Below are 142,080 nucleotides of genomic sequence, written 5' to 3'. Positions count from 1 at the left end.
TATTTAATAAAAAATTTCAAAACAAAAATAGTAATAATAAAAGCATATTATTTAGAATTTAAAAAGCTAGATTAGATATCTACACATGTGAACTCAACTCTGCACCCAAACACAAACATATTAACTCAGACCAAATAAAACTCTATATCTCGAATACAGACATGTCAGATATATTAACTCAACCAAATAACTTTGCATCCAAATACAGATATATGAACTCAGACCTACGAACTAAATTGAAATAAAACATAGAACTTTTTCATTTTTTCTTTTATCAAAGTAGTATTTAAAGCTATGAAAACATAATTTAAGTGAAAGAGATAAGAAAGTAAAAAGGTGATAGAGAGCGAATAACTGAAACAGCTCCACTTTGAGGAGAAGCAAAATGGCTTCGTCCTTGTGCTTGCATTTACAAACTTGCTCACACCTCCGTTACATTGCGGCTGCAAAGGCGGCGGCGCCGTCGAGGGTTGCAACTGCAAACAAAACCTTATCTCTGTTCCTAAAACGACCATTTCTTCCAAACTTCTGTTTACCATCGGGCTCTTCCGCCGACCTTTGCGAGCGTCAACCCCTCCGGAGTCCGGAATTGGTGGCGTTGGAATATGCCGACCTTAATCTCTCTCACAAGATCTTCGAGGTTTGTGTCTCTGTTCATGAATTTTGGCCCTAATTTCTGAAAACCTTGGCGCGTAATTGAAAATTGAATGTGCTGTTTATAATTGATGCGCATTTTTCTTGGTTTTCTTATAATTGCAGGATTCCGGCCACGTTAGAATCAGGCAGCATGTTAATCCTCTTAGCTCTTCTTTCTCTGTATGTAATTTGAAGAGTGATTTAAGGAACTGTGGGTTTGAAATTTGAGCTTAGTGTTGCTTAATTGAAGGAAGGCTTTCCCTCTTTTACCTTTCAGGTCCCTACACCAGCACCAAACTGGGATGAAGTCTTCAAGGACCCTACATTGCCCCTCATGGTTGATATAGGATGTGGTCAGTGAGTTGACGCATTCTCTGTTATGTACCTATAAATATCTGTTTTCTTCATAATACCTACTTTTTTTGTATCCCAGTTACTTATGCATACTTTAATTTCATGAGACAATAATAATATTTGATTCTCTATAACATTTCGCTGCATCCATGTCTGTTATGAAGTGTTTAGGACTGAGAGTGATTTTGAAGGGTTAAAAATCATGTTTGTCATGTTCAAATGCCCTATAAAATATGCTTTTAGTCATTCAAAATCAAATTAGATCGTATGAAAATAGTGTTTAAAAATATAAAATTAAACAATAAATTGATTTTAAATAGTCAAAGACATGTTCGGGAGTGATTTTGAACATGAAAAAGTGATTTTCCAAAATCACCCCGTTATAATTGTCCATCTCTTACCCATTATCCTCCAGCTTGGGCTAAGCAGAGGATAGTCATGAAAAAATCTTTGAAGTTGCTGCTTGCTTTGAAAAAGAAGTTCAAAAGACAGATATATTTAGAGATCCTGCTATTTTCTTAGTCTTGTTTTGATGATGTTCAGTCAACCAGCAGAAGTCATACAAACCAAGTAAAAGGGTAATTTGGCTGGTGAGAAAATTGTATCAAACGACTATGAATATCCTCAAAGGGAAGTATTATCAAGCATCATATTGATTACTGCACTCGGCAATCTTATTTTCCTTGCACTTTGACTCAAAATTCGAATTTATATGCATAATAAAGCAACTCTAATTATGAGACAGTACGGTACATGTGGAGAAAAATACTCTAAGCAATAGAAGCTATGAGCTACCCACCTTGATTTAAACACTGGGCTAGCTAGTAAAAGTTAATATAATATCTATGAAATGTTTCTTTTACCAAAAAAAAGTTAATATAATACCAGTTGCCTAAGTTGACCTGGAGAATTTTCAGAGGAAAGGATTCTATTGGTAAAGAGATTATGGTTTCAAATGTAATCGAGCATATCCCATGTATACATGAATATTATTTGTCAGCTATGCTGTAATGATCTACATTGCATCTTTACTTTTAAAAATGTTAGTACAATTGATGGAAATCTTGATTCTCTCTCAATTTTGGTTTAACTAGCCTCATTACATGCTTTTTATGGGATTCATGAGGCTGTTTTATACTTTCTTTGCCAATCAAGACTCTAACAGAACAAGTATTCATATTCCCAGGTAGTGGCAGATTTCTCTTGTGGCTTGCAAAAAGGCACTTTGATTCAAGAAATTTCTTGGGTCTCGAAATACGAGAGAAAGTACGGGAGAATTTTCACTTATGACGTACTCTTAATTGCTCGGAATTATTTGATCCTCATTCTCTGGAGACCTTAGATTATACTTTGCTTTATTTTGTGCTCTTGCAGCTGGTCAAGCGTGCTGATATCTGGGTTAAAGAGTTGGGATTTAGCAACGTGTAAGGATCTTAACTTCATATCAGGTAGTGAAAAGCAAGATCACCTTTTTGCTATTGGTGTATTATTAATGAACTTCTTTTTAAACTTGAATGCAGACATTTCATGTTTGCAAATGCTACAATTTCTTTTAAACAGATTATATCATCATATCCTGGACCCCTGATGCTGGTTTCCATCCTGGTTAGTGCACAATCATTCATACTTTCATAGCACAATACATGCATATTTGGGATGATTTTAAAATGGTTAAAATTACTCTTGTCATGTTTAAAATCAATTTGAAATATACCTTTAGTCACTTGAAATTGACTCAATGTTCACTTTTAGATGTATTTTTCGTACTATTACAATTGATTTTGAATGGTTAAAACCATATTTAGAGTGATTTTGAAAATGACAAAAGTGATTTAAACCATTTTAAAATCACTCCCAAACATATATTGTGATATTTTTTCAACCCCCGCCCAAAACAAGTCAACCCAAGCTTCCCCATTGATTCAATCCAATTAATCGACAACGATATAACTCACTCGTGTTTCATCTCATTGCAGTGCCCAGATCCTCATTTCAAGAAACGACATCATAAGCGAAGGGTTTTGCAGAAGCCTTTGGTAGAATCTATAGTAGACAGTTTAATGCCAGGCGGGCAGGTATATGATCGCATTATCCATCCCTGACATTGAATGGCTTTTTGCTCGCGCTGTTTCAGCCTGACGTAATGCAATATGATGCAATCAGATGAGTCTGATGTTGGAAATTTTGTTTTATATGATTCAATAGGTTTTCATACAATCCGACGTGCTCCAAGTGGCAGTTGACATGAGACTTTTGTTCGATTCCAAAGCCGATGTTCTCAAACACATCGACAAGCTTGACCAGAGTCTTTTGTGTGATGAAGATGGATGGTTGTTGAACAATCCAATGGGAATAAGGACTGAAAGAGAAATTCACGCTGAATCAGAAGGTGCAAACATTTATAGAAGAATGTATCAAAAGTATAATTGACGAAAGAATAACTTACTGAATGGATTGTTCAATGATAATCTGTTTGCATTTGAGTCATCACTGCCTCAAACATATCGTTATTGGGAAGTTATATAATCTTTTCTAGAAATATATTTATTGCACATTTATAAAAATAAGAAAACATAACTTTTTCTTGCTAAAGCAGAAAATTGTATCAAAACAATCTTTTAACAGTTTCCATTAAGGAGTGTTTGATTCCTACACATTTTCACATTTTTATTTTGATCCTGGAAGGTTAAAAAGTTAAGCCGTGGGAGTAAGAAGTGGAGTTGTAACATGTAGAGAGTTGTTTATTCGTCGTGCACAATGTATAGAATGTTTTTTTGTGCTCCCTCCCTTCATGTTTTTGAAATTAGAGTGTGGCATTTAATATTAATCTACATTATCGTGGGATTCACTAATATTTATAAAAAAAACAATTATAGCAGGTACAAATGAAGCAAGTGTAGGTATCTACTTCCCTTCACTCGATAAAACTCAACAAACACGAATACAAACACACAAAAACAGAGTTACAAAAACCTGCTCAATATATTGATTTGCTAAGATAGAGAAAGATTACAATGAATATAGATTGTACTCTTGGATTAGTGAAGATAACTAGAAATAGAAAAAAAAAGGATAACAATAGCAAAGATAACTAGCCAATTCGAGAGGGCTGCCAACTCTCCTTTCTGAGTTCCCTGGTTTCCTTTGGTTCTTTCTTGACTCTCAGACCAACTTGTACTAACATGAAACCAGGCCCCTGGACATATTTGGACAGCAGTTGGACGCAAGGCAAGTTCTCTTTAAGCAGTTGGTCACATGGCAATTGGCCAACGCCTGATCAATGCATGGACCTAGGTTGGATGCATGGTATGCCTCTAATCAATGCATACCCTTGTGGTCAACGTACTACCCCAAAAACCCTAATTTTCCCTCAATCACCCCTTTCTGAGTCTTCTTAAAGGAAGAATGTGTTGTGTGCTGAAATGAAGCCTCGTTGGGGTATTTATAGGCCTTCAAAAGCATCTCTTCATCAACCACAAGCTTCCAATGCATGACACTTGTATTGCATGAAAATCCTAAGTGTCAGCACCATGCAATGTCCAGCATAAGGGTCCTTGACACCTTCTTGCATGAGAGCTTGAGGTTTCCTTCTCATGCAAGGTCCAACGGGCCTCCATTAGATGTCACTTTAACCTTTTGCATGCGCTAATATGCGCCCACCTCCTCCTAGGCTTGTCCGATGCTTCATTTGGTTGAACCACGTACTCCATTATGATGTCAACTCGAACTTGTTCTCCAAGTTTCCTCCCATTAACACATATAACCTGGGTTGGGCACATGGTTGCTTCAACAACCAACCTCCATGTGTCCAACACCTCTTTCATGCGTCCATGGTAGTATTCTCAACGCATGCTCCCTTAGTTTTGGTTGTTTGGTTCCTCAACTTAACCCTTAGTTCAACTCATAGCTTCCTCTTGAGCCCTAACCACAAGCATGTGATGGTAGCGCAAGCGCATGCATCAAATTATAATATAGTAAAACAGTCAAGAGATCGAGTATCGTCCTTGGTTTGAGTCCTTTAGCTATTAAGAGATTCTTCTAATTTTATTTAAGGGACCAGACTGTAATGAGAACCTAACTAATCTAATCCCAAAAAGAAAGAAAAGATAAAACAGGGGTAAAATTAGACAAGACACGTTCTAGGGTATGATTTCGTTAAATGGATTAACCAAATTAATTAATTTGACGTTAGATTGATTCATGCAAATTATAGATCTAGGAGTCTTTTATCCAGGTATCCTCTCTCGAGCTCAACCCTTTCTAATGACTAACCATCGACTCGAATCTCTTCTATCGCTTGACTAGCCACAACATTAAGTTCCTCCGTCAACAATCTCTATTAATCTCCTATCACTCTCGTGCATACTCGATTAACAGTTTAAACTGCTAGATCCAACTCAACATCTTCTCTCTCGAGATAGACATTAAGTAAAGAACATTCAATTAGTGATCAGTTAATCAAAAATATTAAGAACAAACATGCTAAAATAATTATGCATAAATTCAATCCAAGAAGCAACTAATTCAGTTTTCACAATCCATAAAACTAAATCAACATCCTAGAAACACAAATCAGTCATTTATGGTTATAACACAAACATAGACCATTCATGATGTTTTCAAACATAAAGGACAGAAAATAAAAGAGGGAAGAAATTGCAAGTCGTGTTCTTGACTCTCGTCACCAAAATATTTCTTTACGCTCTTAAAATAGCCCTAAAAATGCCTCTATTGGCCTCCTTTTAACCTCCCCGAATCAGTTTGGCCACAAACTACTTATATAGAAAATAGTTGCAGTGTTGCAACACTTCAATGTAGCGCTGCAACGTTGACGTTAAATCATCTGTAGCGCACCTCTCTTAATCGTAGTGTTGCGACACTGCCTTATTTCCATGAGCCTTCTGCCTTGCAGCGTCACGAGGCAGCGTTGCAACGCTTGTTCAACACTGTCATGCCTCATTTTTCGCATTTTCTTTCCTTTTTCTCCTTTGATCATTACCGTAGGTCAAAACTTTGACCTTCTTGGGGGTAATTTGATCATTCATCTTCTAAAATTGCTTGTTCTCATCCAATTGCTCGATTTCCTACAATCAAACAATAAAAGCATCAAAGATCTCAAATTAAGCATAAAACTAACTAAATTCTAAGCCCAGAAAACACACTTTTTGGATGCATTTCAGCATGGGCCCATGCTCCTCAAGCATGCGTCCATCTTCTCCAACCATGCATCCATCGGCTTTTCTTGGTGTAACTCTCTCCCAAGGGTTTGTCTTATGCTTCCATCTTGCTCCTTCTAGAGTCCCAATGGAATGCTTGAGTCTTCCCAAGCGTTAACCTTAGTCTTCATGCGCCCATCATTGCCCTATGTGCCAACTCTTCCTCTTCTTCCTTCTCGTTTGGTTTCTATTTTCTCTTCTATGCATAGTCTACCTTCCAACCTCAAGGACATATGTTCTCCTTATCTTACTTTCCCTTCCTAAGATGCGTCCATATGGCCTTGGATGCCCAATGCTTCATCCATGCGTCCAACTCTTCCCTCTTTAGGGTTTCTTCTCTTATGATGTCTCATGTTCTCCAACATTTAGCCAATTTTCTCCTTCCAAGTGCCCTATGCTTTCACCAAGCTCAACCCTATACGTCCATGAGGGTATCCTATGCGTTCACCTAATTTTTCAACGCATAGTGCACTTAACTCTCCTCATAGCATAGCTTTCTACCTCCCCTAAACATCCAAGGTTGTCCAAAACTCCCTTTAGTATGCATTCACCATGCCCCCTATGTTTCCAAGTTCTTCCTCTTTCTTATGCTATGGACTCAACTCTCACTCTCACAGTATAGTTTGGACACTTAGCCAAATTTTAAGCTCTTAATTCAATATGTCTTTGATACTTAGAAAGTTTTCTTCTCCCCAAGCATAGTTTAGAGACTTAGCAAATCTTCTTCTCCCAAAACTTGCACTCAATGTCATAACCTCTCTAGAGCTCACCTCTCAAACTTGGGAGGAGGCGTGGGGACAACAGGTAACACCTTCTTGTGATACCTACTGCCCATCTGAACCTATTTTACCTACTGCCCATCTGAACCTGTTTTGCTTACTAAACTCAGAGCCAAGTGAATAAACAATAATTGTTTGGCTTAACTTATTTTATAACAATAAGTATAACATTTATACAATTCCTAAACTTAGCTAAAAAACTCAGACTCTTAATTACAGAATTTTATAACAACAAACTTATATTAGGCAGTGTGGCTGTAGTGTGGCAGACCTTAACCTCAGCAACACCCTGGAACTCCTCTCTTTTGCTACCTGGTGGGGGAAAGCATTTTGAAAACATGAGCTTAGGAAACCCAGTGAGTGACAATTTATAAAACAAATTCATTTGTTTAAAACATTTCTTAAAACAAGCAACGCATGGCAAAACTATATAGCAAAGCATTTCAATAAACTTACTGAGTATATGAATAAATCACACATCAAACCTGTACTCAAGCTTCCCGAGGGTAGAACAACTCAATACTCCCAGGAAAATGAGGTGGAACCATACTCATACCTTCATTTACTGAGGTGGAGCCAATTCAACACACTCAGTCTTTGCTACTACGGAACCAACTCAATGCATAACATCTGTCATATGTGCACGCTGAGCTCTCGACTTGGTACTAGATCTAATGGTTTTAAAACCACTTTCAAAAACCATAACTTATAACATCACACATGAATATTCAAACTATATTTTCAAACAACTCAAAGCATGAAAACATAGTTTCTAAAGCTATGCTAAAACATGTTTACTTTTGAAAACAGTCACTCACAGTCTTTTGGGTTAATTCCTTAGGGTTTGTAGACCTCCCCTACGGGCGCTTGTCCTTGGTCACAAGGCACACTTCAATGAATGTGGGTCTCCTCTTCTCCTATTGCCAACACCTCCCTCTTTGAATCCTTAAAATTTGAGCTTCAAATTCCAACTCAAGAGCTCAAAATCTCAAGATTTCTCCACCTTGCTTGGTTGTCCCAGATTCTGTGAACACTTCTCGATTTTCTTTAATTTTGATGACCCTCCTCTTTAAATTTTCTCACAGAAACCCTCATACATAAACTACACTCAATTTCTAAGATTTTGGTTCAAGAATCAACCAATTTATATGAGTAGTTTGAGAGTACTCCCCATTTGAAGTTGATGCAGCAGTATTTATAGTTGTGACTGTAAGCTGTGAGGTTATGAGAGGTTGACACCTCCTAGGCTTTGTCACTGCCTATACCACGTGCTAACTTCTTTTTAAGCCACCTAATAAGGTGACAAATCTTTACTCAAGGGTTAAGAATTCTTAGGTTGGTCACATGAAGCACTCCATGCGTCCAACTTATCATTTTCCTAGCTTCCTAATGCACGGTTTGGCACTTTTCAATGCGTTGTTCTTCCTTGCCTTCATCTCAACGCATGGTTTATGAGTTGGACGCATCTTTGATGTCTAATTTCACTCCTAGATCCCTTTGGTTAGCCTTGGTTGCATTAATAACAAATTTGTTCAACTATGCTTCGAACTTTGCTCAACTATGCGCCCATTTGGCTTAACTATGCTTCCAACCTTCTGTTCACCAAGCTTCCACCATGCTTCACCTCATAACCCTTAATCTCAACACCTAATATGCATCCTTATGAATTTTTGTTCAACTTCTAGTCCAACACTTAGCTAAATTCTCACTCTGAACATTCCATGCGTTCAACACTCATTTTCTTCCCTTGGTTTGTGCATAATTCAACATATGGTTTCTCAATGCATGATTTTCATAACATAGTTTGGACACTTAGTCAAATTTCCTCCTCCTTTACTATGCTATGGTTTAAACTTCTAATTCTCATAGCACAGTTTTGACACTTAGTCAAATTTCTTCATTTCTTACTATGTTGTGACTTTAACTCTAAATTCTCACAACACAGTTTGGATATTTAGCAAAAATTTAAGCTTCCACCCACTATGCTCCCATTTCCTTTCCCTCTCTATTTGTCCTCCACACTTTTTCCCCAACTTCCACTATATGTTCTCAACACTTAGCCCAAATTCTTACTCCAACTACTACGCCTCCAACACTTCAAAGAATTTTCCTTCCTTCAAAGAATAGTTTAGGGACTTAGCCACTTTCCAAGGCTTTAATTATGAGTTCTTCTCTCAACCTAAGGAATCCTATGAGGGTCCAGGTGTTACACTCCAAGCTATTTTCCACCTCTAAAGGAATCCTATAAGGATGCGGGTGTTATAGTCATGCTTCTCTTTAAGAGCGTGCCCATCATAGAGAAGAGTTCTTTCCAAAAATGACTAAGGAAAATCTTATCCCGATTTGTAATTATTGACTTAGGTACCCCGTGATGTCGTATTACCTCTTGGATGAATACTTTGGCCACTTGCTTTGCTGAGAATGGATGTTTTAGTTGAATGAAATGGGCATAATTGCTCAGATGATCCACAACTACCATACTGTGTTGGATTTTATGTCCTAAAACTCGTAGTTTGTAAATTAATAAATATATTCTGTTTTGTTTTTCGATAAATTTGTTATTGAAATTGTAATCTTGAATCCAATAAACTAAGGTCCTGAGACTATTTAATGTAGTTTGAACTTTATGTAGTGACATAAAGGTGGATCAAGTTCAAATATATAGCCAAAATGGTCTATAGTATATGAATAAGGTTGGGTGCCTTATTATGGGGACACTATGGATGCGGCCCACTTTGTAGTTAGTACAAACGATATGATCCTGAATCGTTCATATAGAGATATGTGAGTGGGGGCATCCTTTATAAAGAGTTTACATAAGACCGAACCATGAAATAGTCACTTTTTACGTTCTAAATACCGTTTTAGGTATAAAACTAACTATTTCGTTAATTGATGACCTAGGTAACTTAATCTTAATCCTGAGCTAACTATGAACTCCTGTTCACTCAGAATTATCCTTAGATCTGCATAGGTGAGGGCAACTCAATATCGCTGGCCCAATAAGCCTCCCATTTCAGGGGTAAGATTAGGTGGATAGCTGGGAACATAGGGTGCAAGACGGAATTCACTCCTACCCGTTATAGGGACAGTAGATAGGTTGTTCCCTTTAGTACTGAATCCAGGTCTTGAACAAGGGGTCCCACCCTCTCCTTGGCCCGAGAGAGATTCGGTTTATAGGTTGGACCTTAAACCAATTGTTCACTAGAGGATCAATGGAACTTAAGGAACAAGATGTAGTCTTGGGGGTAAAACGGTTTTTATGACCCAGCCGAGATTACGAACAACCTGTGAAGGATTAACTTACTAATCATGGTTATATCAAATGGACACAAATATATCTATAGTGAGGGGAGTGCAACTACGGGACTTTAGTGGAATGACCCGTTAGTTAACGAATGTTGATTAGCTCCGTCTAAAGAGTTTAGCTAGCTAATCTTGGATCGTTGGAGCCCATGATCTATAGGTCCATTAGGCTCCCCTATTAGCTCATATGGAATAAACCTAGAATAGTATGATAGAATAATTTGAATTATTCGAATTAGGTAGAGAGAAAGAAACCGACAAGTATATGTGATATAGTGGTCGGGTCTTTTTTTAGCTTAGAGATACAACTTTAATATTTAAATGTGATTTAAATATCAAGAATATGAATACGTTCATATTCGGAAGCTCGAAAATGATGGAAATGGTCAAAGTTGTAAAAAGTCAAAGAGTTGACTTTTGACTTTGAAAAGTCAAAACTTTGACCGACTTTATATTCAAATGTGATTTGAATTTCGACAAAATAAATGCGGATTCATCTCAGGAGGTCAAAATTAGTCAACACGAAAAAAATCATAAAAAGTCAAAAGTTGACTTTTTTGTCAAAGTTTGACTTTGACCAAATGACTATTTTGCCCTTTGACTATAGTTAGTGAGGAAAACCAAACTTTTGTTGGATAATTCCACTAATAAAATAGTGGGCTAGATGTTGGCTTATAGTGGAGACATTAAACCCACTAAGTGAGTGGATTCTAGATGTTGGGTTTTTGTGAAGATTTTTCGTGCAATTGTTGCATGCCTTTTTTTATAAATTGGGTTCTTCAATTTAGTTAAAAGACTTTTTCTATTTTGAAAATTATTTTTCTGATAGTTGGGCTGGAAAATTACAACTTTGTGAAGAAAAGAAAAGGAAACACCCAAACCTACTCAAAAAATTCCATTCCTTATTTTCATCTCTTTTCTCTCTCTCGGTTCTCTTCATCCACCGGGTCCCACAACTCGGTTCTGAGTCCAGAGGATAGTAGGTCAACTCTAGTGGTGGTTCAAAAGAGTTCGAGTCGAGATTCAACGAGGAGAAGCGGCTTTCGGGAGCTTCAAAGGTAGCATCTCTACACTTTTAATTCACTATTTTCCTTCATGATGCATGCTTATTTCCTTTAATTTAAGAGAAATTAGAGTGTAATTAGGTCCCAATTTTGCTGCGTATATCTCGAGTTCCATCATAATGGAGTTGTATCCCTCGAATTTACGCAGTCCTTTAATGAAATCCATCGTCAAGTCCTCCCATATTTACTCTGGAATCGACAATGGTTGAAGTAAGCTTGCCGGATTTAAAGTTTCTGTTTTATTTCTTTAACAAATCTCACATTATTCAACATATCTCTTTACATCAGATTTCATTCCTTGCTAGAAAAATTCCCCTGACATTCTCTTATATGTTCTGAGGAATCCTGAGTGCCCTCCTAAGACTGAGTTATGAAACGTATGTAAGAGTGAAGGAATCAAGGAGGATTTCTTGGAGACTAACCCTTCCTTATATAGTAGTTTCTTGTGTTCCCATTGATATTTTGGCTTGTCGTTAGGATCTTCCTTTAATATGGCTATAATTTTCTGTAATTCCTCATCATTCTCTACCTCCTGTAAGACTATTTCCACATCCACCAACGCTGGAGAAGTCAAGATAAATAATTTCGTCTCTGTAAGTAGCCTGGATAGAGCATCAGCTACCTTGTTTTGAAGTCCCGGTTGGTATTGTATCTCAAAGTCGTAGCCCATTAGTTTTGTCAACCATCGTTGGAATTGGGGTTGAACTTCCTTTTGCTCCAACAAGAATTTTAATGCCTTTTGATCTGAAATTACTATAAACTTGTTTCCTAAAAGGTAATGGCACCATTTCTGTATTTCCAGCACCATTACCATTAGCTCACGCTCGTAAATGGACTTTTCTTGAGCTCGAGTGGATAACTTCTTACTGAAGTAAGCTATGGGCCTATCATTCTGACTCAACATAGCTCCCAAACCAAACCCAGATGCATCAGTCTCAATAACAAATGGAAGAGAAAAATCAGGTAAAGCTAATATCAGTATCGTCCTCATTGCCCTCTTTAACTCCTCAAAAGCTTAAGTAGCTTGTTCATTCCAACCGAACTTGTTCTTTTGAAGAAGCTATGTTAAAGGGGCTGAAATTTGACCATAATTTTGGACGAATCTCCTATAATAGTCCGTGAGACCAAGAAACCCCCTTAACTTTGTCATGTTCTTTGGTTGCAGCCATCGGATCATAGCTCTAACCTTATCATCATCAGCTTCTACTCCCTTCTAAGAAACCTAATATCCTAAGTACTGAATTCGGGTTTGGTAAAATGAACATTTCTTCTTGTTGACAATTAACTTGTGATCTCGTAAGACATTAAAAACAATAGCTAGATGTGTTTTGTGAGTTGAAATGTTAGAACTATAAATGAGAATATCATTTAAAAAAAAAAAAAAAAAAGACTAGCACAAACCTTCATAGGAAAGGTAAAAAAATGTGATTCATCAGAGATTGAAAAGTGGCATGGGCATTGGTTAATCCAAACGGCATCACTAGGAATTCATAATGGCCCTCATGATTTCTAAAGGTCGTTTTCTCCACATCTTTCTCGTTCATTCTGATTTGGTGGTACCCTAATTTGAGGTTTAATTTATAATAAATTGCATAACCATGGAGCTCGTCCAGCAACTCTTCTATGACTAGGATTGGGAACTTGTCAGCTATTGTAATTTGATTTAGTTTTCTATAGTCCACACAAAACCTCCAACCCCCATTCTTTTTCTTGACCAGCACAATAGGACTCGAATAAGCGCTTCGACTCGGTCTATTATTCCTTGCTCATAACATCTCTTCCACAAATTGTTCAATCTCTTCTTTCTGCTGGTGACCATATTTATATGGCCTGACATTCACTGGAGGTTATCCCTCATACGTAAGGATCTAGTGACCAATGGCACGCTCTTGCGGTAGTTTGTTAGGTGGTTCAAAGATGTCTTCATTCTCTTGTAACAATGTTTGAATCATTAACGGAAATGTTTCCTCTAGTTTGTTTCTCTATCCATCAGATATTCTACGTCTTCATTGCATTCCAGATTTTGAAACTCAATCAGGAATCCCTGATCATCTTCCTTCCATTCTTTAGCCAACAGTTTTAAGGAAATTTCTGTTCTAGTAAGTGAGGGATCTCCTTGTATCATCACAGTTCTCTCCCCTTCCTTGAAACACATTGTCAACGAAGGCCAATGAACGCCAATGAACCCCATGGTGAATAAACATTGCATTCCCAAAACCACGTCAATTTTTCCTAATTCAATTGGCAGAAAATCGACTACGACTTCCAATTTTTGTATCTTGAGCCCTACTGCCTTGCAAATTCCATTTCCTTTCACAATTTCCCGGTTTCCCATGACGACTTCTTACTTCGTCATTCTGGTATCTGATAGCTTCAACTCATCAATCAATTTTTTATTGACAAAATTATGAGTATCCCACAGTCGATCAAAACAATCACTTCTCTTCTCTCAATCATTCCTTTCAATTTCATCGTACCTCTCTTTGGAAACCCTATCATCGAACGTAAAGATATTTTTGCGTCTTCCACCATTTTAGTCGACTTAAACTCTGATGTCTCTTCGGTGGCGACTTCTTCTATTTCATTTTCCTCGAAATCCTCATCTTCATTTGTGATGAATAACATCAGCTCACGATTCTCTCTTACCTTGCAACAATGGCCTTGCGAATACTTGTCATTGCACTAGAAGCACAACCCTTTTCCAATCGTTCCCGATACTCACTGTCCACTGGCCACTGGCAGATCCTTCTTTATAATGCGTCCTTTGATGGGAATTGAAATTTACCTCATCGTTCCCCCTTCCGATCCTTTAGGGTTACCTTTTCCCCCCAATAGATTGACTTAATTCTGCTCTGGGCTTTGGCCTTATTTTTCACGGGCCCAACAATGCCTAAATCGCTCAAGGCCAATTTAAGGGCCAGATTACGATCATTAACAACTAAGCTTCCTTCATACTTTCATCTAAGTCTACAGGGTGTCTGTTAATAACTTCAGCTTGCAAAGGCTGAGCTTCCTTCATACTTTCATCTAAGTGTATAGGGTATCTGTTAATAACTTCAGCTTGCAAAGAGGGTTCGAGCCCATTCAAGAATGCATCTGTTAAGACGTTTTCCACCATCTTCGACAACAGCGTGGAATATGTGACGAACTTCTTCATGTAATCTGCATAACTTCCCTCTTGTTTGATTCGTAGGAGCCTTGCCCCCAAACTTCCTTCACTCTTCGGTCGATAACGTTCAAACATCCTTTTCTTCAATTCCCAAGTAGATATAGGATGTCAATTATGACTCCATTGAAACCGATCGACCTCTTTGTGAAGAAACTGACGACGGCCACTTTTACTTTCTCTGCATCATTTAATTCATCTAACTCGAAGTAGTGTTCAACTCTATATACCCATAATTCAGGATTTTCCCTTGAAAATATTGGCATCTCCAAACATTTATATTTTCTCTTGTCCGATCCTTCTACTCCCTGATTCTGGCTTGAATCAGCCTCATCCATCTTCTCCTTCAGCTTAAGTCGAGATCCCTCCATGGTGCTCAATTCATTACTCTTCCAAATCAAACTACTCTCCTTAACTTGTTCGGTTAGTTTTTCTATATTTTTGCAGAGGGGCAATAACATATCCTTCATATTCGAAATCTCTTTCTCGCTTGCTTCAATTCTCTCCTCCATTTGCTTATGCCCATCTACCTTGTTCGCCCCAGGTTTTATGTCTTTGATACCAATTTGTTAGGTATCTACTTCCCTACACTCAGTAAAACCCAATAAACAACGAATATAAACACAAAAATAGAGTAACAAAAGCCTGCTCAATATATTGATTTGCTAAAATAGAAAAAAATTATTGATGAAAAGAGAAAGAGAAAAGAGAAAGGGCACACAATGGTTTACATGGAAAACCCTAGAACAAGAAAGAAAAACCACGATATAGAATATTTCTTATTATAACTGATACAACTGATACAAGGAGGCTGCACATATAAATAGAAAACTAGAAAACCCTAGAGCACTATTAAAAGATAAAAATGTCCCTAGAGTAATTGTAACAACCCAGATTTGTACGCATACAGAAAATTAAATGTCAAATATTAAGCAGAACAAAATTTTATTTAAAGGGGTGGAAATTTAGAAGGGAAAAAATAGGAAATTTATTCATTATCCAAAAAATAATGAATAAGGGAGCAGAATCAGGGAAGATTAATTAGAAGTTGGGCGCTAGCTAATTCAGGAGACAACGGGCAGTAGCTAACTTTTGTTTGGACACTACTCATTGGAAGAATTGGAGGTGAATTAATTGCCCATATACTCTTAAAATTTGAAAGAGTTAAAAAGAGGAAGTGGAGTCCACAAGCAGTGAAGGCAACCACGTGTGAAAACTAGCGAGATTGGAGAGAACATTGGAGAGAGCGAGAGTAAAGAGAGCGAAATTCTTAGCGAGACAGTAGGAAAGAGCGGGAGCAGGAGCAAGAGCAAGAGCGAGAGCGAGAGCGAGACCAGCAAGAGCGAGAGCGCGGCCAGCGACAGCGAGAGCGAGAGCAGAAGCGGGACCAACGAGAGTGAAAGCACGACCAGCGAGAGCGAGAGCGAGAGCGAGAGTCGCGAGAGCCAAACCAGCGAGAAAGCTGAAGAGAGCAAGATTTGGACAGAAGCATGGATTATGCGTTGAATTTGGCCACGATCTTATAGATTATACATAGAAAAACTCTAAAATTGAATACAAACAAAGAATGATGACATAAGGGCAAACGTTAGCCAATATTAGGTGTCTTATTGAGAGGAATCCTTAAATCCTAAGTAATTTTAAAGAAGCCACCTATAGGATGATTTGTCACACTGAGAAGAGTTGAAAACTACTATAAATAAGACCCTTTGCCGAAGATTTAACCTATTCTCAAACAAATCTCAGTAACAAAGAATCGTGTGAAAGAGTAAGTGTGAGTGAGGAAGTTCTGTGAGGCTAAAAGAGAAAAGCTCGGGTAAGGTGCTGCCCAAATTTCCTTCTAGTTTAAAAAGGGAAAGCTCTACTGATCAAATCATAAAGAATAATAAGGAATAACTAGATCACAGTAAGTAGTTTATCTCACCCTCTCTTTAAATGTTCTTTGGTAGTGTACCTTTATTATGTTGCATGGTTATGTTAATTGTTATATTGCATTACATGTTTAGAACACGTTTCTCTACAAGGGACCCCATGTATTATGTTTGTTCACGATTACGTTAAAATCAAGTTTTAATTAGGTGTAAATTATGCTTTCAGTCTAATCTTACGTTTATGTTAATGGTTGATGTTGAATGCGACTCTGGCCCTACTGACTGTATGACCCGCTAATCATCAGATGGGTTAGTTTCTGCTTAAGTTCTCATCTTCTTATCAGGGCAGAGAAATTTATGCTTCCAGGGCTGGTAGGGCATGTATGGTTGCACCCCTCCAAGCCTAATCTTACGTTATGTTTATGCTAGGGACTAGCAGGGTACGTATGGTTGCACCCCTCTAGTTCAATATTACGTTTATGCTAATGGTTGATGTTGGATGCGACTCTGGCCCTACGGATTGCATGACCCGCTAATCATCAGATGGGTTAGTTTCCGCTTGGGTCCTCATCTTCCTATCAGGGCGGAGAGATTTATGTTGGAAGCATAACCGACCACCACATGTTATTATACGTTTTCGGTCCCAACCTTATGTTTTCATGACATGTTGCTTGTGATTGTGCATTTGGTCACTACCCTATGTGAGAACTACTTACTGGGTATATTATATACTCATCCTATATTTTTACAGATTTTGTAGGTAAGGACACAACGTAGATGGCAGAATTGGACGTCGCTCAAATGGCCAACCATCAAACTCACTATTATAAGCATATGCATTTTGTACCACTACGCTAATGTTTTATGGATCCCGGTGTTTTGATAAATAAACTTTTTATATAGTTTTTTTATCTAATTAATAAAATTTAGATATGTTCTTTGAAATTTTCACCAGAACTCATCTCATGATAGAAAAGTCTAAGTATGCATGTCGTAGCAGTCAGATCATAGTGTGTAAGGATCCGGTCGTTACAGTTTTAGTATCAGAGCGTTTGGGCCAAATAGGCTCTATTGCATTAGAAGAGTCGTGGTGTTTGATGGTTCGGCCTGTTAAGTGATGCCCATAGCCATGCCAAAATACGCTGGTAAGTGGAATTTTGGAACAAGTAATTTAGTAAATAATTTAGTAAATGTAGATATAACTTAAAAAAATGAAAAAAAAAATGACTTGAGAATACAGGACGTTCCATCCTTCAATATTTGACGAATCATCCGTGCATCCAACTATAACATTGAATTGGATAGAAATAGAACTATTTTTCACCATATGAACATCCCAGAAGAACAGAAAGTAAATTGTGCCACCTTCATGTTAAGAGGTGATGCAAAGTTCTGGTGGGAATCCACTCAAAGAACAATCAAAGGTACAGTCTCATGATAGCAATTCAATCAGGCTTTTTACAACAAGTATTTCCCTTTGACAGTGAGATGTCAAAAGGAAGTGGAATTTCTTAATCTTCGTCAAAAGAACATGTTGGTGGCAAAGTATGAATGAAAATATGATTGCTTGTCTCACTCTGTCCCTCGACTAGTAGACACAAAAAAGAAGAAGGTGGAAAACACCATTAGGGGCAATGTCTTCGGAACTTAGGGGTGTGTTTCAACTACGGCCAAACTGTTCACTATACAAAGGCTTGCTCAAAGCTCATCAACCAAGTATCAACTGCCCAAACCACCCAGCCTACTAGTAACAAGGTTACCCAACAACAGAAAGGACGGATGTTTGTTGTTACACGTCAAGAGCCAGAGGATCAAGATGCAGTTGTTATAGGGACATTGCCCATCCTCGGGTATTATGCCTTCACTTTATTTGATTCGGGCTCTAGTCATTCATTCATCTCTACAACATTTGCACAACATGCTCAATTAACATCAAAGCCCTTAGGCTACATTCTATTCGTAGCTACTCCTGTCGGAGTATCTATGTTGGCCCACTCAGTAGTAGAATATTGTGAATTGTCAGTATTAGAACATAAACTAGGGGTGACCCTTATCATCCTAGACATAAGTGATTTCGACATAAGACTAGGTATGGACTAGTTAGCAGCAAACTATGCAAGCATAGATTGCCATAATAAAGAGGTCATATTCACCTTTCCAACAGAAACCAAGTTTAAGTTTAAGAGTTCTAATGCACCATCAGCCCCAAGAATAATTTCAGCCTTAAAAACTAAACATTTGCTCAACCATGGGGCTTGGTCATATTTAGCAAGCGTAGTAGATTTACGAAACTAAAAGGATGAAGTTAAGGCCATTCCTGTAATAAGAGAATTTGAAGATGTATTCCCAACAGAGCTACCGAGTTTACCACCAAATCGAGAAATAGAATTTTGTAGAGATCTAATTCTCGGAGCTGAACCAATATCTAAAGCACCATATAAAATGGCACCTGCAAAATTAAAAGAACTCAAAATACAGTTACAAGAATTGCTAGATAAGGGAGTTGAATAAGTTGACAATAAAGAATAAGTATCCACTCCCACGCATTGATGACCTATTTGACCAATTACAAGGTGCCTCAGTATTCTCCAAAATAGACTTACGATCTGGATATCATCAACTACGAATCAAGGAGTCGGATATACCCAAGACTGCTTTCCGAACAAGATATGGGCATTATGAATTCGTTGTGATGCCCTTTGGATTAACGAATGCCCCGCAACTTTCATGGACTTGATGAATAGAATTTTAAGAACCATCTTGATAACTTTGTGATCGTATTTATAGATGATATTCCAAGTCAGAGGCAGAACATGAAAGAAAAACATCTTAGGGACGTTCTTTCCATAAAAGAAATGAAAAGTTGTATGTCAAATTCTCCAAGTGTGAGTTTTAGGTGCGACAAGTTGCCTACCTAGGGAATATTGTAAAGCAAGAAGGAATCTCAGTGGATCCTGCTAAGATTGAAACGGTTATCAATTGGCCTCGCCCAACAACAAGTCAGTGAGGTGCGAAGCTTCCTTGGATTAACAGGATATTATAGACGATTTGTGAAAAACTTCTTAAGTATAGCATTACCCTTAACTAACCTTACTAAGAAGAATAATCCTTTTGTTTGGAACCAAGCATGTGAGCAAAGCTTCCAAGAATTAAAAGAAAAGTTGACCACAACCCCTATTCTCACCATACCTGACGGATCAGGGGGTTTAACTGTGTATAGTGACGCATCGAAGAAGTGGCTTGGTTGATGCACATGGAAAGGTAATAGTATATGCTTCAAGACAACTAAAACCTTATGAACAAAATTATCCCATTCATGACTTGGAGTTAGCTGCCGTAGTCTTTGCCTTAAAGATATGGAGACATTACTTATATGAGGAAAAGATCCAAATTTATACAGATCATAAAAGCCTTAAGTACTTTTTTACCCAGAAAGAGTTAAATATGAGGCAACGAAGATGGTTAGAATTAGTCAAAGACTATGAAAAAAGAGTTAAATATGAGGCAACGAAGATGGTTAGAATTAGTCAAAGACTATGACTGTGAGATACTCTATCATCTAGGAAAAGCTAACATTGTTGTTGATGCTCTTAGTAGAAAGTCAGCTCATACAACAACTCTAAGTACCATCTCCAAACACATAATGGATGACCTGGAAAGAGCTGAGATCTCACTAATACCAGACACCTTCACAACTCGAATAGCACAGTTAATTGTAAGACCTACATTAAGGCAAAGGATAATTGATGCATAACAAATAGATACATATAAACAAACAACTGCAGTTAGAAAATGGAGAAACCAATCAATTCTCTACAGCCCCAGACTCTGCACTCCTCTACCGTGGGCATCTATGTGTACCAGATGATGAAGAAATCAAGAAAGAACTATTGAAGGAAGCTCATGAATCAGGCTTTTCAATACATTATGGGAGTACCAAAATGATCGAGACTTGAAAGCACATTACTGGTGGTGTAACATGAAAAAGGATATAGTCGACTATGTAAGTAAATGTTTGGTTTGTCAACAGATGAAAGCTCTACGGCAATGACCACAAGGACTGCTCCAACCTCTAAATGTTCCAGAATGGAAATGGGAACATATTTCAATGGACTTCATCTCAGGACTCCCGAGAACTGTTAAAGGCCACAACATGATTTGGGTGATTGTAGATTGACTCACCAAATCGGCCCATTTCCTACCATGCAAGACTACTCACACTACAGAAACACTAGCTCAAATGTACTAAAAGAGGTCATACGGTTACATGGAATCCCAGTATCAATTGTTTTAGATCGAGACCCTCATTTCGTCTCCGAGTTCTGGAAAAGTTTATAGAAATCAATGGGTACACAACTAAATTTCAGCGTAGCTTTCCATCCACAAACTGATAGCCAAAGAGAACGAGTTAATCAAATCCTAGAAGACATGTTGAGGGCATGTACTTTGGATGTTACTGGAGCATGGGATTCGCAAATATACCTTATAGAATTGGCTTATAATAATAGTTATCAGGCGACAATTGGTATGGCTCCCTTCGAAGCCTTATACGGAAAGAAATTCAGATCCCCTGTACACTAGGATGAAGTCGGGGAGCGAACACTACTAGGACCTGAATTAGTACAACAAACATCAGAGTCAATTAAGCTAATTCGGGAAAGAATGCGAACAGCTCAAAGCAGACAGAAGAATTATGCTGATAACCATCGAAAAGAGCTGGAATTCAAAGTAGAAGATCATGTATTTCTAAAAGTAGCATCAATGAAGGGTATTATGCGTTTCGGACGAAAAGGCAAGCTTAGCCCTCGCTTCATTGGACCCTTTGAAATATTAGAACGTATTGGCCAAGTAGCTTACCGAGTGGCATTACCACCCACACTTTCTACAATACATAATGTCTTTCATGTATCGATGCTTCGAAAATACGTGTTTGACCTATCACAGTAGTAAATTATGAACCTCTACAAATAAGTGGAAACTTGGAATATGAGGAGACTTCGGTTTGCATCCTAGCAAGAGAGAAGAGGTCGCTTCATAATCGGGAAATAAGTTTTGTGAAGGTTCTCTGGAGAAATCAGCAAGTAGAAAAAGCTACATGGGAACGAGAATAAGAGATGAAAGTCAAATACCCTTATTTGTTTAAGAACCAAGAAACTTTCGAGGCCGAAAGTTCTTAAGGGGGGATGAATGTAACAACCCAGATTTATACGCATATAGGAAATTAAATATCAAATATTAAGCAGAACGAAATTTTATTTAAAGGGGTGGAAATTTAGAAGGGAAAAATAGGAAATTTATTCATTATCCAAAAAATAATGAATAAGAGAGCAGAATCAGGGAAGATTAATTAGAAGTTGGGCGCTAGCTAATTCAGGAGACAACGGGCAGTAGATAACTTTTGTTTGGACACTACTCATTGGAAGAATTGAAGGTGAATTAATTGCCCATATACTCTTAAAATTTGAAAGAGTTAAAAAGAGGAAGTGGAGTCCACAAGCAGTGAAGGCAACCACACGTGAAAACTAGCGAGATTGGAGAGAACATTGGAGAGAGCGAGAGTAAAGAGAGCGAGATTCTTAGCGAGACAGTAAGAAAGAGCAGAAGCAGGAGCGGGAGTGGGAGCGAGAGCGAGAGTGAGAGCGAGAGCGAGACCAGCGAGAGCGAGAGCACGACCAGCAACAGCGACAGCGAGACCGAATTCGCAACTAGCGAGAGCGAGAGTCGCGAGAGCCAAATCAGCGAGAAAGCTGGAGAGAGCGAGATTTGGACAGAAGCGTGGATTATGCGTTGAATTTGGCCACAATCTTATAGATTATACATAGAAAACCCTAAAATTAATAAAAACAAAGAATAATGACGTAAGGGCAAACGTTAGCCAAGATTAGGTGTCTTATTGAGAGGAATCCTTAAACCCTAAGTAATTTTAAAGAAGCCACCTGTAGGATGATTTGTCACATTGAGAATAGTTGAAAATTACTACAAATAGGACCCTTTGCCGAAGATTTAACCTATTCTCAAACAAATCTCAGTAACAAAGAATCGTGTGAAAGAGTAAGTGTGAGTGAGGAAGTTCTGCGAGGCTAAAAGAGAAAAGCTCGGGTAAGGTGCTGCCCAAATTTCCTTCTAGTTTAAAAAAGGAAAGCTCTACTGATCAAATCATAAAGAATAATGAAGAATAACTAGATCATAGTAAGTAGTTTATCTCACCCTCTCTTTAAATTTCTTTGGTAGTGTACCTTTATTATGTTGCATGGTTATGTTAATTGTTATATTGCATTACATGTTTAGAACACGTTTCTCTACAAGGGACCCCATGACTTTTCTTCTCATTTGATTCTCTACCACATTCAGCCTTCTACTCAAAAGTCTTATCTTCTGAGGGACTTTTTTCACCTTCAAGGTTATCATCTACTGGAGTAGGTTTTTCAAAACTGTCATCATTTGCACCCATATCCTCGTCGCATAAGGCATCCTTGGTACTGTCATCATTTTCTCTATTTTTACCCACAACATTTTCAACAAAAACGTCATTTTCAACACAAATGTTATTATCATCAGGGGTAGGAATACCAATACCAGGAACTGATGGTCGGTCTGACTTATGGACTAGAGCAGAAGAGATGACAGGCGACACTATTTTCTTTCTAAGATTCTTCTTATAGCATGTTATCTAGGAACTTGTTCAGTAGGAAGGATAGTCTCGTTAACACTTACGATGGGTTTAGGAAGGACACATTCAGGTTCAAGTAACACTAATGAACTTGGACTCCAATTAGTCTGTTCACGAATACTCTCCCCCTTAAGATGACTAATGGGAAAGAAAGACTAATCTTCAAGAAAGGTAACGTCCATCAAGACGAAATACTTTCGTGAAGATGGATGATAACATTTGTACCCACGTTGATGAAGAGAATGCCCAACAAAGATGAATTTCTGAGCACGGGGGGTAAACTTGGTGTGATTAGAACCATGGGTATGGACAAAAACGACACATCTAAACACCCGAAGAGCTACATCAGGGATAAGGCAATTATTAGGGTAGAACTCCTTGAAACATTCCAGGGGGTGTGAAACTTTAATATACGGGAAGGCAATCCGGTTTATCAAATGAGTTGCTGTTAAAATATCATCTCCTCATAAGTAGAACTGAAAAGAAGTTGACAACATAAGGGAGCGAGCGACCTCGACAAGGTGACAGTTTTCTCGTTAAGCTATCCCATTTTGTTAAGGAGTGTACGCATACGAACTCTGAGAGACAATCCCCTTAGAGGCTAAAAAAATCCCGAAATGAATTATTGAAGTACTCATGACAGTTATCACTTTGAAGGATAGAGATTTTCATATCAAACTGGGTTTCTACAGTAGTATAGAACTGTTGAAAAATCGACGAGACTTCTGACTTATTGGTGAGAAGGAAAACCCAAGTAAGCCTAGTGTGATCATCAATGAAGGTCAAAACCAGCGTTTGTCAGTAGAGGTAGTAACGGGTGAAGGATCCCAAACATCGCTATGGAAGAGAATGAATGGCTTGGATGGCTTATAAGGCTGAGATCCCAGCAAGACACAGGTTGTTTAGCCCGAATATACACATCACAAGTCACAACAGAGATATTAACATTGTGAAACAAATGAGGAAATAAATATTTCATATATGAAAAATTAGGATGTCCAAGATGATAATGCCACAACATGTAATCTTTTTCACCTACCCTAGAAGAAGTATCTACATTAAGGAAATAAAGTCCACTATCATGTCGGCAGTGCCAATCGTCATCCCTGAGGTCAGATCCTTAAAAACAACAGCATCGGGTAAGAAAGTGACCTGACATTTCAAATCTCTCGTAATCTTACTAACAGATAATAAATTATAAGAAATTTTGGGAACATGCATCACGTCTTGTAGAGTTAAAACCTCAAATGGGGAAAGATGGCCTTTCCCTACCACGGGAGCAAAATACCCATATGTAATTCTGATTCTCTCATTTTAGTGTTGGGATTGGTGTCTTAATTCTCCTGGAGTCTGGTAGTTTGTAAACATTGTGTACATTATTATTAATGAAATAAGAGTTATTTTATTTGCATTTACTTATATCCAATAAACAATGATATGTGGTTATTTTATGTAAAATTAAGCATGTATATGAGATATATAAGTGGATTATGCCTTAAGTAATAACCTAAATAGTCTGTAGTATACGGATTAAGGAGGGATACCTTATCCTGATGACACTATGGATACGACCCACTTTGTAGAGGTTTACAAGTGTTGTGAACTACTACAAATGGTCTGATCCTGATCATTCATGTGGAGACATGCAAGCGGGGGTGTCCTATACAAAGAGTTTATATAAGACCGGACCACGAGATGATTAGTCTCTAACGCCGTTGATAATTGAGACTTACATCTCACTAAAATGACCATAGGTGACATTACCTTAATCCTGGGTGTTTTGGGAACTCCTGCCTATGTGGGCGGTCCTTTGATTAGTATGGGTGAGAGTGGCCAGATTGCCAACTCAACAAACCTACCTTTTTAGGGATTTGTCTGATTGGAGAGCTGGGAACTCAGTTACACACGACGGAATTCACTCCTTCCCCGAAGCAAGGGAAGTAGATAGATTGCTCCCTTAAGGGTTGATTCCGTGTCTTAAACATCGTGGCCACATCCTCTCTTTGGAAGAGAGGACCCAGTCATAGTAGGACTATGACTTATTGTGGTACTTAAGAAGTTAGATGTAACTACAGGACCAAAATGGTAAATTGGCCCAACTGTACTTACAAGCGATCTGTGAAGGGTTATCGCACTATTGATTGGTTAATATGGACACAAAAATATATCTGTAGTAAGAAGAGTGCAGCTGTCGGTCTTTAGTGGAGTGCCCGACAGTTAACAGATGGTGGATCCCGTGACTAAAGAGTTTAGTCAATTATTCACATACCGTTGGAGCTTCAAGCTATAGGTCCATGAGGTCCCCTTCGTAGCTCAATGGATTCAAGTTGAGAATCAGTTATTGGGGTTAGTTTGGAGTGTTCAAATTAACAAGAGGAAATTCAATTATATATGATATAATTGGTATGATGTATGAGATACATCATGAGGAGAAATTAATGTAAATATGATTTACATTAAGTATCATAAAATAGAAAAAGAAATATGGTTTACATGTTTCATGAGATGAACTATTAAAACTATAGGTTATAAATATAATATGATAAGTTGGTTATCATATTTATTTATAATATATTAATTATATGATAATTAATTTCTTTTTCTCTAATAACCGATTGAGTGAGAGGTTATTGGCAGTTTATAGTTACTGTGAGATAAAAGGAAAATTATTTGCCTAAATTTAGAAGTTTCCTTATTTGGAAAGAACTCACGGAGACAAGCTATCAAGTAAAAGAGTTTCATTAAGCGATAACATTGAGAGACTGGACGATCAGCTAAGCGATTGCTTACCTTTGACTATACGATAGTCATTCAGCTGATCGTTGCTACACGATCGAGTGGCTAAGTCTATACGATAGGTTGCCATTTACTAAACTATCGAGCACATTGTTTATATGATAGACAGTGTCTTATCTCCCACTTGCTCGATCATAGACTTCCAGTCTCTTCCTTAAGCCAAGATCATACAGAGCTCACAACTCCTGGATTCTCACACCAAGAATATCAAGGTAACCATTGTGGTGGTGTCCTCACTCAGTTCATGGTTCAAGTTAGACTCGATTTGGTTTGAGAAGTTATTGGTCATTCATTGTGTTCGTGTACATTGGCTGTACTGGTCGTTGCGTTTGAGTGTGCTGTCTTGGACGCTTGGAGATTGAACGAGGGATTTGTGAAAAATGGTTCTTCAAACTTATGCATCCTCTATCCCTTGTATCATCGTTTAGCATGCTGTAATTTCTATTTGTGCATGACCTGTTAGTTTCCGTTTAAACTGTGTTTTATGTTCAATTCGAATGAAATTTAGAACGTTCCCTTCTGCTGCTCATGGAAATCCTCATGTTTGATTTCCTTCATCCAGCACTTGGATAATAGGAAATAAACTGGTCAGATGAGCTGATTAAGTGATCTGTAGCCTTCGAATCTAGAATCCACGCCTTGCTATCATTCATAGTAATAAGGCCAAAGGATGGGATTGTACCTGGCTGGGCAATCGCGCTGACACCCACAATACCGAAGTTATTCTGGCTCGTCTCCTAACTCTGAGGCCGTGGACCTCCATTTGCTGACTCACTCGCCAGTGCTCGTCCAAAACCTGGCTGACGCCGTTTACTATTAGGTGTACAACCATACAACTTCCATCACTGGTCTTTGGTGTGCCAAGGCTTCTTGCAGTCTTCACAAATTGGGGGAGACTTACTGTTCTATTTGTCTTTAACAGGACTAGATGTTTTAAATGCAGCAGAATCAGTTGACGAAATCAGCATATTATTCATGGCACTGGACCTGTCTTCCTCGAGGAAAATTTCAGAATAGACTTCCATAAGTGATGGTATTAGAAGATGTGCAAGTATTCGGCTCCGTACAACATCGAACTTTGAATTTAGGCCCACAAGGAAATCATAGACTCGATCAATTTTCTCGGACTTGAAATGTTGGATTCCCCCACAAGGACAGTCCCAGACCATCTCACGAAATAAGCCAATCTTTTTCCAGAGAAAAGACAACTTGTTGAAGTAAGCTGTTACATCCATTATTCCCTGTTTGCATTCATGAACTTGCTTGCGTAAAGTGTAGAACCGGGAAGCATTTTGTCATTTAGAATACAGCTTCTAAACAGCATCCCAAATATCTTGAGCAGTAGCAACATACAATAGAGATTTTTCGATTTGAGGCTCTATACTACCTACTAAAACAGATCAAAGTAAGGAATCCTCTCCCTTCCAGATACGTTCTTGAAGGTCACCTAGTCTCGATTTTGATATTTCACCCGTTAAGTACCCAAATTACGAAGACCCTCGAGGGCCATCTTGATAGATTATGACCATTTAATTTTTACCCAACAATAAAGCCTGCAGAGTTTCCCATAGAACCAGACAATAAATTTGCTATAGGTAAAGCAGGGAAAGAAGTTACCAGATTTCCTAAGTAGATTGGTAGATTAGAAGGGAGGTCTGACTATACATTTGAGGTCGTTCCAAGAGTGTTTCTGAGGGCAACTATTTATTGTTGAATAGATTCATTTTGCTGCTTAATCTGAAGTTGAAGCTACGTGAATTGATCCTGGACTATACTGCTTTGATCCCGAGGGTAGTGAGATGATGACTCCTCAACTTCAAACCCACCAACCATAGGAAACGATTGACCCAGACTACTATTCAAATTCGGCTAGAATGGAGGCAGGTTGCTGCTCGGCACTGGGTAGTAGCCGCGGCTAGGATCGGCTCTAGCAAGACTCGGCTGGGATCACGGATCGGGCTGGCCGGAAGCAGGGTAGAAGCCGCGGGTTGGATCGGTTGGAACCGGTTGGGCTCATCGATCGGGAATCGACTACGACTGGGAAATTGGCTACGGAGACAAGGCGATCTGAGAGGCCCACGACACCGACTGGTTGACGCGAGGACAGGTCGAGCTGAGAGGCGCTGATCGGTTGGATCCCAACCGTCTTGAGGTGCGCCGCGAACGTCCGCTCCAATCAGCTGCTGCTCAATCTACCCGGCTGGCTGTCCGCTCAGCTAGTTGCTGGTGTTTGATGGTTGGGCTGATCTGTGAAAATGCAGAAGAATAGTATGAAAATATCGTTCTATGCCGTTCTGTATGATAGCGGCTATATCGGTGCCATTGTTATCAACTAATGGTAATTGTGACTCTCCTATAGGGTTTTCCTCAATGGTGGTCAGGGTTTCGTCTCCATGCTCTAATACCATGATGAAAAGAGAAAAGAGAAAGGGCACACAATGGTTTACGTGGAAAACCCTAGAACGGGAGGAAAAACCACGATATAGAATATTTCTTATTAGAGCTGATACAAATGATACAAGGAGGTTGCACATATAAATAGAAAAGTAAAAGGCCCTAAAACACTATTAAAAGACAAAAATGTTCCTAAGGTAACAAACCCCTACTTTCAACAATTACAATTAACTAGAAATAAAAAAAAAAAAAAAAAAAAAAAAAAAAAAAAAAAAAAAAAGATAACAAATAGCAAAGATAACTAACCAATTCGAGAGGGCCGCCAACTTTCCTTTCTGAAATCTCCTTCAGACTTTACCCAAAAAGTATCCTCCCCTGCCCCTTCCTGACTTGTTATAAATCCCACAATTGAGGTCCCCCTTCACGGTTATTCATCCCACTCCCATATTATTCCTTTCCCCATTTAGGATTATAGGTAACATTCCTTTTTAACCCTTCCGTTTATATGTATTAATAATTAGGAGTCTAACAGCATGATACATCCAATGTACAAGACAAATTTTCAATTAATAGGGTATAAAATTGACTTTTTCTTAGTCGTAAGCCTACAAATTCCTTTACAAAACAATGTGTGAAGTTAATAACCAATACTCTTTAGGCCAAACCCCCGTTTTCGGTTCTTATATCCATTGAACTTATTTTAGTTTATACTGTTAATAAATCTTTAAATGTAGTCTTTTAAAATTACTTTTTTAAAAAACCGGTTCAATAATAACAACAATGAAAGACGTGAGGGATCACCATTAAAGTTGGAAATATAGAATTGCAATGGGTTAAAATATATAAAAGGTGATACTTATATTTTGAAAAAAAGCTATAATTTAATTTAGAATTAGAATCTAGGGCAAATAACTTTTTTAGTCCCCGAATTTTAAAGAATAGGTACGTTTGGTTCTTGAGTTTTCAAAATATATCCTTTTAATACCTGAATTCTTAGAATGAGTGCACGTAATCGCTGAGTTTTCAAAACATACATTTTTAATTCCAATATTTTAAGAATAAGTTTAAAAGGTCGCTGAATTATTTTTTATTTTCACTTTTTTTTATAATTATATAAAATTGTGAATTGAAAAAATATGTTTGAAAAATAATTTTAGAGGGATGAAGTAATCTTACAAAAATTAATTTTTAATTTAAAATAATAAAAAAAATTAATCTAGAGACTTTTTAAATATATTTTAAAAAAATTTAAGAATTTTAAAGTATATTTTGAAAATTTAGAGACTATATGAATCTATTCTTAAAAAAAAATTGAATTGTTTTGAAAATTTAGAAACGTACATATTCTTCGAAATTCGATAGAGTGAGAATTTAACTTTTTAAGTTTTATTAAACATTAGAAACTATTAATCCAACCATATGTATTATGTATTCCAAATTTTAAAACACAGTAATTTTTCTTTTCTGGACGAATAAGACATGTGGGTCCTACGGCCACCTGCCTTTATCTTATCCACTTTTTTTTCCACCTGGCGCCAGCATATCTCCCTGGTCAAATTCAAATTATTTATTTATTATTAGTTTTCTTTTTTTAGAAAGGTCAAAATCAAAATATATAGTTCATATCAATCCACAACATTTGATATTTTCTTTTCTTTTAGAAATTTCTCTGATGTTGCAATTATTTAAGATACGTCATTCCTTAACATTTACGGTTAAATAAATTAAGTGTATAGGTTACCAAACTCATGTGAAATTGCTATATATTTCACAACGGGAAAATTAAAAGGATATTGTCCTTTTAGAAACTATTTAGGAAAATATTGTTGTTTTCAAACTATTTGTAAAAATATATATTTTTTTTAAAATAAGTTAAGAGTTGAAAATTTGACCTAGATAGGTCGAATTTTGAACCATCGACCTTCCTTTCACTTGTACGTCGAACTTTGAACCCTCGACCTTACCCTTCCTAACATTATTATTGAGTCTGTTTAATTATCATTACGGAGACCTTTCTCTATCAAAAGATCGTATTTCTAAATTTTCATAAGGTCCCCCTGGAATTTCTTCCAAAGTTTGTTGAATAATTTTTACGGATTCTGTCATCTCAGCAAGTCTGACTAAATAACGAGCTAATGAATCTCCTTCTTTTTGCCACTGAACTTCTCAATCAAATTCGAGAGCGAGATTTTGAGCAAGAGCGAGAGTGGGATTTTGTGCGAGAGCGTGAGCGTGAGCGAGAGCGAGGGCGTGAGCGTGGGCATGGGCGAGGGCGTGAGCGAGAGGGAGGGCGTAAGCGAGGGCGTGAGCATGGGCGAGAGCGAGAGCGAGATAGCGAGATTTTGATAGAGAGCGAGAATACCGTACAAATTTTCCTTTTTTTTTCCTTTTTAATTATTACACATTCCACCTTCTTCTTTCTAATCCTTTCTTTCTTTTTTTTTAATTTTCCATTTTATAAAAACAATTTCTAAAAATATTTTATTATTTTATTTAAACTCTAAAAAGAATAAATTTAAAAAAATAATAACTCATGAAAAAAAAATGTAAATTAAATATCTCATTTATATAAAAATAATTACAAAAATCAATGTGTCCCACAAGGCGGACGTCGTCGATTTCGAGCTGGTTGTCGTTGTCGACTTCGAACTTGAGGTTGCTCAGGTTCTTCTTGATGTTGCTCCGATACCTTTGCAAGCGCTTCATAATATAAATATTCATTATGCTCTCCACGACTCCGACCATGTCCATGCACGTATGAAGACGAAGGACCAGCCTCTGAGTCATAATGTCCTGAACCAAATGCTGGCATCATCATCATCGGACTAACATAATTAGTTTAACTCTGCGTCTGCGTCATAGGAGGCAACTCTTCCACATTATGTGTAACCTCATCAAACTCATACTCTTCCCAAACAGGTCCTCTACGTCTAGGAGCTGGTGGAGGAACAATAGGTATATCGTACATATAATGAATTTCCTCCATATAGCTTTGGTTGTCACTACATATAGCAAGAACTTGGTTCAGATCATTCGCAACCTCACGGAGTCTACTGTTGTTCGATCTCTGTGATTTATAAAACAATTAGACAATATTTAAAATAAATTTAAATTAAAAAAAATTAGATAATATTCATTCATTTACCAAATGACCCAGCTGCTTCCGGACAAGTGACGTAGCGCCTTGTGATATTATTATACCAATGAATATATTCTAGAGTGACATCTGTGTGAAATTGTTCAAGAGAAACCCTCACTGCAATAAACCTTGCACGATAGTGCCATCGCACTACCAAATGTACAACTTTTTCGGACCAATCTCCAGTCCTTAGGTCAATATCATGCAGTACGAGTTCAGTATTACAAGGCGATGGGACATCTTGCTGAAAATCGAATTGTCTCATCACCCTGTCAGGAAGATGCCACTCACCAATGTGAAAACATATGAGAGGACTCATCGTCCACCATATGTTTTGACCATTCGTACAAAAATTAGGCAAAGTATGCACAATAATTTTGTACGGCTCCCAAATAACCTAAACACAAAATATTATATTAGAGAATATTAAAGAAAAATACAATAAAAATATGAATAAAACAATCAATTAGGTTTAGTGTGAATAAAATAATCAATTAGGTTGAAAAACTTCTAACCAGTCATCGTACATCACTCTGGTGCCTGGTTCACCGTCAATAGGTAACCCTAACAACACTTCTATGTCTTATAGAGTGATAGTGCACTCTCTAACAGACATATGGAATGTATGCGTCTCAGGCCTCCATTTCTCGACCAAGGCTGTGATCAGATGCTAGTCCAACTGAATAAATCCTGCCTCTCGACGTCTGCAAGATATTTCTCCAGTAGTACGATCTCGCCATACAACATATGATCGATGAATGGACTGGTCGTACAAAACATCAGGATCAACAGATCCTAGGTTTATCTTGATGCTCCAATGCATCCCTTATTTCTGCTCTTCTTTTCTCGAAATAGTTCACACATTTGAAGAATGTTATCTGAGCAAGAGCATTTACAGGCAACATTCGAGCTCCTTTAAGAACTCCATTTATACATTCTGATAGATTTGTCGTCATCCACCCATATCTGAATCCTCCATCATGTGCTTGAGTCCATTGCTCTAAACTAATGTTGTCAAAAAAACTTAGACAGCTCCGATTTATTCCTTTGATATCTTCAATTGCTTTGTTGAACTTTTGAATTTGAAACTGACACCCGGCACGATAAACATAATTTTTCAATGAATTAAATTTATACGTTTTATCGAAGTTGCTGACGATATGTCGTAAGCAGAAATGATGGTGATATTTCGGTTCCGTCCAACCATTTGCTGGGTTTTTTACTGCTGCAATTATACCAGCATGTCGATCTGAAATTAAACACATCTCTTCGTGTGTTACAATTTCTCTCAGGTGTTTCATACTTAGTGATCTCGAACAAGCCATCATACTGAGCGATACTGTTCATGTAACAAGTGGCAAGCATTCGGCATTCCATGCTCGCATTTTATGGCTGTTTGCTCACATTTTAACATGAACTACGAAGATTTTATTGAGAACTAGTACAAATTGTCAACGTATGCTGAATGTTACTCTCCTCAATTTCAACCTGTACCGCATGAAGATTACTAGATCACGCACCCAAATATGCCCGTCTTACATCCTGGTCCATCGTTGTTGAGAAGACTTGGTAGACCGAAAAGTTCACGTTATCACAACGAGATGGATTAGACAGAACCAGCCACTCGACAACGATGTGGATTTTGTAACTAGTTAGGACATAATCGAAGGAAGTGTCATTCATTACTAAGACAGACTCCAAATAGTTAGGGATTGAATAATAAATAATTTTTTTTATTATATATTCATTTTATTGTATATTCAATTTTTTTATATAATTTATTGTATATTCAATTTTTTTTTATAATAATCTACTATATATTCAATTTTTTTTTTTTTTGGTAATCAATAAAGTTTTACATTATAATAATCAAATATATTCAATTTATAGTATAATAATCTAATATATTCAATTTATTCAATTTATTGTCCAATGATTATTCAATTATAGTATAATAATCTAATATATTCAATTTGTTGTCTAATGATTATTCAATTATAGTATAATAATCTAATATACTCAATTTGTTGTCTAATGATTATTCAATTATAGTTTAATAATCTAATATATTCAATTTATTGTCTAATGATTATTCAATTATAGTATAATAATCTAATATATTCAATTATAGTCTAATGATTATTCAATTATAGTATGATTATTAGCTCTTTTTTCTCTTTTTTTATATATATTTCTATGGAAAGTTCAAATAAAGTGAAGATTCTCGATCTTGCTCTCAATCTCGCTCTCTTAGTCTCGCTCTCTCCTAAGATCTTGCTCTCTCACTCTCGCTCTCTCCTAAGATCTCGCTCTCTCAATATCTCGCTCTTTCTATTATTGTTGTTATTTTTCCATTAATGATTACTAGCTTTCATTTCTTCTGGAACAATCACAAACATTTTTTTGATTATGGATCTACTACCAGAAACTCAATACGTAATTTTAGCATTCAATGTGTATTCCTGAATAATCTCATTTTTTAATTATTCAACCATTTCATTTTACCAAGTTCAATGTTAGTCAGATTAGTCATCTCGCTCTCTCCAACATTCTCGCTTTGAATCTCGCTCTCTCCAACATTTTCGTTCAACATCTCGCTCTCTTCTACTATCTCGCTTTGAATCTCGCTCTCTCCTTAATCTGCTTCAGCTCACTTATCTCCTTAATCGCTTTGAAGTTTCGACATGTGTGTAATCTTCGACAACCTAATATACAAAATTTTGTTCGTAGACAAAGCTAATTCGAAATTGTCTTTCATTCCAAGGCATAACTTGTATCCATGCGCTTCATATTCGCCTGGAGTTCGCTCCCAGAAATATAGTCATCCCTACCCCCTCACGTCAATCCCACAAGCCTCCGTCTAATTCGAAATGATAACAAAATGCATAGGTTGTTAGAAGCAGCTCGAGTACACAGATACATATAGTATACCATCTCATTACTTTATTTCCTCTATGAGGGAAAAAGAAAAGTAATAAACCTGCAATCTCAAGGGTGGATGTGTGTCGAAACTTCAACCTTCGACAACCTAAGCGAGATTCGCGAGATTTCCCTTGTCGAGGGTTGAAGTTTCGGCCTATGTATTGTTTCCAAGTTTTTCTTTGTTCGTCGAGTTCTCAACGTTCGACCTCCACATTAGTCGAGTTCTCAACGTTCGACCTCTAGCCTCGAATTCCCAAAACAACAATATTTCTCTAATAAGTTTCAAAACAACAATATTTCTCTAATAAGTTTTGAAAACAACAATATTAATATTAAAGGTCCTTTCACAACCATCTCTAATTTCTTCACACATAATATGTACACGTGCATTGAAAACTACTCAAGATTTTCTCATATTACATTTTTTAGTAAAATATATAAACAGAACCAAAAATAAATTCAAGTTTCTAATAATTTTTAATATTTATTAATGTCCAAATATCACACACATTTTTCAACAACCGATACGAGATAACTATACGTATAACATTTAATTATTCAATAAGATTTTAATAACTTAAATAGGTGACTACATAGAATTTGAATTCTTTCTCATCCCCATAAACTCTCGTGGTTCAAATGTAATTTTAGAAAAAAAATTGGACAGTAAATTTACACATCAGGGAGAATGTCTCGTTCATGAGAGAATAATGAGTATTACTATTTACACCTATTTTTCAACCATTCCTTATTCAATGCAACCAATTTTCATAAGTATAATTCTGGAGAAAGGGGGAATTTGGAGAATTTAGGAAAAAAAAATCCTATATATGACAGTATGAATACTACTCTCATTAATTGATTGTCATGTTAGTATCTTTTAAAAATGATGTGAGATCCAACGACATTAAAAATTATTCACGTGAATACTAAAAGTAAGTATTGAAAATTTTATCGAAAAAGTTTAGTTAAGATTAGCATAATTGTCCTTTAAAAAGTTAGTGGAAGATTGAACTGTCGCTCTTGTCTATCAAACTAGTCATGTCTATACACATGAAATGAAAATCTGGTCCAATCGTAAATGGGATGGTGTTCAAGAAAAACATAATAAGAAATCCATCAATATTTTATATATATAAATATATGGAATAATTAAAATTCTGATACCCTTTGATCGTACAAAACAAAAAGGATTGGTTTGTCTGATTTGTAGGTTTCTGTTTCTCCTATTCACCATTTTTATGGAGCACACCATAATCTCTCTTCTTTGTACGTAATTTCTCTCTTTCTCTCTTACATTTTTTCTTGCTCTCTTTGATTTATTCTCTACTTTTCTGTGTGTTTTGTTTTGATCGCAATCCTTCATTTTGTGGATTCTTTGGTAAGGAGGATTTTTCTTTCTCTACGAACTCGGATTGATTCCGATTTCTGGTTGTTATGTATATTTTTCACTCTGTGTTTAATTAGATGCGCATTCATTTTTTTTTTATTGTGATTATGTTCTTGTGAATGTCACTTATTGGACGATTTTTGGGTTTTTTTTACGACCGGCCCTTCTTTAAAGTCCAAATGAAATTTAGCCAAGATACAAATTTGTTCGAAAGACCAGCTTCTGCTTACGTCAGTCAAGTGTGAAAGTAGTATCTTGTCTCTATATCACACGCGAGGGTCTGGCGATCAAATGAATTCTTGTTCCTTCTTTTTGTTAGCTTTTTGCTCTTTTATGTTGTTTTTATTCTTTCAACTTTTGTTTTTTATAGTTAATCGTCATGATTGATAACGATGTTGGAAAGAAATTTTGGAGGTTGAAGGAAATTTGAAGAGAGAATTGAGAAAGAGGCTTTGTGTCATTGAGCATTTTTATTTTTATTTTGCTTGATACAAATGTTAAGACATACCTCCTATTTATACTAGTTGACTCTCCTAAATCTACCGTTAGGATTTTGCCAATATATTCATGGTCTAATGGTTACAAATGTTTATCTAGACTATTCTCTAGAATTACTTATTTTTCTCATAGTTTCTAGAGAATCCTATAAAATGCTCTAATATTTTCTACATGTAATTTCTCTAGAATATTCTAATGTTTGATATTTCTAAAACTTAGACTTTTGTTTGGGCTAGGTTCAATTACTTTTAACCCAAAATCAAGTTTACATTTCAACCAACGATGTTCAGAGTTGTCGATCTGTTGTTCTGTTGCGAACTTTTAATGCATTGATGTTGAATTAATGAGTGAATTTGATTTTACAGGATAATAGGTTGAAATAATGGCTTGAGTTATCGATTTCGCATCATTCTTAAAACTGTAAATTTCGCTTTGAGTTTATCTTATTTGATCTTGTTTAATTTTAGTCCATCTTGAACTTTGTTTGGCATCAATAGAATCAATCGAACCAACAATTTGAACCTCGATCAATAAATTATTCTAAAGATCCCAATCAATAACTTGATTGGCATATATCATCCATCCTCTTCATTTTAGTGATACTAGTTAAACAAGAAAAACCACGATATAGAAAGAAAAACCGAGATATTCTCAAACATAATCAATAATAAATATATCAAAGATTTAAACAAAAATATAATCTAAAAAAATAATCTTATTAAAAATAAATAAACATCAATCAAATCAAATTTAATAATTTGTTCATCGTTTAGTTTTTTTTAACAAAAAAAAACAAATTGAAAATCCTCATTCCACACATTCCAAATAATAAAAAGTTTTAATATAGTATAGATTGCCTTAAAATTTCTCTTCTTCTAAAGATTTTCTCATCCACATGGATAACCACCGCCGCCACCATATGGTGGAGCTGGATATCCCCCTCCGACTGGCTATCCTCTATACGGTGGACAGCCTCATATCCTTATCAGGCGGATACCAGCCTGATGGCTATCTTGGCCCCCATCATTACCCTGATATTATCTCATTCTATTGCTTGTATTGATGACTTTTATTAGTTAGACCTATTTTTGGTTTTTGAAAAGTAAGTTTATTTCTTTCCTATGTCTTAGGATGATTTGTATTTTTTTTAAGTACAATGATTAAATTTTTAGTCAAATTTCAATAACAAAAACAAAATTTGAAAAGTTTTGGCCTATTTGGTAACCATTTCGTTTTTTGTTTTTTGTTTTTGAAAATTAAGCTTATTTCCTCCCTATTTCTTACGGTGATTTACATCTTTTTTAAAGGTGGAATTCATAGTCAAATTCCAAAAATAAAAACTATTTTTTTTAGTTTTCAAATTTTAGCTTGGTTTTTTGAACCATTAGTAAAATAGTAGATATCAAATAATGAAATTTGAAAATGGAAATAGTGTCTATAGACTTAATTTTTGAAGAAAAAAAATAAAAAATCAGATGGTTACCAAACGGAGTCTACCTTTCACTACAGGAATTCTGGCTTCTCCCGGCACCATATATCATTGGGAGTTTGGTCGGGAGAGGATCTCCCAGGGAACTTTTGAACGGCGTTGGGAGTTAGTGGGAACTCCGGACGCCTATGTGACATCGGGAGTTAGGGGAGAACTGCCGACGCTTAGTATACGGCGTCCGACGGGCTACACTGCGTCTGGAGTTCCCCCTAACTCCCGACGCCACGTCGGGGGATCCTATATGGATAAACAATTAATTCAATTTCCTATATGGATAAAATTTAATATATCGTTTGTAATTTTTTAAAATTTGATTTGAAATCCTGTTAAACATATTATACCAAATGAAGATTCACATAAAAGAAAATGAAGTCCATTTTGTAACAAGTAAAAAATTACAATATCCAAACGTTGTCCCAGCTCTAGAACACTTGTCCATTATATTCAGAAATACATAAAAGAAGTAAAATGAGAACAACATCTAGAACACTTTTCGAGCACAGCATCTTCAACAATTGTCCCAGCTCATCTCCGAATAGCATTCTACAAAAAAACAAAAACATTGAAATGTTATATGGATAAACAATTCAATTTCCTCTATTTTTCAATTTTTGAAAGTCCTATATGATCTTTTAGATTGGAATCTAGTAAAAATTAAATTTGCATGAGAAGTATGTAAGAAGGGTTAGCTTATCTCAAAATAATATTAGTGCACGCATAGGATAATGGGATAGAATAATAGTAAAGAAATATTGTTGGAAGGGGGGAAAGAAACAAAAACAAAAACCATAATAAGATTTGGGTGATCTAACTTTAGTTTATTGACATGACAAGGCATGACAATCTTTTGAATTGATTATTGACTTTCTAAGCAACATGTTCAAAAAGGAAACAAGTTGGCCTATTACTGATAGATTTTGTTATTTTGCAATTCTTTAAATATATTGTTGTTCACTTGATTAATACCCCTAAAAGTACCACTTATTGCAATCACCCTTTCTTCTTTTATTCTAATGGGTCCAAGTGGAGAGCTTTCAATTCAAATCCATATCCATTTATGCAAGTTTGGGCCTTAGGAATATTGAAACAACAATTATTGCAGGCATTTCATTTCTCTTGATGATAGGATGGGCCTTGATTCTAGCCAATCCATAGTTGGGGCTCATTAGGCTAACTACTCCTTTGCTATGTAATTTGCTTAAGTCTCCCTTTTAGTTCCTTTGTTATCACAAGTTAAGGCTCCCTCTAATTTAATAATAAAAATAAGATCAAAAGAAAAGGAAAAGCACAATTAATTACACATCTTAATTAAATATAACAGTTGAGAATTTCTTATGAGTTTAGGATGAATATAATAGTTGAGAATTTCTTATTCATTGCTTACATTACAAAATTCAATAATATGGCATGGTGGGATGCTTATCAACAGTTGAGAGTGTTGAAGCTGCTGAGGACATCTTTGGATGTCATTACTTTGGGTGTCAATCAGGGTGTGAAGCTACTGAAGGCATCTTTGCAAGCGAGATACATGGAGAGAGTGACACTAATGGAGAGAGCGAGATTCATGGAGAGAGCGAGATATATGGAGAGAGCGAGATACGTGGAGAGAGCGACACTGAGGGACTGTGATTGGCCTTTTGAAACATCAAGGCATGGTGGGATACTTATCTAATTTGTATGAGAGTGTTGAAGCTTTAAATGACACATATTTACAACCAAATCAGAGCAAATACACCCTTTTGAAGCCTAATATTTGAATCTTCAGCTGATCAAATGAAGTTATACGTGTGCTGTGACATTGATGGAGAGAGCGACACTGATGGAGAGAGCGAGATACATGGAAAGAGCGAGATATATGGAGAGAGCGAGATAAATGGAGAGAGTGACACTAAGGGACTATGATTAGGCTTTTGAGACATCAAAGCATGGTGGAGAGAGCGACACTGATGGAGAGAGCAAGATACATAGAGAGAGCGAGATATATGAAGAGAGCGAAATACATGGAGAGAGCGACACTAAGGGACTATGATTAGGCTTTTGAGACATCAAGGCATGGTGGAGAGAGCGAGATACATGGAGAGAGCGACACTGATGGAGAGAGCGAGATACATGGAGAGAGCGACACTGAGGGACTGTGATTGGGCTTCTGAAACATCAAGGCATGGTGGGATGCTTATCTAATTTGTATGAGAGTGTTGAAGCTTTAAATGACACATATTTACAACCAAATCAGAGCAAATACACTCTTTTGAAGCCTAATATTTGAATCTTCAACTGATAAAATGAAGTTATACATGTGTTGTGACATTGATGGAGAGAGCGACACTGATGGAGAGAGCGAGATACATGGAGAGATCAAGATATATAGAGAGAGTGAGATACATGGGAGAGCGACACTGAGGGACTGTGATTGTGCATTTGAGATATCAATGCATGGTGGGATGCTTATCTAATTTAGTAATCATACCTAATTTAATGCAAGATAGAAACATAACTGCAACCTAATTTAAATGCAGCTTTAAATGACGTAACTAAAGACATAACTAAACTTTGCTACCATAACTGCATAAAGCTACTTAAGACATAACTAAACTTTGCTACCATAACTGCAGGATAGCAACATATTACACAACTAAATAATGTAGTAATCATACCTAATTTCATGGGTCTCCTCTCTGTGATTGTACCATGTCTTCAATCATCTTTTTCATTTCTTCCATTTATCTCGCATGATCCTCTTACATTCTTCTCTAAGCGTCTTCGAGTTTCTTAATCCTCGACTGAGACTGTTGGAAATTGACTCTTAATTCATCCACTCCTATCTCCGTTCCTTGAGTAGATGACGAGCTTGATGACATGGTACTTCTTCTTGACTTAGGCTTAGGGCCCCAACCTAGACCTTTTGAATATTTAGGTCGTCTACCCAAAACCGTCTCACATATTTCATCCCCTGTTAGCTGTTGAGAACCTTCTACAGTAGGGCTAGATTCTAATTCCAACATTTGATGCTAGACATAATAATTAAATGGGTAAGAACGAGCGACTAAAGTTAAAAGTGAAAAAAAAAACACGACAGGAAAGAAAAAAATGTTAAATGTGCACTTTCAGCAGCCTCGTTCACAAACTTGCCACCTTTAGAGTGTGTTTCCCTAAAAAGGTCAACACGCCCTATTTCTCGACCCTCCTTTGCTTGCAACTCTGCCTGAATTTGCAAGAATGACTTTGATCCACCTACGTGGTCGAATGGCAATTTCTCTCTATTCTTCTGGTTCGTCACAGACATTTCCTACATTTGAAGAAAAAAAATATGTCAATAGTGTGATGTATTAGTAAATGCAGCAAATGATACACGCCATAAATATTGTACCTGAAACGCGTCACTCTCAAAGCAGTCACACAAAAAGTACCAGTCTTCTGGCCTATTTTTAATCCAACTAGGCAAACTGGCACGTGCTTGCTCAGGATCTCCACATTTTCTATAATGTCTGTGTAAGTCTGAATTCTTTGAACGAGTTCTGCATTTGATGTTTTATGAAACGGTTCAGTCATTGACTAGGCAAATCAAGATCGAAATGAACCTACAAAAGAGGGAGGGAAGAATTAGCATAGATGATGTTCATGACTGTAAAAGAATAAACTTATAATTACTTACCAATAATTGACTTTTAGCCAATTCTATGAAGTCGTTTGGAACCTCAGCAAAAGTACGACACCGAACTGGAAATGCGGATCTCACAGCGACGCCAATAGCATTACTAAAACGAGTCGAATGTTGAGATATCGATTTCGTCTCCCCCTCATTTATGACAATTGTGATCCTCCCATGTTTTTGTACGTGTTTTTCCAACTGGATGTTTCGCGAGTGCTCTCGCTTCTTCCGATTGGATGCTGAGCCATTATCTGAAGAATAAAAAATTTAAAATAGTTTATGAGTTAATAGAATATATTTCAAAATATACGAACCTGAAGTATAACCCACAGAAGATACCGTGTTGCCTAGATATAACTCCTGGAATTCTTCATCAGCCTCCCATTGCCTATTAGGGGTTGACATCGTATCTATACAAATACAAAAGAGAGAAAAAAATATTAAATTAACAATAAATACGTGTAAGCTAGAGAAAAAGAGAATTTAGTAGATACATCATTACTCATCATCGTAATCTAATTCAAATTATTATTAGGGGTTGACATCGTATCTATACAAACACAAAAGAGAGAAAACAATATTAAATTAACAATAAATACGTGTAAGCTAGAGAAAAAGAGAATTTAGTAGATACATCATTACTCATCATCGTAATCTAATTCAAATTATTATTAGGGGTTGACATCGTATCTATACAAACACAAAAGAGAGAAAACAATATTAAATTAACAATAAATACGTGTAAGCTAGAGAAAAAGAGAATTTAGTAGATACATCATTACTCATCATCGTAATCTAATTCAAATTATTATTAGGGGTTGACATCGTTTCTATAGAAACATAAAAGAGAGAAAACAATATTCATCAGCACTTGAACTGTTATTGAACTGTTGACATCGTTTCACATTATTCATCAGCACTTGAACTGTTATTGGGAGATAATTGTTCTTCATCATCATCGTTTATGAAATCATGATCGCTATGTATAGTAATTGGTCTTTCCACAACTGTAGGATCAACGTCAACTCTGCATAAGTAACCTCCTCAATGGTTTCATCCACTCCGACGCCACCAACAATTTCTAGTAAATCTAGTTGTGCGTTTTCAACATCATCTACTTCCGGTACATCCCATATTTGTTTATTTTGGACTACTTGAACAACTTTCCAATTGCTACCATGTTTGATGTCATCAATGTAAAAGACTTGTTGTGCTTGGATAGCAAAGATGAAAGGCTCGTCGACATACCAAAAGTGTGATGTATTGATCGCTTTGTATCCTAAATCTACATGTGTCCTATTACTTTTGTTGTTATCTGTGTCAAACAATCTACACTTCAACAAGAAAATGTGTCTTCTATTCACATATTGCAAATCTAATACTTCATCTACAACACCGTAGAAATTGTTGTCCACACTTGTGTTCTCACTGATCTCCCCGGCCACTAGGACTCCACTATTTTGTGTAGCTCAACGATTATCACGCTCTACAATGTGAAACCGTACCCCATTAACAATGCATCCATTGTAAGAGTGCACCTCAGACGAAGGTCCCATTGCAAGTGAGAAGAAATCATCAAAGATTTCTTATCTCTCGCACCGTTGTAGAACCTAATAATTATGTATACATTAAAAATGAATCATCCCTCAATCGTTGCCTACAAAAAGACTATGTATACCTGAGATCTAAACCAATCTGGAAATTTGCGTTGATGTTTTATATATAAGTCAGAGGCGCTTTGAACTTCAGAACGAATTAATCTCAAATGTTGCCTACAATATTTATCGTTTAAATGTTATATCAAAGGAGATACACTAGAATTTAGAAAAGGAAAAAGTTTGAAACATACTTGCAATAGTCTGTTATTTCTTTACAATTGTTGAGAATATACCAATGCGCAATACACTTTTCCTCTGCTGATAGCGTTCGTAAAGTTGACGCCCCTAATGGTCGTACCCTCTGTCTAAATAATTCAAATTCACCAAATATCTCGTGATCGGGAATGCTATCATCATTTCGTTTATCTATATTGAATCTCGTTTCAATCCCATTTAGATATCGCGAGCAGAAGTTCCATGATTCATTCATTGCATATTCTTCCGCTATAGACCCCTCGGGACGTACTTTGTTCCGTACAAATTGTTTTAATGTTCGTAAACTTCTTTCAATAGGATACATCCAACTGTAACTAACTGGACCCACGACTTTGGTTTCATATGATAGATGAACAACAAGGTGTACCATTACATCGAAAAAGGCAGGTGGAAATATTCTCTCCAATTTACAAAGTATGACTATGATGTCTGCTTGTAGTCTATTCAAATCACTTACACATATTGTCTTTGCACATAAGTCACGAAAGAATGTACACAACTCAACAATAGTAGTGGATACATTCTTTGGTAGGTATGCTCGAATACCAATAAGGAGTAGTCTGTGAAGCAACACATGACAGTCGTGTTTTTTCAGCCCCGATATTTTTCCATCTTTGTCATTCACACATCGTGATATGTTAGATACGAATCCATCAGGGAATTTCACTAATTTCAAATACTTACAAAATGAAATTCGTTCACCATTTGTTAATGTGTATGCTGCGTGTGGTTTTATAAATCTGTTCTCGACTTGTATCAACTTTCTTATCTTCAAATCTTTTAAGTCCAATCGAGCGTTCGTTGTATCCTTTTCTTTCCTTCAATATTTAACAATGTGCCCACCAAATTGTCGCATATGTTTTTTTCAATATGCATTACCTCCAATTTATGTCGTAACAATAGCCTGGACCAATATGGAAGTTGGAAAAAATACTTTTTTTATTCCAGTTTAGAATTCGCTTTCTTTTTCTATCTTGCTTCGATGGATGTGTGCTAAGCACAGAAAAGTTTAGCGTATTTATTTGTTGTAATATCTCTTCTCCATTCACTGGTGGAGGTCTACGTTCAACTTTTCCATCATGTTGTCTACTTCGACGCCAACTAAAATTCTCCAGAAGATAACGTCGATGTCCCATAAATGATATTTTCCCTCTTATCCCGAAGGACGAGTTATCTTCTTTGCATATTGGACATGCTTGATAAGCTTTTGTACTCCACCCAAATAAGTCACCGTACGCAGGGAAGTAATTAATCGTCCATAATAAGGAAGCATATAGTTGAAAAAACTCACCAGCAACAGAATCATAAGTTCGCACACCAATTATCCACAACTCTTTCAACTCTTCAATCAACGGTTGCAAGTAAACATCAATTTCCTTCCAGGAGATTTTGGACCAGGTATGAGCAAAGACGTGAAGAAGTTTGTTTCCTTCATGCATTTCCAAGGGGGAAAATTATAAGGAATTATCACCATAGGCCACATACTATAAGAAGTGCTCATATTTCCAAACGGATTGAAGCCATCCGAAGCTAATCCCAAACAAACATTTCGAGGATCTAAAGCGAAATGAGGGAATTCACGATCAAAATGTTTCCACCCCTCTGCATCAACTGGATGTCACAATACATCATCCATTTCAACTCGCTTATCTTTGTGTCCTCTCATGTCAGAAGCACCTTCTTTTGATGCAAACAATCGTTTTAATCTCAGTATCAATGGAAAATGATGCAATACCTTATGTGGTATTTTTTTTTACCCTTGCCATCATTAACTTTGTACCGAGACTCACCACAAACAAGGCATTGTTGTAAATCTACAAACTCTTTCCAATACAATACACAATCATATTTGCACGCATGAATAGACTCATTACCTAGGCTTAAATCATGCAATTTCGCTTGGCTTCATAAAAGGAAGTAGATATAGAGGTATTAGCTAGGCACGCTGCTTTTAACAATTCCAGCAACATGTCAAACGATTTGTTACTCCAGCCGTTCAGGAATTTGATATGCATTAACTTCACTAAAAAGTTTAAGGACGAAAATTGCGAACACCTAGGGTATAATTCATTACGTGCTTCGGTCATTAAATCCTCGAATAAGTTTTTGGTATCTCTTTCTTAACCATTAAAGGACATTTCATTCTCAATCCTTCCTTCATTTGCATTTTCATTTTCAATTAGAACTTGTAAATCGTTTATAAGATTCAACATCTCATTTTCTTCGATAGCATTACTCTCTATACTATCTACTTCAACATCTTCTATTGAATGACTTGTATGACTTTTAGATAAGATTATTGGCTCTCCATGATATACCCATTCACAATATAGGGGAGATATTTCATATGTTAATAAATGTCGTTCCACGATATCTATCTTTTCCCAAATTGAATTCATACAATTCTTGCATGGACATCTTATTCGTCCGAAATCATTTACATGAAACCTTGTCATATCTAAAAGCTGTGATACTCCTTCTCTATACTCCACTGATAACTTATTCCTTAGTTTAATCCATTCTTTATTCATCCTTAAAAATAAATATTTTCTGACCAACTTCTAATCCAAAACAATAACCTAGATTAGAGGACAAAGTACAAAGTATTATTAAGCATTAAGTTTCATAATTTTCATTTCTTAAGGCAAAATAAACACATAGATCCCTAGACCGCTTAAATTGTCTTAACAACTTTCAAATGTTTTATTTAGTACATTTCCAAGCTTTTAATTTTTTGTCTAATATAGGCCTTTCATCTATTCAACATCTTCTAAAATTTACAAGTCTATTGGACACAAACTTTAAAGTTCAATTTTCTATTAGACACAAAATTTAATTTTATGTCTAGTATATTCTTTAAATATTTTTAAAATATTAAATGCGTTAAATACAATATTTTTTCTAAATTAAGTAACCCATAACCTTAAGCATTAAAAGAAAAAAAAAACTCAATCCACAATAACATCAACAATCCATAATTCATAATTCACATTAGATTACCAACATGCTAGAAATTAAACATTGGCAACATTAATTACCAACATTAGTAACACGCTAAAAATTAAACATTACCAACATTACCAACATGCTAGAAATTAAAAACAATGGCTTAAATTAAGATACAAAATAAGAGAAAATAAATGAAATGGATTTGCACGAACCTTGATGAAAGCTTGAAAATAAACAACAAGCAATGAAGGGGGGAGGTGGCGGACAGCAGACAGCGGCGCGAAGAGGGAAGGGCAGGCGTGAAGATGGGCGGGGGCATCAAGGGAGAAGAAGGAAATCCGTTCGGCGAAGATTAGGGTTTTTATTTAAAGAAAAGAGTGATCTTTCGGTGGAGAAGTCCCAACGCCACCCGGGAGACCGGAGAACTCCCGATGAACCTTTATGGTGTCGGGAGTTCCTGGGGAACTCCCGACGGTCCTTTACTTCGTCGGGAGTGATCGTCTCTCCCGACGACCTAACTTCTTTTCTTGTAGTGTTTTTTAGTTTTCAAATTTTAGCTTGGTTTTTTAAACTATTGGTAAAAAGTAAATAATTAAGGGAAAATTTTGGAGGTGGAAGTAGTATCTATAGACTTAATTTTCAAAAATAAAAACTAAAAAAACCAAATAGTTACTAAAATGAAGCCTTAATAATCTTCTTTTGTTGATTGAATGCGGGTGCTAATTGCTAATGGTCAAGAGATTTTGGGTAAAGAAGCAAGAAGGGACAGCTTCTTAAATCAGAAGAGATTAAAATATATTTAAAATTTTTAGAATTAGAATGTAAATTTTACGTACCTCGCTCCTTCAAGCTACTTGTTTATTACCTTTGAAAACACATATTCCTTATTAGCTTTTGAAATAGGCGTTGGAGAGGGTAAAACACATGAAATTTGAGTAGATTTATGCTATAAGCATTACTAGTAGGGGTGAGTACTGGTCGGTCGGAATCGATTTTTCGACTAAACTGCTACCAAACCAACCATGTTCCGTTTAGACTATGTCCAAAGTCGGTCGGTCGGTCAATTTATTGTTTTAATTTTTACGTAGTTTGATTTTTCTCCCCCTATTAATTATTCCTTTCTTTCCTTTATTTTTTTGTATTGTAAAACTTATTAGACTTATTATGCAAACATTACCCCACCATATTGCTATGTTCTTTCTTAGTTTAGTTCTTACCCGCGAGGGTGAGACGTTGAAGGAGTAGAGGTTTTGGAAGACGCCGACGGGATGACCGTCGAAGGAGCAGAGAGGTTAAGGGTCCAAAATCGTGAGATGAGATTTGAGGGTAAAGCGACTTAGGGTGAATCGTTAGGGAGAGACACCTTTCTATATATATATATATATATATATATATATATTTTTTTTTTTTTTTTTTTTTTACTCAGACCGAGGTGGGGGCTCGGGGTAGGGCCAAGGAATATAATCCCCGTCCCAGCCCCGAAAGGTAAATGGGAAGAAAGATTCCCACTCCCTCTCCCATTTCCCGTGTATTTGGGAATTCTCCCCTTCGTTCGAAGTGGGTCCCCGTAGGGTCCCAGCCCCGCGAATTAAATGGACAACCTGCTTACGACGCTTATAGCCTTTCTCATGCACGCCCTCATGGCTTTGGTCACTAAAATTTAAAACATGGGAAATTTGGAAAGCATGAAGGCAAGTTCAATGGATACAATAAATGGAAGTGATGAATTTGCCATAACTATTTGTATAATGTATATGGTTACCGTGAATTTTGAGTTCAAAACCTAAAAAATATATTTTTTAATGAAATTGAAGAGCACAATAGGAACACGGATATGAAGAAAATATAATATAATAATATATTTAAATATTAAATATATAAAATAAAATAACTAAAATTATAAAATTGGATAATATGTAAATTAGTGAAATTTTGAAGTGGAATTCTCACCAATGTATGTGTAATTTTAAAATCCACCAAATGCTATAATTTATAGGCAAGTGGCAAGTAGGATTTGGACTTATATGGACACCAAGCATGAATAATTATACATGAAGGGTGACACATGGCTTCGGGACACTAAGCAATGAGCACCTATTTATTATTATAATATTCATAATACTTCCCCTTAGATGCTCATATATATATATATATGAAATATATCTCGTTAAAACCTTACTATGAAAAAACCTAATGAAGGAAAAAAAGTACATATTTCATATAATACATACTCTTAAAAGAATACAATATATTTATTCCCCCTCACGAAAAACATCACTTAAGATCTCTAAGTCGCCACATTCCAATGTTGTGCACCAATTTTTCAAAAGTGACGGTTGGTAATGCCTTTGTAAATAAGTCTGTCATGTTATCCTTCGAACAAATTTGTTGTACAGTGATGTCGCCATTTTTTTCAAGATCATGAGTGTAAAAAAAACTTCGGCGAAATATGTTTTGTTCTATCTCCTTTAATATATCCTCCTTTGATTTGGGCTATGCAAGCTGTGTTGTCTTCGTATAATATTGTTGGAAGATTTTTATTAGAAGAAAAGCCATAGTTTCATGAATCTGTTGAGTTATTGACCTTAGCCATACACATTCTCGACTATTCTCGTGATTTGCAAGAATTTCAGCATGATTTGAGGAAGTGATCGTTATAGTTTGTTTCACCGATCACCATGGTATAGCAGTTCATCCACATGTGAACAAATAACCTATTTGAGATCTAGCTTTGTGTAGATCAGATAAATATCCAGAATATGCATAATCAACTAAATCAAAATTTGATTTATTTGAATAAAATAAACACATATCGATTGTTCCTCGAAAATAATGGAGTATACGCTTAATTTTGTTCCAATGTCTTTTTGTAGGAGAATAATTATATCTAGCTAATAAATTTACCGAAAATACAATATCTGGTTTTGTATTATTAGCAAGATACATAAGTACACCAATTGCACTAAGATATGGTAGTTCAGGACCAAGAAGTTCTTCATTATCTTCTCAAGGTCAAAATATATCTTTCTTTATATCCAATAAATGGACTTCCATTGGAATATTTAATTAATGTACTTTGTTCATATAAAATCTTTTCAAAATTTTTCCTGTATAAGTTGACTGATGAATAAATATTTCATCTACTAAATGCTCAATTTTCAAACCAAGGCAAAATTTTGTTTTTTCGAGATCTTTCATCTCAAATTCTTTCTTAAGATGCATTGCCTTTGAAAGCTCTTCAGGAGTTCCAATTACATTCAAGTCATCAATATATACCGTTATAATAACAAATCCTTATTATGATTTCTTTATAAAGACACACGGACATATTGAATTATTTTGATATCCTTTTTTCATTAAATATCCACTCAGGCGATTGTACCACATTCGTCCTGATTGTTTCAATCCATATAGTGATCTCTGTAATTTTATTAAATACCATTCCCCAGAATTTGATGTATATATTTTAGGTACCTTAAATCCTTCTGGAATTCTTATGTTATGGCTACATACATAAGATGCATATCCAGACTTTTATACACAATCAAGCCAATTAAATATCTTAGTGTAATTGCATCCACCACTAGAGAATATGTCTCCTCATAATCAATAACAGGTATTTGTGAAAAACCTAGTGCAATTAGTCTTGCTTTATATCTTGTGACCTCATTATTTTCATTTCTTTTCCTTAAAAATATCCATTTGTATCCCATATGTTTAACACCATCTGGTGTTCGGACTATTGATCTAAAAACTTGACATTTTGAAACTGGGTTTAATTCTGCCTTAATTGCTTCTTTCCACTGAAGCCAATCTTTTCTATATCGATATTATTTTGGTTCAAGATTCTCATTTTCAAATATATATCAAGAGCAATATTATACGCAAAAATGTTGTCAAAAATTACATTAGTACGATCCATCTTTTTCCTGACATGACATAGTTTATTGAAATCTCATTATTATTTTTAGGTATTCACTAGTCATGTCGGGGATTTCTTCATGGGTATTTACATCCTCAACCAAGTCTTTTTCTCTATTAATTATTTTTCATTTTCGAGGATTTTTATCTTTGAAACCCACTTGTCTACCACGTTTCTGGCGTGTTCCAGACTCAATAGTGATAACTTGTCGTGTTGAGATATCAATTTGCAATGGAACATTTGCAGCTGGTATATGTGACCTAGTTATTTTCTTTGCATCTATAAATGCATCTGGTAATTGATTTGCTATATTTTGCAAATGAATTATTTTTTGAACTTCAAGTTCACGTTAAGCTGTACAGGGATCTATATGAGACAATAACAATGTATTCCATGTAATTTCTTTTTTCAACTTCTTAATTCCTCCCCTAATGTTGGAAAATTTGTCTCATTAAAATGACAATTGGCAAATCGTGTAATAAATACATCACCCGTCAGGGCTTCAAGTTTAATAATTGATGGGGAATCATATCCAACATATATTCCTAACCTCCTTTGGGGACCCATCTTAGTGTGTTGTGGTGGAGCAATTGTAACATATACTACACACTCAAAAATTCTCAAATGGAAAATATTTGGCTCGTGACCATAAGCTAACTGTAATGGCGAGTACTAATGATAAACTGCTGGCCTAATGTATACAAGTGACGTTGCATGCAAAATAGCATATCCCTATACAGATGAAGGAAGCTTAGCTCTCATAAGTAATGGTCTTGCAATTAATTGTAAACGTTTTATAAATGATTCTACTAAACCATTTTGTAAATTCATCAGCATTATCAAGACGAATGGTCTTAATTGTATAATCAGAAAATTGTGCTCTTAACTTAATTATTTGAGCAAGTAATCTTGCAAATATAATATTTTGACTTGATAATAAACACATGTGTGACCATCTACTGGATGCGTCTATTAATACCATAAAATATCTAAATGGTTCACTTGGTGAGTTAATAGGTCCACATATATCACCATGAATTCGTTCAAAAGATGCAGGTGACTTAGTCCCCACTTTAACTAGTGATGGTCTAATTATCAATTTTCTTTGAGTGCAAGCATCACATGATAATTCATTAGATTGAAGAATCTTTTAGAACTTTAATGGGTGTCCATTTGAATTCTCAATAATTCTTCTCATCATTATAGATCGTGGATGACCCAATCGGTCATGCCAAATTGTAAATATGTCTGGATTCATGAACTTCAGGTTCATTGTTGCATATGTTTCAATTACTCGTTATATGAGTATAATATAATCCAAAAGATAAAGCAGACAACTCTTCCAATATACGTTTTTCATTTAAGACAGTGGATATGATATATAGATATTCCATATTATTCTTACTATCAATCTCAATATGATAACCATTGCAACGTACATTTTTAAAACTTAGAAGATTTCTCTTTGATTGACTAGAGAACAAGCATCGTCAATTGTAAATTTTATTTCTCTAGGCAAAATAATATTTGGTTTTCCAAAACCTTCGATCAAATTTGCAAAACCTGATATTTTATTTACTTTTGCTTTCAGCATTGTCAAATTAGAAAAGTATTTTTTATTTGTAATGTATTGTATGTATAGTTGCACTATCTGCCAGACATAGATCTTCTTTGTTCATTTTTTAATCACCCAATATATAAAAATGATCCATGTTTCTTCATTAAAAGAAAATAATTACAATAAGAAAAACAAAACTTAAAATATACAAAAGTTACTTAAAAAAACATGAAGATAGATAAAGGAAAACGATAATACTAAGTCTAGATATTCTCAAAATCAAAAGAAACACTTGATGTTCCATCAACTGCACCAATCTTCTCTTCAAAGGATTCAGAAAAATCCGCCACATCCAAATTTTTTCATATGGGATGGGTCAAATATATCATTGTCCTAGTATGCAAAATTTGCTTCCACGTTTTTTATTTTCTCCTTAAGAGAGGCTTGATGGAGGTCAACGAAGTGTTTTGATGTACGGCAGTTACGTGACCAATGCTCAGTTATTCCGCATCGAAAGCATTTATTTTCAACATTTTTTAACTCTTATATTGTGGAGTTTTTCCTATGTGATCATCATTTTGTGTGGTTCTTTTGAAATTTGAATGATTAAAATGACCACCACGAAAATAATAGTTATTTCTTCCTTTGCCACGGTCACGACCTTGACCGCGACCACGACCTCGACCACGAAAATAAATAACTCATTATTTTGTTCGACCACAAGAAGACATGAAATTAATTCAGAATACTGTTTAAAACATTTCTCTCAATATTACTGCTACAGGAGCATATTTGAGACATGAAATATAGAAAATGTCTTCTCTAAGATATCAGCATCAATAATTTTTTCTCCGTATAACAACAATTTTGAACTGATTTTAAATAATGTGGAGTTGTAATCACTTACTGATTTGAAATCTTGTAGCCTCAAGTGCATCTACTCATAATGAGCTTTAGGAAGAATAACTGTTTTTTGATGATCCTACTTCTCTTTCAAATTTTTCTACAAAATAGAGAGATCTTTTATTGTAAGATACTCCATTTTCAATCCCTCGTGGATATGATGACGAAGGAAAATCATAGCTTTTGCTTTCTCCTGATTGGATGTCGTATTTTCTTCTTTAATTGTTTCTCCCAAGTTCATAGTAAATTTCAGCATCAAGTACTCATGACAAATAATTATTACCATTAATATCAAGGGCAAAAAATTCTAATTTTGCGAGATTTGTCATGGCAACACTACCATAAAATATTATACTTTTGTTCGAAATTTAATAAATATTGGATATGCAAAATAATATTAAATTTATTAATTATAACGAAGAGGAAAAAACTGACATACCTTTAAGACCTATCTTTAGCGGAAAAAACGATAGAAACTTGTGCTGATAACGTGTTGTGAAATTGAGAGCGGGAACACGGATATGGAGAAAATATAATATAATAATATATTTAAATATTAAATATATAAAATATAATAAAACATAAAATAACTAAAATTATAAAATTGGATAATATGTAAATTAGTGAAATTTTGATGTAGAATTCTCACTGATGTATGTGTAATTTTAAAATCTATCAAATGCTACTATTTATAGGCAAAGTGGCAAGTAGGATGTGGACTTACATGGACACCAAGCATGAATAATTACAAGGCATATAGACAATATGAAGGGTGATACATGGCTTTGGGACACTAAGCAATAAGCATCTGTTTATTATTATAATATTCATAACAATATTTGTATTTTTTTATTATTATTATTTTGACAATTATATTTTAATGCTTGTGTTTTGGTTGTCTTGGCTTTTTTTATGTAAAGAATGAAACTGATCCATTTTTTAATTCTATTTTTCTTTCCTTTGTCTCCATTTATAGATGTAGAATAAAGTTTTTATAATTCATTATGTACTGTGTACAATCTACATTGACAATATATCATATCAAAAGGGGGTTGTTTGGGGATTGATATGAGATGTTATGAGTTGGGTTTAAAACCCAACTCAGTGTTTGGGGGGCCAAATTGTTATCTCATCAATATCATATATCATGAGTTCAAAATAATGACTACCACTCTTCCTCATGCGTCTCTCTCTCTTCCTTCACATGTCTATCTCATAAATCTGATCTCTCTCAACCAACCCTGAAACCTAGTTCTTTTCCCCCAAACCCTCGTATCTCCTCTTTAAAGCTTTCTCCACCTGGATTTTTTATAGCTCTCGGAAAAAGCTATTTTTATGTTCTTATCCATTTTGCTTGTTAGGTATAATGTATTTAAATGTCTATTTTGTAGGATTCTCAAGTAAATCATGCATTTTAGAGCTTTGTAGTCCATTCAAGGTTGATTTGGAGCTATCAGAAGTGAAATCAAGCAACCGGAGCTTTAAAGACATAAAAAGACAATTTTGCCCTTAGAGAGCTAGCACAGCGACACTTTTTCCAGTAGCTGAGGAAAGGTGATAGCGTCGGGCGCTTCAGAGATTGATGGAAAATCATATGCACATGAGCGTAGAACAGGGAGTGTTATTGCACACCTGATATGCACAAACACACACGTCAAACTATAATATAGTAAAATGGTCAAGAGATTGAGTATCATCCTTAGGAAATTGGTTTGTTTCGTCTAGCTATTCAGAGATCCTTCCAGTTTTATATAGAAGACCGGACTGTGATGAGAATTTAATTAGTCTAATCCTAAAAAGTGAACAAAAGATAACATCGGTTGAGAACAAACAAAGACACGCCCTAGGATCATGGTCCCATCGATGGATTAACTAGATTGATTGTTTGTGCCTTAGATTGATTTTATGCAAATTATAGATCTAAGAGTTTTTAATTCAAGTTTCCACTTTTTAGTTCTACCCCTATCTAACATCTAATTATCAACTCACTTTCATGTAATTGATTAATTAAGCGTTGAATTAAGATTCTCTATTTTTATCTTTATTAATCTTCTATCACTTTTATGTATATTCGATTAACAATCTAGCATGCTAGATATAACCCAATGTCCTCACTCTCAAGCAAAACACCAAGTAATATCATCCAAACAATGACCAATTGTTTGAAGCAATGAACATAAACATGCTAAAATAATCTATACAATCAATCAATTCCAAGAAACAACCAACATAATCTAAAACAATCCAACAACAAAAACCAAAAACCATAGAACTACAATAATCACTCATTGGTACAGTATAAATATAGACCATTCATAGTGTATCCAAACTCAAAGAAATAGAGAAATAAAAAGAGAAGAAGATGCAAGCCAGACTCTTGACTGTCGTCCTCAAATTCAGAATCACAACCCAACAATCTCTTCAAATCTTCACTCCTTTAAAGCTCCACAATGTTGTCTCTACCCTAATCTCAGACCCCAGTGGAGGCCTTGATGAAGTTTATAAAAATTCTAAAAGGAACCTCCTCTATAATACAGCAAAAATGAACTCAAATAAGCAGGATTTGTCGTACCCTTGTGACGCTCTTTAAAAATAGTGTGTTGGACGTTCCGAAGTTGCCTTTCCATGATGAACAAACAATGATGGATGACAGTCGGATGCTTTTAATGATGCACTAAAGATGGCGAACGACAGAAAATCTGCACAAAAACCTCTCGAGAAAATGGGTCATGTTGTCCTTGCTCCACACTTTTTAGCCCTCTTTTGACTTATTCTTAGCCTTGGGTCAAAGTTTGACTATTCTAAGGGGTATTTTAGTCTTTTTACTTCAAATTTGACTCTTTCTACTCCAAGTGCTCGTTTCCTACAAAATAGATAAATAAATCAAAAAATAACTTTTTTATGCAATAAAACCAACAACAATATAAACCTAAGAATGCACTTTTGAGGTGCATTTCAATGCCCCAGCCTCTATTGGTATTAGTGTCCCAAGTCTCGTGGATCTCGTAGTTTATAATTTGTAAATACGAGTTAATTTTTAACAAAAAAAAAGTATTTTATTCGAAATTTAGATTGCACTAACACAATCCAATAAACTAAGATCCAATGTTATTTACTATAGCTTAAACAGTACGTCTTAGACATATAAGTGGATCATGTTCTAGTATAAACCTAAAAAGTCTGTAGTATATGGATAAGGTCTGGTGTCTTATCTCGGTGACATTGCTCATAAAACCCACTTTGTAAATATTACAAAGTGGTAAATATTACAAACGATTTGATCCAAATCGTTCATGTAGAGACATGTGAGTGGAGGTATCCTGTACAAAGAGTATGTATAAGACTGGACCATGGAATGATTAATCTTTCTTTATAACACTATCAATTGAAGAGACTAATATTTCATAGGATGACCATAGATAACTCGATCTCAATACTGAGTGAGATATGAACTCCTGTCTATAAAGGCGGTCCTTTGATTTGTATGGGTGGAAATGGCTCGTGTTGCCGACTCAATAAGCCTACTATTTTGGAGATTTGTCCAAGTAAGGAGTTAGGAACATAGCTACACAAGATGGAGTCTATTCATTCTTGCTTTTAGGGAAAGTAGATGAATTGCTCCCTTAAGTGTTAACTCTAGGACTAGAACAAGGGGTCCCTCCCTCTTATTGGCCCAAGAAGGATTTGTTTATCATATGACCATAAATAGGTTGTTCATTAGAAGACCAATGGGACTTAAGGAGTAAGTAGTAATTACAGGGTTAAAACGATAACTTGACCCAGTTGTAATTATGAGCAATTTATGAAGGGTCAACTTACTGATGATTGGTTTTATCCAACACAAAATATATCTACAGTGCGAAGAGTGCAGTTGTGAGTCTTTAGTGAAATGACCCGCAATTAATATACGTTGATTAATTTAATTAAAGTGTTTAATTAATTAATCTTGAATCATTAGAGCTTCTAATATATTGGTCTATTAGCTCATCTATTAGCTCATTAAAGGTTAAAAAAGAACTAAGTAGTTTTGGAATGAGAAATATATTAATCATATATGATATGATTAATATAAAGTATGATGTATATTGATACATTATAGTATATAATTAATTATAGACATGTTTTATAACTAAATGTATATAATAAGATAATATTTGAATAAGATTCGAATATCAGATTAATATGAATTGGATTCATATAAAGCCTATAGAGCAAAAATAAAGTGAATTAGATTCATATTAAATCTATAGGATAAAAGAGAGATATGCATTTTATATGATTTAAATATATACTTGAATAATTATGTAATATTGATTATTATTAATTAATTGTTAATTAATTAATTATTAGTGTTATTTGTTTAATTATATTATATATATTATATATATATATATATATATATATATATATATATATATATATATATATATATATATATATATAAACTTTTATTTAAATAAAGAAAAATCTACAATTGCAGGGGAGTGGATAGTGGGGGTGAGGGGAGTTATTCCCCTCACGTTAGTTTCTCATTTGTTGTTTTCTGTATATGATACAAAGGTGTTGGTGAATCTCTCTCTTAAGATTAGTTTTCAATGTAGAATTTCTCATACCAAAATGGTTATTCTTCCTCATTTTCTCAAATTCCAAAACCAAAAAGGATCCCACAATCCCTATTTCTTATCGGAGACATAGCAGGGAGATCTGCTGGTGGTTTTCTGTCTTTCATCTTGGAGGTTCATGCTGAGGAGACTCGTGGAGGTTCTTGAAGAATTGGTTTTCAACGAGGTATTTTTTTTCCTAAACTACAAAAAAGGCATACTTAGCCCTAATTTTCTTTTTCAATTATGTATTTTTCTATCCCAATTAAAGACAAAAAGTATTTAAACGCTTCCATATTAGGATTCAATCCTTTCAGCCCCTTCCCCCTTCTACGCTTTGACAAGCAAACCCAGCGCCGAGGCGTTGCTTCGAATTTTATAAATATTCTCCTCTCTTTTAGGGTTTTTTTCATGGTAGATTTGATGAAAGCCGAAGTTAGCATCCAAACATTTCTTCTTCCTTTATTTTTCTATCATCTTTAGGTTAGATTTTAGTTTTCTTTTGGGTTGTAGCTTATGAATTGGAGCTCCTCTCTTCAATTTGTCTATGGATCAATGAGGTAAGGATTTTTTTTATCTAGTTAGGAAGCAAGAACTTATGTATATTTCTTGAGATTTCTGTGGATGAAATTGAATGTATTATGATTTATGCCTTCCTTGAATCTTGATTAATTTCTAAATGCATATTTGTGTGTGGCTTTTCCTTCATAAATATTTATTGCCCTTGCTAATCGATTTATAGTTACATCACATTCACCCTCAAATGTCTAGCTATAGTCACCTAAGTAGAAATTAGTTAATCATGTATTTTATGGCTAACCTAGAATGCATGCTTTAACTAGGTTCAAAGACAAATTTGATTAATTGAGTTAAGCTAACTTGCTAATTAGTCCCACAATGGAATCCTAGACTTTGATGCAAGTGTTAATTAATTCTATATGGCTTCTATCGAACCCAATAGGATTAATTGTATTTAGTTTAATTAGAATTTAGGCTTTAATTAATATTTAGGATGCTTGCTTAGTTTAATCAAATGATTCAAGTGCCTATAGTGTCGTTGAGTTAGGTTAGGTTAAGTAAGTTACTCATGCTAGTGTTTCCTTGCAGATCGACCCAAACTTGCATTGTTGCAACGTCGTAGTAGTAGTTGCATAGTCCAGTATTATAAATTTCATTTGATTAATAGAGGCTTGCAGGCGATAGTAAATCCCCTACTATCAAATTTTTTCCATTGTCAAATAAGCCAGTTTGTTTTTCATTTAGTTAAGTTTTTTAGTTAGAACATTTTTTTACTTTTGATTTTTTTTCTTTTCTTGTGTCAGTGTTCTAAGCATGCAGGATATCATAAACAAGGACAAGAGCAATTTAGTGGAGCAGCTCAGCCTAGTAACGAGGTTAGTGACCTTAGAGGTCAGCTTTCTAAGTTAACTTCTTTGGTTAGTCAAATGGTTACAAGGAGATCGCAACGAGTGCAAGCATGTAGGATTTCCTCGTTCATGAGCCATCCTGAGCAAGCATGCCCAAGGTTGCAGTGGAGCTTGATCCCACGAGACTACTCTATGGGAGGGTTTCCTAGTCATTTGGGTGATGATTTCTGCCGGTCTAGATAGGAGGAGTTCTTCCGTTACAGGAACCAAGGATGCAACTGCAACTACTATGACCCGGACTTACCATTGTAGCTACATCATTATAGTAGTTGTTGTATAGTTCGATATTATAAATTTCATTTAAATAGTAGAGGTTTGCAAGCAACAGTAAATCCCCTACTATCAACTTTTATCTTTGTTCTTCCATACATATGTTTTTTACTATCAACTTTTATCTTTGTTCTTCCATACATATGTTTTTTTTCTCTCTCTCAATGCTGTAAAAAGTGAGCTTCTAGCTCTGCAGGAAATGCTTAAGAAACCACCTAGCAGCAATGTTTCAGCACACTGGCAACCTCCTTTACACCTTTCGCCTTCAACTTAGAGGCAAATAGTATATGATTGTGTTGGATGATACTTTGAAATAGAGCAACAAGGGCTTCTCGAGATCATATGAGGTCTTAGGCAAAATTTTGATAAAGAGATATTCATATAAAAAATATTATCTACAATTTATTTTTCTTACTCTTTTAGATTCAAAATTATGTATTAAATTTTGATAATCTAAGTCCATAAATATATTCTTTCCAATGGATAATATGACCAATCCATTTAATCTTTCTTGCGACATACTGGACCAAATTTAATTAATTTTAATTTTGAAAAGCTTCTTTCAACATAAGCAACCATTACTAGTATTATTATTCTATAAGTAATATATACATCAGAAAATGTATCATGTTTTAATGTATTTTCAAATATCTTTTCAAATTATCATCATCTAATGACATTAAAAATTTCATATCAAATAAGAAGTTAAATATATTTTCGTATACTTGAAATTATTCAAATCTATTTTTAGGCGAAGAAATTGTTTAATCTATAATATAGTAAAAGTAATCAATTGTAAAAAAATCTTCAAGTGATAGTGTTTCTTTATTGTCAACATTCTCATCAATCTTTTTTTTCTTTGAATCATTTTTTTTTCACAATATTGGTTGTATTTCCATATCATTTGCAATTTTTTTAGCTAAATCCATTTTCTTTATATTTTTCTTAAAATGAAATTATATCTTTCAAGTGATCTAAAGCAACATCAATATGCATATCTTTATATTGTAAGACTTTATTCACATAATTTACAGCAAATAAGATATCATACCATATAGTCATGCCTAACATGAATTCAAAATTTTCAAATTAATAAGTAGCTAAGGCCCCTTTTGATAATGATTTGGTTTTTTAGTTTTTGTTTTTGAAAATTAAGCCCATAGACATAACTTCTCACCTCAAATTTCTTCTTTTGTTATCTACTTTTTACCAATGGTTTAAAAACCAAGCCAAAATAAACTTTAAAAAGTAGCTTTTAAACATCTCTTATTTGAGGCGTTTGAATCTTATTAAAATTAGAACATAACTTCCCACCTCCAAATTTCACTTTACGATCTTGATTAGTTTCTCCTAATTTTATAAAGCATCCCTTATTTGAGGTGTTTGAATCTTATTGCTTTGATACTTTCAATTCCACTTTCCTGTCGTGTTAGTGACAATGGTTTGATAGTCAAGTTCGTTATGTGATCTAGCAAAAGTTTCCACCGTTTTGTAGACGAAGAAGGTAAAGAATAAATACGTTGTTCAACTCCAAAAAATGTCATGGCTCTATGACATGAGCTAGTCATATCAGAAAGCACTAGATTGAGATTATGACAACCACAATGTGTATAAAATGCTCTATGATTTATTTCCAGTAATGTTTTTGTACACCTTGTTGTTTTTCTTTTATATTAGATCCATTGTCATATCCTTGTCCTTTTATATTCAATATATCAAACTTTAAGGTCCTTAATTGTGCATAAGCACATCAAATAAACATTTTTCAGTAGTATCTTCAAATTTTAAAAATTTTAAAATTCTTCTATTGTTATTGGACTTGGTGAAATATCAACACACCTCAATATGATAGACATTTGTTTTTGATGACTTACATCAGGTGTACAATCTAATATAACCAAAAAAATATTTTGCTTCTTTAATTTTCAATAATTATTTTTTTTTTTATTTCAAGTCCTAATAAATATATGAGTTCATTTTGTATATTATATTCAAGATAATGATAATGAATTTCTTTATTTTGAATACGATGAACATGTTCTTGCATTATTGAATCAAATTCAACAATTATTTCAATTAAGCTTAAATTTCATTGTTTTATTGATAACTTTTTTTCATTACTCCTCGAAATGCTAAATTACTTTTTGCAAGATTTTTAACAACAGCAATAATTTGTGTTAATACTTTATTCCAATGTTCTTTTTCTTTATTAATTAATTCTTGAAATCTCTATCAATTATTTTATTTTCTAACAATATAATTTGTAAATCAACCCAAGCATTCATATAATTTGTAAATCAACCCAAGAAGTTAATGATATGTGTTCATTACTAGTTTCATGACTTTTAAGCCGAACTACAATTTTTCCAATCATTAACTTCTTCATTAGCCAATTAAACTGTATTAAATTTAGTACCAAATAACTTACAACAAAAACAATAAACTTCATCAAAATTCTTTGAGTAAACTAGCCAACTTCTATCATGTTTTTCGCAGTTAGATAATTTTTTAGCATAATGAATATTAGAAAAATGTCTAGAATTTTCATCTTTTGAAAAAATTAAAGGACTTTCTCTAATGGGACCTTTTTCTACCAATAAACCAATTGATTTAGAATCAATATTTTTCCATCGGATCATATATATTATATTCAGAATGTACCATACATGTCTCATTATCATTACTAATATTATCATTGTTTTCTCTTTTTTTTACTTTTCTCCTCACTCTCTAGCTTTTTTTCATTCAAGTTTATTTGATTACATGCTTCAATTTCAACCATATAATTTATCAACTATTTTTGTTTCATCTTTTGATTTGTCTATATCTATCATTTCTTCTATTATTTCATCAGTTTTAGTATTTTTACTTCCAATAACAAATTTATCGAGGGCATCTTTTTGAGATTCAATCAATTTTTCTACTTTCTTTTCTTCTTGAGCTTTTGATATTCAAATTCATATTTTCTATTAGATATATTGATATTTTAAATATGAAATATAAACAAAACTTAGATATTACGGTCTTGAACAATCAATAATATGAAATAATTTTTTTCAAAAAAAATGTGAAAGAATTTGAATAAAAAACCTGAAACTTTGAAGTAGTTGAATTGAGTTGGGGAAATGATTTATGCTCTAGCAATTGATAATCAAACATGGACTTGTGATGCCACATGAAAATTTGAGAATTGAGAGAGATTTAGAGAGAGAATTCGAAAATCTAATCTATCATAGGTAATATATTTACAATGGGACTGAAAGGCTTTTAGATTTTTAAAAAAAAAAAAAAAATTTTAAAATACGAAGGGTCTTCAACTCTCCCAACATAAACTTATGAGAGTTGAGTTATATAAATGGTTGAGATTTTTAAGGAAATTTGAAAGGAATTATAAACAAAAACATAGAATGTTAATAAATTTGAAATGTCAGCCAATTAAAATTGGGAGAGTTTATGAGCCCATTCATTAGGATTTTTTTAGTAGTTCGTATTTTGAATATTATAAGAAAAATTTTATGAAAAGTAATAAGTATATTATTTTATATTTTAAATTTAATTTCATTCAAAATTAAAATAAATTGATATATATATATATATCAAATTTGATTATTTATATAGTATAGTTATCTAATGGTATGTTATTATTATTATTATATAAATATTACATTTAAATTTCAAATTTGATTATTTATTGGGAAAGATAATGTATATTTATTTCTTTCTATTATAAATTAATTAGCTTTTTTAGGCCAAAATTTGAATAATTTATCTTTAAATTCAAATTATCATGTAAAACTAACCCTAATAAATAATTTAGTGATAAAATTAATTATTTAATTAAAATTTTCTTGATTTAAATTAATTGGTTTTTTATAAAAAAAAAATAAATAAAATAACGGGAAAAAATTTCCCGCGGGGATGGGTAATGGCATCCCTAGTCCTATCCCGCCCCATAGACATCTCTAACGTCAGCGTTGTAATGCTGACCTATAGCATTGCACGTTGCGATGCTTTTATAAAAGGAATAGTGCGCCGTCAGAACAAAGCATAGAGGAAAATTTCGACAAAGGGCTGAAGAATTTGATTGAGAACTTAACTGAAAGCTTTTTGGAGAGAATTTGGAGCATTTTTTGACGAAAAATGACTAGAAGATCCATCTGAACATGAATCTTTGTTGGATATCAATCCGGAATTCATTGACGAAAATCAAGAAGATCGTGATTGGGATTCGGTTACGGTAAAAGGAGATTGTTTCTTTACGTCTTTACATTATTCTGTTGCCATGATGAATTATTTTTTATTAGGGATTGATATTTGTGAAATCATGTGTGGTCTCTAAGTTCTAGGGTATTGTTAGATTTTTGGGTTGTTTCAATGGATTATTGACATTGTGATTGATTAATTATTGCATAGGTTTCTACATCATTTATTCTTAATGCTTTTGGTTAACTGGCCATTAATTAATTGATCTAGGGCTAAATTGCTTGAGAGAGATTTTAATTTGTTGGACTTAATACTTTAGATTGTTATTCGAGATTGCATGAGAATAAATTAAGAATAATAAGGGGAGTAATTGAAGGGTTTTAATGCAAAACTAGTTTAAGTAATAGAAGAGATTCAGGTTGATAAACTAGGGTTAGAATAGAATGAGCTTAAGAAAGGATTTCCTGATTTTAGAACTTCTAGCCTCAATCTATTGCTATTAATCAATTGGATGTTAAAATCCATTGTACACCCTTAATAAAACAATACCCTAGACTTGTTCTCTTCTGATTTGTCTCTTGCGTTTAGTTGTTACTTGCGTTTAATTATTGCTAAAAAAATCATCTTTCGGTTGCCTAAATAAAATTAATGAGAAACTACAATAGCTAAGCTTAGGATAAATTATTCATGTCGACCTCTGAGGATGATACCCGATTTAATTGGGATTTTATTACTCCGATACATACGCTTGCGCCTGCGCAACACACATCAAGTTCTTGGCGTCATTGTCGAGGACTACAAGAAAATTTTTCCCAAGCTTAATATTGCTAAGAACTAAATTGAACTTAATTTAGACTTTTTTGTAACTGTTGGAGAATCCTGTGTATGCAAAGAAGTCAACGGTCTGAGCTTATTCCTTTGGATCCAGAGATTGAATGTGCCTTGAGAAGAGTAAGAAGGAATCGGAGAGTTGAATTCGACATCATAGGAGACCAAATGGGAGCCGCTAGGACTATTCGAGATTACTTCCAGCCAATTATTCCTATAGTGTAGTCTAGCATTGTAGAGGCCCCAATAAACACCAATAATTTTGAGCTGAAGCCAAGCCTGATTCAAATGGTGAGGGATATTGCATTCAGAGGAACTCCCCATGAAGATTCACACAAGCATATCCATTCTTTCCTAGAAATTAGTGGAACAGTAAAAATAAATGGAGTCTCTTATGATGTTATTCATCTGATATTGTTTCTTTTTTCTGTGCAGGACAGGATAAAGGATTGGCTGAAGCCACTAGTAACAGAAGGCGTAACTACATGGGATGAGTTCGCTCAAGCTTTTCTTAACAAGTTCTTCCCTCCTACGAAAACTAATAGATTGAGAACGGAGATTAGAACATTCGAATAGAGAGAGGATGAATAGTTGTGTGAGGCATAGGAGCGATATAAGGAGCTATTGCAGAAGTGCCCCCAGCATGGATATCCTAATTGGCTTTAAATAGATTTGTTTAACAATGGATTGACCAGTACGACGAAATCCATCTTGGATGTTGCAGCAGGTGGATCAATTTTTTCAAAAATTGTTGATGCTACTCAAGCACTGTTAGAGGATATGGCTGCCACGAGTTATAATTGGCATCAAAACGACCCACATCTAGAGTAGCAAAACTTTATGAGCTTGATGAGGTAAGTTTTTTAAAGGCGCAAATGGCTACTTTGACTAACGCCATTAATCTTTTGTCCACGGGTACTCAACCATCGATTGTATCGATGGCGGCTTGCAAAGCAACATCATCATGGGAGGTGCCTAATCCTGAGCAGGCCAATTATGTGCGTCAAATCAACCTAATCCAAGGAACACATTAGAATTCATATCGGACGCATCAACTTACCCATTATCATTTAGGTTTGCACAATCATGAAAACTTCTTGTATGCTAACAATAAAAATGTTTTGCGAGTCCCTCCAGGTTTTTCTGCTTCTCAGTCTCATGTTGAAAAGAAACCGTCAATGGAGGCTTTACTTGGGGATTTCATTAAAGAATCGAGAAGTGGAACGAACTTCTTGGTGAGTACCATAACGAGCCATAGGAAAGCTATCCAGAACCTTGAAGTTCAAGTTAGCCAGATAGCTACCACATGAATAAAGCGCTTTCCCTAGCTGTACTAGGAAAAACCCCAGGAAAGAATGCAAAGCAATAACTCTAAGAAGTGGGAAGAATATTGTGTATCTTGTGACAAATCAGGCAGAAGAACAAGTTGTATTAGGCCCTGTAACTGGTGATGTGAATGAAGGAAAAAAGGGTGATGTCCATGTATCACCCAAATCAAGGAGTAGTTCTAAACCTTTACCTGTTGTGCTTAATAAAATTAGGGAGTAGTTTTGAACATTTACGTATTTAAATTTTTAAGTGAGGGATTGTTGGTGAAATTTGAGTTTTAAAAAGAAAATGGCTTTTGAGAATCCTACCTGGGAAGTGAATTCTTCTTCATATACTCCCATCTTGGACCTTAAGTTTGGGCCCTAGGGGTACCCATATTTTAGAGGGAGTGGAGAGATAGACCAATGTGGGTACGGTGGAAATCTCACGTGCGCCTCCTCACACGAGGCGCGCATGTGCGTGTGATTATTATTTTTTTAAAGAATTATTATTATTAATTGATTTTATTTTATTATTATTTTTCAACGCTCCACGTGTCACAATAAGCTGGCTTGAAGAATATAGGAGGTGTTTAGTTCAAGGGTTGGGATTGAATGGGTTATGCATCTTAAGCCCAACACTTTAGGGGCATGAATTTAGGAAGCCTTGGTTTTCTACATCCTTTTCCAGGGTTTACTATTCAAACATGGGTTATCCTTTTTTTTCATTTAATCTAAGAAGTACATCGGTCAACCTCCGAACACCACTTTCGGTGACCACCGTGGTCAACTTCGGCCACCTCCCTCCGACGACCGCCGCCAGCCAACTTTAGTTGCCACCCTCTGACGACCATTGCGACCAACTTCGACAGCCACCTTTGGAAAACGCCACCAACCAACTTCGGTACCACCTCCGACAACCGCCGTCGACCAACTCCGACCACCACCGACCAACTCCGGTCACCATCTCTTGCAACCATCATCGGCCAACTCCGACTGCCACCTCGACGATTGCTATCGACCAACTCTGGCCACCACCTTGGTGACCGTCGTTGGCCAACCTCCAGTCGCCACTGGCCAACTCCGACCACCATCAACCAACCTCTGGAAACCCTCTTCCCCCCAGGTAAAATTTCGGCCACCAACTCCATTAGCCACCCTCTGACTACCATCTCCAGCGACCGCTACCAATCAACCTTAAAACATTAATAAAAATACTCTTAGTTTATAACAATCTACACAAATTTGTATATAAAAACATTTTTAAAAAAGAACTGCAATACAGATATGTTTTTTTTATTTTAATGAGTTTTTATCAGAAGTGTTTAATTAAAAATAAAATTTTGAAGGATACCTTTTTTCTAAGTCATTCCAAACACACCAATAAACTGCAATTGTATATATTTATTTAGGTTATATGTGTAGAACTATATATATTTGAAAGCTCTAATTTAATTTAATAACATTTTAATTTTTTTTTTGTTGGTCAATTTAACTAGTTCAAAGATTTAAAATCATTTTCTAAACGTAAAGACTTAAAATGTTTAAAATAATTTAGCGACCAAATAAAAACTAAAATTCAGAATTTATGATTTTTTTATTCCTCAAATATAATTTGATAAGGAAAACAAAAGTATAGTTTTTCAATCAATGAATTTAATATTAAAATGTTAGTTTATTTCAATTTTAAGTCAGCGTATTATGATAAAAAAAAAAATTGACATTTTCAAATTAGTTAAAGTGATAAAAGTTTATGAAATTTTATTTCAAAATCTAGTAAGATTAAAATATTAAATTATTAAAACAATAGATTAAATAAAATTATAATTTTAGTTAAAATCTCTATTTCAAATTTTTTTTAAAAAAAATATTCTTCTAAATTTTTTAATTTATTTTAAACTTAGTTATATTAAAATAATTAAGATGAAAAAATTTAAACTAATCTAAAATCTAACCGGTGATTAAATACAAAAAAATATTTCACAAACTAAATATTTATAAATCTGCACTTCATTTCCAAACTACTTAAGTCAAACAAAGTTTCTTAAATACAGACTTCCAAAACTTGCATTTTTTCTTAAAACTCAGATTACCTAAACCTTCCAATCTCAGCTTAACATTTCCAGGTTTAAGATTCCAAACATGCACGTCAAACACCCCATAGAGATTGGTACGATGGGTTTCCAGGAAGGAATGGGGGAATGATTTTGACGAGCAGAACGGAGAACGCTGTAAAAGCTATGGTGGTAGAGGAAAATTTGTGATGTTTGGTTCCTTAGAAAGACCCAGAAAATTTCTGGAAAATTTTCAAGCAATAACTAATGAAACCCCTGGTAAATTTTAATTTATTGTGCGTACGCGCGCAGGCACGTGCGTGTCAAAATCAAAATATAGAGTCCAATCCACAAAATTTGATCATTTCTATTCTTTTAGAAGTTTCTTTGAATTTGTAATAATTTGAGATACGCCTTTCCTTAACATTTAAGGTTTTAATAAATTAAATGTTTAGAAGCTGCAAACTCTTGCGAAACTACTATATATTTCACAACCATCTCTAATTTCTTTCCACATATATATACACACACGTATAAGGGTATACATTTGAATTGAGGGTATTTTTTGGACCAACACGAAAATTTTCGGATTAATTTGATTAGCTATCCAAATGATCCAAATAAAGTTTTCAATCCAATCCTTAAAATTTGGATTAGGTTTGGTTGGATTGTCGGGTTATAACCTTTTTTAAAAGAAAAATATGTAAATTTATATAGAACACATGACTAATAATTAATATCTCATAAAATTAAGATGCTAGATACCAAATATCTATGATATTTATTGTAAACTTTAAACAATGACAAATATCATAACAATTTTAAAAGAAAAATATTTTAAATTCAAAAAGTAATCAATACAACAAAATCAAACTTTAAACAAAGAGGGCATGGGCTGAGCTCGCAAGGGGGTGCTAGATGAGATTGGGCAACGATGGGTGGGGTTGAGTAGGTATGGGGCATGGCACGCCCGCGAGGTGGGGCTGAGTGGGCATGGGACACGCACACAGGCGGCTGGGTGGGCGGCTCAACAAAGCAGCCACGCCGTCCTACCTATTTAAAGTTTGAGAATAGGTCGAGGGCGTTGCGCCCCCAATGCCTCTAATCATTGGCTTTACCCGATAAAACTCGCCCGATTATATATATATAACGGGTTGGGTTGGGTCAATCCAAATTTTTTTTAGCCAACCCACAATCCAACCCAAAATTCAACCCAACCCAACCCTTACATTTTGGGTTGGGTAGTCCGAATTGTTCGGGTTAAGTTATTTGAACATCCCTACACACGTACATTATAATCTACTCAAGATTTTCTCATATTATTACCTTTCTTTTGTAAAATAAATAAAGAGAATGAAAAATAAACTCAAGATTCTAACGATTTTTTAAATATTTATGAATGTTCAAACTATCAAAGGCATACTTCAACGATAACTGTATGATCATATAACATTTAGTTGTTCAATAATATTTTTAATATCTTAAATAGAAAGCATCAAAGAATTTGAACTCATTCTCATTCTCCATAATCTCTTGCGGTTCAAATGTAATTTTAACAATAGTTTGGACGGTAAATTTACACATAATAAAGAATAATGTAATACTAACTATATCTATATTCTTAAATGTCTCATTCATGAGAATAATGAGTACTACCATTCACACCTATCTTCCAACCACTCCTTATCTAATGCAACTAATTTTGATAAGCATGATTCTAGAGAGAGAGAAACCTACAGAAAGAAAGGAAAAATTCCTATATACAATTATATGGATATTACTCTCATTAATTAATTGTCATGTCAATATCTTTTAAAACTAATAAGATCCAACAACATTAAACAATTCTTTATAAAATAAAATAAAAAAAGTTACTCATGCGTAAATACGAGAACTAGGTAATACGCGAGTACTAGAAATTTTATCGCGAAAGATTAGTTAGATTAACATTGTTATCATTATATGAAAAGTTTGTGGAAGATCGAACCATCATTCTTATTCATCAATTTAATCTAGGGGTGTATATGGGCTGGATTGGGTTGAAGATGTTTTTAGGATCCACCCAAAATTTCGGATTGGTTGGGTTAACAACCCAAATGACCTAAATAAAGTCTCCGTTGGGTTGGGTTAGGTTATCGAATTATAACTTTTTTTTCTTTTTAATTAAAAATATGTAAATTGACTAATAACTAAAATTTCATAAAATTTAAATGTTAAATGTCAAATATCTATGATATTTATTGCAAACTTTAAACAAAGATAAATATTATAACAATTTTAAAAATATATATTAAAAAATCACAAATTAATCAATAGAAAGTAATCAAACTTTAAACAAAGATGTATATATATTATTAATATATATAAAATTCGAATTGCATTAGGTGAACCCAAATTTTTTTTAACAACCTGACCTAATCGAACAAAAATAGAAAAAGTTGAACTCAACCCACCTAAAGACAAAACTAACCCAATCTAAATCTTACATAATTAATTATATGGTTCGGATTATTTGAATGGTCGGATTATTCAAACACTCCTGATAGTCATATTTATACAACCGCAATGAAAATTTGGTCCAATAGTAAATGGGATGATGTTTACACAAAAGCTATCATAACAAAGATCCATTGATTATATATATATATATATATATATCTTTTCAAATATGGGAATAAGAATAAATAAAGTTCGAAAGAAAATCGCGTGCCCAGTTGGACGCGTCGACGCAACGCCAAGGCGGTTGGATACTCTTTGATCGTACAAAACAAAAAGGCAGAGAAATTGGGTTTCACAAATCAATCTCTGATTTGTAGGTTTCTGTTTCTTCTGTTCGCCATTTTTACGGAGCACACCAGAATCTCTCTTACGTGATCTCTCTCTCTCTCTCTTATTTTTCTTCTTGTTCTCTTTGATTTATTCTCTAGTTTCTGTGGTTTTGTTTCAATCGCATCCTTCGTTTTGTGGATTTGTTGGTAGGAGGATTTTTCTGTCTCTGCGAACTCTGTTTGATTCCGGTTTCTGGTTGTTATGTACATCTTTCACTTTGTGCTTTGTGTTAGTCGCGTATTCATCTTATTTTGTTTTTCTATTGTGATCATGTTCTCGTGAATTTCACTCCGATGCTTTTCTTTTTTCGCTCTCCGGCAATTTTTGGACTGATTGCTGAAAATTGACTGCATGTACGGTTACTTTTAATAGATAATTTCATCTGACCGCGAGTTTGTCGGTGTTCATCTGCGCGAGTTTGTCGGTGTTCATCGTTAATCGCCATGATAGATAACGACGTCCAGTGTTTAGAGTTGTTGATCCATAGTTCTGTTGCGAACTTTTGATGAATTGATGTTAAATTAATGGTGGATATGATTTTACCGGATAATAGGTTGAAGTAATGGCTTGAATTATGGTTTCACATCATGTGTATAGAATTGTAAATTTCGCTCGAGTTAATCTTATTTGATCCTGTTTAATTTTAGTCCGTCTTGAGTTTTGTTTGGCATCAATAGAGAATCAAATGAACCTGCAGTTTGAACCTCAATCAATAAATGATTCTAAAGATGACCAATCAATAAATTGAATGACATATATCATCCTCTTCATTTTTGCAGTGATATTTATGGCCTTAAAATTTCTGTTACCCTCCCTCTACAAAATTTTCCCCGATCTTCTAAAGATTATATGCCTGATATAACAATCTTTTGTTTCCAGTTCATAGTTTGGTTTACTACTCTTGGAAACTTGAAGAAAAATGGGAGGTGGTAAGGAAAATGACAGCAATGACAAAGGCCTGTTTTCAAATATGGCGGGGCTTGCTGCAGGGCTCCACTATGCTCGTCCTCATGGATATCCACCACCATACGGTGGAGCTGGATATCCCCCTCCGGGAGGGTACCCCCCGGCTGGGTATCCCCCGGCCGGTTATCCTCCTTACGGTGGACACCCTCATGCAGCCTATCCTTATCAAGGCGGATACCCCCCCGCTGGTTATTCTGGCCCCCATCATTACCCTGGTATTATCTGTTTTGATGACACTGTTTGTTAGTAATCTCCTTTTGTTGATTAAATATGTGGGCACTAATGGTCGAGATTTAGGATAAAGAAGGAAGAAGAGAGCCTCTTAAATCAGATTAGATTTATTCACATACACGCATACATATATATAGAGTACTATAAGAACTAGCTAACACGTTCAACTGACAGTTGAACTATGCGTCATGAGTTTTTATTTGTGCTTTGTTTTTCAGGCCATGGATACGGACACGGTATGGGAGGATTGTTGGCTGGTGGAGCAGCTGCTGCAGCCGCTGCCTATGGCGCTCATCATCTTGCGCATGCACGCCCATTTGGCTTTGGTCACGGAAAATTCAAACATGGGAAGTTCAAACATGGGAAATTTGGAAAGCGTTGGCATGGAGGCAAATTCAAGAGATGGAAGTGATAAATTTGCCACAACTATATGTCTGACGTATATCGTTACACCGTGAGTTTTGAGTCCAAAACCTGATAAATAAATGTAGCGTTTTAATGACTTTTTTTGGTTTTTGACAATGGTATTTTAACGCTTCTGTTTTGGTTGTTGTGGCTTCTTTATGTAAATAATGAAACTGATCTCTTTTTTTTAATCTCTTTTTCTTTCCTTTTTTCCCCTTCCATTTATAGACGTGGAATGAAGTTTTTATAATTGAGTATGTACTCTGTATAATCTATAAGTTGACAACGCATCATCAAAAAGATGGAAGAAACTACAACGGGACAAAGTATTGTTTATTATATAATATCTTCTGTGAAAAATTAAATTAATATTCAACTTTTGGAAAGAGGCTTTTAGCCTAAAATATATCGATAATAATTTGAAATTTAAAAAATTTATTAAATTAGTGTTTCACTTTTTCAAGAGTTCTGCCCGAATTCACTATAATTTAACAGCATGTGATGCTTCCATTTGAGGGGAAAACAATAATATAGTTTTCACATGCATTACTAATCTCTTTTCTTCATAAGACAAGGGTATTTGAATATAGCCAATTAAGAGGTTTAGGATCCTTGAAACCTTTCAGCAAAAGAGCTTTTCAATTTGATCCCCACATGATGCTTCTTCTCGGAAAATATAGTGAGGGCAATGGATTTATAAATAAACAAAGCAATCTTCAAGAAATGATGTTCCATGGGCACTGTCAATTCTCCTTCATTGGTTACCAGCTTGTAAACTTCACTTTCCTTGATTGCTTTACGGCAGAAGAAGAAGAATTTCATGCATCTCAATAGCTTTACTCGACTTCACACACAAGCCTCGCCCACTGTAGGATCTGTTTAGTGAACTCAACTTAGTCTAACTAGTGTAGATGGATTGCCTGAGATATGTCCTCAACATCCTAATCAGTAAACTCAAATTTGCTTCATGGAACAAATTGTGAAAACTAAAATAACTCTTGATACACCATTGACGTTAACAATTATTTACAGCAGGCTATTAGAAACAAACCTGTGGAATGCTTGCAGTGCCACATCTATTAACCCATTGATCCAGAGTTCGTTGCCTCCATAACCAATGACGCACCGATGATAACTGGTCTACTAGTCTCAAGGCATTGGTCATGAATGTTTTCTTTCCCACTTACCTTCGCGTCTGCCACCATCCCGTTCCCTTCGTTCAATAACCTGTCTTGATTTGCTGCCTCTCGATCCATGCCTTTGACCAGACCCAAGCGGACCGGAATGTCCATCAAATATCGAAACTAATTCTGGATCACCAACACTTCCTGTATCACCTGAATCTTTACTTCCATCTACATTTTCTTCGTAACTGCTACCACATTCATCTGGACGCTCACGAGATTGTAGGATTGTAGGCAACTGTCCTGAGTACTGTCTCACCCCAGAAAGCACAATGGTCGGTACTCCGGTCATTGATGAACTAGTGGTAGTAGAAGTTTCGCTCTGTAAGCCACTGGCACTTGTTCTGGCATTCCCCTCATTGCTTGCTCTGCCATTGTCTCTTTCACGATATCTGTCCCGAGGTCGACTGCGAGAAAAAGGTTCACCGAGAACCAGAATTTTATTCACTCACCCTTTCATGGATCCAGGATATGTTTTATCTAGTGCGCCACAGGTAAAAAGCTAGGGCAAAGCAGTGGCTGTAGATACTATCATACTGCAACCTACCTACTATGGGAAGAGGATGAGAATTCGCGTCTTGATGGTCGTGGTCCAGACTCAGCCTGCTCCAGTTCACGCTGAAGTTCCCTCTGTAAGAAGATGCATAGTTACAAGAAATTGTTACCTTATCATTTTATACAGTAACAAACTTTATCACCTTATCAACGCTTCAGGAGGAAGATGATAAAAATGATCAACGAAAGGAAAAGGCTATTTGTATGAACTAAGTTTCGACGAGTACGAGAAACTTGAATACAGGGAGATTAGCAGAAATAGCACAATAAGAAAATTATGAAGTCATCTATATGAAAACAGAGCAATTAGTTGAAGTATGCTACATTGCCTAAATGGACGAACTCAACAAAAAGCCTCATATCTAGATTAATCAAAGAGGATGTGCAATGATAGGAACCCGAACATGAAATTGAGGAGAAAATGCAGTTGTAATAGTATTACTTGTTAGAATATCAAAGAGGATTACACAAGCACCCAACAAACTATTGATTTCATACATTAGCAAGAACCAAACCATACCTGCATTTGTCTCTCCTTCTCCATATCAAGATTATAACGCAGCTCCCTGGTTTTTGCACGCTCGAGCTCCAGCAAGCGCTGTCTTTCAATTTCCTTTTCCATTTCAACCGTTCTCTCCCTAAAGTAGCCAACTGTTAAGGGAAACTTTGTGATTGTTATAAGTTGTATTACATGATGATTTAGCCACGTATCAAACCTATCAAGTTCTTGCAAAAGTTCAGCTTCATGCAATGCAGCATCTTCTAGATATTTATGTCGTGCTTGTCTCATAAGATGTCTTTTCTGTCGACGAGCTGCTACTTCTTCTTGGAGTTTGGATTTCTCTCTGAAACATGAGAGCCAGAGGGTTTGAATTCCAGATGACATTATAATCATATGAAGAAAGTAACGAATAATGATAATAGGAAGATTTTATTTGATTACACACATGGAGTGAATGGAGTTTTTGATCTGCTGAAGACGTGAATCAGCTACTACAGAGGCTGAAAAGTTCCATTTTCAAACGATAATGTGCAGAATTAAGAACATAACAATGGTGATAACTTGAACAGATAATAAGAAAACCCAAAAGCCAATATGACATACAAGTGACTCCCAGAAAATTGTTAGAATCTTTGGATGAATCAGGTTGTCTGAGCTCCTTTTGAGCGATGTCGAGTTCCAGTTCAGCCTCCTCTAGTTCCTAGGCATAGTCAAACAAAGTAACTCCAAGAATGAGCTCTACATTAACAAAAAGGCAATGCGATAACTAATCTTACCATTGTTTCTTGATCTTTCTTTTGAGAGAACACATCAAAATATGACTGAACAGAAGTCATATTTGAAAGGACCTGATGACCAAAAAGCACAAGTAAGAGAAAAGGGAGAGGAAATCAAGAAAGCTGAAATGGGACAGGTCAAAGTTTAGTAGACGGCATGCACAAGGAAGTGGCGATACAAAAGAATAATAGAATATGACTAACGTTGAGCAAATCAGTTCTACTTGGTACAAAATTCATATAAAGAACCAAAATCCTTACAAGAAAAGACTGAATCCCTTTCTTATTCTGTCCAAGTTGATCGATGCAATTACATGAGAAAATAAGTTGTCAACAAATTACCTATCAATGCTTTACACTTACATAATATGTATACCTTCAAACAGGAGCTCAGGAAGTAATTATTCAGTTGAACGTGTTATGTGTAAACTAAAAGAGATGGTCCTTTCGAATAATGATTAAAACTATATAGAAGTTTGTAATATTCTATAATGAAAGCAAAACAACTACACTGTTTTTTTATCCAACGCCTCATGATAATTTTGTTAAGACAACCAGGAAGAAAAGGAGATAGTTCTTTTCCAGAAGGAAGCTCCTCTGCTAAGGTTAGAATGGCCCTAGAGAGAAGTATGTTAACCCAATCAAGAAGAAAAAAAGAGACGAAGGGTGAGAATAGGTCTCTCGGCCTCAAACCATGAGAAGAAATTATATTCTTGAGTCTCCCATATGGCATAAAAAAACCAGTCTAGTACGTGTGGTATGAGTAAATAGAATAAATTTTATACACAAAATACATATTGCCCTGCAAAAATTTCCTTCTAAACTCCGCTGAGACCATGCCGTAGATAACCAATTACTGCCAATAAGCAACGATTATCTTATGCAAATTTAATAAAAGGTGAATCAAATATAGATAAATGACAAGGTCTAAAAAGTTAAAACTTTGTACTTCTGACCTGCAGTATTGACTCCCGAATGCTTAGAAAATCCTCATTGATTGGCTTTGGAGAACTTGAAGAGAGCACTTCTTTTAGGACCTTCCACATGAGAAGGAAGAAAACCAATAAGAAAAGACAAATGAAACTGGGTGATCTTCCTATACTCAATAGTAAGAAAGATACTTTCATTCCACTCAAGTGAAATATCTTATAACTTGCAACAAAGACAACAAAATATACTATTCACTATTCTTCTCTCTTTAAAAACTTTGAATTCTGCAGACATTTGTAAATACAGCTATATTTAAGCAGAGGAAGATAATGGCAAAGCATGCGAGGGCTCCCAAGGGCAGAAAACAGTATGTTATATCTAAAGGGAACATTTAACTTTATAGTCATTGTACCTCTTTGGCTTCATCCCCTTCATTTCTCAATCGACATAAGATTTGACAGGCTTTCCTCTCCAAATCTCCAAGTCTTCCCTCTAAAAGATGAAATAAAGCGTCTTTAACATTTGCATAAAGTATTATACCAAATTACAAACATAATAAAGGTTATTACCAGTTTTTGATGACCCCAAAGCCTCAATATTTCTCCAAACAGTTTCAGGAATCAAAAAGACATCTTCAACCGGGGAATGGAGGCAAGCAGAGGAAATTAGAGCCAATGAAAGCTGTAGCAATGGGCCCTCAGATGCTGGATGTAAAACCTTTGTGCCGTGAATGCAGTCAGCAGATGATAGCAAGGATTGTAACTCATGTCGACTGGCATATGGGACATAGGCTATTAGAAGTGCCATAGCACGAGTTCTCAAATATAATGATGAGTCAGATGCTGCCAAAGAAGCTACTTGATCCCATGTATGTGATACCAGATGAGAGAGTATAGTCTCAGAAACAGATTCCTCCAAGCCAGTTGAAACGAAACTATTACGAATTTGAGAATATTGTTGTGCAGCAGTGCCATCAAACACATCTATGCCAACTAAATTACCCAACTGCTGAAGAGCTATGTATCGTTGCTCGGGCTCAGGGTGTCCCAGCATTGTGCAGAACATATCAACCAGAGAAGCTTCATCTCCATTGCCAGTGGAGATGCCTCTTCTGAGTAATGCCGACAACCATTTCTGGGTTTGCAGGCGCCAACTGAGCCTTGGTGCGTTGCAAGAAACACTTTTGAGTGCAGAACAAATAGTAGAAACAATGTTTTCCAAGTGTAAACTACAAGGCAAACCAAGCAGACAATCAATAACCACAGAAGCAGCTTCCCAACAACTTTCTTCCTCAAGCATTATGGCAATTTCAGCCAATCCCTTCAGACCGCCTCTCAAGTAGACAAGGAATTGGTTTCTTTGTTTAAATAGTATAGCTTGTTCACCCTCTTCCTTTTCAGTACTGCAAGCATTCTTAGCTATTGAAGATAGGCACTGCGAGTAAACCAAACACTCGGCCATTGTCACAGTCAAACTTTTAGCTAGTTGATGATGAAGATTCCAACAGTGCTCAATAGTGGGGAAAAGCTTGGAAATAAGGACCTCTAGATCTTTATGAAATTCTCCTATTTCCTCCACAGATAACTCTCTATTGTTTCCCTCATTCTTACTTTCTAACTTCTCGGAATTGCTATTAGATACCGGGTTCTTGTAAATATCACAGATAAACCCTAGATGTGATTTTGAACTCTCTTCAAGGAGTGCATTAGAGCTTGTATCCTCAAGGTCAGGTAAATCTATCGGAAGACCACCAACGGCTTTTAAAGTCTGAAGTAGCAAGTCTCTACAGCTTTCCATTACTTTTTGGAATGAACACAAGTAATCGTGGAAATATGAAGTTGGCTGTGATGAGGTAAAATCAACCCAAGAGGTTAAGGATTTCAATATTTCCCTCTTACGTTGAAAAGAGAAATCAGGAAAAAAGGATGCCAGTACAAAGATAGACAATGCTTTGTTATAAAATTTTTCAAGGGAATCATCCCTATTCACATTCTCCTTGATGTTATTGAGAAGTTCATTAAAGCACAAAGACTCAAAATTCGTACATGAACCATCATCCAATACTTGTTCTTCAATAGAAATCTTCTGCAAAGAATATGAAATAAGTGGCTTTAACAAAAGAACCACAGAGTTGAGAAATGGCACATCACAATATGCGGCTCCACAAAGGGAAACAAGCACTTGCACAAGACGAGGGATCTCAGGAATCATCGGTTCCATGTGTTCACTTACAATTGCTTCAAGAATATGCAGCACAATGCACTTTGCATTCTTTGAAACATAACCCTTAATGAAATGAGAGCTAGAATGAGAAGTTCCATCACTCTGGAAAAATGGCCAGGAACAGAGGTCAGAAAACCAACATAGTATATCAGGCAGGACATTGGAGGAAAGTGATCTCAGTTGCAATCCAACAGCCTCTAATATGACTTCTCCAAAAGCTACAAAGTGATTTCTCATATTAGGAAAGAATCTGCTAAGATCAGGGTAGATAACATGAAATGATTGACCACCATGCTGTTCAACTGTTCCAAGTTCTTTATTCTCCAAAGGAACACTCCTGCACTCTGTTTCTTCAATCTCAACTTTATCGTGCTTTTTATAAATATTATCTACTGCAGAAAGCTCATCAGAAAATATATGCAACAAACTTGTTAACTGTGGTAAATCTGATGCAAGAAAAAGACGGTCCATCGTATACTGTTTTGCATTACGGGATACTGCCATCCAACCAAGGAAACGAGCCAAAGGAGATTGGTTGATAGAAAATTTAGAAATTCTTTGCATCCAGGCAGAAGCTGGAATCAAATTACCAGAGCAAATACTGTTATTGGCACTTGATGTGAAGTCTGTCCGATAATTACCTCCACTACTTGCATGAACCAATTTCTGAAGAAGTATCCAATGTCGCTGTGTGCCATGAATTGTTCCAGGTTCCAACCGTAAATTTCCATCTTTGATTTGATAATACAAAGATGTTAGCAATCTATTTAAAAACTCTGCTGAAGCTAAAATGATATCAATAACATCTTCAGGGCAACAATGTAGTTTAGTGGCTGAATGCAACAGAAATAGAAGACTTTGCATAAGGATTTCATGCATTGAATTAGGCTTCCGCTGTAAAAGTCGAATGACAAAAGTACACAACAGAGCTTGATTTTGTCGTACTAGGGTCACAGCATCTGCAGATTGCACGTCATTGGAAGACAACCTAATCATTTTTTCATCTAACTCTTCACCATTATATGGATAAGACTCTGAATCAGACAAATTTAGATGGTATTTTCTATCCAATTCAGCAGCCTCCAGCAAAATTTGAAGAACAACCTTGTCTCTTTTTCTTTCAAGGTGAGCTATTGTTTCCAGGTCAGCTTTACTCTTGCCAGCAAGTCTAGTCAGCCCTGTAGTTGGACTATGTTTTGACATCGTGGTCTCACTACTTTTCAAACCTTTTAAGTAATTTGAATTGTATTTGCAAGACATCATAAAATAGGGGTTCACATAGCACTCTGCTGCCAAGAGTAATGCATCTATAGCTGCGTCATGACCCTCAGAGGTAAGCTCACTCTGTGAACTTAGATCCAGAGCTAAACGGCGAAATTCAGAAGCCTTCGCTTCACAGTCACGATAATTTACAAGTTGAAGATAATCTGCTTCTAAGTTGAAGTACTCAATATTAATTCCAAAATCCAATATCAGTTCTCCATGAAACCGGTAAGGATTGGTCCCTTGAACCATTTCTTTAGGCTCTATGTTCACATTTCCATGGCTAGAGATTGAGCTACCTTCATTTAAACAACTAGAATGGTTATCCAGACATTCGCACCGCAATTCTGGAGGGACAAAAAAAGGGATAGCATCTTCATGGACATCAGATTTTCCAGCCGTGTCATGATCATCTATCTTCCCATCACAATCATTTAGGGCATTTAATTTTGAAGAGTTTCCTAAATGACAACTGACAGAAAAATCAGGGTTGAGAGGCTTGAAAGCAGAGGACTTCCGAAGGTCAACTTCAGGAGGTAACTGCAAGTGAGGTTGCAGAACTGAAAGAAGCACGCTGCATAAAAAAGTTTACATTTAAATCCTATTTAATTCCATAAATTGGAAAGATTGGAAGTTAACTGAAAATATTGGATGACTATACAAATCCGAGCATTATTCAAGAACATCTAAACTACTTTCTTTATCGTTTTTTTAAAATGTGAACTTCCCCCTCAATTAGAAAACTTAACTGAACATATATATATATATATATATCTGCTAGGAAACAGAAGATTCAATTGGTGCAAATGCTTTATTTCAAAAACCCAATATTTCAGTTGAAACTTTTAGGTCAGATATTAAATTTAAAGATTGGCAACAATCTAAGACATTCAGATAAAATCAGGAGGTTAAGGGTAAAGCTAAAGGAACCCAACATTCCACAGAAGCACAAAGCGAGCATTTATTACCTGGGAGCAACTGACCCACGCCTCCATTCAAATTCTAGTGAAGGAAGAACAGATGGCTTTTGTACTGCCGAGCGGATGACATTGAGAGCAATCACACAACTGTTTTCCAGCTTTTGGGGGAAAACAGGAGAAAGATCTCCAAAAGCTATTGAGGTCTTTGACCCACATATGGCAGGATCAAGAAAAGGCTCTAGCATCTCCACAAGAAAGAGAATCCTGTGTTTTACTTCCTAAAAGAAGCATAGAAAAATATCTTCAGAAACCTTTTCAACCGTCAACAAAGAGGATCACAGCTCAAGTAAGATTCTGAATGTGTAAGTAATGCATAGATTCAGCTGAAAATAAATCAACAGTTTTAAAGATATCGTCCATCCAATAGCCAAGGTTATAACTTTAAAATTGTTGGATTATTTTTAAAATTATCTATAATAGACGTTTCTTTCATTTCTTAATTTGAAGTAGCACTGAACTTCAACGCCATAAAAGAATTTCAAGATAAAGTGACAAAAAGACTTCAGTCTATTTCTATTTGGGTGGAGAGCTGAGGGTAAGATTACTGCCAAACTTCATACCTTATAGTTTCCTAGTACATCGTCAAAGTAACCAGATAAAGCCAGCAGAATATATTTTAAAGCAGCACGAGCATGATCAAGGGAATGCCGTGCACTCTGAAACATGAGATATCGAACATAATAAGTTATAATGCATGGATATGGAGGCAATAAGTATTAAGAGGTAATGAAGTCATAAAATACAACATTAGCTCCATTAAACAAGCTACCAACCGACCAATGAACAATTAAAAGTTTGTTTATTGTTTGAACAAAATAAATACAACAGAAGCTTCTAATTGTATCCAAGAAATAATATATAGATTATACTTGTTAAACTCTTAGGTTTGAGAGAGAATCAAAATACTCTATTCATTCACCAAAGATATAAATATATACAAGTGTACAAATCATAGAAAAGGAAAATATAACAAGATATTTACAATAAATGAAAACCCTGACAATAGAACTATAACACTCCCCCTCAAGTTGGAGAATATATGTTAATCATGCCCAACTTGTTACATAGATAATCTATACGTGTTCTCCATTCAATGCCTTCGTGAAGATATCTCCTAATTGTTCTCCAGTCTTCACATATCCTGTAGATACTAATCTTTATTGAATTTTCTCATGTACAAAATGGCAATCAACTTCAATATGTTTAGCTCTTTCATGAAATACTGGATTAGACGCAATATAAAGTGTTGCTTGATTATCACACCACAACTTTGTCAGTGTGGTGATTTCAAATCCCAACTCAACAAGAAGTTGATATATCCAAATCAATTCACACACAGACTGTGTCATTGTTCTATATTCTGATTCCGCACCTGAACATGACACCACATTTTGTTTCTTATTCTTCCAAGAAATCAAATTACCACTAACAAAAACACAATACCCTGAAGTTGATCTTCTGTCTTCTTTAAATTCTACTCAATCGGCGTTTGAGAAATATTCAATGTTAGTATGACCATAATCTTTATATAATAAACCACGCCCGAGAGCAGCCTTCAGATAACACAGAATCTGTTCCAATGCAGCCTAATGATCAACTGTAGAGCATGACATGTATTGACTTACAATACTCAATAAATAAGCTATTTCGGGTCGAGTCACTGTAAGATAATTAGGTTTTCTCACTAACCTCCTATATCTTTTAGGATCTTTTAACAATTCTCCATCTTTTTCTAGTTGGAAGTTGGGCATCATTGGGATACTACATGGCTTAGCCCCTAACTTCCCTATTTCAGTCAATAAGTCAAGTACATATTTTCTCTATGATAATAGTATTCCTTTCTTGCTTCTTATTACCTCAATTCCTAAGAAGTATTTCAACATGTCCAAATCTTTTGTATGGAATTGACTATGAAGAAAGGTCTTTAAGGACTGGATACCTAAAGCATCATCACCAACAATCACAATATCATCCACATATACGACTAACAAGATGGCACCACCCTCAGATCTCTTAAAAGGGACCGAATGATCTGACGTGCTCTTCCGTATTCCAAAGCTTTCGATCACCTGACTAAATTTACCAAACCAAGCTCATGGACTCTACTTTAGTCCATACAAAGATTTACGAAGGCGACACACCGTTCCATTCTCCCCCTGAGCAACAAACCCTGGTGGGTGCTCCATATACACCTCTTCTTGAAGATCACCATGAAGAAATGCATTTTTAATATCAAGTTGATGTAAAGGCCAATGATTGATTGAAGCTAATGATATGAACAACCTCACAGAGGGCATGTGATTTATTAAGAAACAAGCAGTGGAAACAGCATCAGCCCAAAAGGATTTTGGAACATGCATCTGAAACATCAAAGCTCTGGCTATCTCAACGAGATGACGATTCTTTCGTTCTGCAACCCCATTTTGAGATGGAGTATCGACACAAGAAGATTGATGAAGAATGTCATGGGCATCTAAATAAGACTCGAGTACATGAGAGAAATATTCTTTAGTATTATCGCTCCGTAGGATTTTAAGAGCACCACTAAATTGAGTTCCAATTTCAGCATAGAAGTTACAAAAATGAGAACGTAACTCAGAACAATTTTTCATTAAATATAACCAAGTAACATGAGAATAGTCATCGATAAATGTAACAAAATACCTAAACCCTCTTTTGGACTCAACAGGACAGGGACCCCAAACATCAGAATGGACTAATTCAAAATGAGCACTAGCTCGTTTATTGACTCGAGGATACAAACTTAAACAATAAAATTTAACAAACTGACATGACTCACAATCTAAAGAGGACAAATGCTGAAGTTGTGGACGAAGACTCTTCAACACAGAGATAGACGGATGACCCAAACGACAATACTCTTCAAAGGGAGACGACACGCTAGAGCATGTGATGGTTGTAGGTGTTTATGGTTTAAACATGTAAAGACCTCCAAATTCATGCTCTTTACAATAGCCTACTTCATCGTAAGATCCTGAAATAAGCAATAACCAGGAAAAAAGGAGACACAACAATGAAGATCACAAGTGAGTTTACTGATCGAAATCAAATTAAACGAGAAATGTGGTAAATTTAAAACTGATGACAAAGAAATTGATTCAGTAAGATGGACGGTCCTTGATCCTAAAACAAGGGTGGAGGATCCATCAACTATAGTGACATTAGGTGAAGAGGTGTACAAAGGTTAGAGAATAAACTGGGGTTACTTGTCATATGGTCTGTAGCGCCAGAGTCAATGGCCCATTTTGATGTGGAGGAAATAAGGCATTTAAAGATGTTATCTATCTCTGCAATGGCCATAATGAGAGTAAAGATGATGTCCTCAATGACTCTTGATACTGTTGAAATTTAGCAAACTCCTCTGCAGAAATCATAATTGACTAGTCAAGATTATCAAGAGTAGAAGCGACATGTGCAAATGGCACCCTCTAACCCTTATTCATCAATCTTCTGCATTCACGTTTCGTATGGCCAGGTTTATGACAGTAATAGCAAACAACACCTCCCGAATTTGATCTTTGGTTATTGGGATGACCTTTGGAGCTATTTGATTCAACTCCCTTATTACCTCTATAATCATTTGTGCGCCCAATCAAAGCACTACTAGAATCAAATGACATAACTGCTTGTGGCTTCTCTGTACGAAGTATTCGGGTATAAGCTTCTTCCAACGATGAGATATTTGAGCTTGACAACACTTGATCTTTGGCCATCTCATATTTAGGTACAAGACCTTCTAAAAAACTCATGAAAAACAACTTTTCACGTTGAGCCATTAAAACTTTTGGATCCGTGCTAATTGGCATCAAGGCATTGAATTCCACACATGTATTTTTAACCTCCATAAAGTAGCTTGTAAAAGATTTTTCTCTTTGATTAGGTTGATATAGAGTCTTACAAACATCAAACACTCTATTAATATTCTCTTTCAAAAGTTCCTTGACTGATTCGCACTGATTTACTAGTTCAACGATTTCACGGTCAATAGAATTCTTGATTTGTGGAAGCATTCTTGAATCGTCCCGCCACCAAATTTTTTTATTAGCATCAATCGGTGGCTCTTCTGTGATGTGATCATCCATCTCTATGCTCCTAATAAAGTGGCGAACATTTGATCTCCATAAATAGTAATTGGATCCATTCAACTTGTGTTCAGTTACTTTTGACACCATAGGAACCACCTCATACATGACTACTGGTTTCTTATCAGCCATTACCTCAAAAATAAACACAGGACAGAAAAGAAGCAAACCCTAATTTACCAAAGAGATGTTTTTTTTTTTTCAAGGAACCACAAACAGTGAGTATATAGCCCAAACAAACACACCACCAAGGAAAGTCAACAAAGTCGAGGAAACCCATAGAAGACGAAGCGGAACCAGTGGCATACGCGCCGACGTGTGGAGCGACGGCAAGAAGGAAAAACGGCGCAAGCCTCACGTGCTAGTCAGATGGATGCCGAACTTTGGGTTCTGTAGATCAATTGTTGAGCTCCTCGACGGACTAGGCAGTATTGAAAAACTACCTCTTTTTTTTCCAACGGCGGCTAACGGCGGAAAACGAACCGAAGATAGCGGCTGTGAGTAAAAGTGTAAACTCACTCCTCTACAAAACCCTAGATGTAACACAAACGGGTTCTACATTCTCAAACCCTAAGGTTCACAAAACCCTAATTTTGTTTAGAGGGCTTTGATACCATGTAAAATTCTTAGGTTTGAGAGAGAATCAGAATACTCTTTTCATTCACCGAAGATATCAATATATACAAGTGTACAAAGCATAGAAAAAGAAAATATAACAAGATATTTACAATAATGGAAAACCCTAACAATAGAACTATAACAATACTATTATAGAGAGATGGTCATTGTAAGTTTATTGTAAAACATAAACAATTTCTACTTCCACTTCAATTTCCTTGTGCAAAGAGTAACCCCCTTTTTTTATTATTAACGAAACAACTATTTTCATTGAGAAAAAATGAAAGAATATAACGGAATACAAAAGAAACCAAGCCTACATAAACTCCACTAGAGAAAGGGTTTCCGACTATGCAATAATAGCTAGTTTCTTGTGTTTCAGGTTCTCTTGTATAACCTTCTATCAATGAAGTATCCATTAATAGGTTTTTTTTTCTTTTTTTCTTCTATTGCTATGTCTATTTCTACATCACAATGAATATAAAGAACACTAAAAATTAATTTGGGCTTAAATTAGTATTTTGTGACTCGCATAAATATCATAAAAGAATACAAGTTATGCACATTATTGATGAAATTCACCTGGATGACACCCAAAAGATCTTCTAGAAGCTCAATAACCAGATCAACCTATATCAAAATAAACCCAGTAGTAGAAAGTTACAAGAACGAGACATCAAGTGCATAGAAAAGAGACCAGGCATGACACTTCAAATGAAACTGGGAGATTTTGATTTCAGCAAAAAACCTACTTTTGCAATAACACGAGGCATCCAGGGCGCTAGTACAGAAGAACATAAGTCGATCAGTACACATCCAGCCTTGGCCTGTGAAAAAGAATAATGCTGATTAATTCTTATAACAATAACTTTTGTCCAAATAAAATTTTGTTCCTAGTCAGCATCTTCTTTTCGTCATTATTTTAATTTCTGAAAAATCAATGAGTAACTTTGCTGCTCTAAGGAAAAGGATCACTCGGGATAAAGATGCTAATCTTGCAATTTTGTAGAAACATAAAGACATTATCACTGAACGAACAAAGTTCGTTCAAGTAATGGAATAAAATGTGGGCAACTAACATGTGACTGAGAAAATGATGATAGGTAGCCAGCACAAGCATGTAGAAGAGGATGGTATAATGGTGATGACAATGTTGCCACAATCTGCAACCAAATACACCAAAATGTAAGAATAAGAAAAAATACATATAAAAATGGTGAAATGCTTACATATTACAATGACAGAGAAGGTGGAACATTTTTTAATTCAAAAGAACCTGAGAGAGAGCCTGTTGCACCACTGGCCGCTTCCATAAAGAAAAGATGTCATTGACCACATCAAAGGGACTGCTCAAAGGAGGACGAAGAACTAGAAAATTTTGTAAAATGAAATACAGATAAATTAAGCAGCATCAAAAAGAATTTGAGATATATTTGTTAAGCATAAAAATGCTAGTACTTGGTTAGAAATAGTTATTGGAGATGCTCTATAAATTTCTTGCTACATTTAACACCTCCTAGAAAGGTTGAATTTTTTTTTTTTTTTTTAAATGTCTCAATGGCATTTTAGTCTCAACCTGGAAGCAATGCCTGTACAAGAGGTAAAGCTAGCCACAAGTCAACAGACCTCTGAGCCAGTTTACTGCAAATAGTGGGCTGTGAACATTACACACAAAATGAAAGTTCATTAGTCAGATAAAATTAAAATATAGAAATCATAAATAATATACAATAAAAGACTTCAGTATTCCGATAGGCCTAGCCTCTTCAGGAGTCGGTCTGCAAGCCAACCTGAGACGCACAAGCAAAAAGAATATGCAAAATGCCTTCTTCCACTGCACCAACATCCAAGATGCTAAGATAGCTCAAATCCCATTTATCATCAGGCACTTCAAAATCTTCTCCAAACAATTTTGAGTAGTCGTTGATGGAGATAGGATCAGATGATCCAGGTTTTGAAAACTCATCGGAAACAGCTACATCATCAGCCAATGACGAAGCTTCTTGCACTGTAATGGGTTCAACAAGCTTCAACAGTATTCTAGAAGCCTGATAAAGCAAAGCAACTGGAAATTAGCATTCAGAACTTGAGCGTTAACAGTGAGAACATACTGAACTGGGAATAACTTACCACTCTGCATATAGCACCAAATGTAGAATCTTTGTAAGCCATCCTCAAAAGCGTGAAGATTGCATCTGGGCGAAATACTACACAGCTTGATGTAGATGGGACCACAGGTAATATACTGCGGGACTTCCGTGGCTACATTACAGCAGAAAGATGTTCTATGTCACTAACCATCTTCTTAGGAGGAAAGAAAATAATAGAATAGTTTTGACGTATGGCCACATTAATTACATAATATCCCAAGGTATAGAAACTACTTAACATGTTTATAAGGGCTAACCAAAAAATTGTTGGAAAGAAGAAGGGAGAAGGGAAAAGGAAAGGTAAGTGCATGAAGAAACCTCAAAATTCGAAGAAACGGTCAATGATGAAGACATCTGATAATTCTTAGAAACTTCGATTTCCGTTCCATTTCCAGTAGACTTCGATGCTGCTCTGCAGCATAAAACATATCAGCATAATATCAAGAGTAGATACTTAAGATAAAAGGAAACTTTGTGAATTTTCTCCCAATGAACCAAGAAACAGAAATGATGCATAAACCAGGATCTTAAAAGAGAATATGCTCTGTACAAAGTGATATAGAAGGTTGACAAGTAACATATGAGATATAACGAGCAAGATAGACTAACCTCTCATTCACAAGATGTAGTATTGGATAGAATGGACCAGCAAGCATTGCAAGAAAACGTAAGTTAAGATCAGGAGCATCTGAAAATCCCACAAGGTCTGTCTGCACAATGATCAACTTAGATGCTCCTCTATGGACAAAAAAAGTTGATATTTACAATAAAGAAGAAACCCACTGATTCATTTCAAATTTAAACATATTACCTCAAGTTGTGGAAGAAATGGAAATAACCTGACTGACATGTCTTGAAGCAACTACAGAGTGGACACGAAGTCATGCATAGCATTGAGGTACAAAATAAAGCAACTAAGAAATGATGGGAATATCAATACCTGAAGATGCATATCATCACCATCTTGTCTGTGTGATACAATATGTGGCAACAAGTGATTGACAACAGGTTGGAACTCTGGCTCCAAACCAGACACTGGAACACCAATCAGCTGCAAAACAATTAATAGTAAGAAAGGCTTAATGCCATAAAGCTTCTATAAAGGCCAAGTTGAATTTGCAAAAACTATCATCATTATCTATTACTATTATTGTTATTAACAGTTCATAAATTTGGCATTCATGCCAACCTAAGCATAGCTTAATTAATTAAGACATTATACCATTGTCCAAAAAGCAAAAGTTCAAGTCCCACCCACATATTGTTGTATGAAAAAAATGATCATTCATCACAAATTTCAAGATTGCAAGTGGAATAATACAATATTAATAGGTGTTTCCATTTAACAAAATATAACTAATTAATCAAACGACTAAACAAAAATATGTTAAAATGTCATGTTTCTCACTTTAAAAATAGGGAAAGAAAAGAAGACAGAGAAAAATCTTCTCCTCATGTTTTAGTCCTATTTTGGATATTGTCGTTACACTTAAACCTCAAATGTATATATCCTTTGTCTGCTCGATTGAATCAAAAAAGTGAATTGAGCTCTTGCTTATTAGATAACATGGGATTTTATCTCAAAATCAATTGATAATGAAAGAAATAACTCATCTATCTTATTAAAATTATGAGGTCCCTCAATTATTCCAATGTGGAATCCTCAACATGCCCCTTCAAGATGGTGCCTCTTTGGGTTCACCATTCTTGAATTGAATTCCAATTTTTATTTTTGGAATTAATGTCAGTTTGAGCTTCATGGACTCTGATACCATATTTAGATAACATGGGATTCCATCTCAAAACCAATTGGAAATGAAAGGAGTAACCCGTCTATCTTTGTCCTTCAATTTTTCCAATGTGGAATCCTCAACAACAGACTAATCTAAAAATTCATAGCTTGCACATTCTTTATCAAAATCATCCAAATTCTTACCGAGAAACTTACTTTTCATATAATTTTGAGAATCTTATTCTTGCCAACGGCAACATTTTGAGTTAACTTCAAAAAGCACATACACTCCTCCTGGATATTTTTCCTGTGTTAAGAGGCCCTTGAATTACCTTTACTATACACTGAAGAAATATAATATCTTTCTTTCACAAACTCTAGTATGATGAAGCCTCAAATTTCCCTATACCAAACCCACACTACTCGTTCAGTCGCAAGATAACTCCCACCCAAACAAATGAGAGCCCCCACCTCTGTGACGACCTCTCAAGTAGTGGTAAAAGGGAACCTCCATCAATAGCAGTGAGATAGAATTGATTAATTGTATAGCAATCATTAGTGGGAAATAGAGTTCTCAATAGATACCTGAACAAAAAACACAGCTATTGGATTTCCACGCAAACAAGATATTTTTACATAGCGACATGGAGTGTAGTTCATAGGATAGATCATGTCTCGCCGAGGTGCTTCACAACGTGAACGAACTTTTACAAATGTCTCTGGCTGGAAACAAATACAAATCATTGCAAGAAGAAAATCATGGCCCTATCTGTTATCCAAGAAGGGCATACTGAAACTTCCAAACTACATATGCCATTCAAGAAAAATTGTAGTGAATCACTTCCTCAATTCATATATTTGAAAGACCGATATGGATACAGAATTAATGTCTCAAATTTTAAAACCACATTAAGCAACTAACCAGAGGTAAAGATATTTATGTAAGTCAAGTAATCCATTAATTCTTTTTACACTGACCAATTTCATAAACTAAGTTATCTAGTAGGATTCAAAGTATGGTTTTAAACTCTTGCAGAATAACATTTTTTGTTTTGTTCTCCCACCAAAACAAATACGACAATTCAGATGGGATGGTCCATAACACTTTAACGTACAAAAGGTAAATGCCAATTATATGTATAAAGTGAGAACTATTTAGAACAGAAATTTCTCATTCAACAAACAAATTGAAATATTTGTAGAAAATGAATTTATGCTAGACAAAAAGACAACTCTGTTAAGTATATAATAAATCCTTAAAAGAATTTAACCGTGATAATTCATATAAAAAAACAAGATCGTATAACAAAATTGGGCAATTTTGTTTATTTTAAAAAATGCTATGTGTAAGCTGTAAAACTCAAAATCCAAAGAGAACAAAAACCTTGTATCGCAAACCAGCAGCAATTTCCCATTCGAGGACGGATTTATTGTAGATGCGAATATGTGATAGTAGACAAGGTTCCTGGTTTAAAAAATACAAAACAAGGTGGACAGGTAAATATAAGGGAAAGAACACATGAAATAATGGACGGAGAGATGAGATATAAATAAGAAAGTAATTAGAGTACATCTCTTTTATACCAAAAAAAAGGGCTAAATCAAATATATATATATATATATATATATAAACAAACAAATGCGTTTCCTATGTTTTCTTATGCAATGAGATACAGAGTTTATAGGTAAGGGCCAAGGCACAACAAAAAAAAATACATCATAGGGGGTTGAGGGTAGAGGGCACCCCAACCCAAAACGATCCATTACAAGAAAGCCATCCAAACTGGGTTAATTCTTTAAAGAAAAAAATTACAAATAAACACCATGCTTAAAAAAGAATATGGGCACGCCAACAAGAGGCCCTATAGAGAACATAAAAGCAGTTCTTATTGGAAAATCAAGGGTACAAATCCTGAGGAAGTGACATTAGTGAGACTTCCAAATAACCTCTGGAATCTCCTAAAAGCATTGATGTTAGACTTAACTCTTTTGAGAAGCTCTCCAGTATTGAGTGGCAACAAACGAGGTTTTGCTCAAGAAAATGTTCTTTTTTTTTATAACCCGCCTAATCTACAACATTTGGCGAACCTCATAGGATATTAAATCCTAGGTAGGTGGTCACTATTGATTGAACTCAATCTCTCTAAGTCCTTTATTAAACTCATGGCCTTATTGACTACTACACCAACCCATGATGGCTGCTCAAGAATATGCTTTTATGATGACTGGGTCAGGAATTTTAGTACTACTAATAAACTGGCTTTAAATATTGTATGATATTTTACAGCAAGACTGGTATCTACTACAATTCCTTCTAAGATTAAAAATGTGAAAATTGCCTGATGGGAGTGATGGGGCGAATTTATTGTTGAGTTCAAAAAGTGGTACACTAGAATCCAAAGAAGTATTGCAGAGAATAGGATTGGGATAATTTAGTAAATTCAAATTAATCTTTATGGTGCAATTTGAATTGGGATAATTTGGTAAATTCAAATTATTCTTGGTTAATCCTTAATTGATTACATTTTAGTTACCCAATTAGTTTTTAGTTTCCTTTTAGTTATCCATTTAGGATTCTTTTAATTCTCTATAAATAGAGAGTCTCCCCTTGAATTAGACAACTTTTCATTAATAATAAAGACTTTGATGGAGAGAATTCTCCTTCAATTTCGCATTAGAGCAACCGCCTGGGCCAATGTTGACTGCCACCGGTGGAAGATCAGGAAACTCTTGTTGACATCGATTGGGAAATTGGAGGGAGCTTCATGAGTTGTGTGCTCGTTGCCGAACAGCACACATCTAATTAGGAGAAACCCTTGAAACTTCAAGAAAGAAAGAAAAAACTGAAGATTTATCAAGATTTTGCAAGAATTGACTATTGACGACCAAAGAAGATGTCCAAAAAAAATACAGCAACTGGTATAGGCAAGAAAATCAAATTTACTTCCAAAAACAGTGCTGGAATTCTGGCTCAAGTGATTCTGAAGAAGAATCCCAACATACTGATTTTGTCCATGTCCAAATTTCTCAAGGAACCTATCATTATCCACGTTGGAAATTTGATTCTAGTGATTCTAGTGACTCCGATGACCTTTTTAAGACAGTTTGGGATAGGATAAGATGGTGAAAATATTGACAAAGGGCCCAACAATCCAATCAAATCCATTTTTCAAGAAACTAACCAGCAAGACTTCAAGAACCTCAAGGAATTCAAGATCTTCCAGCAAGAAACCAACATTTTGATCAGCAAAACCAGCCAAGAATTAGTGCTCTTGGAAGTCAATTGGCAAGACTTCAAGAACCTTAAGGAATTCAATATCCTCTAGTAAGAAACCAACATTTTAACCAGCCCATCAGAACTAAAGAAAACCAGCACTTGGGAAGAGATTTTGGAGATCAGTTACCCGGATATATGATGGAACATTCAGAATCTTTGGATAAAGCCTTTGTTGAGCATCATGAAAACTTGAATATGGTTCGAAGAAGAAGATATTAGGATGAAAGAACACCCATAAACCATTCCACCACAAATTTGGAGGTCGAAATATTTTCAAGAAAACAGAAATATTCACATAACAACATCTATCGGGAGGACTTTTGAAAGGGAATTGATGGAATTTGGGTTCTTTTGGGGAAAATTCAAGAAAGGCATAATTATAATCTTCAAGATTTTTCAAGAAACCATCAAGAATTACATTTACTCACTCAAGAAGATCAAGAATACAACCAAAAGAACTATGAAGTTTCGCAAGAAACAAACAAACAGAGAACCAATGCGATGTTGGAGATGAGTCGCACAAAATGAAAAGTGAAAATTAAAATCGCTTGAGGAAGACAAGTCGAATAAAGAAGTAGAATGTGCGAGGAAGAGCTTGCATTGAAAGAAGAAAAAAATTGATGAAATCGAGGAAGGCTACACAGAAGACACACTTGAGGATCCTAAACACAAGGGTTTTTTTTTTTTTTTTAACAAGAGACAACTTTTCATTGACAAAATGAAAAGAGACTAATGCTCAATAGATAGAAAACTCCACAAAGGAGAGAGAAAAGTGAATAATAGACAAAACATCAAGTAAAATGTAATTGGAATAATTCCATAACTAAAAATCACATCAACAATGAACAAAATTCAAACTAATAAGGGAATGGAAAGGCTGGCCAGTTGAGATTGATGTCCCGAGAAGAGTAGCTAGCAAAGGATGTAGTAAGAGAGCACCAAAGAGAGGCATAGGCGAACTACGGCAAGGACGCCTAAGCTAGAACAATACTTTTCTTCAAAAATTCTCAGATTCTGATCCAATAAAGAGTGAATAGTGCAGTCTGTTATAATACGTATTTACATATTTATGTATAGTCGTCCTTTACTGTAATTGCACATACCTAATCTAGGGTTTCTTCATTCCCTATATATATGTAACTTTATTATGAATAATAGAAGTGTGAGAATATATTCCAAACATAATGAGAACATGGTATCAAAGCCTCTCTAGAGTTTAGAATATTCGTTTGACGGCTACGCTCCAATAAGATTAGGGTTTGAGTTTAGGTCATTTAGTTCGAGTGGCCATTTGTCTACACCACCCACCTCAGGAGGAGTGCCATTGTCATTTGCCCCTGTCTGTCTTCGCCATTCGCAAGAAAATGTTGCACGTGAGCTTCACGCGCCACCGGAAATTTTCTACACAATCGCCACGCGCCGACGCGTGGGAGCGCGTGGAAGCTTTGTCGTGTTAGGTGGGTTTGTCTCGCCTGTTTTCCGCTTGATCTGTTTGTTTAATTCCATCAAAATCCATTTGAATGTGAAAATATTTGAAGAATACACCTTTGTTTCTAGGGTTTGTGGCTATTTTGATTAGTTTGTGTGATTTTACCCTAGTTTTAATTTTGTTTCTTGGTTCTCATTCCATTTGTAATATCTACGGTTTGTGTGTGAATTCGTTATGGATGAGATGAAGAATTTGGTGGTATCTAATGTGATTCCTCTCGCCTCGAAGATCACAGAACACAAGTTAAATGGATCTAGTTACTATGATTGGCGTCGGACGATTCTGTTTTATTTATGAAGTACTGATATGGATGATCATATGACTGAGGATCCACCTAAAGATGATAAGATCAAGAAGGATTGGCTTCATGATGATGCTCGACTTTATCTTCATATCAAAAATTCCATTGAGAGTGAAGTAATTGCTTTGGTCGATCAGTGTAATTCTGTGAATGAACTCTTAGAATTTTTAGAATTTCTATACTCGGGTAAAGAGCAAGTCCATAAAATGTTTGAAGTTTGTATGCAGTTCTTTCGTGCCAAACATAAAGTAAAATTTGTTACCAATGACTTTATGAGACTTAAGAGGATAGTTGTCGAGTTTGCTTCGTTATCATCTTTCAGCCTAGATGTTAAAGTTCAACAAGCTCAGCGAGAAAAGATGACTGTTATGATCTTTCTGAATGGACTTTTACCTGAATTTGAAATAGCCAAAACACAAATTATTTCCGACTCTAAAATCCCATCATTAGAAGATGCTTTCGGTCGTGTTCTTCGTATTAAGAGTTCTCAATCCAGTTTGTCTATTCCTCAACCCAGCAGCGCTCTTATTAGCAAGAATAACAACTCCAGAGTTCCTCGAGGGATGGACAACACTTTTCGAGGAGGTCACTTGAACAGACACTAAGGGAGCCAAATTGATGGAACATGATTCTTCAATGTTGTCATCATTTAAGAGAGAGGAATTATAATTTTCAAGGGTTAGCTTCTGAAATGATTTCCTTCTAGAGTAATATTTTGATTAGGTTGCAAAAAAACGCTCATTTAACTCTTTCGCACTTAATTATTCTGAGGAACCAAACAATGGAGAAGAATCCCGAAGAGTTAAATCCGATGTGCGCCCTTTCTTGTTGAGAAGCTGAGGAGTTGCTTGGGAAGGAGAACTTCTCTCATTTAAAGCCAAAGAAATTGGTTGGGACAACTCCTTGGAAATAGGAACTTCAAGTAAAGCTTTTGGACTCTTCACATTCTTTTTGTCCATGAGAGATGCATTCAATCTTCTCATTTAAAGTGAAAATTTTGGTTGGGACAACTCATTCTCGGTAGTAGGGACTTCAATTAAAGCTTCTTGACTCTTCACATTCCTTTTGTCCATGAGAGGTGCAAAATTTAATCTTTTCTCATTTAAAGCCAAAGGAATTGGTTGGGACAACTCCTCGTCAATAGGAGCTTCAATTAAAGCTTCTTGACTTTTGACATCCTTTTTATCCTAATCGCAACCGGTTTCATTTAAACACGACTTTTGAGAAGTTAAAGGGACATTTTTTACTAGATCCAGCCCGGCAAAACTTGGATTCTAAGAAGTTGAATAGTCACCAATCTCAGGATTGTAGGGAAATCCTTCATCTTCCATGACCTGCTAGATTCTAAGCAAATCAAAGGAATTTGATAAGTCCTTGATGGAAAGACCATAGCTTGTTTTATGAGGAAGAATCAAAGGAGATGTTGCTTCCACTTGAAGGATAAAATCACCATGAATATTATCTTTGAAATTAAGAAAAGCAGGTAGAAAACCACATAAATTCTCTCTAACCTTAATTCGGGCAGCTGAACAGTCAAGCAAATTGAGTATGGGAGCTGAAATACTGATTATACCTCCCATATGATATCCTAAAGCTTCAAAATTCTCTAATTTCCAGTAGTTAAGAGGTAAATTTTGGAATCGAGTGAGTTTTTTTAGACTAATTCTCGATTTTTCAATGAAGATCTCCAATCATTTCCCAAGCGCCTCTGAAGTTCCAATCTGTTCATCTACTAGAAAAACCCAAAAGCACTTTATCTGCCGATAGTGGATTCAAGGCAACCTTTGCTTGAAAATAAAATTTTAAAGCTGAGTGAATTTCGACCATGTATTATAAGCACAAAGGCATGAGACCACTTTGAGTTCGTTGAAATTCACAGCCACCACCTCTTTTTCCTTTCTAACCCAATAGGAACTCGAATTAGAAGAGAAATGACCTAAGGGAGGCAAATGAACCACCTCTGCATAGCTTCTTCTTGAATTGGATTGCTTCTTTTGTTTGTCAACAAATGTGTTAGTGGCTATTGCTTGACATGGAGCTAAAGAGGTATCACATTGATTCAACTTCAAAAAATCCTTCATACTTTCCTTCAATAATCCCCATAAACTAAGCCAGCCAGCTTAAGGTGAGCAGCTGGAATTTGAATAACCTTCCATCCACCTGTGGGAGGCCAAAGTATGCATTCCACCATCCAAACATTCGAAAGGCGACGTTTGAATAAGCCACAAGTTCCATTGTCATCCTTGAACTTTTGAAAGAACGGAAACTAAATAGGCAAGTGCAGAAGATCAACAAAGGAGCTTTCAAACCAACTAAGATGTCTAGGAGTAAGGGGTAAGACCAGACGGTTTTGCATAACTTCTATGAAGAAAGTCGAGCATTCATTCCAAACACAAAAGAACTTGTCTTCAATCTTACAACTATGAACTTCCATGGTAAGGGAGATAGAGGTTGAAGAGGATCTTTGGGAATAAAAGGTTGTAGAAGGCAGGGGAAGACTGAAGAAGATCGTCAGAGGTCGGCACCAAGGAAGGCTGAAATGCTAAAGATGGCCCGGGAGAGAGAGAAGAGAGGAGAGAGCATTTGGAAGGTCAAGGTACATCGTGCATAATTGCCACTTTCCAAACACAAGGTTCATAAACCTATAAAAGGTGTTGTTAGGCTGGAAATTGAGCAGCACCATATTTGTCATGTTGACAAGGAAAATATGTCAAAGAGTGGTAGTGTGATCAGTGACTCTGTTGATATGATGGATAGTTTGGTTGATTCCACAGTTAAGAAGCTCCCTAATAATGGTTTTGATAACTATCATCTTAGTGACAGCTCAAAGATAAAATTTTCTATCTGAAAGGATATTTCTGAAAATGGATCGATTTCTCATGAAAATACCAATACAAACGCAAATGATTTCCATGCATTTGATGATTTCCAATTTCAAGCCCACTCCTTTTTAATAAAATCTAAAATCCATTCCATACCCAAATTTATTGAAATACATAAAATCCATCTGCAAATAGCTTTTCTTCAATAAAGACTTTGATTAACAATAAAGAATTTGATTGGATTCTTGGAGAGAATTCTCCTTTTATCTCTTTAGGCTACATCATTCCAAGCCATGATGGTGAGTGAAGTTTGAAACATCCCTCTAAACTTATAGAGGATGAAAATCATTAAAGCCACAGGAGAAGTCTTTGGAGGTTTAATCAAATGCTCCCATAGATGCTTATTTACTCCATTGGATGGACTCTATTATCAAGGTCAAGGAGAACTACCATGAACTCGTCCACACAAAGGTTGAGGTCAAAAAGAGTGGGGGTGAGAGTCTCATCTCTTCTTTGAAGTCACTACTCCAAAGCACAAGCAAAAATCCTTTGGTCTGTCCAACACAGTCATGACCTTCCTTTAATATTTGTTTTATAGCATCTTCATAAATGTTCGAGGACAACTTATTCACACCTCTACTAATCTCATAAAACAACGAACCGTACAACATTTAGGTAGAATTTAAATTACCACAGTGTTTGAACTAAAGAATGTTTCAAGATTCCACTGTAAATGATTTCTGGGATTTTTTCAATTCTTCTTCTTCTTCTTGTACATTGCCCATCATGGAAACCTATCTGTAATATAATACTAACAAACCCCAACCCAAATCATAATTTTATTCGAAACTGAACTGCCTTAATACTCAAAAAAGAAAACAACATAATATCACATAATGTTCGCTTTACCGCAAGGACGAAGTTGGATAGTTCGTTCTGATTGAATTTCTCAAGTATCAATACAATAATTCTGTCAATTAAGCGAGAGGGGGGGGAAGGATTACGTACATCTAACTCGAGAAGAATCCACTCTTTGGTGTTGGTGGCAGTAGACCAATGAGTGCGAAGATCGGAATCAAGAACATTAGCGGCCTTCTGAGACGGCGATTCTCTGGAAACTCCTTTCACTTTGTAGTCCAGCGGCTTCACCCTGGGCTCCAATTCAATCTCCATTTTTGCTCTGTGAGTTGCTTTCTCTGAATAACACGGGGATGAAATCGGAAAATAAGCGGGAGAAAGACAAGAGAAGGAGAGAACAGAGATACTTTTGCTGCTGAAGAACCCGGGACTTGAAGAAGAAGAAGAAGAAGGAGCAATGGAAAAACGAGCTAATAAAACAACTGTGGGTAACAAAGTGAAAATAGAGTTTTAGTTGAAACTTGGGTGTGGAACTGCTTCTGATCCATCATCGTACATCTAATTAAATAGTTTGTGAATTTTTTTTAATCGAATTTTATTGTATTCCTCCAAACGGCGTCGTATTTACTTATGCTAATGACGGGCTTCTGCTTACTATTAAGCCCACTTTTTTGACAATTGTGGTGATGGGAGGGAGCCTTCGACTTCAAAGGAAAATGCTGAGTTGAACTCACTTTTTAATATGCATTTTAGTAAAGATAAAAATGAGCAAATTAAGGATTATATTTAAAAAGACAATGAGAGAAAGTTTGAATCATAATACCTATTAGTCACTGAGACATTTTTATCTAATATCTATTAAACCATCTTAGGAATTGAAAACGCAACCACCATTTTTCATCTTTGAAAAAACAACCAATATTGGTCATATGTATTTGTAGCCTCCAAATCCAATTTCTTCATTTTTTTTTAGCGCAACCTCTATCATCCTATAAATTAAAAGTTGTCAAAACTTTTAAGCTAGTGCCCAAGAGGCCTATAGATTTTGAAAATATCTAATATATCACTAAATTTTTTATCATGTTAAATAGTGGTTGACATATTTTAATTTAGCTTCTTCAATTTTAAAAGGGATTTTTACATAAGAAGTCATCTTTTGCTATATATTTTTATAAATGTTTTTAAATCTGATTTTTTTTAAGAATGTTTTTAGTGTTATTTTTGGATAGTTTTACTCTTTTTTATATTTATTTATATTCACTTTTTATATATATATTTCTTATTTGCGAAGCTACTTTAATGATGAAGAGAGAAAATACATTTATTATAAAAGAGAGAAAATGCATTTAACATAGTTTTTCTCATTTATCAATTAGAGAGAGAAAATGAATTTATTGTAATTTTTTATATTTTCTATGGTTTCATGTATCAATTTATTGGCTTTTTTGGCTTTTATATATATATATATATAAAAGAAGAAAAAAAAAATAAAGTCCATCTTTATATGGGAGTTTATAACACATAATCCTCCATCTTCATCTCTTCTCCTTCTTCAGCGAAGGTCGCCACGGATCTCTCTCCATAACGTCGATTGGACCTACTCACCCCATCGTCGTCGACCGGATTTGCTCCCCCACCGAATTTGTTCAACCTGTCACCGTGATTTGCCCCACGCCGTCCATGTCATCAATTTGTCCTGAGCCATTTGTGTCATCTCATGTAGCATTATCAATTCGCCCTCATGCCGTCATTTACAACCTGCAACTCATGCCGTTGGAAAGGAGAAAAGAGAGAGAAGAGGAACTAATGGATGTGAATTATGGGAGATAGAAGATATGAAACGTATTATTGGAGAGAGAATATATGCATAGGAAGAGAAAAGAGAAAATAATTTTTTTTTCAAATATCATATTGAATAAGTTACTAATTTACATTCATCATCTTTCACATCAATGACTAGCCGTCGATTTAATTCTTTTTAATGTTTCGACTAAGCGATACCTTTCTCAAAAAGGTTAAGAAAAATATTTGAGTGAATATATTGTACCGAAATATTACATTGGTTGCTAAGTTCAAAGTACATTCATGCAATTGAAAGACAGAAAATCATGATTTTGTGTGATTTATATGTCTGAATCGTTTTCTCCTGTTTATCAGGAGTGGTAAACTTCAAAGTAGAAATTACTCATTAGTGGAATTAATACACTGGCTGTAAATGCATATGCATTCACTTCATACAATACAACAACAGCAAACTCAAATTCAGAGTTAATAATCTAAGGTCTATAGTACTTCAACAATTATCCTAGTCTTTAATCCTTTACAAACAATTACTTCTAAGATTTAAGCTTGAATTACCGTCATGCATAGAAGAAAATGTCTACATACAAAAGTCTCCAGTACATCAGTAGGGCAATCTGGTGGATTTCGAAAAGTTTTCATACCAAACTCGGAAATGATGTCAAACAATAGTTATATCAATGTAGAACGATGACAATGATAATGTTGGGGCAATCTGGAGCTGGAAACATGAAGATTTATGGCGTCAAGATTTCACCACAGAAGGTTGAAGGAATACAAGGAGAAAAATAAATTGCAATTCGAGATTTCAACAACAATATGAACATAACGATGGGAAAAAAATATTGAGTCTTGGAACGTCTTTGTGTGCATATGCATATTTGAAGCACTGACATCTAAAGATCATGAAAGTATATAGTAATTTAGTCAACATTCTGACAGGGTAATGGATGAACCACTTCCCCTTCAACCCAAAACTCTCCAGCAAGACATCAGATGGCAATATAATGTTTGCACTAAGAACATCCATGTTGATAAAACTCAAGAAATACATTACTAAAATATGTTAAATCACTGATTGACCTAAAAGTTTAAGTTGATGAATGAAGATAAATTGACTCAATTGTGAGCTTGAAATATGTAGAAGATCCAACAAATGAAAATCAATATTAACTAGGAACGACATAACATTACAAGAGTTCGAATACATGATCTCTTTGACCACCTGTTAAGATACTATGTTAAATCGTTGATTGACCCAAAAGTTTAAGCTGATGGATGAAAGTAAATTTAATATTGTATCATCCAATAAAATATAATGGTCTAATTTATGCTTGCCTTAATGTCTACTCTTTTCAGCAGTCATGGTTAATGATGTTGCAACAACACACGGTACAAGAAGGGGGATGAGTAAGCATGAGTTGTTCCATGTCTGGTTTCTCCCTGCTTCCTAAAACATGTATTTGAAGGTTCCCTCTGGTTCAGAATTCAGTTGCAAAGAAAATGAAATATAGAATGAAAAGAGAAAAACAAATCATGAAATTTGGAAAACCTTTTCACTTGTACATTCATGAGATAATAAAAACAGGATTATGTATCTACTTACAAATATCAAGTGGATATGATGTCGGCAAGTCAGAACTTTTGAAAAGTAAGGAACCACAGAAAGGGAAGCTACTCGAGGTATATGGGGGTGTCTTTCGTCTCCCCACTGAACTTGTCGTGCAGCTGGAAAGGTATGTCACCTCTGAGAATTTGAACTCTAAATTTAAGTATGCTGCTGCTGCATTCCATGAGCTCAAATACACAAGCATCTCCAGACTTGAGACGGTTATCATTAACAAATTTCCTCCACTGTTTTGTATCGAGTGCCTTACCACGTCGGTTCCCATAATAATCTATCGTCCATTTCTTGCCTTGACAGAAAAGAACCGCAGGGATTACAATAGCAGGTAAAATAGAATGGAATTTAGCTGGCAAAACCTACAAATAAAGATACGATAGAATTTCATAGTTAATCTGATTTAGTCACATGCTTAAAAAATGCCCAATTTGAGCATTTGGCATTAGCTAAGAATTGGGTACTGTCAAATCCTAAGAATTGGGATTCAGAACAGAAAAGTGATGGCTGTTTTAATGATAATTTGTTTTTGTTTTCAAAACTATATTTGTTTAGATTTGTGATTGAACGATCCCTAAAAGTTAATGTTACTGTGCATGTGATTTAGGAATGAATAAAAGTCTTTAAATTAATATTATTTTTCAAAAAAATCAAATAACAAAAGACCAACGTTTAGAGTAGATTCAGAACCCATTTTCACAAAATTTTTGTTCTAACCTATTTTTTATAGTAGTTTCCACTTTCCAGGCTAGCTAATCTTGCAAGTTTCTCTTCAAATGTTTCTTTAAGAGATAATAATAACAAAAACGATGCCAAAACCATCGATGATCCCCCAAACTAGTCAACTACATTCTAGATTGACCACTGATACTGTAGTTTGATTGACTGATCTTATTACAGGCAAAACTTGAACAACACGTTCTGTAACATGTCTGGTACTATGTCATACATCATGTTCCATGTCGTGCAGAATCTGCTTGAAGATTTTTTTCCTCGTTTGCTATTGCACGTAGTGCATATTTGCAAGCTTTCTTTCCTAGTCTGGAAGAAAGTATTTTTTCCGTGTATGAATATCTCCTCAAGGTTGCGCCATATATATTTGTGGTTTTTGCTTTTGTTGGGGTTAGGCCCTTTGAATTAGAAAACACATATGTTAAGTATTTTAGAGATCATTCACGTTGAACTCTCTTATGTACTAATACTGAACTTTGTGAACCACGTTGTTGAGGGTGTTGTCATTAGTCATTTAGACTAGGTTGAAGCGTGTTCGTCTATTATCAATCAATGTAAGTGAAAAAAAAGTACATCTCATATTGAGAGGAGCCTAAGTTCTATTATATTGAAGGGATCTCATTTAGCTTGAGAAAAACTATTTTACAAAGGTGAGGGGAGCTCACACTTAGAAGGACTCTAAGTATATCTCATACTGAGAGGAGCCTAAGTTCTATTGTATTGAGGAGATCTCATACTTAGCTTAGAAAAAGGTATATTATAAAGGCAAGGGAGCTCACACTTTGGAGGACCCTAAGTAAGTTTGTTTCGAGGGATATCAAACAAAACTTGGGAGATGCATATTTGTGGAAGTAAGTGGATCTCAAACTTTTTCAAACTTAGGAAGAGTGCAAGTTGAAACTAGAAAGTAAGTTGTACGTGAGTCACTGTAGAGGGGGTTTATCAGAATGTACTTCATTGTAATTATTTAGAAGTTTCCTTCCACGGAGCACACTACTTCAAAGTAGGTGATATTGCACCAAACTAGGTTACCCATCTTTGTGTTGATATTAAGTTAATTTGTTTGTTACAACGTCAACTTGTAAGTAACCTATGTTGTATTGACTTTAAAATTTCAGCCTTACATAATCCAAGCTGATAAACAAGTTTCTACTTTCTAGTTAATCCAGTTTACCTTTTGTAGCTCTAACTATTCTCAAATTTCTGAGTGATTTTCATGAGAGGAAGAACTTACCAAACTACATATGGGAGCGACATGCGATTTAGAAAGAATAAAAGCATGGTAGGGTTTGCCTGAAAGTGGCAAAATTTCTCCATCTTGCGGCTCCATTGTTGGAAGCTCTGTCGGAGGTTTCCTTTGTGACTGCATCTGGAGACCTGTTTTCAGTACAAATCACTTGCAGACGCCTGCGAAAGGGGAAACGGATAAAATTAATGATTACAGGTCGGGGAAAAAAACCTGCAAATGACGAATGTTGGCAGAACAAATGCAACCAAAAATTAAGGTAAAATTAAACGAGTTTTCTCTGGGAATCCAAACAAAATGTGGAGAATGAACAAAGGGGAAACGGAATTCAAAGGAGAAAATAGATCAGTATTCACTAACCAGTGAGCTCGAAGCAAGCAGATGGTGGGACACTCAGTCGTCGTACCTTCTTCAGAACATTCATTCTTGAGAAAGGGACGGGAATTAGGCCCTCATTTTGTTTGATATGATAGTGGATTAATGTATTTTAACGAGCTAAGAAAAAGGGTTCTTAATGAATACACATACATACATATATATACACATACATATACTATATATATGTATATGTTTGGAAAATGCCTTTTTGATTGTTTAGTTCATTTGGCCTTTGAGTTTCAAAATATTGGACATTTAGTCTTTATGTTTCGAGTTTAATTTCAATTTAGTCAAATGTTTCTAAATATTATAATTTTATCTTTGAGATTTAAGTTTTGTTTCAATTTAATCCCTTAATTTCAATATTACACTTTTAACATTGGTTTTTCGTTAAATACTCATTTTTCATATTTAGTGTTGATGTATATTAAGTAATTTAAAATAAATAAAAATAATTATGATTAATTAAGTTTCACCATGTGTTTGTCACTATTAAAAATAAATTTTAAATTTTACTTTATAATTACTTTAAATTAATTAATAGATATTAACAATACGGTGTAAAATGAAATATTTAAAGAAAAAACGTGGTTAAGAGTAGGGTTGGCAAAAATCCCCGCGCGGGGTCGAGTCTCCGCTCCAAATCCCCGATTTGATTAGGAATGGGGTCAAACTGGGGATCTAACCAAGTCCACAGTTAGGGATGGGGTAGGGACAGGAGGGTATCCTCGCCCCGTTCCCGTCTCCAATTAAATTATTACAAATAGTTATATATATATATATATATATATATATAAGCTAGGGATGGGGAAATACCCTGTGGGTTTTTTTAGGTGTTTGGTTCAAATATTAAAAAAAAAAAAAAACAAAAATGTTTATAAATATAGCAAAAATTCACTGTTTATCTGTAATAAATCGCGATAGATTAATATTTGCATTTATGTGTCATGACAGATACAGATAATAGTCTTGCACAATAATCATCTTTATATATTTAAATCATATTTAAATATTTATTCATTTCGCAAAATATTTTGTTATTATTTGTGAATATTTTCAGCAGTTTTGTCATTTTAAATAATTTTATTTTTTTAGTATATCATATTGAAAAAAATAATAATAATAACTTTTTGGTCCAAAATAAGTTTTTACTCTAATTTCTATTTGATTCATATGTTTTAAAATGTTGCACATTTATTCTTTAAGTTTTGAGTTTTGTTTCGATTTAGTCCATAAGTTTCAAAATGTTTAAATTTTACTCTTGAGATTTAACGTTTGTTTCAATGTGATCATTGGGTTTTAAGATTTTAATTTTCTAACTTCAATTCTTCATTAAATAGTCACTTTCAATATTGACATTAGTTTCTACAATTAATTAAAAATGATTATGAAGTGAAATTTCAAAATCAATTTTAAAAGTGATAAAACTAGTGAAACTAATTAATTACAATTTTTTTAATGATTTTTAATATATTAACATTATCAACTCCAAAGACATAAAGTGGGTATTTAACCAAAAAAAAAAAAAAAGGCTTAAAAGTGTAAATATTGAAATATAAAGACAAAATTGAAGCAAAACTCGGATGTCAACAGTAAACTTGTAGCATTTTGAAACATATGTTGGGGTTGATACCTTAAATCTCGTAGGGTCCTGTAGTTTGTAAACACCTATACGAACAAACGTTTGTAATGTAATAATATGAGATATTTTCTTCAATGTTATCTATGAAATATGAGATATTTTAGTTGCATTTACCACAAACCAATAAACTAAGATCCTTGTTTATCGTTGTAACTTAAACATGCATGTGGAGACATACAAGTGGATCATGCCTTAAGTGATAACCTAAGTGGTTTGTAGTATATGGATAAAGGAGGGAAACCTTATCCTGATGACACTACGGATACGACTTGCTTTGTAGATGTTACAAGTATTGAAAAAGTGCTACAAATGGTCTGATCCTGATCATTCATGTGGAGACATGTGAGCGGGGGTGTCCTATACAAAGGAGTTTGTATAAGACCGGACCACGAAATGTTTAGTCTCGTTATATAACACCGTTCATGATAGATTTCATTTTACTAGGATGACTATAGGTAACATGACATTTAATCTTGAATGAGTTGAGAATTCTTGCCTACGAGGGCAGTCATTTGATTTGCATGGTGCAAGTGGCTAGATTGCCGACTCAAACCTACCACTTTGGGGATTCATTTGATTGAGGAGCTGAGAACTCAGCTATACGATATGGATTTCATTCCTTTCCTGAAGTAGGGGTAAGTAGATAGATTGCTTCCTTAAGGGTTGATTCCGAGGCTTGAACGATGTGGCGCCACACACTTTCTCATGGCCCGAGAGGTGTTCATTGTTCATTAGAAGAATCAGTGGTACTTAAAGAGTTAGATGTAGCTATAAGGGCAAAACGGTAAATTAGCCCAACTATACTTACAAACGACATGTGAAAGGTTATCGTATTGTTGATTGGTTATATCCAATTGATACATAAATATATCTATAGTGAGAATAGTGCAACTATCGGTCTTTGATGGAGTGTCCGACAGTTAACAGATGATGAATTTCGTGATTAAAGAGTTAAATCAGTTATTCACGTACTGTTGGAGCTTCAAGCTACATATCCATAAGGTCCCTTTGGTAGCTCAATGGATTCAAGCTGAGAGTAAGTTTTTGGGTTAGTTTGAAGTGTTCAAATTAACAATAGAGAATTTGATTATATATGATATAAATAAATTAGTTAAATTATATGTGATATAATTGATATGATATATGCGATACATTTATTGAAGGATTTGATATAAATATGATTTATATTAATTAAAGGAGAAAATAACTATGGTTTAAATATTACATGTGATGTGATATTAAAATTATAGGTTATAAATATAATAGGATAAGTTAGTTATTATATTTATTTATAATTAAAACAATTATACGATAAATGTGGCTGGTTATTTTTTTCATTAACCGTGAAAGTGGGAGGTTATTTTCAGTTTTGAATGACCGAAGGATAAAATGAAAAGAGTTTTCATTTTGTAAAACCACATCATTAGTTGCATTACTAATCGTTTAGCTCACGAGAGACTACACGATAGCCTTCAAGCAAGAGACTAAACGATCGTGTATAGCGACACTTACTAAATGATCGTGTAAACGATCCAGCGATAGAGCGACACTTACTAAATGATCGTATAGACGATCCAACGTGTTTTACTAAATGATGATCATGTACTAGCGAGATTTACTAAACGATCAAACATTCACAGTCTATGCGATAGACAATACCTTCTCCCACTTGCTTGATCGTGTAGTACGATCGTTTCCTTCCTCCATCCCTCTATCAAATCCAACAGATCCCACACCTCCTGGATTCTCACTCTGAGAATACCAAGATTACCAAGTGGTGGTGTCGATGGGTGCTTGTTCTAGGAGGAGACTGTTCGTGATTACTAGACGATTAGGTAGGCGATCTGGACGAGATTGTACAACATATGGACTAGATTGAAACGAAACTAAAAAATTAATGACTGAATGTGTAGCATTTTGAAACCTATGGACTAAATAGAACAAAACTTATGGACCAAATGTGTATTTTTCTCAAAAAAAAAAAAAAAGGACTAAAGACGCAACAAATAAAAAGGAAGAGTATAATCCACCCATGAAAGATGGTTTTCGAACCATATAGCCGAGGACTGAGATTTACGAGCATGGGAAGTTAACTCATACACAACAGAATTACTCATGCGATTAACCAAAAGGAGACCATGGACAAAACCATAGATGTGGAGATCTTAAATGACGTTAACAAAAGCCCAAATCTCGTTTGCATATCTAGTATTCTCGATAAAAAAGGTTTAGAGAATTTTGTTTCAGTTCACAGTTGTGAAATACAAACCTTGAAAGCTTTAAACAGATCACGAAACATAGTTATAGCTTCAGCAAGCTCCACATAACTCTGTCATGGAGAAGCGACTCTCCTAAGCAGACATAATCTTACCATTATTTGTCATGAATAATGGCTTCGATATCCAATTTGCCATCCAAAAAGCCGCATCGAAGTTTACCTTAAAAAATAGCCAACGGGTTGAGCATACCAACATAAAACCTCTTGAGATTGTTACATATATTTTTCAAATTTGATTCTTAAATTAATCCAAGTGTTTTAAAGTTGTTTTTATTTACTAAGATTAAAAAGTGTTGAACATTTAAAAATGAATAAATGATTCAAGTAACTATAATAGACACTCTCAATTAATTGTGTAGAATTACTTAACTTATAAAAATTTTATTTTGGTCCAAAGCATTTGGGTTTTTTTTTTTTTTTTTTTTGTCTCTTGTTTCTAAAACTAAGTGTCACACCCTGCCCCAGACCACCCTCCAAGCCTAAGGAAGGGCATGACTGGCAATAGTTATCAACTCTTTGGTTGACACTTACTGCCTAATAACTCTTGCAGAAATAACTCTGATACCAATGTACAAATTGAATAATCAATTGATTAAGTAGGCCCATTTCATTACAACAATGTGATGTTCTTACAACTCCAAGACTTAAATACAAGTTTACAACAACAACCAACTGTAAAACCCTCCGAAAGTGTAACTGTGGCACGTGGCAAACCTTGACCTTAGCAACACCCTGGAACTCCTCACCTTTTGCTACCTGGGGGGTATAAGCAAACATTTGGAAAAGTGTGAGCTACTAAGCCCAGTGAATGGTTCTTTTAGAATAATAATTACTTTGCAAATCATATTTTTGGGAAATCAATCACATAATCATAATTCCAGTATAATTTATGCATGATCATGTATATATTCATTCAATCAACATCCTCTAGTTCCATGCTATACGTGGCATGCTCATATCATGGACACATTATCAATCATCACAACTTTTATGGAAACTTTCCTATAACCCACTTTTCCCGCCAATGTGCACATCGACAATTATTTTCCCGCTAGTCATGCTTAGGTACTTGACTATATTTCCCGCCGGTCGTCACCGACTATTATTTCCCGCCGACCGAGGCCGACTATATTTTCCCGTCAAGCACCTTTTGTTAAGCATGCTAACTTATGTAATCTGGGTATAATCTCAGTTTCCATAGAAATTTTACAAACAATATAATGGCAAGAACATAGCATCATAACCATACATTTGGCACTTTATATATGCATTTATCCACATATCAACACATAAAACTAAGTAAACACTCACCTTGATTGCTTAGGAGCTTTTCTAGTAGCTCCATTTTCTACCTCGGGCTCCATTTTTACCACTAGAATCCAAATTCAACTTACAGATTAGATTACTCATAGTTATAAAATTTATTTTGAGATACTTCCTTCTACAAAAATATTCTAAAATGTCTCAGGAATCTTACCTTAAAATTTGAGCTCAGAAATTCTCGTGGTTTTTCCGGAATCACAGAATATTCAAGACTGGCCCAAGCTGATCTAACAGCCTGACCCTTCTGTCTTCTTCTCAGTTTCCAGTCCGTTACCTTTGAGATTTTCCTCTGGAAGCCCTACCCTGAAAACTAGACTTTCATAGCTTTCAGGTGGCTTTGGAATCACTCTAAATGCACGAGTAAATTGGGAGAACTCCTCGTCTCAAGTTGATGCGTCCTCTTCAGACCTTACTGTCCAATGCGTCCTCTATGACTAACGCATGGATTTGGCTCCAACGCAAGGTTTGTTCAACTCTCCCACTCTTTTTACGGTATTTTTGAATTGTGATCTAAAAATGAAGTCTTTTGGCCCTATTTATAGGTGTCCAAACCTTCTCCAGAGTTGACACCACCTACTTGGCTGCATGGCCAAGTGTCTCCTTTTCACCCCATCAACGCAATGCAGTGATCAACGCAAGCTAAGTATCTTCCTCCCACATTGCCAACGCATGAGCCTCCAATCTGATGTCACCACCTCAAATTCTTAAGGCTTAGGGCTTTCCTCCCAAGAAGACACATGGTTTAATGACCTTTTTTTTTTAGGTGATCTCATCCTTTATATGTGTCCAACTCTTGGATGTTCAACGCATAGTCCATACTCAATGCATATCCTATAATCAATGCATAGCACATCACCAACGCATAGTATTGCACTATCGCATCCATCGCATCCAACATCCAACGCATCCAACGTATCCAAGGCATCTAACTCCAACGTATCCAATGCATCCATCGTCCAACGCATCCAACCTAGCTCATCGCATGGCCTTTGTCCAACGTATCCATCGTGCAAACCATCTCACTACCATCACAATCCAACTTAGCCATTGCAAGAGCCAGCCATCACCAACACATAGGATGGTCGCTCGTCCTTGATGCACAGTTCACTCGGCATCAACGCATCGTTCGTTTGGCATCGATGCATGGTGCTTGGCATGTGCGCTAGTCACCAACGTATGGCGCGTGTAGCATGGGTGCTGGGCAACGATGCATGCGTGCTCGGCTCGCTCGGCATATGGGGCGCTTGGCTTGCACGCCAGCGCTCGACGCATGGGCTGAGTGCATCGACGCATGCCTGGGCAGTTTGGCCGAGGTTGCTCGACGCATGGCTGGGCGTCTGGCAGCGCTTGGCCTGCTCAACGCATGGGCGCTCGACGCATACCGCACGCCTTGCCCGTGTTCTCGCCTACCCTTGTGCCATCCAACCCTTCAACGCATCACTTCCATTTTCCTTCCTTCGGCTGCATGCCATCCACCAACAACCCTTCCAACGCATCAACACAACCTCTTCCAATGCATTGGTCCCTTCCAACGCATCCCACACAACATTCTATACTTAGCCAAATTTTCAAATTTTTCCTTTGCCCAAATACTCTTTCCAAGATCTTGTGGCCAATGCATAGCAATGCCTAGTCCAACACTTAGTCAATTTTCAGGGATTTAAGCTTAGCTCAACCACTCAAGGAAAATCTGTTCAACACCTAGAAATTTCCTTCACTTCAACATAGATTTTAACTTTTACCTAGTTAATTTCCTTAATCACTTGCTTAAGTAAGGAATAATAGAAATCCGGGTTTCACACTAAGCTTATAAACATTAATCGATTTATTTGTTTTTGTTATTTAGTTTCTAAATATGTTTTCAAAATCAATACCAAATTAAAAAAAAAGAAAAAAAAAGAAGAAGAAGTTAGAATTATAAAATAAAAATATTAAAAGTAACTAGTGATGGCAATATTTATAAGTTAATAATGAATTTTAAGAAATAGAAAACAAAAGGTCACAATGTCTTTCTTTTTTTTTTAATTAAAAAGAAACCAAATGATGGTACTTCGTCTTAAACATGCTTGAAAATTATTTAGAGTATTCAGACAACATCTATAATTGTGTATCCCATTAAACAGTCAAATCATATTTTATCGTGTAATAAATTATTCTTATTTTTTATTTAAAATATTTTAATTGTTTTTTTTAACATGAGTAACGAAAGGGAATAACATAAAGATACCAGCATCTAAATATCATTCATGTTTATTTACTTCAAGAATAAAACGTTGGAATATTTTTTTAGAAGTACACACGGAATAACCTAAAGTTAGTCTACACTTTAAAGTAGAGTTGTTGGAAATGTCTTTTTTCCCTTTTATCATGCCATCAAATCAAAGTAATATAAAAACATTCTCTTAAACATAAAATAAAAAAAATTACATTCCAAAATAGTAGCATTCACAAGTTATATCAACTTGTAGAGGTAGAGATTTGAATATTTAAACTCTTGATAAAAGAGATTATCTAGTCAAAATATGCTTAGCGATTGTTAGATAATACGAGTTAAATCTGTCTTTACCTATAACTTAAACTTTTGAGTCAATCCGTGATTTAAGATAATACCAGTTGGTCAGAAGTCTTATATTCAAACCCTTGCAATGTTATTTCATTTCCATTTAATAATGATTTTCATTTTTAGATCAATTGATAATTTACGAGCAACCTAAAATTAAATAATTCTAGACCCAAGTATTTGTGCGTAACCATGGACGACAACTACAAAGGTAGGTGAGTTTGGTAATTTGGGTTAAGTTTACATTTTTGGACAGATTCCATCATCATTTCAAATAAATTTGTACAACTTAGAACTATGAGATATGTTCGTATTGTCAACAATCATTCCCAATAAAGAAACGCTTATACAATGAAACTGATAATTAAGATCCCGTTTGGTAGTTATTTTGTTTTTCCTATTGGTAACCATTAGTATTCATTTTGTTTTTTAATTAGTAACCATTTTGTTTTTTTGTTTTTGTTTTTGAAAATTAAACCACGGATACTATTTCCACTTCAAATTTATTTTCTTATTATCTACTTTTCACCAAGAACTAAAAGAAAATGTAGTTTTCAAAAGGTTGTTTTTGTTTTTTTAAATTTGACTAATAATACAACCGTTCTACTTGATAAAGATGTAAATTATTATAAAAAATGTGGATGAAATAAACTTAATTTAAAAAAAAAAAACACAAAAACATCAATAATCTCACATTGTTTAAGTTTCTTGTTTGAACTAATGAAACGTTAACATTTACACAGCAACAGAAACAAAACTGATCAATCGATCTCATCTCACAAACCCAACAACTTCAAAGAGAAAAAGCATAGAGATTGATCCATAAGTTTTCAAAACCATTGCTGCAAAAGCCTAAATTTCATAACTTAAACTCACAAGTCACAACAACATCTGCTTAGTCATCCCTGAACTAAACAAGAAAAGAACAGAAAATCCAGGAAGAAGATCAAAAGACATAATTGGAATTCCATGAAAGCCAAACAATATCTTCTTATTCTTCCAATCCTCAATCCTTCTTTTCACCTTCCTCAATCTTCTTATTCTTCCAATCCTCAATCCTTCTTTTCACCTTCCTCAATCTTCTTAGCACTCTTTTTAGTGGTTGCCTGAGAATACAGAAAAGTCCCAAAAATGGCAATGGCAGAACCAACAGCATTCAAAGGCCTAACTGGATTTCTAAAAACCAACACAGAAGCCACAATCACAACCACTCTCTTCATTGTATTCCCAACAGAGAATGTCAAGGGACTGATTTCATCCAAAGCTTGGTAAGAAGATTGATTATAAAGATGATAAAATATTCCAGAAATCAAAACCCAGATATATAATGTTGAAGCATTTCCAATGGAAGCAATTGCTTGATGATATCCTTGAACCCATTTGGACCCTTCAACGAAAATGGCCACAGGAAACAGATACAACAAAGAAATTATGCTAATCCAACCATATAAATTCAACCCATTAACCTCCTTGAAGTTCTGCAAGCTCCTTTTAGAGTAAATGTTTCTTAACACAAATCCTACATTGCTGATCATGGCGCCTGAAAGACCTTCAAAATTGAAGGTAGCTTCAGTAATGGCGGCCAAAGAACAGCCAAAAACAATGGGGAGAATCGAGAGCCAGACCTGGATTGGATACGAATCGCCGAGGAACGAGGAGAATAGAACCGAGAAGACCGGTTCAGCCGATTTAATGACATGGGTGAAAGAAACAGCGACTTTTGAGAACGAAACACAGGCGGAGATATGGCCGATTGTGTGAAATAAAGCGGGACCGAGGAGGGCGATTAGAAAGGGCTTTGAGATTTTAGGGCATGGCTGAAGCTTGAAGGACCAAAGAACGAGCATCCAAACCGATCCAGCGAAGAGTTGAAACGAAGCAAGAAGCCATGGGAAAGGGAAAATGTTGAGAACCTTCTTGTTGTAGATATTGAAAACTATGTTCTGAAAATACCAGAGACCAAAGACGATGGCGAGCTGAAATGTTTTACCGCTGGAGGCGGAATCGGCGGCGGTATCGCCGCCTTCTGCGGCAGCGGCGGCGAGGACATGGGAGTTAGGTTTGGACGGAAGAAACCCAAATGGGTTCACGGGATTTTTGCAGAACCGGCTTGATTTGCGGATTGGATTGAGAATCTGAGACGTGGGTTTTGAAGAGACGCCATTAACGGTGGCGAAGGTGGAGATTTTGGGGCGATTGGGGGATTTCGATCGGACGGTTGGGAGGAGATTTGGGTAGAATGGGGAAAAGGGGGAAGTGGGGTTGGTGGAAAGAGGGTTTTTCGAAGATATGATGTGTGAGGAGAGCATTTTAATGGAGGTTAAAAGGGAAAATTGCGAGATCTGGAGATAAAAAGGGAGAGGGCTTTAATGGCGAACTGTGGTTTGAAGTAGAAGAGATGACTTGTTTTTGGACTGTGAAGTTCATTTTCCAAAGCTTTGTTTGTTGCCGTATTTTTATCATCGGTGACTGTGACCATTTCTGCACTTGCCTCTATTGGATCTCGTTTTTCACTGGTCTTCAGATAAATAATAACCATAAATAAACCTCCTTTGTTTTCTTTTTATATTTGTTATCGATAATTAATAATCCATTTACACCATTTAAGTAAAACTTATACGAGGCTGAATTATAATAGTGTGTTTGGAATGTAAATTATTTTTTTTTATAGAAAATAATAAAATTATAGTTTAATTTGTTAATCTAAGGTTTGAAGAAATATAGACACGTGTTATATTTGATCAACCATTAACATCTTTTGAAAAATTATCTTAATAAATGATCTAAAACGTTTCACGATTTAGTTGTTTAATTGGTATGATTTTAAGTCTCACATGATGTTTTGAAAGGGAAGTATGAATGAGAGTGGAAATTAATACATTTAATAAAATTTATGGTTTAAATTGTTACATCATCGAATTTTGTACTATAAATTGGTTATTCATTTATTTAATTAATATTTTACCTACAATTTATGCCTTGCTTGAGTTTAAATATTTGTAAGATGGAAATTTAAAAAAAAAAATTGTGGAAGTTGATTCATTTATGACAAAGACGTTGGATTGGTTAAAAATGGAACTTTTATAGTACATTGTAACGCCATGGGGTTTTTGTATTGATGACTCAATTTATGTTATCCTTGTGTTATTGTCAAGTGATCCGTTTGGAAACAACAAATACTAATTGTTTACTTATATCACATGCCTGAAATTTATTTAAAATTTTGTGAAAATTGATTCATTTATGATGAAGATGTTACATTTGTTAGAAATGGAAGTTTTGTAGCATATTGTAGGATCGTGGGTTTTTTTGCACGATGATTCAGCTTGTGTTATGCTTGTGTTAATGTCAAATGATCCATTTGAAAACAATTAATACTAACTGTTTACTTAGTCACATACTACTTAGATTGTATTTGTTACTTTCTCCATCCTTATCGTTCACACTTCTTTCTCTTCCTTTGCACTCGTGTTGCATTATTCCCTCCATCTCTCCCTTGCATTTGTGGCTATCATCCAACTATTCATCACCTGCTCTAACGATCGTTCATGCTCGCACTCCGACGAACCATTGCGCTTATGCTTTTAACCACCTTCCAATGGTTTTTCATGATTGTGAGAGTTTGAAGAAGAAATGTGATGATTTGCAATGCTTCCAGTGTTTGAAATGATAGAGAGAAACAAGAGCACGATTGAGAGGGAATAAAGAGACTAGCCAACACGATTTGAAACTGAATGCTTCACGACATAAGTAAAAAGTTAAATTTCATTATTTTAGAATCCGGTTCATTCGAGGTCAACACGACCGAATTGTGGTCATTCATACAAACATATAATTTATGAAAGAAAATAAAATTTTGGTATAATTTTCATTTGGTCACTAGATTCCAAAGTATTATATTTTTAGTTCTTAAGTTTTAGTTTAGTCCATACAATTCAAAATGTTACAATTTTACCATTGCAATTTAAGTTTTGTTTCAAATTTGTCCCAATTTACACTTATCCCAATTCTTACCAAATAATAATTTATCGTCTTCAGTATCAATGTATATTAACCAACCTAAAATAATCAACATAATTAAAATTAATTAAATTTCATTATTTTCATCACTATTAAAAGTAAACTTATAATTTCACTTCATACGTATTTTAAATAAATTAATATACATTAATGTAAATCATACTTATCTTAAATAAATTAATATACATTAATGTAAATCATACTTATTTTAAATAAATTAATATACATTAATGTAAATCATACTTATTTTAAATAAATTAATATACATTAATGTAAATACTGAAAGTGAAAGTAATTATTTATTAAACAAATCAGGGTTAAACGTAGCGATTAAGTTAAAACAAATACTTAAATTCTAACAATAAAATTGTAATATTTTAAAATATAAGAACTAAATTAAAATTAATCTCAAAACTTAAATGACTAAAGGAGTAGTATTTTAAAACCTTGGACGAAATAAAAATTATATCAAAATCGAGGGGTGCCTTTTGATTTTTGTCAAAAATGGAAATAATAAGATTTTGTTGGCAAAAGTGTGCTGTTCAAATGACATATATTTTTTAATCTCCAAATTGTCCTTGGTATGGTCGATTAATAGTTTTTTTTTTTTCGAGTACGGTGTAATTACTATGGACCTTTAATATTAATATTGTTGTTTTCAAAACTTATTAGAGAAATATTGTTGCTTTGAAATTTATTAGAGAAATATTGTTGTTTTGGGATTTCGAGGCTAGAAGTCGAGGGTTGAGGATTCGACTAATGTAGAGGTCGAACGTTGAGAACTCGACAAACAAAGAAAAACTTGGAAACAATACGTAAATTAGGGTTATCGAGGGTTGAAGTTTCGACATACATAAGTTGAAACTTCAACCCTCGACAAGCAAAAGGAAATCTCGCTAATTTTGTGACGAGGATCTCGCTCTAGAAGGGAATCTCGCTAATTTTGTATATTAGGTTGTCGAAGGTTGAAGTTCTGGCATACATAAGTCGAAACTTCAACCCTCGATAAGGAAGATAAGTGGGTGAAGCAGATTGTAAGAGAGAGAGAGATTGAAAGCGAGATTGTAGGAGAGAGCGAGATTAAAAGTGAAATTGTAGGAGAGAGCGAGATTAAAAGCGAGATTGTAGGAGAGAGTGAGATTCAGAGAGCGAGATTGTGAGCGAGAGCGAGATTGAGTATGCCACATGGATTAAACGGTCAATCAGTCAGCTGACGTGGTCTGTCGCATGGAAATCGTCTTCACTTTATTTACTTTCCATAAGTCTGAAAAAGTGCATATATATCACCAAGTTGCCCCTGCTCCGATTCCCTGCATGCAAAGACGTTATCCGATTCCATGCATTCATTGGCGCATTCATGCCCCTCTGCCATAGCGTTAATGCCTTTTCAACCACCCTAAACCCATGGACCTACATCCTTTTAAACCACCATCCTCTCCATTTTTCCTCAATCACCCCCTCAATAATTTTTGAAGACTCACTGCCCTTGATTTTGCTCACTCCTTTCCCCTTGATTCGCTCACTGCCTCCTCACTGCCTTCGAAAATAAGCCTTCGAAATCATTTTCCTCTCCTCCTATTTCCATTTTCATTTCTCTTCTTGTATTTCGTTTAATACAAATTATTCTCACACGACTATACTGGTTCTTACTCTACTAAATTTTTATTTTTTAAGAATAATTATAAATTTTATTTTTGTTCTTATATTATTATTTTTTTTTTTATAGATTCTAGTTTTTTTTAAAAAAAAAATTTTGTAATTGTTTTCAGATAACAAATAACAGGAAAAAAGGGTGAACGTTGTCACTTTGAAGGAAAAAAGAGAACTACCGTCGAATCTGTGAGTTGAACTTATGATATTTGAAAAGTTTAGTTTATTCTTATGATATTTGATTTAGTTAGTATTAACTTTGATGTTTATAGTGTTAAAATGTTTAGTTTATTGTTATGTTTAAGAAGTTGATATTTTTAGTTTAATACAAAACTATTGTGATAGTTAACAAGTTTAGTATAGTTTCAAAAGTTTAATATAGTTTGAAAATTTTAGTTTATTCATATGATATTTGATTTCTTTAGTATTAACTTTGATATTTATAGTGTTAAAATGTTTAGTTTATTGTTATGTTTAAGAAGTTGATATTTATAGTTTAATACAAAATTATTGTGATAGATAACAAGTTTAGTATAGTTTCAAAAGTTTAATATAGTTTGAAAATTTTAGTTTATTCATATGAAAATTATTGTTGTTATGTTTATTGTGATAAGTTGATATTTTCTAGTATTAACTTTGAAAATATAGTTTAAAGTAGTTTGAAAAAGTTTAATTTAATTTAATTTTTTATTTTGTATTAAATTTGAAAAAATAGTTTAAAAAAGTTTACCTCATTTTAATTTATTGTTATTTTTAAAAATAATTATAAAAAGTTTAATTTATTACTATATTTAAAAATAGTTATAAAAAGTTTAATTTATTGTTATGTTTAAAAATAGTTATAAAAAGTTTAATTTATTGTTATGTTTAAAAATAGTTATAAAAAATTTAATTTATTGTTATGTTTAAAAAGCTGATGTTCATAAAACTTATAAAGTTTATGTTTATAAACTAAAAAATTTAATATTTTTTAATATATTTCTTATAAAAAGTATAATACAAAAAATTGATTTTTTTTTTAGAAAATGGCAGGCAAATGATTGGGATTTTTGTTATTTACAAATGGTAATATGATTGATGGTATTGATGGAGTTGAGTATGACCAACCACCAAGTGGGAGTTTTATTGTAAATGTGAATAATGGAATTGTATTTAAACAATTCATTCAAATGGTTGTGATGTTACTTAGTGTAGATATTAGAGAAAATCAGATAGAAATAATATATAGACATCCCAATCTTGAACCATCAAGATCAATAAGATATATGTCATTCCCTATTTCGAATGCACAAGCTATAAACTTGATGTTCTCGATGGCAATATCAGTGCCAAATGTAGTGCATTTGTATGTAAATGTAAGTATGATAGGGGTGGATCCTGATACATCATTTAACTAGTTTGAAGATCCAACTCAACGTATCGATCCTGATCCGGAGTCAGTTGCATCGCCATGTGATAATGAATATATGACGGCTAACAACCTGTACAGAGACTTCAGAACATAAACGGATGACGAATTTGAAGAGTTGGATTTTGATGGTCGTGAACATGAGATGCTTTCAGATACATTCAATAATTTGGATATGAATATATTGGATAGCATTCAGGAACCTGACCCAATTGTAGCTCCTGTAAACATTGACAATATGCAATTGTATAAAGGAATGATTTGTCAAGATAAGGAAATGCTACAACACGTGGTCAAATGTTTTGCAATAAAGTGTCACGCACCATACGAGGTTGTTGAATCTACAACGATGATTTGGACAATTCGGTGTGAGAAGTGGGAGGAAGGTTGCAAGTGGAGACTTCGTGCAATAAAGAAAAAAATCGCATGACTTGTTTGAGATCACTAAGTATAATGAGCAGCATACATGTTTTTATTCAGAACTAAGTCAAAGTCACATACAATTGGATTCATCAATGATTGCACTGGAGTTCTGTGACGCCATAAGAGAAAAACCATCTATCAGTGTGGCACAACTGCAGTCCGGCATCAAATCAAAGTTTGAATATCATGTTCCTTACCATAGGGTATGGGAGGGAAAAAGAAAAGCGTTGGCTAAAGTGTTCAGTGATTGGGATGAGTCTTACAAATTGTTGTCTAGGTGGTTACATATGGTTAAACAGACCAATCCTGGAACATGAGTAGAGTGGAGAGTTAAAGAAACGCTTACTGAAGGCCACGTTATTCTAACTTCTATATTTTGGGCATTTGGTCCTTGTATAGAAGCTTTTAATAAATGTCGGCATATCATTCAGATAGATGTACACATTTGTACGGCAAATATAGAGGAAAACTGTTGATTGCTACATCAGTTGACTCGAATGGCCATCTACTTCCACTTGTGTTTGTCATTGCTGATGAAGAGTCTGTAGACTCATGGGGATGGTTCCTGAAACACCTGAGAGAAATTATAACACACGAAGAGATGTGTTTAATTTCAGATCGACATGCTGGTATAATTATAGCGGTGAACAACCCAACAAATAGTTGGACGGGACCGAAATGTCACTATTGTTTCTGCTTACAACATATCGTCATCAACTTTAATAAAAAGTATAAATTTAATTCATTGAAAATTTATGTTTATCGTGCCGGGTGTCAGTTTCAAATTCAAAAGTTCAACAAAGCAATTGAAGATATCAAAGGAATAAATCGGAGCTGTCTAAGTTTTTTTTGACAACATTAATTTAAAGCAATGGACTCAAGCACATGATAGAGGATTCAAATATGGATGGATGACGACAAATCTATCAAAGTACATAAATAGGGTCTTCAAAGGAGCTCGAATGTTGCCTATAAATGCTCTTGCTCAGATAACATTCTTCAAATGCGTGAACTATTTCAAGAAAAGAAGAGAAGAAATAAGGGATGCATTGGAGCGTCAAGATAAATACACCCGGTAATATTATTTTTTATATATATATTTTATTAATAATTTATTTCAAAAATATTTTACAATACTAAGTGGAGTAAAAATTCAGGTATGCACACGACAAAATAAATAAATGGGCTGCACGATCTAGTAAACATGAAGTACAATCATGCGATTGGTATGAAGGTGTGTTTCATGTGAAGACCGGGCGTCATAGTTTCAATGCCAAAGGAGGAAACGTTCAAATATTGAGGCTAAACAGGTCCGAACGGTACTGTTCATGTAACAAGTGGCAAGCATTTGGCATTCCATGCTCGCATTTTATGGCCGTTTGCTCACATTTTAACATGAACTACGAAGATCTTATTGAGGACTACTACAAATTGTCAACGTATGCTGAATGTTACTCTCCTCAATTTCAACCTGTACTGTATGAAGATTACTGGATCATGCACCCTAATATGCCCGTCTTACATCCTGATCCATCGTTGTTGAGAAAAACTGGTAGACCGAAAAGTTCACGTTATCACAACGAGATGGATTGGACAGAACCAGCCACTCGACAACGATGTGGATTTTGTAACCAGTTAGGACATAATCGAAGGAAGTGTCCTTCATTACTAAGACGGGTTCCAGATAGTTAGGGATTGAAAAATAAATAATTTTGTTATTATATATTCATTTTAGTGTATATTCAATTTTTTTTTATTATAATTTATTGTATATTCAAATTTTTTATTATAATTTATTGTATATTCAATTTTTTTATAATAATCTATTGTATATTCATTTTTTTTTTTTTATTGTAATCAATAAAGTTTTACATTATTCTTTACCCTCATATTTTTCTCTACTATTCAATTATAGTCAATTTTAATATTTTTTTTTCCAGATCATGGCTTTAAACCCAAGACCTGTTGATCCCGATGTTTTGTACGACCAGTCCATTCATCGATCATATGTTGTATGATGAGATCGTACTACTGGAGAAATATCTTGCAGACGTCGAGAGGCAGTTCTCCAGCACACTATTCCGCTCCACCCTCGAATGCTACCGCTACTGCACACATTTGGATTCTATGGGGTTGTCAGATTAGGATTTATTCAGTTGGACTGGCCTCTGATCACAGCCTTGGTCGAGAGATGGAGGCCCGAGACACATACATTCCATATGTCTGTTAGAGAGTGCACTATCACTCTACACGACATAGAAGTGTTGTTGGGGTTACCTGTTGACGGTGAGTCGATCACCGGAGTGATGTATGATGACTGGTTAGAAGTTTGTCAACTGTACCTCAGTGCGACCCTACCTGCCGACAAGATTAAAGAATCGAGGTTAAGTTTAATATGGTTAGAAACACAATTTCGTGAGCTCACAGATGATGCAGACGAGGAAACCGTCATAAGATATGCGCGAGCATATGTACTACAAATGATGGGTGGAAGTCTGTTTTCAGATAAATCAAGTCATTTTGTTCACTTGATGTTCCTGCCACTGTTAGCTAACCTCCATGATGCGGGGCGATATTCGTGGGGTTGAGCATGCTTGGCATGGTTGTATAGACAACTATGCAAAGCAACAAGACCTGAGGTTCGAGAGATAGCTGGGTCTCTCATACTTTTGCAACTATAGGCTTGGGAGCGATTTCCAACAATAACTCCACAGCTACATCATGTCAATGACGCTCAGTTAGTTGGACGAGCCTACGGTTCTCGGTATGTTATTTTAATTCAATTTAATTTTTATATCACTGATCTAGTTAATTTAAATTCTTAATTATCAATTTAAAAATTTAGGTGGAGAGACAAATTTTGTGTGACTAGGACAACCACACATATAGTCAACCAGTATAGATACATGTCTGATCTGCTTCAACCTGAACAGGTACATTACACTAAACCTAATTGATTATTTTATTCACATTTTTATTGTAATTGTCTTGAATATTCTCTAATATAATATTTTTTGTTTCAGGTTATTTGGGAGCCGTACAAAATTATTATGCATAATTTGCCTAATTTTTGTACGAATGGTCAAAACATATAGCGGACGATGAGTCCTCTCATATGTTTTCATATTGGTGAATGGCATCTTCCTGATAGGGTGATGAGACAATTCGGTTTTCAGCAGGATGTCTCATCACCTTATAATACTGAACCCGTACTGCATGATATTGACCTAAGGACTGGAGATTGGTCCGAAAAAGTTGCACATTTGGTAGTGCGATGGCACTATCGTGCAAGGTTTATTGCAGTGGGGTTTCTCTTGAACAGTTTGATACAGATGCCACTCCAAATATATTTATTGGTATAATAATATCACAAGGCGCTACGTCACTCGTCCGGGAGCAGCTGTGGGTCATCTGGTAAATGAATTAATATTATTTAATTATTTTTAATTTAAATTTATTTTAAATATTGTCTAATTGTTTTATAATTCACAGAGATCGAATAACAGTAGACTCCGTGAGGTTGCGAATGATCCGAACCAGGTTCTTGCTATATGTAATGACAACCAAAGCTATATAGAGGAAATTCATTATATGTACGATATACCTATTGTTCCTCCATCAGCTTCTAGACGTAGAAGACCTGTTCGGGAAGATGATGAGTTTGATGAGGTTGCATATAATGTGGAAGAATTGTCCCCTATGATGCAGACACAGAGTCAAACTGATTATGTTAGTCTGATGATGATGATGCCAGCATTTGGTTCAGGACATTATGACTCAGAGGCTGGTCCTTCGTTTTCATACGTGCATGGACATGGTCGAGGTCGTGGAGAGCATAATGAATATTTATATTATGAAGCGCCTGCAGAGGTACCAGAGCAACATCAAGAAGAACCCGAGCAACCTCAAGTTCGAAGTCGACGACGACAATCAGCTCGAAATCGACGACGTCCGCCTTGTGGACACATTGATTTGTGTAATTATTTTTATATAAATGAGATATTTAATTTACATTTTTTAATTTTTATTATTATTTTTTAATTTATTCTTTTTAGAGTTTAAATAAAATAATAAAATATTTTTAGAAATTGTTTTTATAAACTAGAAAATAAAAAAAAAAGAAAGGAAGAAAGAAAGAAGAAGGTGGAATGTGTAATGATTAAAAAAGAAAAAAAAATGGAAAATTTGTACGGTATTCTCGCTCTCGCTCTCGAATTTGATTGGGAAGTTCAGTGGCAAAAAGAAGGAGATTCATTAGCTCGTTATTTAGTCAGACTTGCTGAGATGACAAAATCCGTGAAAATTATCCAACAAGCTTTGGAAGGAATTCCAGGGGACCTTATGAAAATTTAGAAATACGATCTTTTGATAGAGGAATGTCTCTAGAATGATAATTAAACAGACTCAATAATAATGTTAGGAAGGGCAAGGTCGAGGGTTCAAAGTTTGTCGTACAAATGAAAGGAAGGTTGAGGGTTCAAAATTTGACCTATCTAGGTCGAATTTTCAACCCTCGACTTATTAAAAAAAAAAAAAAAATATATATATATATATTTTTACAAATAGTTTGAAAACAACAATATTTTCCTAAATAGTTTCTAAAAGGATAACATCCTTTTAATTTTTCCTAATTGCTATACCATGTTTAAATTTTCAATAGAAATATCGTGTAAATTGAATCGTCCATTATGAAACCATGTATCAATTCTCAATAAAAATACAATGTAAATAGAATCGTCAGTTAGGAGACTTCAACCCGACAAATTCAAGAAATAAAAGTGCCAAAATTTTCTTCCATTTTAAAATTTGAAATGACGGTTTCATATTTATTTTAATTTGATTTAACATTTTTTTGAAAATATTCATAACTAACCAATCTTTAATTTGTTTATCACTGTTTTTATTTTGATTTGTAATACATCTTTAGATTTTACATTATTTTTTTTTTTTATTACTTTGAATTCGAATTATTATTATTATTTTTTATCCTGATTAGGATTGTACTAAATATTTTATACATATAATCATCAATCTGTATATTTCATTTAAAAGTTGACTTTTTTCTCCTTTTTTTTATCCCTTTTAAATCATCTTTTATTTATTATCATCTTATTATATTATTATACCATTAATCTATCTTTTCAACAAATAAATATGTATTCACTTTTACAATATTGTTATTTTTGTTAGTCTCTTGTGCTTCTTTCATAAGTTTTGCAGTTGATGAAGTCATAAATACAATGTAATTGTTGAAGCTTAAATGGAAATATAATTACGAGTAGTCTAATTGTAAATAAACGAGCTTCCTTCTTGATTTTCTCAGCCAAATTATATTTGAATTTATATTTTATTATCAAATTATAATTTTTATCTAACTACTTATCGAATTAATCATAATAAACAAAAACTTCCTGACTTTTCTCTCTAATTTATATTTGAATTTATCTTTTACCATCAAATTTGGTTTTATTTAGCTAACTTTCGATTTGTTTAAATATTTGTTACAAATTCAATCATATCTAAACATTTTTTAATTACTTTATACATACTATTATCAAATTAATTTGATCTTTTTTTCTTCATATTTTCGATGTTTTTAATTTTTCATATAGAAACATGTAAAAAGAGCTTGTTCTACTTTAATAAAATATATATAAATGGGAATTAAACTTTAAATGTTTGAAACATGTGCCGTTCGATTTATTACTAATATTATCGATAATATTATAATTATTAAGTAAGATAACTAAAAAACCACAATTTCATATTCTTCACTTAACTGCTTCCAAAATATCTTTTTCTCCTTATCAATCTCATATATGTGATTATTGGTTTAACAACCCTATTTTGAATTCCATATCTTCGTTAGTTGTTTACGACCACCCTCGCCAGGTCGCCGACTTTTTTTACTCGCACACATGTTTCCTGGTTTTGTTTCTACTTTGAATATCATTTTCAACAATGACTTCATGGGATTGATAGTGTTTAAAGTTGGCTTTCAAGATTATATGACCAAAATGGTCACGTGAAATGAAGACAAAATGGTCACATGGAATGAAGATGACGAAACTCCCTATAATTGGTCTGGTGTAAAAAACAATTATATTTCCAATAGTCACATCGTTTGGAAGCTGCAATTCTTTCAAATACTTGCTTGCCAACAACTTCACTGGTTCAATCAACTTCATTCTCACCTTGAAAGAAGTCCATCGTTGTGGACATTCATAAGTTTCTAATGACCCCGTCGTCATCCTCCCTCACATACACGTGTGCCACAGGCAACTAGAAGCATTATGGATCATATCGGGTGATTTTTAATTTTTGTTTATGGAATGTTTAGACATTGTGTATTTGTGGTTCTAGATTGTTTAGATAGAGTATATTTGTGGTATTCGTGTTGTTTTTGGAGCAATGTATCTTTGCATTCTCGTTTGTACTTAATTTTGTTGTTTTAGGATAATTTTGTCATTTACTAATTTGTATCATCCATTATACAAATTCATTTTATTATTTTTATAATTTTGAAACCAATTTCAATTTTTTCAAATGAAACTTAAAAATTTCATATTTTTCTGATCAGTCCTAATTTATAACATTTCTAGATCAATTCAGTAGGGCATATAAATTCAGACCGGCTTAAATAATTCGTCGACCGATTCGGCCCGGTTCATCATGTTCTGAATCCGGATCCGAGAGAGGTCTAAGGAGAGAGAGCAAAGAGTAAAACGGGGTCTTTAATGCCCAGAATTCAAAAAGTACAGTGCTAGACGAACGAAGACGAAGATGGCAGCGAGGCAAATGGAAGAGATTCAAAGGAAGCTATCAATGCTCAATTACCCTAGAGCCAATGCTCCTGCTCAGTCCCTCCTCTTCGCTGGCATGGAACGCTACGCCCTTCTTGAGTGGCTCTTCTTCCGGTACCCACCTTTGATTGATTTTCAATTACGTACTTCAAACTATTCAAATTGTATTTCCGAGCCTTTTGTTTTCGTTGTTTTCTTGAATTTGAAGCTCAGTCATTCACCGGATTATTGGATGTTTAATGGCTTATTGCATTGCTTTCTTAAACTGTAGTCTGTTGGGTGATAAGTCGCCGTTCTCGCAACAAAATATCCAAGGAGATGCTATTGATCGCGATGAAGAAACTGGTCGCATTCAGTGTCAGTCTTCTCATTTCATCCTTCACGATTATATGATTAATTGCACAGTGGCATCTGGGACAAACTCAATTTTTGTGTCACTGGCTAATCAAATTACATGGATGTTTGTTTAACCATTATCCTTTAGAGAGCTTAGTTTTATAGATCGGGTTGCCTTATCACGAGACTGTGATGAACATGTAATTAGACGTCAAGATGGTATGGGAATTATGATGAAATGGATACCTCTGGGTTAATCTACTTCCTGTAAGTAGGTTGGTTACAACTTTAAAAATGATGAAATATTTATTCAGCATGTTAAAATCCCTGTCTGTATCCTGCCATCAAGTTGTCTTTTATCTCGCTGCATTACCTGATGCATGACATATGTAATTATTAATTCATTGTTGCTTTTATTTGCATTCTAGTGCTGTCTTTCAAATTTTGGTACACATTTGGTTTCTATCACTAGATCGATCAGTGCGTTATAACCGTGGCTGTATTTTGCAGATTTGGCAGAAATTGCAAAGTTTCTGGGCATTACAACCACTATTGATACTGAAGTTATCCAAGTTCGCTTCTAAATTCCTTACACTTGTTGTACGAGTAAAATTAGTTAACGCTATCCATCTCTATAGATTATAAATTTTGGAATAAACTCACTAAGTAACCTGTCACAATTATTCATGCCGAAGTTTGCAAGCAAGCATATACACACCCATGTATGCAGCAACAGTAATATCATTTTGTTCTGTATGAGTTCCCATATCCATAATTGTGTCTAGTCTATATTGCATATAATCAAGCTTTCTGTATCCACTTGATTACGGATTTAGCAAACACCTTCATCGTGTGTGTGCCTAACATCTTGTTAACTTTATGCTGTACTATAGGGACGGGGAAGCTATGAGGAGCGAACTGAAATGATTCGTCTTATTGTCGATCTTGTTGAAGCAAGCATCTATGCTGATAATCCAGATTGGAGGTTGCCTTTTGTTTAGCTTGTATTGGTAAATATTATTCAATCCTCTGATAAATGAGCAAGAATATTGGAAATCAGTGTTTTTGCATTATTGTTTCTGCAGTGTTGATGAGCAGGTTGCCAAAGACATACAACTCATTGACTCTATTGCAGAGAAACAGGCTCAAATATTCTCAGAAGAATGCAAATTGTTTCCTGCTGACGTTCAAATTCAGTCCATATATCCATTGTAATGATCCTCCTACATCAATCTATGTCTATTGATTATTTTTTAGCATTGTTAATTCTTCTTGGATATCAACAAGCTAGATTGAAAGTGCCTTTCTCTTCTTCTGATTGTTCAAGATACTCCAAACACTGTCTGTTTGAGCTGTGTTCTCTGGATCTGACATCCTCTGCCCATTTCTTCATTCTGGTTTATTTTATCAATATGCCCATTTTATTACTTTTATCATAAATAATATGTAAAATGTCTACTACTGCCATATCTGCACACAGTTCTATTGATCCATGTTAATCTGCCTTGGGGAATTTTATACTCCCCTTTTTTGAGGAAGCCGTTGTCTGTATTATATTAAGTATAGTGCTTACAAATGCCGTTCTGCTAGTTTAAGCTCTTACTGATTAAACATTTTAGCTTAAACTCTAAATTGCTATTTATTGTTATATATATACACACCACCATAATTTTGATGTTGAATCTCATAGGTCAATCTTTTAATCATTTGATTTTAAAATTAAATTATAGCATTCCGTTGGCTAATCCAATTTTTTTTTTCAGGCCAGATGTTTCTGAGCTGGAAACTAAGCTTGCAGAACAATCTAAGATACTGTTGAATCTTCAACAGAAAGTTGATGATTTAGCATCAAAGGTTTCTGCTAGTTTCTCTCAGTTTTTCTCACGTTTAAGGAAAATTTGACCTGCCGTGACTCTCCTATTGGAACTGCCCTCCCACTGGGATACGTTCCAGATTCATTACCGTAATTTGCAACATGTTTTAATAAAAACAACTTGAACAATAATGGCCATTTATGTCGTGATCATCAATCTGAAAAAGTTATAGTTGGTCAAGGTGGTCTTTTTGCTATTTTTTTAGTTTCTCCGGTGATAATGTGATTTATGAGTTATTGCTTCTTTCCCCCCAACCTTTTTTCTGTCCTTTTGCTGTTCTGAGCTTTTCCAATCTGCAGTACGATTGACTAGTTATTGCAGACTAAAAATGATTAGGATTTAACTTTCTTTTCTTTTTAGATTTGAGGTGGCAGTTTTGTAGTGTTAAATATAGACTTATTTTGGATGTTGCTTCTTTTGATGTCTCGTGAATATTCTTGTATTCTTTTGTGTAGCATGCTTACAACCCAGATGAAGAGTACACGGAGGTAGAATCTCAACTGCGGGCACACTTGGAATCTTTTCTTGAAACAGCAAGATCTTTTAACATTATTTACACTAAGGTTTGTCTCAACTGCGATTGAAGGCTCTCTGTTTCATGTTTTGTTAACTCTGTCATAAAGAGGCTAGTGATGGATTCACCCTTTCTCGAAAACCAACTATTTATGCTGCCTAATCTACGTTTTTAAAAGCTGAACGTGATCCTGTTTAAACTAATTCATGGTAGCCTAAGTGGATATTTTTCTGTGTATAAAACACTCAGAAAGGATGAGTTGGATCAGAAATATATTCGTTTTTGCTATTTATTCTGATGACCATTTTATGGTAGGAAATCCGTCCTTGGACACACATGATGGAGGTTCCACAGCTTCATGGCTTTGGTCCAGCTGCCAACCGATTGTTGGAAGCATATAATATGCTATTGAAGGTATTCTTTTTGCTATTATTTCCTTTTTCATGGTGCTTTATTTATGTTCTTCATTATTGTTGCTGCGAACCCATTTGATATACTTTTTTGTAATAAGAAATAATCGAGAAACTGGTTCATCAATTATATGAAGTACAAACCCAAACTTAGCGTGTAACTAATAAGGAAAAAACTTTCTGATAGCACAAAGATAAAATCAGTTAAAATTACAAAAGAATTCGGATAATTTGCATCAGGAAAAGCCTCGAAAACAATGATCCCCTGGAAAAAAGAAAAATATTTTTCATCCCCCATAAAAGTTCTGTTGCTTCTTTTTAACTAAAGGAAAGGCCTTGTTTCTTTTTTGGTTGGCATAGGTATATTGAAGGAAGTACCTTGTTTCCTGTTGCATCGTCGTTTTGAAATTCATTTATTCATTTCATATTATTGTTAGAGCTATTAGTTGTAACGTGGTGTGGTGTTGTTATGGCAGTTCCTGGGCAACTTGAGGAATCTTAGAGATTCTCATGCAGCTCTGGCAATTGGATCATCTGAAACAATTGCTGGAGAGCCATCTTCCGTTACAAGAATAATATCAGAATGTGAGTCTGCATTGACATTCCTAAATCGTGATCTCGGTATTCTCTCAGCTTCCATTGCCCGCGAACGTGGTCAGCAGGGTGAAGAGGTTACTTTATGATGAAAGAACGTGTAACAGATCTTCTTGCATTTGCAATTCGGATTAGTGTGCAGCCATGACAACCGATTTCTGATAACTTAAACCAAGAGTGTAGTTATACGGAAACAATTTGCGGTATGCGATTCAGCATAGTTGTATCATCCTGTGATCAGTGTTGTATTGTACCTATAAACTGACTGTTATTGCCGATTGTCCATAGTGAAATTTTTCATCACATTGACATCCTTTGTAGCTCTACCGAGTGGTTGTAGTTTGTTTGAAGGGCATATCTAACTGGACTTTCAACTCCTTTCATAGAAGATTGTAGGACATCAACTTGTCTCTTTCATAGAGTTCTGTGATATACTCTAAGCATTTTTGGAGCATTTTCAATCCGAACATTCACTCGATCGTGATAACTTGCAGATCCTCTAGAACTGGAGTAGTAATATTAGCTTACCAGATTTGGTCAAGCAAATTCTCTGCTGTTTTGTTTATTGTTTATCGTCACCAGTGAAGCCTTTGTTGATTCTTCTCGTTACAGGGATTGGTTAATAGCAGCTTCTTCTGAAGATTTCGATTCTGTGAAAATTACGTTTGAGTATAAAATCAAATATTTTATTAATTTTGAATGATTAAAGACATGTTTAAAAGTAGTTATGAATACAACAATAGTGATTTTGTATTTTAAAATGTAATCTTCACTCAATCAAAATCTATTTTAAATCATTACAAACATGATTAGAGTGATTTTAAAAATAACAAAAGTGATTTTAATAATTTAAAATTCACATCCAAGCATACCAACAATATTTGTATGTGTTAAAACTAAAATGATCTGATATTAAATTTATATTCACTGAACTTTTGAGTGAATGGGTGACCCTTCATTTGAGGGAGGATTATTCAACAACTAAAACTATAAATATACATAACTGTTGTTGACATTTTAATTTCTTAACATCTCATGCAAACCTCATGGTTTATCTTCATGCCGAGGAAGTAGAATTCTTTTTTTTTTTTTTTGGTTGAAATGTGGAATTCCCTTTTTTAAGAAAAGGAGGATTTTCCAGTAATTTTGCTACAGTTACCCATTGAAGGCGAGGCGTAGGCAATCGCAATTGGCCCAAATAGAAAAACCGAGCACAATAAAACTTCCCGCGCTGTTTTCCAATGTCGTTTCCTGCCGTCGATGACACCCCCAAAATTCTGTTCCAACTTCAACAGTTCACCGGAAACTTCACAAGAATTTATTCGTTCTTCACTACTGAAAGCTCTTTCTTCAGCCAAAAACACCTCACAGCTACGCACGGTTCATTCCTTGATCATCACTTCAGGATTGGCCCTCTCCGTCATCTTTTCCGGCAAACTCATAAGCAAATACGCCCAGCTTAAAGACCCAATTTCTTCTGTTTCAGTTTTTCGCACTGTTTCTCCAACTCACAATGTCTATCAATGGAATTCAATTATACGTGCTCTCACTCACAATGGTCTCTTCACACAAGCACTTGGATATTACACAAAGATGCGTGAAAAAAAGCTCCAACCCGATGCTTTTACCTTTCCTTCTGTTATCAATTCATGTGGCCGGCTTTTGGACTTGAAAACGGGTCGCATAGTTCATGAACATATTGTGGAAATGGGGTTTGAATCGGATTTATATATTGGCAACGCATTGATCGATATGTATTCAAGATCTGTGGATCTTGATAATGCACGTAATGTGTTTGAGGAAATGTCTGACCGAGACAGAGTATCATGGAATAGTTTAATTTCTGGGTATTGTTGTAATGGGTTTTGGGAGGAGGCTCTGGACATGTATCATAAGTCCAGAATGACCGGGATGGTACCTGATTGTTTCACCATGTCCAGCGTTTTACTCTCTTGTGGAAGCTTAATGGCTATTAAAGAAGGTGTGACTGTTCATGGGGCGATTGAGAAGATTGGAATTGGTGGGGATGTTATTATAGGCAATGGACTTCTTTCCATGTACTTCAAGTTTGAGAGACCAAGAGAAGCAGGTCGGGTTTTTTCCGAGATGGCTGTGAAGGACTCAGTTACTTGGAATACCATGATTTGTGGGTACTCCCAACTGGGGCGGCATGAAGAATCTGTCAAGTTATTTATGGAGATGATAGATGAATTCACTCCAGATGTGTTGACAATTACATCAACCATTCGCGCTTGTGGACACTTGGGAGATCTGCAGGTTGGAAAGTTTGTTCATAAGTACTTAATTGGGAGCGGGTATGAATGTGATACTATAGCATGTAATATCCTTATAGATATGTATGCAAAGTGTGGGGATCTTTTGGCTGCACAGGAAGTCTTTGACTCAACAAAATGCAAAGATTCTGTGACATGGAACTCAATAATTAACGGTTACACTCAAAGTGGCTATTATAAAGAGGGGGTGGAAAAATTTAAGATGATGAAAATGGAAAGCAAACCAGATTCTGTCACTTTTGTTCTGCTCCTATCAATATTTTCTCAGTTAGCTGAGATAAATCAGGGGAGAGGAATCCATTGTGATGTGATAAAATTTGGATTTGATGCTGAACTTATCATTGGCAATTCTCTTCTGGATATGTATGCTAAATGTGGTGGAATGAATGACTTATTGAAGATGTTTTCTTACATGAGAGCTCATGACATTATATCATGGAATACGCTTATTGCTTCAAGTGTTCATTTTGATGATTGCAATGTAGGATTTCGGGCGATTAACGAAATGAGGACCGAAGGGTTGGTGCCAGATGAGGCCACAGTACTAGGTATCTTGCCCATGTCTTCTTTGCTTGCAGTTCGGCAACAAGGGAAAGAGATCCATGGCTGTATTTTCAAGTTAGGATTTGAATCTCACGTCCCAATTGGGAATGCCCTAATTGAAATGTACTCCAAATGTGGTAGTTTAGAAAACTGTTCTAAAGTTTTCGACTATATGAAAGAAAAAGATGTAGTGACATGGACTGCATTGATCTCTGCATTTGGAATGTATGGAGAGGGCAAGAAAGCATTAAAAGCATTTCAGGATATGGAGTCAAGTGGTGTTTTTCCTGATTCTGTTGCCTTCATTGCCGTCATTTTTGCCTGTAGTCATTCTGGAATGGTCAAAGAGGGCCTCACATTCTTTGATCGAATGAAAACAGACTACAATATTGAGCCTAGAATGGAACATTATGCTTGTGTTGTTGATCTTCTGGCCCGATCTGGCTTACTAGCTCAAGCAGAGGAGTTTATTTTGTCAATGCCATTGAAACCAGATGCAAGTTTGTGGGGAGCTTTACTTAGTGCCTGTCGAGCAAGCGGGCACACAAATATCGCCCAACGTGTATCAAAGCAAATTCTTCAGTTGAATTCAGACGATACTGGATATTATGTGCTTGTATCAAATATTTATTCTACGTTAGGGAAGTGGGATCAGGTGAGAATGGTTAGAAATTCCATGAAAACAAAAGGGCTCAAGAAAGAACCTGGAAGTAGCTGGATCGAGATTCAGAAAAGGATTTATGTGTTTAGGACCGGTGATAAATCATTTGAACAGTATGACAAGGTCAAAGATTTACTCGAATACCTTGTGGGGTTAATGGCCAAGGAAGGTTATGTTGCAGACCTGCAATTTGCTTTGCATGACGTCGAGGAAGATGATAAGAGAGACATGCTATGTGGGCACAGTGAAAGACTTGCAATAGCCTTCGGATTGTTAAATACAAAACCAGGGAGCCCTTTGCTGGTAATGAAAAACCTTCGAGCATGTGGAGATTGTCATACTGTAACTAAATACATAACTAAGATAATGCAAAGAGAAATTCTAGTGAGAGATGCCAATCGCTTTCATCTATTCAAGAATGGAACCTGTAGTTGTGGAGACCACTGGTGAATAATTATTATTTCTAATACCTGATTACATCTTCACATTGGACTACAAATGAACTGTTTCCTCTTCGTCCAATTTCTGTGCAAATCCAAGAAGGTCGGTTCCTGCTAAGTTACATGATCGCTGTCATTGTGCGCAAGTCAATGCTATATTTTCTTTCTTATTTCCAACAAAAGTGAATAAAATTAGCTCAGGTGCACTTTAAAGCAGTTGATGTTTGCCAGTTGAGTTTCCCTTACGGGAGCATTGGATGCCACATGATATTTTGTACAAAGTAGGTAGAATTTTGAGAATGCACATAGAGGCTACTTCATGGCCGGTAATTCTATTTTTATATGGCTATCATTTTCCCAATGATATATCTTGCACTGGAACATGTTCTTTGATGTGAATGATTTTATGTGCATTCCCTGCAGATTTCTCCAACTCTTGATGATCTCTCATGCTGGCCTATGAATCAAATTCTAAAGGTTTCTCTTTCTTTCCTTCCTTCCTTTTGATTTCTCTTTCTACCTAGTGTTCTTAAAAACTTGAAGTCCTAAAAGCAGTGAAAGTGAAGGGGAAGAAACGATAACTAACATTTCTATCATCAAGTGTTCCATTTGTTGTAGCACAAATGAATAAAGGTATCAAATATAAATAAAAACAAAAGATTACTATTAGAAGTAGGAGGAAGAAGAATATCATGTTCTGTTAACTTCACGCTCTCCTTTAAAACAATACTGTCGGCCTTCGTTGATGTGGTAAATATTTCTACAAGACTACGTAGCTTGCATAGCTGAGCATGCGGAAATAATCTCCTTTGAGGTTGGCAATCGTTTGTCCAGGTTAACTTTTGTTGTAACTAATTTTCAGTATTTGATTGCTATGCAGATGCAGTTCTTGGCGCAAGCCTTTGCCTTAAGTTTCTCTCTTGAAGGCCACTTTGATAATTGGAGCATCTGGAATTGTTCATGCCAGCTTCAAAGTTCATTTAAGCTTGATACTTAGTACCCAAATATAACTCAAATTTCTACTCTCACTATATATATACATATATATACGAGTGCTCACATTTTGTTATTTTGCTTCGGATGAGTAACGAGTTTGGGCTACATAAATTTGGCTATACAAATTTTAATTTATGAAATATGCTTTTTATATTGCCTATTGTGTTTTACAACTTATAAAATCTATATCCCGAACCCATGTTATACAAAATTTAATTTGCATAAATTAACGATTCAATATAGATGAGACAAATTCATAATCAACCATCAAGTTTCATAAACTCAAATTTATTAAAATCATAGAACAGACATCTCGTAGAACACAGGGACTTGTGAAAGTAATACCATTGTAAAAATAACATTCTTCACGACAAGTTGAAAAGTTGATATATAGCTAAACTCTCCTTATGACAATTAATTACTATACCCTTTCCCTTTCCTCCCCTCACATGGCCCCTAACACCCTGCTTTTACAACTATTTAATTATTCTTCAACATTATTCTATAGAACAGTAGACTTGGTTACTGCCTAAACGAAGAAAAGTTGGATATTCAATGATCATAATCATGCTTGTTTATTTATGAAAGTTTGATGCATTGCTTGGTACTTAGTGATAAGCTTGTCTCTAGGTGGCCAGTTTTCATCGATGATTGGAGCAGCAGCAAATTCCTTTATCCATTTGGACAAGAGGGGAAACCTTTCTTCAGTTATTAGTTCAATTCCAATAACTTCCTCCAATACACTTGCTAAGTTTGCAAGCCACCCAACTGCAATATCTACAAACCCTATAGTCTCTCCTCCAAAGAATCTCTTTCCTTTTAACTCTTCTTCCAAATGCTTCAAATTCTCCAAGGCTTCTTCCACACCTTCCTCTCTCACTTTCCCTTGGTTCATAAACACTTTCTTTATAGATTCCAAAACCTACACTTAAAAAAGAGAGCTCAAGATTACTTTCGAAATGGTAAAAAAGTATTTTAGGGTATAATCAATAAAGGATTTCAAATTATGATCCATATTTTTATTCAAGAGTTTTGATTGTTTTCTATTTTTACCCTTCTAAGGATGGTTAAATAAGGGTATTTTAGTCTTTTTGTTTAGAGTCATGATTTGGATTAGGAAATCACACTCCTAGCCACCATTCTCAGAGTTAGTTGAGCCATAAAATTCACTATTTAAAGCATAAGTCATTTCAATGTAGGAAATTCTAGTGTAAAATTAAATAATGGAAAAAATAAAGTAAAATTGTAGTGCTTCTGTACACTTGAAGTCATGAGCCTCACCACTTTGTTATTCTTATTCAAAGTTGTATTCAGCGTTTGTGGGCTTGTGGGTGTTCAGTTGTAACTAGGAAACTAGTTCTTCCCTTCCTCATGATCTTTGATCATTAGTGCCTTTGGATTAGGAAATCACATGCTCAAATGGTTTCAAATTCCAATTTACTAGGATTTCACATATTTTTTTTAAATATTATATTAGTCAATCAAAAATAGTTTTATAATTAAGAATTAATTATACTTATCCTTTTAAATTTATTTTATTTTAGTCCTTTTAACTTTCAAATGTCAAAATTTAATCCATTCTTAAATTTATAATTCATCAATAATTTTCAAGTTTTTTCTCAAACGTTTTTGTTTTTTTAATCAATTATGTTCTTATTTAATAAAAAAGAATCTACAAAAATGTCTTCTATTTTCTTAATTTGTTTAATATCTTTAGAATTTTGTTAAGAAGAGTAAATTTCCCTCTTTTAAAAACATTTTTTTTTTTAATTTTTAATTTTATTTTAACTTTGTTCAATTTTACTCCATCTATATTGAACGATCCAGTTTTAGTCTATATATTTTTAATAAATCTCAAAAGTTAATCCTACTACTAGTTCATTTTTTATATTATTTTTTAAAAGAATATTTTATTATTTGTTAGTATTTTTATTATAAATTTAAGAATATGTTCATTTATTATATTTTTTTACATAAAAATTATTATTATTATTATTATTTAATCAATTTCCATAAAAGAAAAAAACTTTGACGAACTAGATTTATGATCCTAGAAAATTGACTAAAAATGGATCAAATGGACTTTTGAATCAAAATGGTACTTTTAACATTTTTGCTTTTTAAACTAGGAAGAACAAGTACCATCGATTAGGTAATTCGGATCTTTTTATTTTTAAAAAGAATTGTTTTCCAACAAAGAAAAAGTAACATATTAGAATTGAGTTACCTTGTCATCCCCAAATTTAGCCCAAAAGCGAGCAACGGCTCTCTGGTAAGGATCCTGAGGCAGCAATGGATTTTGCTTCCATACTTCGTCGATGTATTCAAGAATAACGAGTGATTCGGCGATTGGCTTTCCGCCATGGACGAGCACCGGAACCTTCTTGTGGATCGGATTGTACTCCAAAAGCAAGGGGCTCTTGTTCGCCAGATCTTCGTAAACGGTGTCGTATTCTAACCCTTTCAATTTTAACGCCCATACTATTCTCAAAGTAAACGGACTCGACCATGTTCTGAACAGCTTCAGCTCTTCTTCCATTTTTATTTCTTCCTTTCTTCTGCTCGGCAATGCCACCTTTCAGTTTTCTCTGTCCTCAGGTCCCGTTTTATGCACGACACCGTTCTTCAAGTCTTTGGGAAATTCCGCCTCTCGTCCCTGAATTTTTGTGTGTTTTGCAAATATGCCCTTTTGATACGCTTTTAGGCTAAGAAAAATACTAGCCCTTAGCTCGACATGCCTAGAGGTTGGAGATTGGATGATTTAATTTGATTATTTTATTTTATTTTCATCTTAATTATTTAATTATATTTTTGTCTAAAAAACTTTAAGGGGTGAGAAAAAGTAGATTTTATTTCTCTGTTTTTTTTTCCTAAGGATCTTTAACCTTACGAGGTGCTGAGAGCTTTTTAATCGTCTTTTTTCTTTCTTAAAAATATACAGTTTTCGGAGACACAGAAAAGAAAAGAAAAGAAAATACTTTTTTAGTCCCTGAATTTTAAGCAATAGCTGCATTTAGTCCCTATAATTTTAATTTTACCATTTTAGTCTCTCATTTATGAATAATAGGTGGTCTCTCTTTTCATTAATTTGATTTTTTATTATTTTAAATAAGATAATTATAATTAAAATAGTAATTGAAGAAAAACGTTCTCTCTCATCTCCCTAACCAACCTACGCATTCGCCTCTACTTCCTTATCGTCTTCTCCTTCATCCTCGGAAAATTTTACAAAATGACCTAAAACCCAACAACTTTTCTACCAATGACTTCTTCCTAAAACCTTTTTTAGTACTGACCTTTTGCTCACGTGCAATACCAAAATTATCCTCAGTTTTTAAAACTCCTCAAATTGCATCACATTTCTTCTTCCTTCAACGATTTCTTCAGCCCTTCATTCAATGTGCATTCAATACAACACCAACATTCTACCAAAACATTTATTCTCAACTAATATTCTACCAATAACGTTGAATAACATTGGTATGAAGAGAATGGAAGGTCACTCTCAGTATTCACTTCCTGTCGAACTCTCCACGAAATTCTCTCATTTCTCTCTCATAGATTTCTCTTAGAGTTTCAGTCCAACATCTTCGTTGATCGCTTTCATCGTCAGATTCAGAAATGGAGAGAATGTAAGTGATATTCTACGATTTCTTGTCCCAGATCGCTTTCATAATAAGTGTCATTTAGTATTAAATGAATGATCGTATAGTAATTTATACACAATCGTTCATTACAATATAAATGATCGTCCATAAATTATTAGACGATCGTTCATAAATTACAATACAATCGTAAACGATCGTATAGTAAGTTATACACGATTGTTTAGTAAATTATAAATGATCATGTAGTAATTTATCTACAATTGTATAGTAATTTATAAACGATTGTATAAACATTTATAAACGATCGCATAGTAATGTATAGACGATCGTTCACTTATCAATGATATGCTTATCCCATTGTAGATCAATGACCATACTTCGCATCTTTGTACGATTTGGTGGGATTTGGATGAGCTCGAAAGAAATTATGTTGGTGGTCATATGAAAGGTCTGAAAGTCAGAAATTATATAACAATCAGTGAATTAGTGAGTATGATACACCAATGACTGAATATCGATCCGGATATATTTGATATACACATCAAATATTGCTATAATTGATTGGTCCCAACTCCCCCAATTGACATAATCGATGATGAAGACCTTAGCTTTATTTTTTAGAAGGCAGTGATGCATCCTGGATGCCGTATTTGTACCAGTTACACCTTGTGAAAGTCATGGAGTACACACGAACAATATGTACCAGCATTGCAATCCAATCGATCAACCCATTTCAACTAGTCAAAATTGTGGGTTTGCAACCATTCCAACACGCAATATTCATACCATGTCTTCGCTAACAATCATATTGAGCTATGCAACTTAGAGGATGACTGAAGTGAAGCTTGGTTTGGTCACAACAGTGAACCCAGATGTACTTCACAATTCAATACTGAACATGGATCTGGACAATCTTCAGGACCATAAACTTCTCCAACACCTAACATCCATGTTCCAACCCAACCTGCTTTCGTCCCACCAGTTGTGATGCCTTCGGTTCTAATGCATTCCACCGTTCCAACCGAACTATTTCTTGCTGTACCCAGACCATCAGAGGGCCCATCATATGATGACCTCATCACAATACCTCATGACCATCTGAATGACGAGGATATAAAGGCCGGTCAAATTTTCTTTTTGAAATATGATTTGCCAGTTAAATTATCGATGCTTGCAATAAGAAAGAATTTTGACTACCATGTAAAAAAGTCAACAAAGAGCTTGCTAACTATTCGGTGTTCGGTGGAGGAATGCAAGTGGAGCGTCCGTGCAAAAAAAAAAAAAAAGTGATTCCTTCAAAGTGACGAAATATCCAAGTGAACGTACATGTTCTCTTGAAATGAGAATTGGTAATCATCGAAAAGCAACAAGTTGGGTTATTGGACACTTAATCAAGTCCAAATACGAACAAGTTGATCGAACATACCGCCCAAGGGATATAATTGAGGACGTTTGATGAGATTATGGAGTGAACATAAGTTACGGGCAGGGTTATCACACTAGAGAGTACGGATTAGTGTTTGCACGAGGGTCGCTAGAAGGATCATATACTATTGTTAGGGCATATGGTGAGACACTTAAGCTTGCAAATCTAAGTACGATCTTTAAGGTTGAAGTAGAGGACGAACAATATTTTAAGTACGTCTTCATGACACTTGGTTCCTGTATCAGGGGTTTTCTAAACTGCATCCGCCCAGTAATCGTTGTTGATGAGACCCATTTACAAGAGAAATACAAAGGTGTGTTGTTAATAACAATGTGTATCGATGGCAATAACAACATATATCCTGTCGCCTTCAGTATTGTAGATGGTGAGAACGGTGCATCATGGACTTGGTTCATGATTTATTTGAAGACTTCGATAGAAGACATTCCTAATTTAGTGATTATATCAGATCGTCACATCTCAATTGCAAAGACTGTTGTAAGTATATTCCCTGATGCATTTCATGCCCTATGTATATACCATATTCGAAACAATTTGGTTGACAAATTCAAGAATAAGGACATAATCCCACACTTCTACCTAGCGGCGAAAGCTTATAGAATGTCAGAGTTTCAGATGTATTGGGCTAAGCTCCATCAATATCCTGGTATGACGACCTATCTTGAGAAGGTTGGATTATAGCGGTGGGCAAGGGTTTATCAAGTCCATTGTAGGCATGACAAGATGACGATAAATATAGTAGAATGCCTCAATGGAGTATTGAAAGATGTACGAGAACTACCAATCACGAAGCTATTAGAGCATATCCGCGAGTGGTTACAAGGTTGGTTCTATACCCTACATACACATGCAATGGCATGCACAAACATTGTAACTGATTAAGCAATGAGTATTCTTAAGGAATCAGAATTGATGTCTAGAACATATCGTGTTTTCCAGGTGGATATGCATATAATTAATGTGGACGATGGATGATCTTCGTTCACAGACATGTACTTGTATGGAGTTTAATTGCATCAAGATTTCGTGCTCCCATGCAATATTTGTAGCGACCCTGAGAAACATTAATATTTAAACATTATGTGCAAAATGGTTTATGTTGAAATGCCTTGAACCTGTTTGTTGGCGCGTCGAACAACCAAGTACGGGGGTCTGATTTTGTATTGAGCATATTTATTTATTTGTAGTTATTTACAATTTTGACCCTAGGGTTTAGAGTAATGCGATATATAAACTCTATAACCCTAGAGGCACCGTTTTGATGTAATTTCCGAAAACATTCTCTCTAATAATATTGTACTCCCTCTGCCCGTGGACGTAGCTAACACACTATTAATGAACCAAGTATATCTGTATGTCGATATTCTCTATCTCTACATTACTTTTTATGTTATTTAATTGTCAATTTCGCAACAAACTGGTATCAGAGCCTTGTTAGGGTTTTTTTTTCTTGAAATTTCGCATTTGTTTGACAATTGAAGATGTTTGGCGTGAACGTAAAGATCGATAAATTTACTGGAAGGAACAGTTTTGGTTTATGGCAGATCAAGATGCGATCCCTACTAAAGTAGCAGGGGCTGTGGGCGCCGCTGACGGGTAAGTCAAAGAAGGTTGCCGTGGATGACGAAGAGTGGCAGACTCTTGAGGAGAAGGCTCATTCGACGATCATACTATGTTTGGCTGATGACTTCATCATCGAGGTCACAGATGAAGAAACTGCCGCTGATCTTTGGTTAAAGTTGGAAAGTCTTTACATAAAGAAATCTTTAACCAAGAAGTTGTTTATGAAGAAACGTTTGTATCATCTACGTATGCAGGAAGGTATGTCTCTATGAGATCATCTTGATCAAAATAAAATTTTATTAGATCTGCGTAATGTAGAGTTTAAGGTTGATGATGAGGATGCTGCCCTAATTCTGTTGATATATTTGCCGCCTTCATATGAGACTTTCGTTGACTCGTATATTAGAGGGAAAGAAACTCTGACCTTATAAGATACAAAGTCCACGTTACTTATGAGAGAGGACCATCAGAATGCAGGAAGTCAGTTATAGAAAGTCAAGCATCTGGGTTAGCTACTACAGGGAGCAAGGGATATAGGAATTCTGGTAAGCAGAAGTCGAACTAGAATAAAAAGTCTTCGAAGCCAAAGAGTTATAGGTCAGATGATATTTGTAACTACTGTAAAGAAAAGGGGCATTGGAAAACCGAATGTTCTAAGATAAAAAAGAATCAGGAAAAGAAGGAAAAGAGTGACAAAAGGGAAGCATCTGCCTCTATTGCACAAGTTGAGATTGATTCTGAAGAAGTCGAGATCGATTCTGAAGGAGATCTAGCTTTAGTTGTGAATGAACATTCACATTCTGATGATGTTTGGGTTCTTGATTCTGGGGCATCTTATCATATGTGCCCAAATAGAGAGTGGTTCTCAACTTATCAGCAAATAGATGGAGGGAATGTTAGCATGGCTAATAGTGCTGTGTGTAAAATAGTTGGAATCGACTCAGTCAAGATACGAACACGTAATAGTGCCTTCTACACTTTAAAAGAGGTTAGGCATGTTCCACTAATGAATAAGAGTTTGATATCCTTTATTGTACTCGATAGCAAGGGTTACAGGTTTGAAGGTAAAGGTGGAGCAATGTATGTCTATAAGGGTTCTGAGGTAGTTCTGAAAGGCATAAAGCGTGGAACACTATATTTTCTATTAGGTTCCACAATAATAGGTTATGCTGTTATTGCATCGTCGGTCATTCACAAGGATGATATGACTAAGTTATGGCATATGAGACTTGGTCATATGAGTGAAAAAGGGATGCAAATTCTGTAAAAAAGAGATCTTCTTTGTGGGCATAAGGTGCAGGATTTTGAATTTTGTGAACATTGTGTATTTGGGAAGCTTCATCACAACAAGTTTCCAAGAGGTGTTCATCGTACAAAAAGGACACTTGATTATATTCATTCAGATTGTTGAGGACCTTCCAAAGTTGGATGTATTGGAGGTAGATGATTACTCAAGAATGAATTGAGTTTTTATGATGAAACATAAA

General features: G+C 35.1%; 8 protein-coding genes and 1 long non-coding RNA gene across 25 annotated transcripts; 5 read left to right on the top strand and 4 right to left on the bottom strand.

Moving 5' to 3' along the window:
- Positions 1–297: 297 nt before the first annotated feature.
- Positions 298–3,477, top strand: LOC120071624 (tRNA (guanine-N-7) methyltransferase). The gene is made up of 8 exons (XM_039023984.2): positions 298–640; positions 760–816; positions 914–989; positions 2,177–2,256; positions 2,365–2,414; positions 2,511–2,595; positions 2,967–3,065; positions 3,196–3,477. Exons 1-8 carry the CDS (start codon positions 386–388, stop codon positions 3,418–3,420), a joined length of 927 nt encoding a protein of 308 aa, XP_038879912.1. The 5' UTR covers positions 298–385; the 3' UTR covers positions 3,421–3,477.
- Positions 3,478–57,019: 53,542 nt separating this feature from the next.
- Positions 57,020–58,979, top strand: LOC120091514 (uncharacterized). The gene is made up of 2 exons (XR_016525464.1): positions 57,020–57,333; positions 58,469–58,979. It is a non-coding gene; the product is annotated as an uncharacterized LOC120091514 (long non-coding RNA).
- A 10,839-nt stretch (positions 58,980–69,818) lies between these two features.
- On the top strand, positions 69,819–71,857 carry LOC120074180 (glycine/proline-rich protein). Of its 3 annotated transcripts, none has more exons than XM_039027212.2 (3): positions 69,819–70,105; positions 70,944–71,245; positions 71,480–71,857. In XM_039027212.2, exons 2-3 carry the CDS (start codon positions 70,984–70,986, stop codon positions 71,671–71,673), a joined length of 456 nt encoding a protein of 151 aa, XP_038883140.1. In that variant the 5' UTR covers positions 69,819–70,105; positions 70,944–70,983; the 3' UTR covers positions 71,674–71,857. The 3 variants fall into 3 exon arrangements, with proteins under 3 accessions (XP_038883140.1, XP_038883161.1, XP_038883152.1); XM_039027233.2 differs by having other exon boundaries at positions 69,900–70,047; XM_039027224.2 differs by having other exon boundaries at positions 70,036–70,210.
- Positions 71,858–72,081: 224 nt separating this feature from the next.
- Positions 72,082–97,966, bottom strand: LOC120074139 (uncharacterized). 12 transcript variants are annotated; one of them, XR_005480911.2, is made up of 27 exons: positions 97,580–97,966; positions 90,067–90,147; positions 89,268–89,405; positions 87,891–88,001; positions 87,762–87,812; positions 87,560–87,660; positions 87,269–87,362; positions 86,931–87,062; positions 86,591–86,848; positions 86,377–86,455; positions 86,077–86,168; positions 85,880–85,963; positions 85,553–85,627; positions 85,383–85,430; positions 80,640–80,735; positions 80,068–80,297; positions 76,183–79,673; positions 76,026–76,105; positions 75,640–75,720; positions 74,684–74,755; positions 74,511–74,607; positions 74,353–74,407; positions 74,122–74,250; positions 73,926–74,043; positions 73,398–73,480; positions 72,718–73,257; positions 72,082–72,541 (listed from the first exon to the last, which is right to left on the bottom strand). XR_005480911.2 is itself a non-coding variant. In XM_090308659.1 (27 exons), exons 5-27 carry the CDS (start codon positions 87,900–87,902, stop codon positions 72,828–72,830), a joined length of 5,988 nt encoding a protein of 1,995 aa, XP_090164785.1. In that variant the 5' UTR covers positions 87,903–88,001; positions 88,899–88,989; positions 89,268–89,405; positions 90,067–90,147; positions 97,580–97,919; the 3' UTR covers positions 72,082–72,827. The 12 variants fall into 12 exon arrangements, 9 of the variants coding, with proteins under 9 accessions (XP_090164785.1, XP_090164793.1, XP_038883123.1 ...); XR_016525506.1 differs by having other exon boundaries at positions 87,269–87,357; positions 97,580–97,956; XM_090308659.1 differs by adding an exon at positions 88,899–88,989 and having other exon boundaries at positions 72,082–73,257; positions 97,580–97,919.
- Positions 97,967–98,770: 804 nt separating this feature from the next.
- Positions 98,771–103,329, bottom strand: LOC120090299 (B3 domain-containing protein Os04g0386900-like). 4 transcript variants are annotated; one of them, XM_090308801.1, is made up of 5 exons: positions 103,189–103,329; positions 102,817–102,989; positions 100,836–101,212; positions 100,568–100,679; positions 98,771–99,187 (listed from the first exon to the last, which is right to left on the bottom strand). In XM_090308801.1, exons 2-3 carry the CDS (start codon positions 102,949–102,951, stop codon positions 100,904–100,906), a joined length of 444 nt encoding a protein of 147 aa, XP_090164927.1. In that variant the 5' UTR covers positions 102,952–102,989; positions 103,189–103,329; the 3' UTR covers positions 98,771–99,187; positions 100,568–100,679; positions 100,836–100,903. The 4 variants fall into 4 exon arrangements, with proteins under 4 accessions (XP_090164927.1, XP_090164926.1, XP_038903804.1 ...); XM_090308800.1 differs by lacking the exon at positions 98,771–99,187 and adding an exon at positions 99,558–99,950; XM_039047876.2 differs by lacking the exon at positions 98,771–99,187 and having other exon boundaries at positions 100,369–100,679.
- Positions 103,330–111,690: 8,361 nt separating this feature from the next.
- Positions 111,691–113,543, bottom strand: LOC120069243 (Nucleotide/sugar transporter family protein). Its single transcript, XM_039020958.2, has one exon. The coding sequence runs from the start codon at positions 113,316–113,318 to the stop codon at positions 112,062–112,064; it is 1,257 nt and encodes a 418-aa protein (XP_038876886.1). The 5' UTR covers positions 113,319–113,543; the 3' UTR covers positions 111,691–112,061.
- Positions 113,544–125,217: 11,674 nt separating this feature from the next.
- On the top strand, positions 125,218–129,350 carry AUG7 (nuclear matrix protein). The gene is made up of 9 exons (XM_039025195.2): positions 125,218–125,427; positions 125,585–125,670; positions 126,160–126,221; positions 126,543–126,634; positions 126,735–126,860; positions 127,413–127,503; positions 127,979–128,086; positions 128,353–128,451; positions 128,924–129,350. Exons 1-9 carry the CDS (start codon positions 125,294–125,296, stop codon positions 129,128–129,130), a joined length of 1,005 nt encoding a protein of 334 aa, XP_038881123.1. The 5' UTR covers positions 125,218–125,293; the 3' UTR covers positions 129,131–129,350.
- A 716-nt stretch (positions 129,351–130,066) lies between these two features.
- LOC120085407 (Tetratricopeptide repeat (TPR)-like superfamily protein) lies at positions 130,067–134,135 on the top strand. The gene is made up of 3 exons (XM_039041368.2): positions 130,067–133,305; positions 133,403–133,456; positions 133,860–134,135. Exon 1 carries the CDS (start codon positions 130,302–130,304, stop codon positions 132,987–132,989), a length of 2,688 nt encoding a protein of 895 aa, XP_038897296.1. The 5' UTR covers positions 130,067–130,301; the 3' UTR covers positions 132,990–133,305; positions 133,403–133,456; positions 133,860–134,135.
- Positions 134,136–134,247: 112 nt separating this feature from the next.
- LOC120085413 (putative glutathione S-transferase) lies at positions 134,248–136,745 on the bottom strand. The gene is made up of 2 exons (XM_039041378.2): positions 136,203–136,745; positions 134,248–134,897 (listed from the first exon to the last, which is right to left on the bottom strand). The coding sequence occupies exons 1-2, from the start codon at positions 136,512–136,514 to the stop codon at positions 134,541–134,543; spliced, it is 669 nt and encodes a 222-aa protein (XP_038897306.1). The 5' UTR covers positions 136,515–136,745; the 3' UTR covers positions 134,248–134,540.
- Between the last annotated feature and the right edge of the window lie 5,335 nt (positions 136,746–142,080).

The sequence above is a fragment of the Benincasa hispida genome, chromosome 1 (assembly GCF_027475165.1).
Source record: "Benincasa hispida cultivar pf3 chromosome 1, pf3_genome.v1.1, whole genome shotgun sequence".
In the NCBI taxonomy this organism is placed as follows: Eukaryota; Viridiplantae; Streptophyta; class Magnoliopsida; order Cucurbitales; family Cucurbitaceae; genus Benincasa; species Benincasa hispida.
The sequence above is the reverse complement of the archived record's forward strand: the minus strand, read 5'-3'. Positions and strand labels throughout refer to the sequence as shown.

Excerpts from the sequence above, each read along its gene's own strand:
- LOC120071624 (XM_039023984.2), top strand. The coding sequence starts at position 386 with ATGGCTTCGTCCTTGTGCTTGCATTTACAAACTTGCTCACACCTCCGT. Across the intron at positions 2,257-2,364 it reads GTCTCGAAATACGAGAGAAA|CTGGTCAAGCGTGCTGATAT; the intron begins GTACGGGAGAAT and ends GTGCTCTTGCAG. Across the intron at positions 3,066-3,195 it reads GTTTAATGCCAGGCGGGCAG|GTTTTCATACAATCCGACGT; the intron begins GTATATGATCGC and ends ATGATTCAATAG.
- LOC120074180 (XM_039027212.2), top strand. The coding sequence starts at position 70,984 with ATGGGAGGTGGTAAGGAAAATGACAGCAATGACAAAGGCCTGTTTTCA. Across the intron at positions 71,246-71,479 it reads TGGCCCCCATCATTACCCTG|GCCATGGATACGGACACGGT; the intron begins GTATTATCTGTT and ends TTTGTTTTTCAG.
- LOC120074139 (XM_039027159.2), bottom strand. The coding sequence starts at position 97,744 with ATGGAGATTGAATTGGAGCCCAGGGTGAAGCCGCTGGACTACAAAGTG. Across the intron at positions 88,002-89,267 it reads TAGCTGTGTTTTTTGTTCAG|CTGATTGGTGTTCCAGTGTC; the intron begins GTATCTATTGAG and ends ATTGTTTTGCAG. Across the intron at positions 74,408-74,510 it reads CAATTTTCTGGGAGTCACTT|CCTCTGTAGTAGCTGATTCA; the intron begins GTATGTCATATT and ends GGAACTTTTCAG.
- LOC120090299 (XM_090308801.1), bottom strand. The coding sequence starts at position 102,951 with ATGCAGTCACAAAGGAAACCTCCGACAGAGCTTCCAACAATGGAGCCG. Across the intron at positions 101,213-102,816 it reads TCGCTCCCATATGTAGTTTG|GTTTTGCCAGCTAAATTCCA; the intron begins GTAAGTTCTTCC and ends CTTTATTTGTAG.
- LOC120069243 (XM_039020958.2), bottom strand. The coding sequence starts at position 113,318 with ATGCTCTCCTCACACATCATATCTTCGAAAAACCCTCTTTCCACCAAC.
- AUG7 (XM_039025195.2), top strand. The coding sequence starts at position 125,294 with ATGGCAGCGAGGCAAATGGAAGAGATTCAAAGGAAGCTATCAATGCTC. Across the intron at positions 125,428-125,584 it reads CTTGAGTGGCTCTTCTTCCG|TCTGTTGGGTGATAAGTCGC; the intron begins GTACCCACCTTT and ends CTTAAACTGTAG. Across the intron at positions 128,452-128,923 it reads CATATAATATGCTATTGAAG|TTCCTGGGCAACTTGAGGAA; the intron begins GTATTCTTTTTG and ends TTGTTATGGCAG.
- LOC120085407 (XM_039041368.2), top strand. The coding sequence starts at position 130,302 with ATGACACCCCCAAAATTCTGTTCCAACTTCAACAGTTCACCGGAAACT.
- LOC120085413 (XM_039041378.2), bottom strand. The coding sequence starts at position 136,514 with ATGGAAGAAGAGCTGAAGCTGTTCAGAACATGGTCGAGTCCGTTTACT. Across the intron at positions 134,898-136,202 it reads CTAAATTTGGGGATGACAAG|GTTTTGGAATCTATAAAGAA; the intron begins GTAACTCAATTC and ends TTTTAAGTGTAG.